We start from the raw sequence: 144,179 nt of genomic DNA, 5'->3' as shown, positions 1-144,179 counted from the left end.
ACATATAGAAGACAAATCATTCTTCTCTGCCACAGCTGTAACAGCTGTGGCAGAGAACAACGATGTTTGCCCATTGAATTCAATGGAGCCGGCAATACAGACGCTCCATTGAAAGCACTGGGCTGCCGGCGTGCGCGGGGTGAATTGTCGGGAAGGGGTTAAATATATAAGCCCTTCCCTGCAATTCATCCTAAAATGTGTTAAAATAAAAAAAAAATTGTATACTCACCTTTCCGCTGCAGCCGGAGTCCAGCCACGGCCGCTGTCAGTTCTCCTGAACTGCTTCTCGGCACTATTCAGCCGGCGGGGCTTTAAAATCCCTGCCTGCTGAATGATCTGCCTCTGATTGGTCACAGCCCTGACCAATCAGAGGCCGGTTTCACTCACACACCCATTCATGAATTCATGAATGGGTGAGTGACTGCTGCCTCTCAGCGCTGAGCCAATCAGGGGCAGGTCTGACTCACATCCATTCATGAATTCATGAATGGGTGTGAGTGAGGCATGCCTCTGATTGGCTCAGCGCTGAGCCAATCAGGGGGCAGGTCTGACTCACACCCCCTTTACACCCACTGCAGGACGGCCACGCGGAGCTCCGGCTGCCGGCAGAAGGTGAGTATACAATTTTTTTTTAATTTTAACACATTTTAGGATGGATTGCAGGGAAGGGCTTATATATTTAAGCCCTTACCGACAATTCATCCCGGGCTCGCCCGCAGCGCATTGCTTTCAATGGAGACGGCTGTATTGCCGTCTCCATTGAATGCAATGCGCTGGACAGCTCCGGCCCGTTTCTAATGAAACGCGGCTAGGAGCAGATTTTCGGGCGATTTGCGGGCGACTTGCGCGCACCGGTCACGCGATTTGCGGATGCGCATCCGTCATGCGATCCGCAAATCGCGCGAAAAATCGCCCGTCTGACTAAGGCCTAAGGCCTGAATGTGTTCCTGTCCATTTGCGTTTTTTTTTTCAGTCCGTTGCAATTTTTAACATAGGAACTGTCAGTTGCATATGTGTCCTTATTTTTCTCTTAATGCACCCATGAATGTCAATGGAAATTAACGGAAAAGGCGCGAAAAAGCCACGGAAAACGCGCCGAAACCGCGCCAAAAATGCGTGGAAAACGCTGCGTTTTTCCCGCACGAAAATCGCAAACGCCAGTGGGTGGGCGCCCTCACAGCGCAAAAAACGCACTCGTCTGAACGAGCCCTAAATGACATGATACATTTTTTCGGCATGCTGCTATTATTACGGCAATACCAAATTTAATACTGTTTTTAGGTTTTTCAACTTTTGCACAATTAAAAAACTTTTTTTTTTGGAAATAATTTTTTTTTACATTGTTGCATTAAAAGCCCAGAACTTTTAGATTTTTCCATGGAAGGAGCTCTGTGAGAGGTTGTTTTTTGTGTGACGAGCTGCAGTTTTTATTGGCACAATTTTGGAGTACACACAGTTTTATTGATCACTTTTATTGTTTTTTTGTTTTTTTTGGGAGGCAAAATGAACATAATAAGTGTTTTGTCTCAGTCTTTTAAGGTTTTTACCAATTTTTTTCCCCGCAGGATAAATAGTGTGTTCAAATATTAGACAGGTCATTACAGATACGATGATACCAAATATACAAACAAATTATACAAAGACCGAAAAGTGAGAAAACCAGGAGGTATTTTTTATTGAGTTTTCTTTACACTTTTTAAAAAATGTTTAAATTTTTTTTATCCACGTAGAAGACATGAACCATAAAAGCTCTGATCACTATGATGATGCATTACCGTACTTCTGTACTGCAATGCATTATTGCTCACGATAGCTATTACATGCCATGGTAGACCCAGACATAAGTGTCTAGCATCCAGTTGCCATGGCAACCCATCAACCCTCCGTGATTACAACATGGAGTGACGATGATGTCACAGAGGAAGCGCATTACCTTTGTAAACCCTTTATATGAAAATCACATGAAAAATTGGTCCAACTGGAGAAAACATTTTCGTAAATACACCTTAACGGCTCAGGGATCAGTCACAGGGGCGCCGATGCGCCCGTGTTTCTGCAGGATAAGACTGCTGCACTGCCGGTGCAGACAACTCTCCGCATCGGCCGGTAGATAGAACACATGGCAGGCAATGGAGACGTTTGCACCCGGTGCCGGCGTCTTGTTGTGCGGTCACACGGGTGCATCGGCGCCCGTGTGACTGAGGCCTCAGTCAGACAAGAGGGTTTTTTTGCATGCTGATGTGCATGCTGACCGAAGCTCCGTGCTTTTTCCACTGGTTCGCTGGAGCAGCTGTGCTTGTAGAAGTGCAGCTGCTCCACAAAGGTCCCCTCATCACTGAACACTGTGACAGCACTGCCACAGTGTTCAGTGATGATGGGACTGCAGCGGGGACGAAAGAATCCTCGGTTAAAACTGTCACAGGGGAGCACAATGCTATCCCATTGCTTTTAATGAAGCCGGTGCTGCTGCCACCCCATTAAAAACAATAGGATAAAGGCAACACCTGCAGCGATGATTTTTGAGGGAGGTAGGGAGGGCTTGAAATATAAGTCCTACCCTGAAAATCATCCCTAGCTGTCAGAAAAAAAAACAACAACAAAAAAGTTAACTCACATTTAAGCGCTGTCCGTCTCTTATCCCCGGAAGTCTTATTCTGTATTCTGGTGGCTGGGGATTAAAAAATCCCTGCCTCCAGAAAGCGCTGCCTCTGATTGGCTGAGTACTGTGACCAATCAGAGGCAGCTCTCAGCTGTTATTCAATGGCTGAGCGCTGTCTCTGATTGGTCACAGCACTCAGCTAATCAGAGGCAGTGTTTTCTAGAGGCAGGGATTTTTCAATCCCCAGCCACCAGAATACAGAAGAAGACTGACGGGTATGGAGAGAAGAGACGGACAGCGCTTCTAGGTGAGTTTTTTTTTATTTTTAACTACAGCTAAGGATGATTTTTGGGGTAGGGCTTATATTTCAAGCCCTTCATCACAAAAATCATGGGGGTTTCCTTCATCCCATTGCTTTTAATGGAGTGGCAGCAGCCCCGGCCCCATTGAAAGCAATGGGATAGCATCTCGGTCCCCTCGCTGCAGTCCCCTCATCACTGAACACTGTGACAGTGCTATCACAGTGTTCAGTGATGAGGGGACTCCTCACAGCTATTAACAGAACCCTACAGGAATCCCCTGTCATCTCTGTAACATCACACAGTGTCTTTATACGCAGCAGGGACCTTACTGGCGCGCATTCTAGGCACGCATGTCCTATCTTTTGCAGTTGCGAGTATTTTGCGCCTCTATAAAATGGACATGTGAACACATCATAGGAAACCAAAGGCTCTAATAGACGCGTTGTTATGTGTGCACGTTTGTTCGCACATAAACACGCTCGTCTGCATGAGCCCTGAGAGATCAGAGCTAAAAACTAAGTGACTGTTGGGTCTAAGGCCGGCTTCACATGAGTGTAAGTGTATTTGTGCTTTACTTGTATTTCCATCAATTTATTTTACTTTACTTTTTGCACACACATGCGCCATTGCACATAAAAAAAATGCACCAATGCTCTCAGCCATTGAAATGGCCAAATTCTTTAATAAGTGCCAGATGTTTTCTTTTCTTGTGTAAATCCACAGAAAAATTAGGCATGCTGTGAGTTTTTTCTTTTTTTTTGCATTGCAGAATATGCCCGTGTGATGAACTCATTGAAATCAATGGCTTCTGTTTCTGAATATTGCGTGCGCAAATGTGTCTGTAACTACGTCTGTATGAATCCGGTCTAGAAGTTGCACATCCCACATGCTGACCGATGGGCCGGCTCCCGCATGTTGACACCCACTAGTTTTGCCTGAGAATCAGTGGATTGCTATATCTGTTGGACTCTTCTGCAAAAGATTGGAAAATGTGCAGAATGCGGTAGAATTTTTTGGCACTCGTTGGCTCCATAGAGGTTTATAGACTACTTCAGCGGATGTACAGGGGAGGGGGGGTGTTGGGTTTGGTAATATGGCACACAGACATACTGCACTCTAATACCCATCAGTCAGAAAATGCAACTGACATGGTGCAGTACTTTTCTAATGGCCATTGTAAGGCATAAGTAGTCCTGCAGGAGAAGTCTTTGACCTTCAGCTTCAACCCTTAGGGCTTATTCACACGAGCGTACATTGGCCAGCCGTGTGACACACAGGACGGCGTATATGCCATCGGGCTGTCTTCCCCTTCCCTTCCCTTCGCTGAGTCTCTGCAGGAACAAGTGTGCAAAGCTCTAGCCCCTCTCCGCCACTTGCTGCTGTTTGCAATGGGAGGGGCGGGGAGTAGCTCCGCCTCCGTCTCACCCCCTCTCATTGCAAACAGCAGCAAGGGCGGAGAGGAGAAGAGAAGGGAGACGGAGTTTAGAAGTCACGCTACTAAACTCCCTCTCACCTCCCTTCTCCTGCAGCTGTCATTGGATCCCATTGGAGTCAATGCAGCTGCCGCTGACAACGTAAGGGCGCCCGTCCGGGCGCTTTTACTCTGCGGAGATACGTCCCTGTGCACTGATGCATTGTAAACCAGTGCATCAGAGAAGAAGCGTATTTCGGCCGGGTGTGACAACCCCACCTATATACGCCCGTGTGAATAAGCCCTTCAGGACGCGGCCTATTTTGGTCTTAAGATCGCAACGATTTTTGGTGAATTTTCATCTCAATTTTTACGAGTTACAGCTCTTTTGTTTTTCCATTCGCACGGCCATATGGCGGCTTGTTTTTTTGTGCGGTGAGCTATAGTTTTTATCGGTACCATTATTTGGGTACATATAATGTAGTGTAGAGCTTTTATTAATTTTTGGGGGATGGCAGAGAGAAACAACACATCCATTCTGCCATTATATTTTTGTACATGCGGGTTGGTACGATTAAAACAATACCAAAACTATATATTTTTTTAGGTTTTTCCAGTTTTGCTCAATAAATATCCCTTTTTTGGAAAATATATTTTTTTTTGCATCACTGCATTCAAAGTTTCAAAACTTGTTTTTTGTGTGATGAGCTGCAGTTTTTATTGGTACCATCTTGGTGTAGATAGGATTTTTTGATCACTTTTATTGCATTTTTTGGGGAGATAAAATGAATAAGTAAAGCCTCTTGATAATTTTTCAACTTTTTTTTTACAGAGTTTTCTGCACAGGATAAAAAGAGTCTTCAATTATGGATGCAACAATATCAAACATGTAGGCTTTTTAATTTCTTTAAACAAAGAGGATAAAGTGCACAAAAAAGTTTTTTTTTTTTTTGCTATTTTGTTACACGTGTTTATTAACTACTTTTATTTTTCTTGATTTTTTTTAATGTCCATGTAGGGGACTTGAACCTGCAACAGTATGATCGCATTAATAATCCATTGCAGTACTTTTGTACTGCAATACATTATTGCTTACAGCGATCACGGGTCATGACAGACCTAGACGCCATTGCATGGCATCCAGTTGTCATGGCATCCCATAGACAGCTGGTTCCCACTGCAGATGGCACCATCCCTAGCACCTACATGTATTTCCATTTGTGGGAACTGCTTCCCACCCAAAATATGCACGTATGTCCTGGGTTGGGAAGGGGTTAAACAGATGGCAACACAAGTCTAAAAAGATACATCAATCGATAGCATTAATTAAATGTACTTCTCTTGTACACTCTCAGCAATAAATGATGTAACCGGAGTGTAACGCTCGCACATGACGGGTTCTGGTCAGGATACGGCTATACATCCGATGTATGGGGATGATGAATAATAGGAATAAGTTCTCGCTTGTGAAGCTTTTGGTTGGTCCACACAGCTGTTGCCATTTGGCTCAAGTACGTGTGCTGATATCAGGGAGCGTGGTAAATTCTAACAGCTGGAGGCCTCTCAACTTTCTGCGGCTTCTCAAATTTTCTGTTTATGACAAATAAGAACCCAACTGCTCCAACATATTTAATGATTATTCTCCCTCTCTTTCTTAAAGCGGCAGCCAAACTCCATCTGCCCCAAGAGTTGTGTCTGTTACTGTTACTGGATACCTGGTGGACTAAAGGGTCTACACACCTTCAAGAAGCTCACGACCAGAGCATATATCGACCATTGTCATACTACTGGTTTTTCCATGTGCATTCAGGCTACAATTGAGTTATAACAGGATGTAAATGCAAAAGACCCATGTATGCATGGCCAACCTTAGCTATGTACGACCCATGTGGTCACACGGGGCACCAGCCACCAGTTTCTAGGAGGAGCACCATGCGGATGTCGGGAGGAAACTTCCCCTTTATGTCTGCTTGGGTAGGTGATCCTCTTCCTCTATGTTGTAAAATCTTTTGGAGTTTCATCAATAATTATCTTCCTGGCTTTGTCTCCTCCCCTCTGATGTTCTGAGGTGCTGCTGTCAGCCCAACGGTGCCTCTGGAACACAATGGATTAGTATTGCTACTGTGTTTAGGTAAATAAACTTGATTATGGGGCTGCATTTATGTTCTGGGCTTAGTTCTGGTGCTGTATTTATGTTATAAGCTTGGTTCTGGTATTGTATCTATGCACCGGGGTTGGTTCATGCTGTATTAGTGTTATGAGCTTGGTTCTGGTAAAGTAATATTCTTGAGATGTTCTGGTATAGGTATGCTGCTAACTTGCTGCACAAACAGAATGCAGGCAGATTATCTGTCAGAGCAATACAGTGTATATATATATATATATATATATATATATATATGAGAGAGAGAGAGAGAGAGAGAGAGAGAGAGAGAGAGAGAGAGAGAGAGAGAGAGAGAGAGAGAGAGAGAGAGAGAGAGAGAGAGAGAGAGAGAGAGAGAGAGAGAGAGAGAGAGAGAGAGAGAGAGAGAGAGAGAGAGACATGTGGTGCAGAGTGTTAAGACAGCAGAAATGCAGTTCTAAGCTCTTGCTCACAACCTGAAGGTTGCAAGTTCAATCGTTGCATACTTCAGGTAGCCAACTTAAGGTTGACTCAGCCTTCCATCATTCCAAGGTTGGTAAAATGAGTACCCAGCTTGGTTGGGGAGGTAATAAATTACCTGGATGGGATGCAGAATTAGTTGGTGCTATACAAATAACAAGATTATTATCTTTTTTGGGAGCACCCAAAGCAATTCTACATAGGGTACCACCTAACCTAAGGCTGGCAGTGCATATATGTTCTTTCCAATGCAACAGAGAGTGTATGGGTGTATAGATATAAAGCCTCATTCTCCATAGCAGTGGGGGGTTGCATTGGTCGGACCGGATGGGGTTACACCCGGGCCCAGGACCCTTAGGTGGCCCATAAGGCCTGTCTTCTCCATGTAGGGAACCCAGCACTATGACTAAAGCATTATAGTTGGGGGCCCTGTTACAGATGTTGCACTGGGGCCCAGGAACTTCGAGTTACACCTCTGCTCTTATGGAATATCTTATTGATAAATATAGATATCTTCACATAGAAGAATTTTCATGGCTGTTTATAACAAATTTAAATGGGTTTTCTGAGACTTAAAAAGGCAGGGAGCAGATAAAGGTGTGAAATAAAGGAAAACAAGCCATACTAACGGTCCAATGGTCTCCCTCATCTCCAGTCTATGCCAGTCCAAACCTAGAAGTGACTGTAGCAGTGACATGCCATTTATTGCTCATGTGACCGCTCACCAGTCACAGGCCTGAGCGGGCACATGCCGTTGATGCCCACTGAGGCCTGTGATTGGTGAGCGGTCACATGAGCAGCACATGACTGCTGCAGTCCCACTGGCATTGGACTGGTGGAGAGCGGAGCAGCAGTGCTGGACAGGAGAGGCAACTAGACATGCAAGTGTTGCTTTATTCTTTATTTTAGAACTTTTTCTGCTCGCTGCCTGTTCTTTCTTTCTTTTTTTCTTAAATCCTGGAAGAGTTTCAGCCTTTCTTCAGCGTTTTTTTCTTTATTGTGGTGGAAATAAATCACATGATTAAAAAAAATTGCATGTGATTGGTGGATAATGCCTGCTTGTTTTTCAGGCCATTTTTTAGAAACACAGTTGTTTATTCTTTGCTATTTTTTTTCCCATAGAGGAAGTTATGGGAAAATGCCAGAAAAAAAATGACAGACCAGAGCGTGCTGGGATCCTGAACGAAAAACCAACACGGTCCCGGAAAATACAGCAAAAGTGAGAACAAAAGCCCCTAAATAAAAATCCATGTACGATGGTTGTGGGGCTTTTCATATTCTATTGTGGGCCTACAAGAAACATCTGGATGCAGCATTTTTTTTGCCACACACAAAAAAACACAACGGAGTCGAAACCAACAAAAACATTTTTTTTAAACACTGTGTGAAACCAGCCTGCAGGCTCCGATGGTAAAACAAGCCTTCTTGTGCCGCCCGTCTCTGTACAGGGCAGCGGCCCGCTTGGCACCGCTGGAGATTTTCATGCATTTTCATTTTAAACTAAAGTCAAATATTTTACTGCGACTAAACTATAATGTAAGCGTAATAATAATAATTATACAGCCGTGGCAAAACAGCATCCGCATTGTCCTCTCCAGCCTTTACTGCTCCTAACATGGAGAAACCTCCAGCATTTTTCTCTTAATATTTGTATTTTCCTTCCTAGTGTGTTATTATCTCTGTATTGTATGATATCGCTGCATTATATTATAGGCTTTGACTTTAGTATAATTGAAATGGTAAATTATTAGATGAAAGTAATGGAACACTTCTCAACTCTCATGACTTTCAGCTCTCTTTTCAGGTTTGCTCTAATGAGAATATATCTAAGTAATGAAGGGAAACGCTGCGTAGCCTTGGATGCCGTGTAGTATGAAGGGGTTTAAGGAAGGCTTTGATAGAATGCTTCTGTGTGCATTTTCTTATGAACATGTCATTCAAAAGTAATGTAATAAAAGACCAGAAACGAATGGGAAAAAAAATATTATTAATATTGTTGCTATTAACCCGTTTAGGACCAGCCACGGTAAATTTTCGGCGGCTGGTCCTGAGCTTACAGCACCACCGATAGTAAAATTACGGCGGTGCTTTAAGTCTCCTGACTCTGCAATCAGTCAGAGACAGGAACAGGTTATCAGCTGTTAGTGACAGCTGATAACCCGGAGCAGAAGGCAGGAGGGGTTTTTAACCCTTCCTGCCTTCTGCTTCCCCGATATACAGTGCTCAATGAGCACTGTATGGGGAAAGTGAAAGTAACATGTACTTTTACTATGGGAGCCTTGGGGGGTCATGTGACCTCCCAGGATTTCCTGCTACTGCAGAGCTGGAGGGTTAAACTAGACCCTGGCAGCTCTGCAGGTGACTAATGTCACCACAGGGGTTGCCTCCCCTGTAACTAGGGCTCCTATGGACGCCCCAGCTACAGTGGGAAAGTGTCAAGTAAAGAAAAAAAAAATATGTGAATGTCCCCCAGAGGTCTTATATGATGTCATGGGGGACATAGATAGTAAAAAACACAATTACATACAGAAGTAAAACAAAATAACAGAATAAAACAACAATACATACATAATAAAGAGAATAACACAAAGCAGACGCCAACAAAAACGTCGCCGTATGCGCCCTGTAAACCAAAACCATACATACTATATATCAAAACGTCCGAAACAAATAGAGGAACCCATTCCCATACTTTATTTTAGTATAAATATAAAAATAATTAAAAAAAAAATTATAAATGTTAAAAAAATGATTTTTGTTTAGCTTCTTACCCACAAAAAACGGAAAAACGGAAAACAAAGTCAGTAAAAAAGATATAAAAAATAGTCCTACATGTCACGGAAAAAAAAACGCAGCAAAAATAATTTTGGCAGTAAAACCACCACATGGGTAAAATCCCTAAAAAGTGTCTGGTCCTTAAAGGGGTTGTCTCGCGGCAGCAAGTGGGGTTATACACTTCCGTATGGCCATATTAATGCACTTTGTAATGTACATCGTGCATTAAATATGAGCCATACAGAAGTTATTCACTTACCTGCTCCGTTGCTGGCGTCCCCGTCGCCATGGCTTCGTCTAATGTCGCTGTCTTCTTGCGTTTTTAGACGCGCTTGCGCTGTGCGGTCTTCTGCCTGGTGAATGGGGCCGCTCGTGCAGGAGAGCTGGTCACCGCGTCGTCATCGTAGCTCCGCCTCCGTCACGTGGTGCCGATCAGCCAATGAGGTGGCTGTATCGGCAGTGGAACGCGGAAGACAGAAGAAGAATATCCACGGTGCACCATGGGAAGACCCGCGGTGCCATCTTAAAAGAAGAAATGAAGAAGCTGCAGAACGCTGATGCAGGTAAGTGCAATGTGCTTGCTAAAAACTAACACATGCTTCTTTTTCACAGGGCAGAATGCGGGGGTCCATTTAAAAAAAAATAAAAATTCGCTTTCGCCGCGAGACAACCCCTTTAAGGTACAAAACAGCCTGGCCCTTAAGGGGTTAAATAATAATAAGAATCTAAATAATACAAATTATTATTGTGTGTTAACTGTTTAGCTCGGTTAATACCGGTACCAAGCGGTAAGCCGGTCAACGGTCAAGGCAGAGCGACTTTCTACCCCCGGGGTTGGAGCCCATCCTCTACACAAAAGTCTACAAACTTTAAATCTTAACAAAAATATATTCATGTTGCTGCAGAAATCCGCCGTTCTAAATCCATGTCTCCGTGAGGACATTTCTAGGCTGGACACACAAACAACACTCAGGCTTAGTTTTTGCGTTGCTTCGGTCGCTCTGCCTTGACTGTTGTCCGGCTTACACTCGGTGCTGGTAAACAGTTAATGCACAATAATAATAATTAGTATTATTTCACATCTTCTTCTTCTTGCTCTTATTATTTTGACTCTGTAGATTCCCAGCTCCTCCTTATTATACTCAACACGTTTGACCTTAAAGGGATACTCCCATCTCAGGAATCCTATTGCAATGTGTTTGAAATCGCGAAACAATAAAGCAATGCCCTCACCCATAAGAGGTTTCTTTACAAATTGCTTCATTCTCTCAGGGCTCGGTCCTCTGTCCTCTTCTTGTTTGCATCTACACAACCCATATTGGCCAAACTATCATCAGATTTGGCTTTCAGTACCATCTCTACACTGATGACACCCAGTCATACACCCCTTTCCTAAACATCACCCCTGCATCACTACAAAACAACAGTCTTACTTTGTCCATTGTCCTCTCTCTAACTAAATCTTTCAAAAACTCAACTCCTTGTGTTTCTGCCAACTACTAACCAACCTAAACCTGATATTTCCATTTCAGTACGTAGTGCCCCCATAACTCCTAGGCAGCATGCCCACTGCCTGGCACACTCATGTCATCTGCGCCTCAAAAACATCTGCAGAATTTGCCCTTTTCTAACTTTAGAAACAGCAAAAACTCTCATTGTTACCTTGATCCATTCCTGTATTGACTACTAATTGGTCTTCCTCTCACTAAATTCTCCTCTCTCTAATCTATCCTGAATATTGCAGTCAGATTCATATGTGTTTCCAACCGCAGCACTGATGCCTCCACCCTGTGCCAGTCACTGCACCCATGCCTCTACCTTATTTCAGTCCCCACTGTTAGAACAGGCATGTCATCTGACAGCTGGGCCCTGTTTTGGCACAGGAGATCATTAGTGACCACCGTAAAGAGGCGTATGGTTGCTTACTAAGGGGTTAACACACATTGCAGATTTTAAGGGGATTTTCCAGGCAGCGCACACTGTCAGGGCCAAGATAGACCGGGGTTGGAGCGAGAGCCGCTGCTCTGACCTCTGTGTAGTGGCTTGCTTTCAATGATACCCCAGCCTGCAATTATGAGCACTGGCCACTACACGGGGGCCGGAGCCGCAACTTCCGCTCTGACCCCAGTGTATCCAGGCACTGGCAGCAGGCGCTGCCTGGAAAACCCCCTTTAACTGTGCAGCATGTCAATGTAAGCAATGGATTTTCAATGCTTATTTCATTTTTTCAAATGAGAAAGTGAAATCAACATCAAAATCTGCATTAAGACCCATGCATTACAGGTCCAGTTTGGTTCCTATTTTGATGCAGATCCACAGCAATGTTACGTGTGGACATAACCAGGGGGTGAATTGACAGGCGGCAGATTTGTTGCAGGTCTTTCTGCAACAATCATCCGGATGGGGTTATTCCTGCTACAAGCATATGGCTTCCTGCAAACTCCTTTCCGATGAATGGGGCAGCCAAAGAAAGTTCTCCCAGAAATCTGTGTGGATTCCCCCTTATTGCCCACCCTACAGCTTCTCTCTTTCTGCTTGTAATTGCAATATCTTTGTAGCTGACCTTTTTGAAAAATGTATAGATAATCTTAAATAGTAAGAATTATGGAAACTAAATCAGGCAAGAAAATAGTCCTTTACGTTGAGATTAAAATGTATCAACTCTAAACTGATACATTTTAAAAGTATTTCCAAACTTCGCCTTCCCTTCTGTATTGAGAACAGTAAGGGCGTCTCTCCAAATGATAGAAAAACAAAGGTAGAATAACAGATTCTGGGTCTTTCACCCATTTCCCCTCTTACTGGCTTAGCATTCTTCGAACAAGCCTTTGCGTTATTCAAATGCATTGAAAAAGAACAAATGTATGCAGTGACTCGTGAAAAAGGTAATAAATCAGCGTTCAATAATGGGCGGAAAGTATGGATCAAATCTTCAGGAAACCACTTGTTGACATAGTGACAAATGGGCGAACACGTGCTAGAGTCGTTTAATTGCCCAGCGAACACAGCGAGCGGCCATTTGCTTTAAATTTTGCAATTAAGAAAGAAAAGAAAGAAAAAAAAAGAAAACAATTCGACTCAAAAACAAATGGCAATGTTTTTGCTTTTCTACCTTTTTTTTTTTTTTACAATGTTTTTTCTATTTAACGGAGGACTTGTTAATACTTGTAATGGTGTAATTCTATCTGACGCTCATGAATGTCAGGCAGGATAGTAAATATCCCAGTAATAATCGTTAAGGGGTACCAGGACAATGTGGCACAACGGCGCCTTGTTCACAACAACATTTTTCCGTTGTGTTATTTTAGATAGATCTCAGAAATGTTAAAGACTGAATCGCATCAATTTCTAGGGGCTTGAAATGGGAGCTTATTTTGCCACCTGTTTCAATATGTTCTCTTGGGATTTTATTTTTTTACTCTCAATTTTTTGATTTAAGCAAAAAAAAAAAAAAACACCCAAAATAATTGTTTTTTTCCCCAAATTTATCAACAAATCACCCTCTTTGGGGGACATTTATTACAGCTTCTGCTGGGACAGGATTCTGGTGAAGTTTTGTGTTTTTTAGCACAAATTAGTTTTGACAAGTTAACTATTGATTGCAACTAAAAAAAACAGACGTTACTTCTCTCACTCCACTTATAACGTATCTAGAAAAGGGAGCTTAGCTTAAGTGGGGTGGGGTGTTTTAGACAGATTTAAGAATTGCAACCTTTTAAAAAGTTTCAAAATCTGTCAATCTGTCACAATGTCAGGAGCTGCTTTTTTTTTATTTGCATCTCTAAACACATTTAAGCACTAAGCTCAATCCCATGTGCAGAACTGGATAAAGGTTTTAGGCAGCAAAATATATATTTTTTTTCAAAAATGGAAGGTGTCTGACTTCAAATGAATTCTGCAGCAGGACAACAGCCCCCAACATCCAGCCAATGTCATTAAGAACTATCTTCAGTGTCAGGAAGAACAAGGAGTCCTGGAAGTGATGATCTGGCCCCACAGAGCCCTGATCTCACATCATCCAGTCAGTCCTGGATTACATGAACAGACAGAAGGATTGGAGCGAGCTAACATCCACAGAAGATCTTTGCTTACTTCTGTCTGGAATGACCTTCCTGACGAGTTCCTTCAAAAACTGTTTTCAAGTGTATCTAGCATTTAAAGGGGTATTCCGCTTGTGGAGCAAATTTTCAAAAATTCCACATATGAAAGATGTTTGTGCCATGTTTATGCGCAGCTGTTTATGGGCATGAATTGCGCAGCAATTACCATCTTGTATTGTCCTCCATTCTGGTGTTTCCCAGCATCGCCCTTTTTCCAAGACGGTTGACACGTCCCTGCCAATATGCAGCTTGAAACAATATTTTTCACAATTACCCGCTCTTTACTTCCTTCCTGTAAGTATCCCCACTAAGCACTGCCATGCTATTGGTCAGCATTTCGATCCTGGTAGCTAAAAAGAAGCAAAAAGTTATCCTTGGTCGTTCCTACTGAGCATGCCCGACCTGTAGCACTCGTATGCCTACAGGTCATATCCAGGGAAACCTGTGAATAAACAGTTCTGAAGTGCGAGGAGAAGGTAATGGTTTTTCAGAGCTATAGACATGAAATACAAAGCAGAACCACATTGCAGCTTTAAGAACATTTGATTAACATTCATTTGGCAGTAACTTTGTATAACCGCAATACCCTTTTAAATGGCCTCCCTCCCAAACGGAAACTCCACAACAAGATCGCAAGGTGATGTTTGGGTGTCATGGCAGACTAAGGCCTTGTAGGATTTTTGCTTGATAGGATGCCTGGAAAAAATACAATACATTGCAATACTGAAATATTGCAGTATATTGTATAAGAGATCAAATAGCAGAGAGTTTGAGTTCCCTACCGGGAATAAAACAATAATAACAATAAGATAAATAAAGATTTTTTTGATTCTTGCAAAGTTGTTACATTAAAAACATATTAAAAGATTAAAACTCCCCCTTTTTCCATTTTAACTTTAAAAATACTGCAAAAAAAAAAAACACACATATTTGGCATCGCCATGTCTATAAACCTCCAATTTATTAAAATAATTAATTTAATAAAAAGCCGTCAAAATTCTATGTACTCCAAAATTGTAGCAATAAAAACTACAGGTCACCTGATCAGAAACAAAAAATAGGCCTCACACAGCTTCATTGACAGAAAAGAAAAAAACTTATAGGGAACTGAACATGACAACAGCAAGGGTTTTTTTTTTTAAAATAAAAGAGTAGATTTTTTTTAAAGCAGTACAACGGAAAAAAAATAAATAAATAAAAAAAAAAAAAAAAATATATATATATATATATATATATATATATATATATATATATATATATATATATATGCTATCACTGTAGACGTACCGACCAACAGAATAAAGTTAACATGTCATGTTTACCGCATCATGTATTCCATCAACCCCCCCTCCTCCCAAAGTGGAATTTTTCCCTTTTACACCACTTATACATTTGTAAAAGCTTTTTAATACATTGTATGGTATGTTAAATGGTACATCTGAAAAAGACAACTTGTCCTTCAAAAAAAAAAAAAAACAGCCCTCGTATGGCTATGTCAACAGCGAAATGGAAAGTTGCGATTTGGGGGAAGGAGAAAGAAAAAAAAAAAAAAGTAGATAAAAAACACTGGGCTTAGGCCAATCACACCAACCTGTAGGCTTTGCCAACACTAGGGTATTTGGCTGATCGCGCCAAATACCCTAGACTTCCTTTTCTCAGCCCAGAACAGACATATATTTCAACAAGACAGATCCCATTTTTGGCAGACTGTAGTCTGCCGATGGCCATCATGAGTGATCTTTGTTTTTATCATCGCCTGAAATGGTGAAAATCACTCATTTTGGGTGACTTTTTTTCTAATCTGCATGGTCATAATTAAGCATCTACGGCACAGCCTCAGGATATGCCATGAATGACTGGTAGGTGAAGGTCTCTCCTTTAGGGACTGTCCCCCAAGGGATCGCTAGACCTCTGTTCTCCTGATAGGTCAGAGATGGGACTTTGGCATCTTTAGCACTAATTGTGGTTATGTCATAGATGCCGAAAATGTGAACACTCCCTTAAAGGGTTAAACATCCCCCCAAAACACCCCGTGTGAAAACTGCTGTAATGTTAATCCAGTAAAGTATAAAGGAGCGATACAGAATAAACTTTCCAACGCTTTGTTACAATTCGCAGTGAATACCAAATGAAAATTAGACACAAATCACCAGGCTGACGTCTTTTTTACCTAGTGAACTTAATTAAAAAAGACTAAAGGATCAGTATTCTGAGCAGGTGTCCCGGTGATTCATGGTATAATGCCATCCTGTCGTCTAATCGAGATGGAAAAAGAAGGATGGTTAATTTGAGAGAGAATTGCAGTCCTGGTTGGCATTTTGTCATCTGTGGGAATATGCAGGATGTGTCCAAGTTAAAGAATATTCCGTTACAAGCACTGCAATTACATACATCAATCTATACTATATGTAACCAGGGACTTCGTATGTTCACATTTCCCAGGACGAGCTCAGCCTTTATGCAGAGTAATGGAAGTGTAATTTCTTATCGGATATAATCCAGGTTCTTGATAAAAACCGACTGTGGGATATCTATTCTATCTATCTATCTATCTATCTATCTATCTATCTATCTATCTATCTATCTATCTATCTATCTATCCCCTATCTATCTATCTATCTATCTATCTATCTATCTATCTATCTATCTATCACATATCTATCTATCTATCTATTTCATATCTATCTATCTCCTATCTATCTCATATCTATCTATCTATCTATCTCATATCTATCTATCTCATATCTATCTATCTATCTCATATCTATTTCTATCTATCTATCTATCTATTATATCTATCCATCTCATATCTATCTATCTATCTATCTATCTATCTATCTATCCATCTCATATCTATCTATCTATCTATTATATCTATCTATCTATCTCTATCTATCTATCTCTCTCATATCTATCTCTCTATCTATCTCTCTATCTATCTATCTCATATCTATCCATCTATCTATCTCAAATCTATCTACCTATCTATCTCATATCTATCTATCTATCCATCTCATATCTCTCTATCTGTTTATCTATGTCTCATGCCAATCTGTATGTATGTCTGTCTATCTACCCAACTATCTCATATCTATCTATCTAATATCTATCTATCTATGTATCTATCTATCTCATATCTATCTCATATCTATCTATCTATCTATCTCATATCTATCTATCTACCTATCTATCTCATATCTATCTATCTATCTCATATCTATCTATCTATCTATCTATCTATCTATCTATCTATCTATCTATCTATCTCTCTCCTATCTATCTACCTATCTATCTCATATCTATCTATCTATCTATCTCATATCTATCTATCTATCTCATATCTATCTATCTCATATCTATCTATCTATCTATCTATCTATCTATCTATCTATCTATCTATCTCATATCTATCTATCTATCTATCCATCTCATATCTATCTATCCATCTATCTATCTCATATCTATCTACCTATCTATCTCATATCTATCTATCTATCTATCTATCTATCTATCTATCTATCTATCTATCTCATATCTCTCTATCTATCTGTTTATCTATGTCTCATGCCAATCTGTATGTATGTCTGTCTATCTACCCAACTATCTAATATCTATCTATCTATCTATCTCATATCTATCTATCTATCTATCTATCTATCTATCTCATATCTATCTATCTATCTATCTCCTATCTATCATCTATCTATGACTACGTCACAACAGGTTTACAGGATGTCACCAGGCCTTCTGGCTGCTGACACCACTTGTCGCAGTGAGTACATATATTTTACATGGTTTTGTGTACGGGGGGGGGGGGGGGGGGGGCCATAACTATAGAAGATAAATTACTCAGAAAACCTGTGTTAAAATGTTCTGGAATCATCACAGTAGCTTTATTGAAAGATGAGTTTGACCTTGGTGCTGTATTTATGTTCTGAGCTTGGCTCCAGCACTGTATCTACAGCAGAGGGGGTACAGTTGTCCTTCTGCACTATGGCCCTGTCTTAATGAAGTGTAAGTATTCCAATATCCTGGATAAAGAGTAAAACACCCGGATGCTTCACTGTCACTAAATAATATTCATTGCTACGTAAAAAAGAACAAAAAGGTCCCACCTCGGTGACTGACAATGTTAAATGTATTTATTATGAAACAATTATGGGCACTTCAGCCGCTGCAGACCTGCACTTCACCAGGCAACCTGAAATTAGCATTACTTATTCTGAGTGCATATTTGGTATAATTTAGCTTAATGGCTGCTTAATAAGACGTTTCATTAAAAAAAAAAATCAGATTTTTTTTTCCTCTCCTTAATTCTTTGGTAGAGCACAAACTCTGCTGCATCGCCTGAGGGTATTCCAGTTATTTCCTCAAGGGCAGAACTCCGACTTTACAAAAAAAGACCATTTAACACAAAATAACTACCAGCCACCCACACAAAATGTTCTACATTAAGTACGGCGAGCGCCCAGGCTCTTGCTGAATGCTACATGAACTGGTAATTGAATAGGAGTCAAATGCCTTCATCGCTATAATGTCAAGTAGACAGGAATAAAAAACAAGATCCAGATGGGAGAAGGTGATCTTCTTGAAGGGTGTTCTGCTGACATGGAGAAAATTGTGATAATGTCACTTTAAGGCCGGTTACATTGGCAAAGTTAATGCATTTTGCAGGGCAATTTTCTATGAACCGAGCGGCGCTGTCCCTTTAAATGGAACTTGATACTCAGTTCTTTGAAGCTGGAAGGACATGAGACATGTTTCTTGCATTTCTGTTTGTCTGTTTGTGGCAATGAGGGGCATCTGGAAGAAACCGAGAGGCTGCGTACAGTATATAGACAGAGAGTGTTTGCAGGAGGTCTGGTTGGAAATCTACAATATGACTACCGCCATAGATAAAGGGGACGTTCACTGTAAACAAGACTCCACCGCTTTGTTAAAGTGTTTAGAAGAAAGATCAAAGTATGAAGAAAGTTCTTTGTAACCAAGAACGTTTATGAAAAAGGAAGACATCTGCTTCTCTGTCCCAAACAAGATGACCTTTGTTTAAGCTTCATGAAATGGGACTGATACTATGTAATTACTATTATTATTTAAAGGCAGGGCCGACTCCAAGCATGCTACAAGGACTTTGGGCGAAGAAGTCACAGTGGGCTTTCTTAGAAATTTACAGCCCCCCCCCACCCCCCTTCCTGCCTCTTTTTTATAGGCCCTGCTAGGCCTCCTTAGTAATTTATAAGCCTTGCTATACCCCCTCAGTCATTTATAGTCCCCACTGTGCGCCATGAGGCACTTATAGGCCCTACTGTGACACAAGTCATTTATGGGCCCCACTGTGCCCAATCAGGCACCTATAGGCTCTAATGTGGCATGTGGCATTTATATCCCCCGATGTGCTCCTTGTATGTATTATAGACCTCACTGTGCCCCTTTAGTAACTAATAGACTCCACTGCACTCCCTGAGTCATTTCCAAGATCCACTGTGCCCCCTGAACAATTATTAAGGCTCCTTTAGTAGTTTATAGGCCCCACTGTGCCTCCCTAGTAATTGTTAAGCCTCATTTTGGTCCTTGAGTAAATTATAGGCCTCATTGTGCCCCCCTAGTAATTTATAGGTCCCACTGTGTCCCCTTAGTAATTTTTAAGCCCTGTTGTGCCCTCTGAGTCATTTCTAGAATCTACTGTTCCCCCTTAATAATTTATAGACTCTCCTGTGCCACCTGAGTCATTTATGACACCTAACTGTGCCCTCTGAGTCATTTATAAGGCCAAAACTATGCCCCCATAGCAATTAGTAAGGCTCCACTGTGTTTCAGCAATTAAATAAAATAATAAACTCACGCACCGCCATCATGCTTCCAGGCCGTCCTCCATGCTCCGCCTTTTCTGGCAAAAGTGGTGCAATGACATCATCACGCTGCCTATGTGACAAAGAAGGTGCCCGACAGCGGAGCAGTAAGCGCTCGGCTCATAGTCATACAGCATGGATAGACGTACATACGGGGATACAATTAATTTCAAAGAACAAGGACTGGATCAATCCCACCCGTAAGGGGGTCCGCCGTAGGCTAAGTGAGTGCGGGCGCCTGCACAGGTTTTCTGGGTGCTGACGCTGGCCCAGTTTAAAGGGGTATTCTGATTGCAGCAAACATTTCTTAAAGGGGTTCCCCAAAACTTAAACATTGATGGCCCATCCTTAGGTTAGATCATCAATATCAGATCAATGGGGGGACAACTTCTGGCATTCTGCAGATCTGTTGTTTGAAAGGGTCCCAGCACTCAGAAAAACATTGTGTAAGGGGGTAAAGGGTTGTACCAAGATTTGACTTTTATCACCAATGAAAAAAAAAATTCTGATTACTGGGGGGTGCTTCCACTGAAACCCCACTGAACCCAAGAAAGTGCATCCAGAGAACCCCTCCTCCTCACTCTGGGCTCACTATACCCTCTGCCATGAAGAGCAGATTGAATGGAGCTGCATCATGTATTTGCATTGCACAACCCCTTTGTTATTCTTCCTGGAAATATGTGAATAAATTGACAACTAGGTCTTACTATCCCATTCCTTCAGCAATCTGTCACTATCCAATCAGTGCTGACAGTGTCAAACTATGCAAACTTTGCAGACACACCTTGACACGCGCAATGGTAACACCCAGTTGTCATTTTTTTTTTACATTTCCAGGAGGAATAACAGAGGATCATCTCTAGAATTGTGAAAAATGCTAATATTTACTAAGACAGACATATGAAGATTACTGACAGGTCCTTCTAACACCTCCGAATCACGCTGCCATGATACTTTCCTGTATTTGCTGTCATTTGAAGATGATTTAGCAGTACGCCGCGTCTCCTTAGAAAACTTTTGCAAAAGCGTCAAAAAGGTTTTCTTATTATTTCAGCCTTCTTTTTTTTTTCTTTAATTTTCTAAATCATCTGTCTTGAAATAAATAGATTGAAAAACGTCTACCATGAATGCCTGACTTGTTAATTAACCACTTTGCTGCTGCCAAGGCAAGGAAGCCATGCAGAACCAGCTCTCCAAGTAGTGAAAGATTAAAACGACTTGTTAAAAGATGTGTGAAGTAGAGGAAAAAGAAGAAATTTCAAAGAGGCAGGAAAGAGTCTGGTAAGTAATTTCATTTTATTAGACACCTCTCCTCGTAAGTGACTCTGCTCCATGTGCAAAGCAAATCCCAGAACCTTCGGAGATTAATTCTGAAGGAGGCACTCGGGGGTCAAAGTGTACGCAAGTATGTGCCTAATCTTGGAGAAATCAGGTTATTCTCTCACAGCAATTAAGCAGGGGTCTAGGGTTTCGCCCGTAGCGTATTTAAACGCAGGATACAATTTAACACAACGTATTAATATCTTTACTGTGTTAAATTGCTCAGGAAATAAACAGAGTTTGTTCTTCTAAATTAGAAAAAGAGGGGCTACAATTCTAGAAAGGGGACATCATCGATGTATCTCTGATAAAGACCGCTCCAGGCAAAACTGATACATTGTGTTATGACTAGTGCAGCGAGAGGGCGGAGCACCATGAAGGGATTCCATCTTTGGTATTGCTTGCCCAGGGGCGTAACTATAGAGGATGCAGGGGATGCGGTTGCACCCGGGCCCAGGAGCCTTGGGGGGCCCATAAGGCCTCTCTTCTCCATATAGGGAACCCAGTACTATGAATAAAGCATTATAGTTGGGGGCCCTGTTACAAGTTTTGCATTGGGGCCCAGAAGCTGCAAGTTATGCCTCTGTGCAGCATGGTTTAGGTATGGGTACGGGTACAGATACAGATAGAGGGGGGCGCCAGCTCACGTTTTGCATCAGGGCCCCTGAGCCTTTTGTTACGCCCCTGTCCTTGCCTGTATCATGCTCTGCCCACTCTGGCTCTGCACCCGGTATATTATAATGTTGCAGTTTTGCATAGCATAGTCTTTTAACTCTTTTGTGATCCATCCCCCTTTTTCTCATTTTCCTTTTTTTCCTCCCCACGTCTTGATGTAGCTGTCCGATGGCTTGTTTTTTTGTAGGATGATCTGTATTTTTCATTGATACTATTTAATGTCGCACATAATGTACTTAAAAACTCTCTACGTGGAGAGAAATGTAAAAAAAACCCGCAATTCTGACATTTTTGGGAGGGGCTTATTATTACAGTGCACAGAATAGTACAATAGAATAGTTTTTCGAAAGGCGCACTGTGGCGCCGAAACATGTTGAATCCCTGTTTCCCTCTTTAGAACTATTCTTTTAACTTTTGGATTCCTTCCTACTTGTTGGGCTTCAGCAAAAGGGGGTGGGGGTATCCTCTACCTTGTTATATGTACCCTCTCCTCCTCCATGTAAGTTACACAATTTTGTTTGATCCACCAACCCTTATGAGTGCAGTTATTTTTCATTCTTGTGCATCTGTACGGTATACTGTAACTCATCACTCCACATTTGCTGTACATGAGCCTCTTGATTGTTGAAGTTGGCGTCCCAGATGGCCCCATTCTATTGGCAATACATCTGGCGACCGGGCAGCCATGAAAGTGTGACAATATTGTGGGGGCTTCTTATGACACCCTTGCTGTATACAGCCGAGCATTATCCTGTTGGATGCTTCTTGGAATCCACCATGAGAGGAACACATGTGGCTGCAGGATGTCCGGAACATATCGCTGAGCTGTCGTTGTCCCTCATACCACTACTAGGGGGGACCGACTGTTGTATGCGATGGCCTCCCAGACCATCACACCAGCAGGGGGCAGTGTGCAGCTCCACAGCAAAGGCAGGATTGAGGCGCTCAGATTTTTTTTTGACAAGGAGCGTATATAGTTTCTTTCTCATGACATAGGAGTGGATGGGGGATGGACAAAAAAACCCAAAAAACTATTGCGAACTAACCTAAGGACAGCACTGGGTCCATTCACATGGCATTGATTAAAGTAAGGCTTTGTTATACGACAAGCCTAACACCTTTTTCCTGAACCCAGGTTGTTTGCACAGTGATATGGAAGGTGTCTCAGGGAGCTAAAAAAGGGAGAACCATCCCATTGATGTACAAACATAGATGTACTTATGTAGCAATCCTTAACATGACTGATGCATTGTGATTCTGTAACTCGATTTACAGTATTGTAGTGGATTGTAGTTATCTTAATGCTCTCAATGACAAGTTAATGTTTGCTACATCTATGAGTCGGCTCATGACAGCTACTTGGCAACTGCAATTTACATGTACGTTACTAAGCAGGAAAGAGTTAACGTTTAGTTTCAGCATGGGAGACCCTTCAATACTAGAAAATATGCCATCATATATTTAATGGAATCACTCCACATAAGTTGAGGCCTTCATACATGTGAATTGTTTCTCAAACGCATTAATCTCTGTTCCCCAAAGGTTATCCCACATTTTGGGGTCTGATCAGCCGGCATTTTACTAATGACGGACTTGTTCTCTCCACCTGTCAGTCTCGCATTAAGTGACTTCATGGATTTGCTGTTTACAAATATTGTTACATTCCTCAGTGAAGTTCACCTTCACCGGTCCCGTCTAATGCCAGGAAACTTTCTAAATAACCTGCTTAAGCTCCACTTCTCTGTCTCCCAATCTCCTCTTATAGTCAGTAAATTAAACTGCTGCAAAACCACAGTCAATAAATTATTATCTCAAGTGGCTGAGAAATGTAAGCCGAACACAACACAATGCAAAGAGGAGCAAGCGGCACACTGAGGCTGCATGAGAGATAATGCTGAGCGGCGCGTAATGGACATGATTACTGGAAGGAGCGCGCCGAGATCCAACATACGATTATTTCACCAATTAGGCAGTACAGCTTATCATATTACAATAACCATTAAGAACATCTATCTATCTATCTATCTATCTCCTATCTATCTATCTATCTATCTATCTATCTATCTATCTATCTCATATCTATCTATCTATCTATCTCATATCTATCTCCTATCTATCTATCTATCTCATATCTATCTATCTATCTATCTATCTATCTATCTATCTATCTATCTATCTCATATCTATCTATCTATCTATCTCATATCTATCTATCTCATATCTATCTATATCTATCTATCTATCCCATATTTATCTATCTATCTCATATCTATCTATCTCATATCTATCTATATCTATCTATCTATCCCATATTTATCTATCTATCTATCTATCTATCTCCTATCTATCTCGTATCTATCTATCTATCCATCTCATATCTATCTATCTATCAATAACGTATCTATCTATCTATCCATCTCATATCTATCTATCTCCTATATATCTCATATCTATCTATCTATTTATCTATCCATCTCATATCTATCTATCTATCTCGTATCTATCTATCTATCTATCTATCTATCTATCTCATATCTATCTCTCTATCTATCTCATATCTATCTATCTGTCTATCTATCTTTATCATATCTATCTCATATCTATCTATCTATCTATCTATCTCATATCTATCTATTTATCCATCTATATCATATCTATCCATCTATCTATCTATCTCCTATCTATCTCCTATCTATCTATCTATCTATCTATCTCATATCTATCTATCTATCTATCTCATATCAATCTTTCTATCTATCTATCTGATATCTATCTCATATCTATCTATATCTATCTATCTCCTATCTATCTCCTATCTATCTATCTATCTATCTATCTATCTATCTATCTATATATCTCATATGTATCTATCTCATATCTATCTATCTATCAATCTATCTATCTATCTATCTATTTATCTCCTATCTATCTCGTATCTATCTATCTATCCATCTCATATCTATCTATCTATCTATCTATCACGTATCTATCTATCTATCTATCTATCTATCTATCTATCTATCCATCTCATATCTATCTCATATCTATCTATCTCATATCTATCTATCTCCTATATATCTCATATCTATCTATCTATTTATCTATCCATCTCATATCTATCTATCTATCTCGTATCTATCTATCTATCTATCTCATATCTATCTCTCTATCTATCTCATATCTATCTATCTGTCTATCTATCTTTATTATATCTATCTCATATCTATCTATCTGTCTATCTATCTTTATCATATCTATCTCATATCTATCTATCTATATCATATCTATCTACCTCATATCTATCTATTTATCTATCTATCTCATATCTATCTATCTATCTATCTATCTCATATCTATCTATTTATCCATCTATCTCATATCTATCCATCTATCTATCTATCTATCTATCTATTTACCTCAAATCTATCTATCTATATATCTATCTATCTATCTCATATCTATCTCATATTTATCTATCTCATATCTATTTATCTATCTATCTCATATCTATCTCATATCTATCTATCTATCTATCTATCTATCTATCTATCTATCTATCTATCTTTCTATGCAAAGTGGTCCCTTTACCCCAGAAATTGAATACTCTAAATGATATGATAAACAGATAGACTGATAGATAGATATGAGATAGATAAATAGATAGAAAGATAGATAGATATGCAGCGTCCGAGGAGCGGGTCTCGGCCTAGGAGATGGCGGGGATTAGAATAGGGCCTGGTCATGGTGGCACTACCGTCTCCCACCCTGAGGGTAACTGGAAAGCACGTCCCAGGGGCCGAGGGCAGGCTATTAAATGGGGGGGGGGGGGTGTTTGCTTACTTGGTTTGTCCCGTGTGACGCTACTGTTCCTTCCTCCGTGGTGGAGCTGAAGATGGAATAATACACAGAGAGTACTTGAATAGTTACCAGGAACAGTCAAAGGCTGTAACTTTACTTGAATAAATATAGGTCACAGTAGATTTAAGAAGGCTCAGCAAAACACACCAATGCAGGCAAAATTAGCAGTGAGGACAGGGAGGCAGACACAGGATGACGCTGGGCCCTCAGTCCAAGTTATCTGCACCCCGCCTGGAAAATACTCCTTAGAAGGGCACGAACTCTCTACCAATCACTCACTCACTCTTGAAGTGTATAGTTCTGCATGGCCGACTCCAATATGTCAGTCACACGGCACAAAGCTTGTAAGAACGGGTCCTAGGAAAGACTTCTAGGCCACCTTATGTTACGGCACTCTGCCCCCCGAGCGCCAGTTGGGGTGCCCTGATCTCCTGCACCCCACTGTCCCTGCCTACTTGCCTCGGCCCTGGCTAACCCCAGGCGGACAACTGGGCGGCAGTCCCTGCACTGGCTAGGGACCTGGCGACTGCCTAGATGGAACTACTAACAGGGGACAGAGTGCCGACAGAAGAGGCAGGTGTAACAGACCAACAAAACTACTAGGTGAATAAAGGCTGGAGGTGTAGCTCTCAGGCAAACGAAAAGATACTGACAAGCAACTAGGACAGACTGGAATAGACCTGACTAGAGGCTAGCAGAACCAATAACTGGCAGTGAGTTCAGGTCCCTGCCAGCCTTTTAACTAAAAGCCTCCGCCCCGGGGCGGAGAGTGGGAGGAGCCGACTCTCCCACTGTTGCATAAGGGAGGTGGATGAGAGCGGGCGGCGCCCTACGGGCGGACACGCCGACGCCGCAGCACGCTGGCTGCTCCACGCTGCTGCACGCTGGCTGCTCCACGCCGCCGAGAGATCCCTGACAGCACCGCTCCGGGACGCCGAAGCCGACCTCGGAGCGGCGCGCGCCGGCCGCGGGACCCAGCGCCGCCCTGCATGGTAACATTACCCCCCCTCTGACGGGGGACCTCCGGGCCCCCGGAAACTCGACCAGGCTTATCTGGAAAACGACGGTGGAACCGCCGTACCAACACGGGAGCATGAACATCACATGCGGCCACCCAGGAATGATCTTCTGGTGGAAAACCCTTCCAGGCCACCAAGTATTGTAGGATTCCTCGACACCAACGAGAGTCCAGTATCTCCTGGACCACGTATTCGACTTCATCCCGGACCAGGGTGGGCGGAGGGGGACCGGAGGTGGGTATCACCGAAGGGACAAAAGGTTTCAGCAGCGACTTATGGAATACCCTGTGAACCCTCCATGTGGCTGGCAACCCCAGCTCGTAGGCGAGTGGGTTCACCACACGTGTGATGGCAAACGGCCCCACGTAACGTGGCGCCAGCTTCAAGGACGGGACCCGCAATTTGAGATTTTTAGAAGACAGGTATACCTTCTGTCCCACCCTGTAAGGTTCAGACACAGACAAACTCTTCCCACTGCGCAACTGCATACGGGCCCCCGCTGCCTCCAAGTTTCTCTGCACCTCTTTCCATACTCCCCGAAGCGTATCTGTGGCGTCATCAGCTGCCGGACAGAGCGACGGAGTAGGGATCGCTGTAAGGAAGCGAGGATGCTGACCGTATACACTAAAAAATGGAGACACCCCAGTAGAAGAACAAAGGCGGTTGTTTAGTGCAAACTCTGCCAACGGCAGGAACTCTGCCCACTGGTAAGCCTTTTCGCTAGCAAACAACCGTAAATATTGCACTAAGTCTTGGTTCTTCCGCTCAGTCTGACCATTAGTCTGCGGGTGGAACGCTGACGAGAAGGAAAGCGACGTTCCCAGGTTTCTGTAGAAGGCCCGCCAAAACTGCGACACAAACTGAACCCCGCGATCAGATACAATATTTTGGGGAACCCCATGTAGGCGAATTATTGCCTTTGCAAAAATCGTGGCGAATTCTTTTGCCGAGGGTAGCTTTTTTAACGCCACAAAATGTGCCATCTTTGAGAACCGTCGACCACCACTAAGATAGTGGTGCACTTCTGGGATTCTGGTAGGTCAGTGATGAAATCTACTGATAAGTGAGACCAGGGACTGGAAGGAACCGGTAGTGGTCTCAGAGGACCCTCCGGAGGACGCCGCCGACTCTTATTGCGAGCACAGACCGAGCAACCCCTCACAAAGTTGCGGATCTCCTGAGACATGCCTGGCCACCAGAAGTATCGGGAGCAAAGCTCCAGGGTCCCCTGGAACCCTGGATGCCCGGCGAGAGCCGACGAGTGCGACTCATCCATGACTCTAGGGCGTAGGGTCTCTGGCACAAACCATCTGCCCTCCGGCACCCCTGACGGAGCGTCCTGCTGAGCATCCTGTAGTTGAGGGACGAAGTTAGACTCTAACGCTGCCACCACCACGCCGGGGGCTAAGATATTCTCTGGAGTCATGGTCCCACTGTCTGGTACCCCGAAACTCCGTGACAGGGCGTCCGCCTTCACGTTCTTCTCTCCGGGGATATATGTCACGACGAAGTTAAACCTGGCGAAGAACAACGCCCACCTGGCTTGACGAGCAGTGAGTCTTTTCGCATTGGCGAGATATACCAGATTCTTGTGATCAGTATATACGGTAATTGGGTGTCTAGCACCCTCAAGATGGTGTCGCCACTCTTCCAGAGCCCATTTGATAGCCAACAATTCACGGTTACCCACGTCGTAGTTGCGCTCTGCTGAATTGAACTTTCGCGAAAAGAACGCACATGGGCTATAGCCAGACCTCCCACTGACTTCCTGCGACAATACTGCTCCTGTCCCCACTTCCGACGCGTCTACCTCAATAAAAAAGGGTAGTCGTGCGTCCGGCTGTATTAGCACCGGGGCAGTCGTGAATGCCTTTTTTAGACGGCTAAAGGCCTCAAGGGCTGCAGGTGACCATTTACCCAAGTCAGCCCCCTTCTTAGTCAGGTCGGTCAGAGGTTGAGCAATAACTGAGTAATTTCTAATGAATTTGCGGTAGAAATTTGCAAAACCTAAGAACCGCTGGAGAGCCTTGAGGTTGTCGGGTCTGACCCATTGGGAGATTGCTGCTACTTTATCAGACTCCATCTGAATCTCTGTGGATGAGATTACATAACCCAGGAAGGATACTTGATTAGAGCCAAATGTACATTTCTCTAATTTGACAAAAAGTTGATACTCGCGCAAACGGGTCAGGACCAACCTCAGGTGCCGCACATGTGAGTCCCAGTCAGGTGAGTACACCAGGATGTCGTCCAGATAGATGACCAGAAATACCCCCAGGAAGTCGTGGAAGACTGCGTTCATAAAACCCTGAAACACAGCGGGGGCATTACAGAGTCCAAAAGGCATGACCAGACATTCAAAATGTCCTAACGGGGTGTTGAACGCTGTCTTCCATTCATCTCCCTCTCTGATGCGAATTAAATTGTAAGCCCCCCTTAAGTCCAGTTTGGAGAACCAGTGAGCCCCTACCACCTGATTCAACAAGTCAGGAATTAGGGGCAAGGAGCACTGGTTCTTCACAGTGATTTTATTCAAGGCCCGATAATCCACACAAGGCCTTAGTGTCCCGTCCTTCTTCTCTACAAAGAAGAGACCTGCCCCGGCAGGGGACCTGGACGGCCGGATATGTCGGTTGGCCAGAGCTTCCGAGACATAGGACTTGAGGACTTCATGCTCACGACCTGACAGATTGAAAATGGCTCCCTTAGGGATGGGACCGTCGGGAATCAGGTCGATACCACAGTCCCACTCCCTATGAGGAGGCAGGGCCTTAGACAGTTGTTTGGAGAATACATCCTGAAAGTCTGACAAATACTCCGGAATGAGCACCGTATCTGCGGAGCACACAGCTATGGTAGACAGGTGATTGTGACACGATGACCCCCAATGAGTCAATTCCCGGGTGGACCAATCAAATTGGGGGTTGTGCAGTGCCAACCAGGGCATACCAAGCACCACATCAACCGACATTTTTTCCATAACCAAGAAAGACAGTTCTTCCGAGTGGAGGACCCCCACCGTGAACTGTAACCTTGGGGTCCTCCATCGTACCAAGCCTGTAGAGAGAGGGGTAGCATCAATGCTGGTAAAATGAATTGGCGTCTTCAACGCCACAAATTCCGCCATCAGAGAACGGACAAAACCCAGACTTATCAAGTTAGCGGCTGCTCCGGAATCAATAAACGCCCGCCCTGATCGGGAAAAATCCCAGAATCTCACATGACACGGTACCAAAAGTTTAGGAAGTACCTGAAGTCCTAGGCGATCCTCCCTGCAATCGCCTAGGACTCGGAGTTTTCCGCCGGTTCCGGCTGCGGGCGTTGAGACCTCAGTGGGCAGGATATCACCCGATGTCCAGCTTTCCCGCAGTAGAGGCAGAGGCGATGCAACAAACGGATCCGGCGTCGCTCTTTGGGGTCCAGCGGGTCCACCTCCATCGGCTCGGGCGCAGAGACTGGTAAGGAGGAGGAGGGACCAGGGCCACTGACCTCCCTGACTCTACGGGTCTGCCTGTCCTGCTTCCTAGACCTGAGCCTCCTATCTGCCCTCACCGCTAGCTCCATAGCCTCCCTTAAGGACCCGGGAACGGGATGGGAAATTAACAGGTCTTTAACTGCGTCCGAGAGGCCCTGCAGAAAAACGTCCTTCAGCGCGCTATCGTTCCATGTCGTATCCCCCGCATAGCGTCTGAAGTTGGAGCAATAATCCTCCACACACGACGACCCCTGCCGCAGCGCCAACAACCGTGAAACTGCCAACCCCGCTCGGTCCGGTTCGTCGAAGATACCCCCGAGTTCCTGAAAAAAGGAGTCCACGGACTGCAGGCAGGAGGAACCCTCGGGGATGGAGAAAGCCCATGTCTGGGCCGAGCCCCGCAGCAGGGACATTATCAGCCCGACCCTCTGAGCCTCCGACCCGGAAGAACGGGGACGCATGCGAAAAAACAGGCGACACGCCTGTCGGAAGACAAAAAACTTGTTCCTCTCCCCAGAAAACACCTCGGGAAGAGGGCACTTGGGTTCGGGGCTGGTTGAGGCGTCCGACCCCTGCGACACCCCCCGCTGCTCCTGGGCCACCATGCGGGCGGATAAATCCTGGATCACAGGCACCAGGGCCTGCAGCTGGTTCGTGAGGGAACTGATCGCCTCCATGACAAACGGTTTTAAAGGGCCAGTTATTATGTTACGGCACTCTGCCCCCCGAGCGCCAGTTGGGGTGCCCTGATCTCCTGCACCCCACTGTCCCTGCCTACTTGCCTCGGCCCTGGCTAACCCCAGGCGGACAACTGGGCGGCAGTCCCTGCACTGGCTAGGGACCTGGCGACTGCCTAGATGGAACTACTAACAGGGGACAGAGTGCCGACAGAAGAGGCAGGTGTAACAGACCAACAAAACTACTAGGTGAATCAAGGCTGGAGGTGTAGCTCTCAGGCAAACGAAAAGATACTGACAAGCAACTAGGACAGACTGGAATAGACCTGACTAGAGGCTAGCAGAACCAATAACTGGCAGTGAGTTCAGGTCCCTGCCAGCCTTTTAACTAAAAGCCTCCGCCCCGGGGCGGAGAGTGGGAGGAGCCGACTCTCCCACTGTTGCATAAGGGAGGTGGATGAGAGCGGGCGGCACCCTACGGGCGGACACGCCGACGCCGCAGCACGCTGGCTGCTCCACGCTGCTGCACGCTGGCTGCTCCACGCCGCCGAGAGATCCCTGACAGCACCGCTCCGGGACGCCGAAGCCGACCTCGGAGCAGCGCGCGCCGGCCGCGGGACCCAGCGCCGCCCTGCATGGTAACACCTCTCCTCCATCTTCACCACATGCAGGTTGAAGGCAGCACTCCAACACAATAGCACTTAACTCCAAAAAGACAAATAGCAAAAAGCCCAATCATCTAGCTTGCAACCACATATAAGAAACATGGTCACAAGACTTACAAAAGTTACATTTCCAGACATCACCCAGACAGTAACCCATTCAGTGCTGCAGCTAGGCAATACACTTCATATTCATACAACACAAAACGTACTGACAATACACATAAGCACGAGACTACATAGATCAACCAGAACCTTCCAGAAACTTTCATTCATGAACTTCTGTACACTACAACTTCCCCCTACTTAAGAAAAAGCCGACCCCAGCGACTCTTCAGCACAGAGTGTATGGTTCCAGAGTGGGAATTGTCTTAGCGTACTACTCATTAACACTTTAGAAGATCACTACTCAATCATGGAGTGTACAAGGCGAAACCTATAAATACAACTCCCCCCTTCGGTTGCTTAAAACGGTTAAGCCGTTTTAAGTGTACTTAGACTTCTTATGAACGTCACTTTCTATATGTAGTGTAATTGTATGACAGCGTGTAGGAAATAGCAGTACTGGCTTGAGACAAATATCTGTTAGGCTGTACGGAATCAAGGATACACTAACATAGCTATGGGGCACATACATAACTCCTTTCCTGAAAGACAAAAATGAGAGCTACACACTGTAACTAGATAGAGAAGGGGCGATTGGTAGGTTAGGACAAAATGAAGGGTAAGTGGAATGACCATCACTTCCCAAGAGATCTTGTGTGGGGTGGTAACCTGAGGCATATACCCCCACCCGAGCTTGACTAAAGGAGAAAAATGTTAACAAGGCTGCATTTCCTGAGACAGACTGACCCTAGACATTTTTGAAAATTGTAGGGTAGCGACTCCTTTCTAACACCACTGAGAAGTTTACATGCATGCTTCACTCATGCCACAATCAGACATACTCACACCTCAAATGCCAAGAAAAATGTATGACTACTTTACTTTACCCCATTCTGCCTCCTGCAGAAACACCCTGAACAATTTTAAGCATTACTTGAAACAGAATTAAATGCAGTAAAACATCAAGAAATTCCATTTACTTTGGAGTCCTTTTTTTAAAATTCGAACTATAAAAGAAATATATTAAAGACTGTCTCTCAATACCGGAGTCCTGTCTGTTAGCACTAAGTGCTTCTGGCAGGAAAAACACTCCTAGCAGGAATATGGTCCTCAGCTTCAGAGTCCGTGGTACAGCCAGTTTGCGTGGGCATACTGGACCATAAGCTTACACCAAGAGAAGTTAGGGACAAGGGGTTGTCAGGATCTCTCATCCTTACCTCCCAACTGCGATCAGGGGACAGTGTACTTATCAAAGTCCAGTTAGACACTTATCCGGAGTCCTCTGAAGAAATGGGCAACGCAGATGGTCCACTTAGCTGGCAGCGCAGTTCTGCCCATGGATGCAGTTGTTGCTGTTCATGGAAAAAAATTTGTACCTCTGGGTACCCTTAGATAGGGACGCAACCCTGGGGATATTGCGGCTCGGGCCTCCATGTTACCTTTATGGATGATGACCCATAGTAGGACAAATGACTCTTTCCTGTATGGATGGATGTGTATAGAAGCAGCAGACGGTTGCACCTCCTCTGAGGAGATTGAGGAGGTGACTTTCTCTTAGCTGGGAACAGAGCTCCCGGTTGTATAAAGAATCTGTCTTGCAGTGGGGAAACAGAAATGGGTAGTGGCAGCAGCAGTTCCTGTAATTCTGGCTTATCACCCCAGTAATAACCTGGGCTTGCAGGAGGAAAATCAGTGGGTACACCCACAATGACTCCACCAGACATGTTTTCAGGAGAAGCGCTGACTGCTCGTGATAGATCAAACGGTTCACTGGCTGTGGAAGAAATCTCCTCCTCTGGGCGGTCCTCCAGGACAATAGGCTGTTCCACAGTCGGGGCGTCCCCTCCCTACTTTCTCTCCAGCCATGGTGGGAAATACTTGATGGGAATGGCTTGGCAGGAATTCCATGGCGAGAAAGTCCCATAGTGAAGTAGAACAGCATGGTTGGGCACCATCTTGTGCCTCCATGACACTTTTTCCTCTGTGGTGGCATAGTGTAAACCAGGCAACACAACAGGATCCAGTAATCCCACCCGTCTTCTGTGCATCACATAGGAAGGGTTGGATAAGGGATCTTTTTCACTCTGCATCGTCTTTGGTGCAGGCACACAGTCTTGTTCTCCTGGTACTTTCTTCAGGGGCTCAGCGGACTGGGAAATATGCAACTGATAGCAATCCAGAAACAGGCTCACAGTTTCTCTGGTCCGGGCAACAGAAATGGCAGAGACACTTCACTCTGTCCATGCAGGAGTGGACACAGAAGAGTCTTATCCTGTTTGTGACACCAAGATAGCTACGCCCTGCAGCGTTTAAGGAGCAGGTGGGGATTAGAATAGGGCCTAGTCACAGAGGCACTACCATTTCCTACCTGGAGGGTAACCAGACAGCACATCCCAGAGGCCGAGGGCAGGCTATTAAATGGGCGTTTTTAGCTTACTTGGTTTGTCACATGTGACGCCACCATTCCTTCTTTCATGGTGGACTTGAAGATGGAATAAAGTCTACACACACAGAGAGCAGTTGAACCCACAGTTGCCGGGAACAGTCGACAGCTGTAACTTTACTTGAATACAGGTCACAGTAGATTGAAGTAGGCTCAGCAAAACACACTAATGCAGCCAAAATTAGCGGTGACGACAGGGAGGCAGACACAGGATGACACCAGGCCCAGAGTTCAAGTTATCTGTATAGCACTGCTCCTGGAAAATACTCCATAGAAAGGCACAAACTTTCTAGTGGTCACTACTCTTGGCGTGTATAACTCTACGCGGCGGACTCCAATACTTCAGTCATACAGCACAACACTTGTAAGAAGGGATCCTAGGAGAGACTTCTAAGCCACCTCTCCTTCCCCTTCATCTTCACCACATGCAGGTTGAAGGTACCTGCATGTGTGCAGCACTCCAACACAATAGCACTCAACTCCAAGAAGACAAATAGCAAAAAGCCCAATCATCCAGCTTGCAACCACATATAAGAAACATGGTCACATGACTTACAAAAGTGCTGCAGCTAGGCAATACGCTTCATATTCATGCAACATAAAAGTACTGACAATGCACATAAGCATGAGACTACATAGATCAATCAGAACTTTCCAGAAACTTTCAAACATGAAGTTCTGTACACTTCTAGATAGATAGATATGAGATAGATAGATAGTAGGGATGAGCGAGTATACTCGCTAAGGCACTACTCGCTCGAGTAATGTGCCTTAGCCGAGTATCTCCCTGCTCGTCCCGAAAGATTCGGGTGCCGCCGCGGGGCGGGGAGCTGCGGGGGAGAGCAGGGAGGAACGGAGGGGAGATCTCTCTCTCCCTCTCTCCCGCCCGCTCTGCCCCGCTCCCCGCCGCAAGTAGTGCCTTAGCGAGTAGTGCCTTAGCGAGTATACCAGCTCATCCCTAATAGATAGATATGTGCATCTATTTATATCTATCTATCTATCTATCTCATATCTATCTTATATCTATCTATCTATCTCCTATCTATCTATCTATCTATCTATCTATCTATCTATCTATCTATCTCATATCCATATCTATCTATCTATCTATCTATCTATCTATCTATCTATCTATCTCATATCTATCTATCTGTCTCATATCTATCTACCTATTTATCTATCTATCTATCTCATATCTATCTATCTATCTGACTCATATCTATCTACCTATTTATCTATCTCTCTCTCTATCTATCTATCTATCTCATATCTATCTATCTATCTATCTATCTATCTATCTATCTATCTCATATCTACCTATTTGTCTATCTCTCTATCTATCTATCTGTCTCATATATATCTACCTATTTATCTATCTATCTATCTATCTATCTATCTATCTATCTATCTATCTATCTATCTATCTAATATCTCCCTATCTACCTATCTCATATCTATCTATCTATCTATCTATCTATCTATCTATCTATCTATCTATCTATCTATCTATCTCATATCTATCTATCTCATATCTATCTATCTATCTATCTCATATCTATCTATCTATCTATCTCTCTATCTATCTATCTATCTATCTATCTATCTCTCTGTCTCATATCTATCTACCTATTTGTCTATCTATCGTTCCCTTTTTCCCGTCCGGGGAGAACTATAAATCTAATGTATCATAATTAAGTGTCCTGATAGAGATATGACCACAAATACTTATATCTCATTATTATGGTTTGCACTTTAGCTGCAGTTGGAGTCTATAGTACAAGCTCCTCATCCCTAGTGACTATTGACATTGTTGCTTAGTTGCCATGTTGTCGGAGTCAGTCCCGGCATCTGCTGTTGGCCTAAAGATGCAACCTGGTGCAGTTCTGGTTAATGTAGCACTGGAGGCTTGCACAGATCCACACTCCTGCGCCGTCCATTCTGTATTCCATTAGTATGTTGATGCTCCCAACTTGGTGTTTGCTGCGGTGTTACAGCAAATGTGATGCACTAAACATTTTCTCTAACATGGGGCTGGCGATGGGAATATTTTCAGCAATCGTCCCGCACAACAATCCATTTTCTGCAAACATTGAGATGTGTGTTTTCTTGCTGCTCCCAATCCTTTTGCATTTTTGTGAAGTGTCATGTTAATTGCTGCCATTATTGCTCCTCTGTTCATATCAGATCTATAGTACATTTCATCAGCAAGTTGAACTCTTGGCAGGTGCTGGTGTCGTTGGCGGGAATCAATATTTTTCATATACACTGTCAAGTTCGATTTTCTCTAAGGACACCAATTTGTAAACAAAACTAAACACAGTGACCTATTCAAAATGAAAATACCTATGCTATGGCTTCCCCCAGCGCATTTTTGGAGTGACCGCGGAGAAAAATCGTTTACAAGATGAAATTGCTTTCAATTACTGTCAATTGCTTTACTTAATTTACTATTTTATTCATTTTTAAATGCAACTTTTTTTTTTTATAAAGGTTATTTTCATTGAAATGTGCCTTGCATGACAAAAAGTATGCAAAATTTCCAAAAAGACCCATTTTTATATAGCTGTTGCAGATGCCAATGCTTCCCTCTGGGCACCTTGAATTGCGGATCCTCCGTGCAGATTATGCAAATCAAATCCACCCCTGAACATTGGGCCTTAGACATGTTATTCCAAACCCACTGGCATTAATAGGCCATAGCCTTTGGCTGCATAGTAGCCTCTATGTGTCTGGGAAGGTTTTTACTAGATTTTGGACCATTGGATATTTGTGTTGTTTTTGGGTTTGGTTCACAGTTGGCACCAAACTTCCCATAAGTGTTTGATGGGCTGTTTAATGGGAAGTCAGGTCTCTATGAAGGCCAGTTGACCCACACTGATTATTATGGCCTCTGGTCATGGCTGGTGGCATCCCTTAACTGCTTCTGTTGTTAGGTGTGGTCAGTGCTGTTTCTCCCATGTGGTCTTCGACAGACACTACCAATTTCTGGTCCCCATAAGGTGCAAACGCACTGCGGAGCTACCTCTTAAAGCGCGTGCACCCAGCTTTCCCATCTCCAGCCCATCCAGTCAGGCCTCTGGCTAAGTAAGGCTCCCTCAGCTGGTGCCTGAGCAATCACTCTCATACTGAGGGTAAGTGCAAGTTTGTTTTTGTCTGATTTCCAGGTATTTGATCCATGCCTAAACTGCCGCACTTTCCTTACCTCTCAAGTCCTGAAACCGGGGAACCCAAGGTGCAGCGCCCAGATCTAGTCCTAAGCCAAATCAGTTTTGTGGCACAGTGGATGCACATCAACTGCCGTGACATCAAGCTCAGCTAACCATTTTTATTGAACTTCCTTTGCAATCAAGGTATTAATATGTGGAAATGGAATGATCTAAGCTATGTAGTCCATCATCGTGCAAAAGCCTGTCTCCAGTTATGTAAAAATGATTACAGTACAGAAGTGTTCACATTAATGGTTACAGGGGTAGTGCCAAGTTAAGGTTATCCCCAACCACAGGATAGACGATAACTTCATGATTGGTGGAGATCTGACCAATGGGACTCCTTACTAATTCTGAAAACGAGGGTCCGGTTGGTCCCTGAGTGAATGAAACGAAAGTTGTGTGACCTCCGTTCCATTCACTTGAGTAGCGATTAGACCACTGATCTTGAGATTCGGGGAGTCCCAGTGGTCGGACCCCTACCGATCATAAAGTAATCTTCTGTTCTGTAAATAATGGATAACTTTGTAACGTGGCACAACCGCTTTAAGTACGGGGCCGTGAGTGTGTGCGTATGCTCTATGGGCCGAGGTAAGGAACCGTGCAATGGGGAGGATGCAGTGTCTGCTGCAGGAATGTCAACGGTGCGCAGAACGCAGCAGCAGATGAGCAAAGATGGCGGCTGGGGTGGTGCGCCATGACACGTCCTTTACAATTATTTCCCTGTGTTAACTATCAAAAAGCAATGGAAATCCGAACTGAACGAAACAACGCATGTGAGCACAGCCTTATCCCTCTGAGATCTCGCCTGTGGCTCGTCAGTTGAAATTCCATCCCACCTTATCTACTGTATGTAGGTTTTCCCAAAAATTTCAAGAATGTACATGGGTGCGAGCGAGCCTGCGGTGTCTAACCGGTAAAGTCTGTAATTGACACGCAGACGTATTTCATTTACATAGAACAGAACCGTCTGCTGACATTCTCCCGAGAAGCAATAGGTGTATTCTGAGCAAAGGAAAACCTGCAACAAGAGAATTACCCGCTAATGAGGGTTTTTAGACAGAGCAGTTTTTAAATATCCAGAACATTAATCCCTTACAAAACAATCCTGAAGCTCTAAACTACTCGATAACCTTTAAGAAACGCAGCATTTCCCCAAATTAGTTATATATTAAAGCAGTGTTCTGTGTTGAGTGCCGCTGACCTTTCAAATATTGTTTCGCAAAACTTTAACTAAGAGAATTTCACCTTTATAATTTTTTTGAAGTTCTACGGAGAATGAACACATAACCTTTTCATTAAAAAAACCCAGTCCTTCAGAACATAGAATTACTTACCTGGCTTAATTGTCTGCAGAGATAAAAGCGGTCTAACCCGTTCCCCCTACGTTGCAATTATTGGAAATGTTACTTATTCTAAGAGTAATAAAGACTCGGGGTTATGCGGATCGCGGCCTCGCAAAAAAGATGACTTCTTCTCCAAAAACTCTCAACAAGTCATTTGCATTAATAGCTTTCCTGGACAAGTTGTATACAGATTCCTCCAGCCCAATAATCCCTCAAGTATGCGTCTGATTATAGACTGTATATCCCTGCCCTGGGATCTGGCCAAGGATGATACTGTTTCTAATAAGGAGGACTGCAAACAGTTGATCATTGGGACAGATACTTGCCGTATCTTTAATGAGTTAACCACCAGATGATTCAACCTTAGCGCATTATTAAAGAAGACATATTAGATTAGAAATAAGCCGAATACTTTCCACTTCAATATGCCCTATTATACGAAATCTGTCATTACTTTCATGGTAGAAATCAAATCTTGGCTAAAGTGTCGGTAGTTCTATCAACTAGGACCCGGTGACATCATCAAGGCTTGAGGCATGTATTATCTCATGTCATATTGATATTAATTACCTGGATTGTTAGAGCTGAAGAGTAGCGGATGACATCGTTGTCTGGATTGGGTGTATGTATCATTTACCTTAAAGGACACTTCTATCTAACTGATTATAACACATTGATGTCATCAGAATTCATGTTTAATGTAGCGCTATATACATCATGATAGTAATGCTCCTAAATTTAGGATCTTTATCATGTCATTTCTTTTAAAGGGCCACTCTGGCAAAACCAATTTTTTTCCATCCCTGCCCACTCACCTTATTGCATAGAACACTGTAAACGTCTCCTCTTTGTATTCCATCCACTTACCTGTAGCAGAGCCCCTGTCTGATGCTTATCAGGCACCATCTTGAGGCCTCTTTCACACAGGCGATGCATCGCGGCCGAAAAACACATGGGCAGGAAAAAGCCAAGCCAAGTCGCGGCTAAAATTCACGTTTTCTTGTCCATTTACATGGCAGACATGGATGCCACAGCCCAGAATTCCTTTAGCCAGCATAAATGCTCAGCATGGCTTCTATTATTTAAATAGACCCAGCTGATATGTTATAGCAGCTCTAGCCGCTGCTAAACTCCATCCCCCTCCCTTTGCCGGTAGCTCCCATGTTCAGGGTTAGAAAAACATGCCTGCTCTCTTCTAACACAGCGCCACCCTTGGCCCTAGGTTTCTATTCACTTCAATGGAGCTGAGCTGCAATACCACACACAACCCTGTGGACAAGGGTGGCACAGCATTTGGAAGAAAGCAGACATGTATTTCTAACCCTGCACAACCCCTTTAAGTGTCTCCAAATGGTGTCCAAAGGGGTAGCCAAATATTTACAACATCAGACCATGACTGGACAGATAATTTAAGCGCTGCGGAATAAGTTGGCGCTATACAAATAACGATTATTATTATTATTATTATTTTTGGTAAAGATTGGACTTTCAGCCTAAAGATGACAATTTTTTCTATAATATTTAGTATTAGCCCATCTCTACCTCTAACCTCCCCTTTACTGTCTTATCCAATCAGAGACCTGTATTCAATCATTTCTAAAAAAAAAAAAAAGGGGGTGGAGTTTTTATGTAATTTTTTTTACTATTTTTTTGTCACTTTTGCTCATAAATTTTTAGCCCCGTCCTGTTTGCATTCCATGCTACCATTAATCTAGAATTTTTGTATCTGTTTAACCACTGATTACATTCAGCAAAGCCCAAGGAAAAGATAATAGATTTTAGTACACCCATCAATCACAAAAGCAGATGGCTCACTACTTAGCAGAACCTGACTCGGCATTGTTATCCTCCACATTTGGAAATCCTGTCCGCTCAAGTATATAAAACCATTGCCTGGAGCTTATGAAATTTGAGTTTTAGCGCTTATGATCCTATTAGAAAACTTGGAAGGAGAGGGAATCTTCTGCAGTCTTATTTTTATTGCATTCATTTACAGAATTTTACATAATTATACTGCGCTTCAATTAATTAATATTGGAAGGGAAAAAGAACATTTTTCTTTGAATTCTGAACACTTAGCCCTATGCTTTGTTTCCAAAGAAATCAACAGTAAATAGAGAGCTAAATATATAATATCCAGTACTGAACTACATATGAGGGGAGCCCCAAACCAGTGCTGGGCTGTAAAACCTCAGGCCCACTAGGGAAAATAATTCCGAAGGTCTGTCGCCAATCTATGCAGAATTTAAGGGGTGCTAACTTTTCAGACAACTTCAGCTCATCTACTAGCTTGTGTTAGTCTCAATATTTCTGTACTATATCTTCATTAAACATTTTGTTGCTTTACTATTGTAAGAGATGCTTGAACTGGCTGCCACTAGGGGTCTCTTCTCCAGCTTCTCTGCAATTCACTTTTTGTTGTAAGGTACAGAGTAGGTATGTGCAGTAAAAAGACACAAGGACATTTACTTAGCAAGGGTGGGGGTGGAGCTATCTTCACAGGCAGCTCCCGTGCAATTACAGGCTGCAGGCTGACAGATCTGCAGACACTGTGGTAACAATCTGCACAATCTCTACCTTTGCTACTGTTACAGTGTGTGTGTGCCTGTGCACACATTATGGTGGGTTTACTAACCATTTGACTAAAAGGTCTCTGAATGCCTGAATCATCCTGGGAAATCAAAGGGGTAGGCATTCAGATACTGTGACCAGAGACAGTGTAACTCAGCATGGGAAGTAAAGGCAAGGAAGTGCAGGACAGTGAACTACTAGCAAAATGATGGGCTTGTTACATGTAGAAACTGTATTTTAATGGTTTAATAGTTATTGTTCTGTTTGTTTTGCTGTGTTATGTGCAAGATGGGGAGAACTTCTCTGAGGTGAACAATTAGTATGGGTAACAACTGATGGCATGGGGCTTTAACTGGGTCAGATGGCTTGAGCAGGACGGGCCCTGGTATATAAGTGGGTGCTGTTGTAGGCATCCGGTACACTGAATGGAGTTCATGCACGATAACATTCCCTGGAAGGAAAAGCATTGAGGGGCTGTGATGCAATTAGTCTCCAGGAGACTGGAAGAGAGGGAGGTAGTAACACAGAGCTTGCAAACAGAGAGAAAAGAAAAGAGGGTTTTATGCAAAGCACACTGAAAGTAAGCTTTGAGGCCTACCAATACTCAAGACACTTTAGTTCTTGTTCTGAATGCATTTGTGAAGAACTAACCTTCGCACCATCTTGGACCCAGGCCATAAAACATAAACTCAGAGACTTCCAGCTTTATTTGTCTGCAGTAAAAAAACATTCAGGTCTTGAAAGAAGTGGTGGACTGAGGTATTGTTTGCCATTCGATACTGTGGCTCACCAGCCCTGCAATTGCCTATTCTACAGCCAGTTAGAGGCCAGCAGTTGGTGGAGGAACACGACCCTGACTACCCGAGTGCTAAATCCCTCTTAAGGGCCTTGTATGTACCCAGATGTATAAAGGTCATATCATTAAAAAAAAGTCTGTCTGCCAAACATGCTAAAGTATTGCTAAAAGTATGTAAGCACTGTTCATAAAATCATAGAATGGTAGAGTTGGAAGGAACCCCCAGGGTCATCGGGTCCAACTCCCTGCTCAATGCAGGATCACTGTCCAGCTTCTGAACACTTCCATTGAAGGAGGACTCACCACCTCCTGTGGCAACCAGTTCCACTCATTGATCCCCCTCACTGTCTAATATCTAATCTGTGTCTCTTCCCCTTCAGTTTCATCCCATTGCTTCTAGTCTTTCCTTGTGCAGATGAGAATAGGGCTGATCCCTCTGCACTGTGACAGCCCTTCAGATATTTGTAGACCACTATTAAGTCTCCTCTCAGCCTTCTCTTCTGCAAGCTAAACATTCCCAGATCCTTTAACGGTTCTTCATAGGACATGATTTGCAGACCGCTCACCATCTTGGTAACTCTTCTCTGAACTTGCTCCAGTTTGTCGATGTATTTTTTATCTGGAATACTGTGTCCAGAACTGGACCCAGTATTCCAGATGAGGTCTGACCAAGGAAGAATAGAGGGGGATAATTAAGAGAAGCTCAATCATATCTTAGGTTCACATGAACAAGCTGGCTTGAAAGAGATGGTTGGGTTTTCATGCGCCACTTGCTGTATATAAATGAGATTAAATCTTCCTATTGGCGGTCTTTCAACTCGCAGTGGTCCGAGCTGTCTCTGCTAAGCAATCCAGAGCTCCTCCGCTTGGCTAATGATGGACATCTACAATTCCCATGAGCTTGTCTAGTGGAGGGGCTGTGGATGAATGGAGACAGCCTGCACCAGGAGGAGCTACAAGATTATCCATCGGATGGATTACAGCTCATTTAAATATAGCATAAAAATGACACTTGCCATGTATATTATTGCTAGACTTTAATATATGTTCCTGCTTGAACCCTCAGAGAGTCACAGGACTGTGTCTTTTTACTTTAGCTTTACTGCTGTGTATTAGAAGAGAATGAGCAGCCCATTGATTGGCTAATGTTTTTCCTTTTTGGTCACTTCTCACATAACCTCTTCAAATATATATTATTTCTAGTTGTATAGTAAACCCTCTGAACTTGAATACTCCACTGGTGGGTTATGAATTCCTCAGCTAAAGTATCTCTGTAGGATTTCTATAAAAAATAATAATCATCATTCGGAAAGGGCTAAAGTGTGAAGAATGGACAGATGAGCAAACGCTTCAATTACTAATAGAGATATTCCATGGGAACGACTTATGTGGGAGGCATGCATACACTATGAAAAGGAATGTTCTATTAATTAAAGTAGCAGCATGTATACTGTTGGGGGTGAGGGATACTGTTACATTTGGAGGTTGGGTTCCACATTGTAGAAACCTGGGAACAATTATATGTCTTGGTTTCACCAGGTTATTAATGACCATAAACTATTTTGAAGATGTTCTAAAATGAGAATTTCCAGTTGTAATCAGATGTCATGGGATGATGAAAATTGTATCAACTATATGGACTTGCAGTGTTTGATTCTGGTGATGGAGGTGACGCTGTCGGCCATATTTCAATACCCTTTTTGTGTTTTTATGTTGGAGGTACCGTATATTATTAGTGCCCATAAATGACACAGATGATTGCATGTCCTGTCTTTGCCTATGGCTCTATGAATGATAAGTGTCATACAATCTATATCATGGCAGCATAAATACTTTTGTTACAGTTTTGGCTAAGTGACCAGAAAATTCAGTTTTTGTCTTGTTGGAGCCACTCACTCAATGAAGATGTATCCAATAAGTACCCTTTCCAGCTCTTGATTTTCAATATTTCATAGGTCATAGCAGTGGTACCCAATCAGTAGTTAAGGTAGCACGTGTGGCTCGTGACCCTTTGCTGTGTGGCTCACCCAGTGAGTCCTGAGTTGGGGCCATATGTACTGGGAATTGACATTACTACAAATGTATCCTAATCATCAAACAGTGCCAATTGGGATGGCATAATACTAGTGCCAACTTTCACAGTGAAATATTTATCAACAATTTCAAAGTTTCACCTTCCTCCATATTTAGGGCGCTATCACGCGACAGCCAAAACCAGGAGCGGGTCCAAAATATACAGAAGACATGCAAATCTTTCCATTATACTTTCTCTCCACTCCTGGTTTTGGCTCACAACAAAACTGAACATAAAAACTGTCGTGTGAAAGCACCCTAAATCTAGGCCATTGCATCCTATGTAAGTGAATACGGTGAATACGGTCTCGTTGACCCGACAATCCCGAGAAATTGTTGGATTTCTTGAGAATTTTAGGTCACAGTCAAAGCAAATTGTGAGTTGCAACACAATTGTATTCACTTGCATTTGGATACAATGTAGCAGGGCTATAGTGTGAGCTATGGCAGGTTACGTATGTCATAATCAAGGTGGCTCAGTAGCCCTAAGATAAAAAATTCTCTCTTCCGTTTTTCAGTTGAACGTAGCTTCTGACTACCACTCTAATTTCCATGTGGATCACAAGGTACAAAAAATTGTGATACAGTATGAACATGAATAGAGATGAGCGAACGTGCTCGGCCCCGCCCCTTTTTCGCCCGAATACCGCGATTTTCGAGTACTTCCGTACTCGGGCGAAAAAATTCGGGGGGCGCCGTGGCGGCGCGGGGGGTTGCGGCGGGGAGTGGGGGGGGGAGGGAGAGAGAGAGGGCTCCCTCCTGTTCCCCGCTGCTACCCCCCGCACCGTCGCACCTCTAGCCGACCCCGGCGCCCCCCGAATCTTTACGCGCGAGTACTGAAGTACTCGAAAATGGCGGTACTCGGGTGCGTAAGTACTCATTACGAGTACGTTCGCTCATCTCTAAACATGAACCAAGTACCCTACTCTATACACTGGTACATAAAATCATAGAAGGTAACCAATCTACAAGGGTCCAGAAAATATTCCAGTGGGCTCAGGCTTGGGGATAGGGAACTCCAAAGGTCCAGAAAACAACTATATTTGCAGATGTATTTGGAGCCACATGTTCTTTATAGATGAGTAGACCCTCAGATTTGTTTCCTCTGATTGGACTAAGGAACATATGCTTCAGTGATTTTCATTGTCTATAGGTAAAAGCACAGCATCCAAGCCGAGAATTACTCAATGTCTTCTTTGTGGATAAAACAAAAGTAAATAGAGGATGATGCAAAGTGAAGAAAATCCAGAGAATGGAGCAAAGAAAATTTGCAATGTTTGGTCTAAAGGAAAGGGTTGGTACATTGACAACATTACTACCTATCCACAGAGTGGCTGATAAAGGTCCAACCATTGAGACCCCCACCAATCCTAAGAACAGGAGTCCTAAGTCGCCTGTTTGAATGGAGTTGTGATCGTACATGTTCAATACTGCTCCGGTTACTGTCCATTAGACTGACTGAGATCATACATTTGTAGAAAAAAAGGATAAAATAGGTCAGCACTTCCCAATAGAAATCTATGGGTGCACGTTAAACCATGGCTGCAACATACAATAAAAGCAGAAACCAAAAAACTTCAACAGCATGCAAAATACATTAACTATCAGAGGTATACATGCCTATAATCAATACTCTAACCACATTAAATAATGCAAGGGTCTTGGTACATAATTTAATCAAATTACATTGGCCCATCCACCAACGTCCAGGTGACAAGTTCTCAGGTGGTTTAATGTTAACCTGGAAAGATTAGTACTTACCTCTCACAATGCTCCTCTCTTGGGACTGAGCCTACAAGTAAAACCAGGGAAGGTAGGATACCATTTATATGGTCCAGTCGGAGGGACAGAAGGTAAACAGGCGATGGGCATGCACAACCATTTGATCATTTATAAAAATGTTGACCAACACTGGGCCTAGGACAGAGCCTTGTGGTTCCCCACTTGATACATTCTTCCACGTGGATGTGCAGCCATTTATGGCCACTCTTTGAGTACGATCACTCAGCCAGTTGTGAATCCACCTAACAGTTGCCTCGTCAATCTCATATTTGGTCATTTTTTCAATAAGTATGGTATGAGATACTTTGTCAAATACTTTACTAAAGTCAAGATATCCCATATCCACCGCATTTCCCTGATCAACCCAGTCAGTGATACTATCATAGAAGGAAATTAGATTAATCTGGCATGACTTGTTTGTTACAAACCCATGCTGGCTCTGGTTAATTACTCCATTTTCATCCAAGAGCTATAGTAAAGATGGTGTTCTGTACCTGTATTGTCTTTCTATTGTGTTCACCTTTGCTACCTGTATTGTGCTGTGTGCCGCTTGTTCTCTCTTTGCAGAATTTGGATATTTCCAAAGCATAAAAAGAAAACAAAGAGCTGAAACATCTGTAATTGCAAATTGTTGACTCTGGAGGGCAAAAAAGTTGCCTATACATTAGAATTGTTCCTACACTTCTCTTCCGTATGGCTGAACTAGAAAAAGTAATTCATGTTGACAGGTAGACATTGTTTAGAAACGTGGATAATAATTGTTTTAATTGTTATTTGTCTGTTATTTCTGCCTTATTACTTGAAATAAACATAGGTTGAATGAAGATGCTGAAGGTAAAATATGGCATTTAATATCACTTATTCAGCAAATTAATATTAATGGGGTCATTCGTTAATTTAAAATTGTTGGCAATCCCTAAGATCGACCTTCAAGTTTAGATAGGTGGGGGTCCAAAGCTCAGCACCTGTACCCACCCGATGGCTGTTTGAAGGGTCACTTTCATAGTTTACCAGCTGGTAGTGGCTGTGCCTGGTATTGCACTTCACTATAACTTCATTCCATGTTAAATGACAATGCTGGGGGTCTTGGGTTCAAATCCAACCAAGGGCAACATGTTCTCCCCATTTTGCATGGATTTCTGCACACACTTCAAAAACATACTGAGGCCTTAGTCAGACGGGCGTTTTTTCGCGCGATTTGCGGATCGCATGACGGATGCGCATCCGCATATCGCGTGACCGGTGCGCGCAAGTCGCCCGCAAATCGCCCGAAAATCTGCTCCTTGCCGCGTTTCATTAGAGACGGGCCGGAGCTGTCCAGCGCATTGCATTCAATGGAGACGGCAATAGAGCCGCCTCCATTAAAAAGCAATGCGCTGCGGGCGAGCCCGGGATGAATTGTCGGTAAGGGCTTAAATATATAAGCCCTTCCCTGCAATACATCCTAAAATGTGTTAAAATAAAAAAAAAATTGTATACTCACCTTCTCCTGGCAGCCGGAGCTCCGTGCGGCCGTCCTGCAGTGGGTGTGAAGGGGGTGTGAGTCAGACCTGCCCCCTGATTGGCTCAGCGCTGAGCCAATCAGAGGCATGCTTCACTCACACCCATTCATGAATTCATGAATGGATGTGAGTCAGACCTGCCCCTGATTGGCTCAGCGCTGAGAGGCAGCAGTCACTCACCCATTCATGAATTCATGAATGGGTGTGTGAGTGAAACCGGCCTCTGATTGGTCAGGGCTGTGACCAATCAGAGGCAGATCATTCAGCAGGCGGGGATTTTAAAGCCCCGCCGGCTGAATAGTGCTGAGAAGCAGTTCAGGAGAACTGACAGCGGCCGCGGCTGGACTCCGGCTGCAGCGGAAAGGTGAGTATACAATTTTTTTTTATTTTTACACATTTTAGGATGAATTGCAGGGAAGGGCTTATATATTTAACCCCTTCCCGACAATTCACCCCGCGCACGCTGGCAGCCCATTGCTTTCAATGGAGCGTCTGTATTGCCGGCTCCATTGAATTCAATGGGCAAACATCGTTCTTCTCTGCCACAGCTGTTACAGCTGTGGCAGAGAAGAATGATTTGTCTTCTATATGTTCTCAATGGGGTCGGCGCTGCTGCCGTCGGCCCCATTGAGCGCATACACAGAAGAGAACAGGAATCGCAGATCGCAGATAGGTGCGATCTGCGATTTTTTTGTTCTATAATTTATCGGACGAGCGCATAAAAAGCGCTCATGTGTTCGATACCATTGCAAAGCAATGGTTTTATAAAATCGCCGGACGCATGCGCATGCGCAAATCGCGGCTAAAAACGCCCGTCTGACTAAGGCCTTATAGGTGAAATTGACCTTAGTATTTTAACATTTTTGGACAATTCTTGAAGGAGTTATCCCATTTTTAGCTGTTGATAACCTGCTTTTAGAATCAGTCATTATTAGCAGATTGACAGAGGTCTGCAACCCAGAACACCATGGCGATCAGTTCTTGTCTTTGTGTACTGAGCTGTTTTGTTGCTGGAAGCACAGTGTGTACATTGCACAGTGGCCTTGATTGGTATTGTAGGCTGAGTGCCATTCATTTGAGTAGGGTTCAGCTTGCAGTACCAATCCAAGCCACTACCCAATGTATGGAGCTGTCTAGAAAACAGCTCAGTACACAAAGACCGCAGCCTGGGTAAAAGGTGGATCCCTGGGGGTCCATATAGCAGGCCCCTGTGAAACTGCTATTAATCCTGGGGATAGATCATCTATAGCTAGAAGTAAGACAACCCTTTTAAGATAGAGCTTCAATATTAGATAGTTATCCTGGGTTCAAATCTGACCAGCAAAAACAGCTGCATGGAGTTTGTATGTTCTCTACATTTTCACGTGGGATGGGTATTGACCCTACTGTGCAAGCGTTTTAGATCGGGAATTTAGATTGTGATTCCTGTAGTGATAAAAAATATATATGTATAGTGCTGTGAAATATGTTGGCACTAGAGATGAGCGAGCGTACTTGGTAAGGACAGATACTCGAGCGAGTATCGTCCTTACTGAGTACTTGTCTGCTCGCCCGCAAAGATTCGGGTGCCGGGGTGGGTGAGCGCTGTGTTGCGGGAGTGAGCAGGAGGGTGCTTACATATGTTCATTTGTGCCCGGCAGACGAACTCGCCCCAACGGAATTCCGTGAAATAACTGTTTTTTTAAGGGGATTGTATCATGTAATTAAAGGGGTTGTCCCGCGGCAGCAAGTGGGTCTATACACTTCTGCATGGCCATAATAATGCACTTTGTAATATACATTGTGCATTAATTATGAGCCATACAGAAGTTATAAAAAGTTTTATACTTACCTGCTCCGTTGCTAGCGTCCTCGTCTCCATGGTGCCGACTAATTTTCGCCCTCCGATGGCCAAATTAGCCGCGCTTGCGCAGTCCGGGTCTTCTGCAGTCTTCTATGGAGCCGCTCGTGCAGAATGCAGGCTCCGTGTAGCTCCGCCCCGTCACGTGCCGATTCCAGCCAATCAGGAGGCTGGAATCGGCAATGGACCGCACAGAAGAGCTGCGGTCCACGGAGACAGAGGATCCCGGCGGCCATCTTCAGCGGTAAGTATTGAAGTCACCGGAGCGCGGGGATTAAGGTAAGCGCTCCGGTAAGCTTTCTTTACCTCCCTGCATCGGGGTTGTCTCGCGCCGACCGGGGGGGGGGGGGGGGGGGGGGTTGAAAAAAAAAAAAACCCGTTTCGGCGCGGGACAACCCCTTTAAGCTATACCCTATCCACAGGAAGAGAGGGTAACTTAGTGATTGATTAGTTCCAACCATTATGACCCTCACCAATTCCAAGAACAGCCATCCACAGCATCCATGAATGAACGGAATGGGGGTTGAACATGTGCACTGCTGCTCCATTCATTCCAAGGAGACTACTGGAGGTGGCCAAGTTCAAGTCCTAGACTATTTCCGATGCTCCCACAGAGATGAACAGAGTGGTGGTCACACATGCACAATGCCACTCCTTTCATTGCTTTGACAGGCGAGTGTGTAATGTAATATGCTCGCTCCTGCGCAATTTTTTTGCGTAGTGAACAAGTGTATTCATGCAGGCACCACTCCTTCACATGGGGAGGGGAATCACCCCACCCTGATCAAAGGGCTAATTGGCCTAACGAGGTGCTGGTGATCAGGGATATATTTTGCATTTAGCACATACCTGCATGGGCAGTTGTGCGTGTTTATGCACCTCTCGTAGACCTCTATTGGGCTCTTTGGTGCGCAAACACGTATAAGAAAAGGCAGGTCCTATTTTTTTGTGCCCATGAAAACAATGGCGCCAAAAAAAGATGTGATAATGAACCCACTGAAATCAGTGGGTTCTATTCTCCGCATTATGAGCACAGGAATTTTCCAAGCGCAAAATCGCAGTGTATCACGCTCATCTGTTTAAGCACTTAGACTATCAGAGATCGCTGGGTTCAAGCTCTGGACTACAGTAACCCTGGTGGTCCCATTGAAATGAATGGAATGGAAATGCGCTTGTGTGACCATCCCTCCGTTTATTAACATGGGCATATTTACTATCCGTATTGAGTCCATATTTTTAATGACTGAATACAAACAGCAAATGGAGCCACTGAATTAAAGGGGTTGTCCCGCGCCGAAACGGGTTTTTTTTTTTTTCAACCCCCCCGTTCGGCGCGAGACAACCCCGATGCAGGGGTTAAAAAAGAACACCGCACAGCGCTTACCTGAATCCCCGCGCTCCGGTGACTTCTTACTTACCTGCTGAAGATGGCTGCCGGGATCTTCTCCCTCGGTGGACCGCAGGGCTTCTGTGCGGTCCATTGCCGATTCCAGCCTCCTGATTGGCTGGAATCGGCACGTGACAGGGCGGAGCTACACGGAGCCCCATTGAGAAAAGGAGAAGACCCAGACTGCGCAAGCGCGTCTAATTTGGCCATTAGACGCTGAAAATTAGACGGGCACCATGGAGACGAGGACGCCAGCAACGGAACAGGTAAGTGAATAACTTCTGTATGGCTCATAATTAATGCACAATGTACATTACAAAGTGCATTAATATGGCCATACAGAAGTGTATAGACCCACTTTGTTTCGCGGGACAACCCCTTTAAATTAGTGTGTTCAGACATGCATTTTTTATGTAGACCGATGTTGCACATAAAAAAAAAAATCATAACATGTACTATTTTAGTCCGTATTAATGGACCAAAATCATCCATTAAAATCTAAGGGCTCAGTCACACGGGCGCATCGGCACCCGTACACAGGCGCCAATGCGCCCGTGTGACTGAGCCCTCACTGCAGGAAGAAGACGGCCGTACCTGAAGACGGACGTCTCTCTGCAGCGCTGAAGAAAGAACACATGACTGGCAATGAAGCCGGTCACATGTTCTTTCTCTCGGTGCTGCAGAGAGACGTCCGTCTTGAGGTACGGCCGTCTCCTACCCCCCGATGCGCCCGTGTGACTAAGCCCTAGAGGTGCATAACAATCCTGCAGTGAACACGCAGTAGCATCCTATTCTTCAGCAATCTCATTGAAATGAATGAAGCATTGTTTCATCTTTGCCACTGGCCTTCCATTCATTCACGAATGCTCCAGATGGCCATTCCCAGAATCTGTGGAGATTCCAGTGGTCAGTCTTGATTAATCAGTAAGTTATCCCCTGTCCTGTGGATAGGAGATATCTCATTTTGCTGGGACATTCCCTTTAGCAAGAAATAAGCTAATTTTGCTCATAGGTGCCTTGGCAAACCACAAAGAACTATTTACTAACTTATAAGGAGGGTTGCCACACATTTCTCAGCCTTCATTACTCATCTTACAACTTTTTGAAAGACAACTGGAAATGTATTATATTATGGTTACTATTTCCCAGGTGCCCTCCGATCTGCACTCCTGTTATTCTGTCTGGTCTATTAATTAACATAAAGTCCAAAATGCCCGTCCTTTTTAGTTTGGTCCTGCACAAGTTGGGAAAGTTAATTATCCTTAGTTATTGACAAAGGCTCCTTTCCTTTGATATCAGCAGGTTTTGGTTTACAGGTTTTTTTATACTTCAATTACTGCTAAACAAACTATAACCTTGTAAGTTCACTGTCCAGTCACAACTTTCATCCAAGCAGGTCTCCGTTATTCCCACTATGTCATAGCTTTCCTCAGACATTATAGCTTTTAGTTCGTGAACCTTATTGATCAGACTTCTACCATTAGTCACCATACAGTTTAGTAGGTTTTGGTTATTTTTTATTTTAAGTGTATCTTTATTAACTGTTCTGCCAGTTCTAATTGATTTCTCTCACCTCACCACCTCAATTTCCATTACTTAGTCCCGGGTCACGATCTATACTGCCTACCCCTCTATCTCTGTGATTGCCCTCCCAGAGTGGCTAGTTTAAAAAGTCCCCTAAGCTTCTCACCATCTTCTCCCACAGCACAGCTGCCTCCTCCTCATTGAGATGTAGCCCATCCCTACAGTAATGCCTGTAGCCAACAGCAAAGTCAGCCCACTTCTCCAGAAAACTATACCCCTCTTTCCTACACCAACTCTGGGGTCACTTGTTTACCTCCCTAATCTCCTGATGCCTTTCTGGTGTGGCACGCAGTACAGGTAACATTTCAAAAAATGCTACTTTGGAGGTCCTTGCCCTAAGCTTACATCCTAATTCCCCCGAAATAATTTTTGAGGACCTTCCACCTCCCTCTAACTTTGTCATTGGTGCTAACGTGCAGCATGACCGCTGGATCCTCACCAGCCCCTCCCAGTAATGTCAACCCGATCCACGATGTGTCGAACTCGAGTGCCAGGAAGACAACACACTGTTCGAGGATCCCGGTCTTTGTGGCAGATGGTCGTATTTGACCCCCTAATAACTGAGTCACCCTCTACCAAGACCTGTCTAGCCTGCCCTGCGCTCCCATTCCCCTTCCAATTGGAGCAGACATCCCCCAGGTGGTTAGAAGACAAGCCTTGCTGCAGCAGTGCTAATCCTGTAACAACATTCTCGTTACGTACTCAGAAATGGGCAGAAGGAAGGTTTTTAAGTTGGAAAGTAATGCTTTTTTATTTGCTCATGTAGGAAAAAATTTCTCTTGTAACCTTTAATTATGAAAACCAGAATAATGAGAATAACGGAAGGAAAACACAAGCATGGGGTAGCTGAGAAATGTATTTTAATTAATGAGAACTTACAAAAAAACAACTAGGATGGAACCGGAATTCTACATCTAACTAGAAGAAAATGATGTTAAATAAATCAGAGAACAGATGTAATCCCTCAGAACTAAAACCAAATTAGTGTTACTCGGGATGCGGAATAAATACATAAACAAGCCAAAGCGATGGAAGCGCGGCGGAGTACATCCCTCTGCTCACAAACAAGTCAGGTTGGACAGTTGATTGGTCTGTAAGCACAAAGGTAAACAACAGCCAAGATTATCTGCAACGTTGACGAGCCTCAATTTCATCCCCCCTCATTAATTATCAGGAAGGGACAAAAAATATGCAGAATGAATATCTAGCGCTGTGCAATAGCAATGTGTAACACCACTGGCTTTACTTGTATCCCACATTAAAAAAAATAATTCTGGAACATCTTTTATTAGTGCCCGTATTGTACTGTTCCCCTCTTGTTCTTCATGGAAATGTATGAAAAAAATAACCAGGTGTTACTATTCCACTTATCAGTAGGATGTGTCCGTCTGACTAAATCAGCCCTGATCAGACTGTAGGGGCAGGCCCTAGTGACAAAATAAAGGAAGAATAACTAAGGGACAATACAGTGTAACGCTCTAAGAAAGGATGCTTTACATGAAATTATTTTCCTTAAACAGCGCCCCTCTAGTTCACGGGTTGTGTCTGGAATTGCAGCCCATTTCTATTTGAGTTGCATAACTTTAGGAGTTTATGCTGTAATAAAAACTTAAGGGCGAAGTCAGACGAGTGTTTTTTTGAGTGCGCCTATGAGCGCAAGAAAAAAAAAAACAGCCACGATCAGCGCTCACACTGATTGTGGCTGTTAACTCTATAAATTCCAATCGTTGTTGGAGCGTCCTAAACAGCCTCCAGTAATGAGCTTGCAGGGTGCCCTCTGGTTGCCATGGCAGACAGGGGTCTTTTGAGAGCTTCCAGGGCTGCCACTGCAGATTGCCAATCAAGCCCCACCTGTGGTATGGCTTTTTAGATCACCCGTCAGATTGCGGTATAATGTAGTATTATGGTATTACATCATACTGTAGGAGAAATCAAACCATTGCCGGCGTTCATATCCCTTGTGGGCATTAAAAAAAAAAGTAAAATCAGTTTTTAAAAAACTTTATTAAATATTAAAAAATAAAATGTAATAAAAGTTTTTTTTTTTAAACTTTCCCATATTTATAATAAAAAAACAAAACTAAAACATATTTGGTGTTGTGTCTGTGAAAGTCTGATCTATAGTGGTAGAGTTGGAAGGGATCTCCAGGGTCATCGGGTCCAACCCCCTGCTCAGTGCAGGATCACTAAATCATCCCAGACAGATATTTGTCCATTTGTCTATTAAAGTAGTGCATAATTTATTCTACATGGTTAACATTGTCAGAAAAACAAAAAAAGAATGTCAAGATAAAGCTTTTTGGTAAAAAAAAAATTAAGAAAAAAAGATTTAAAAAGTCAAGTGTACTCCAAAATGGTACCAATAAAAAACCACAGGATGTACTGCAAAAAAACAAGCTTTCACTCAACTATGTCAACAGAAAAAATAAAAAATCTTCTGGCTGTCAGAAGATGGCGGGAAAAAAATAATTTAATTTTTTTCCAATGATACATTATTTTTTAAAAGTAGAACAGCATAAAAATAACTTAAATAAATTGAATTTAGTATGATCCTAATCGGGCTGACCCACAGAAATAAGCTATCATGTAGTTTTTGCTGCAGTGTGTATGCCATAGAAACAAGAGTCCTCCCGAAGATATAGGAATTGTGGGATTTTTTTTCCATTTCACTCCACTTAGAATTTTTAAAAAGTTTTTAATGCACATTTTATGGTACATTATATAGTAGCATTGAAAAATACAACTGGGCCCCAAAAAAGAACAAGCCCCTCAGACAGCTATGTAGATGGATAAATAAAAGAGTTAGGATTTTTTGAAAGTGGGACAGTCCTTAGGGCTCAGTCACACGGGTGCATCGGCGCCCGTGTTACTGCAGGTAGCAGACGGCCGTACCTGAAGACGGACGTCTCTCTGCAGCGCCGGAGGAAACAACATGTGACCGGCTTCATTGCCAGTCATGTGTTCTTTCATCAGCGCTGCAGAGAGACGTCCGTCTTCAGGTACGGCCGTCTGCTACCTGCAGCAACTGCTCAGTCACATGGGCCCATCGGAGCCGATGTACGGGTGCCGATGTGCCCGTGTGACTGAACCCTTAAGCTGTCAAAAATAGTCAAATCAAAAAAATTAATTTTATTAAAACTTCACGAAGAAGTGAACTTTAGATTCTGATCATTGCTATTCATAAAATAAAGAAAAGCTTCTAACTCCAGGATGCTGCCATCCCATAGGATGACAACATCATCAATATACCTCTTAGACATAAATTATCATTATTAACACTGAAAATGAAATCTTCCTCCCAGACTAGCAGGTACAGATTTGCATAACTGGATGCGAATTTCGCACCCATCGCTGTATCGGCAGTCTGGAGGAAGAAATCCCCATCGAAATAGAAGTAATTTCTCCCTAAGCAAAATTCTATAAAAAAAACTTTTGCTTTCCTAATAAAGCCTCCTCATTGGATAAAACCCATTTTATTGCCTTTAAACCAAGCTCATGAGGGTTGGACATATATGAGGAGGAAATGTCACAAGGACACAAAATAGTATCTGCATTCTGCCCTACATTCTTAAAAAAACTAGAGCAGCCATCGAATCTCTCAAATAGGACCTACTAGAAAAAACACATTTTTTTCAGTAAAGATCAGGTCCTTCTGGTTAAAGAATCTGTCCCAGCAACAATGGATCTCCCTGGGTTGTTTTTCAGTCCTCATAAATCTTAAGTAGAATGTATATAACTACATTTTTGGGGCGTTTTACATTCAACTAACCAATTTCTTTCTCGTTGATAATACCCTTATTTTTCGACTTTTTTAACCCCTCCTCCAACTCTTCTTGATACGTATTAATAGGAAACCTTTTAACTTTCTATTAGTGGTAGGATTCGATAACAGTCTTTGCATCTCTTTGCTATAGTCTTCCAAACTCATTATACCCACCCGCCCCCTTTATCAGCTGGTTTTATAACAAGACTTTCATCCTTTTCCAAATCCCTCACTGCTTCCCATTCTTACAGTCAAATTACTCTTTTTTTTCTTCATGGTTCCATTTTATTCAACTCATTCACTAAAATGCATCTGAAAGTATCAGCACAGTCATTCTCTACTGACTTTGGAATACAATCCGATTTTTCTTTCCAGCCACTGTGTATAAACACTGAGGGTCGTTCACTTCCTAATTTCGAATGGAAGAAAAATAATAAAAGATGAAAATCAAATTTCCAACAAATTTGTAAATGTCAATATATCTGCAATTTGTTGGGATTTTTGCCTGTCACTAACTTCAGTCCCTTATTAAACAATTTCCGTGTGCTTTACGTAATACTTTAGTAAACACTCCATTTGTTTTAATCTCTACTTCCCCTTCTGTTTTACCGATTCCCCGTGTTAGAACATCTTCTGACCTTTCCAATTTCCTTTTTATTAGAGTATTTACCCCGTCTTCTATTGGCCTTACACCGCTGCTTTTTCTGTTTTTTTTTTTAAATCTAAACCCTTTCCTAAAAAGTTCTTTTGACTCTACATATTTTTCTGATCCCCAAAAATCTTTCTGTCTCTGATTTTCTCCATTCCCTCTTTTCTCTCATTGTACAGCCAAACTAATCTGAGGGTCAGAATCTATTTTTTTTCTCGCATCCACCTGAATCTCTTTCATTGACCCCGTGATTGATTAAAAACGAACCCATTTTCAGAAATCTCTTAAACAAATTGTTTCATTATTGTTTCTGTTAATAAACCAGGGATTCCCACCTGAATTCTTCATCTGATATGGGATCTCATGCCCCATGCAATCATTTCCCCTATAACCAGAATATCCAGATTTTAGTTTATAACTAAAGATGAGCGAACACCAAAATGTTCGGGTTCGCGTTATTCGAAACGAACTTCCCGCGATGTTCGGGTGTTCGTTTCGAATAACGAACCCCATTGAAGTCAATGGGCGACCGGAACATTTTTGTATTTCGCCGATGCTCGCTAAGGTTTTCATGTGTGAAAATCTTGGCAATTCAAGAAAATGATGGGAACGACACAGCAAGTTCTCCTCTGCCACAGCTCTCCTGCCCCTGAGCCAATCAGAGGCAGCCCTCACTCACCCATTCATGAATTCATGAATGGGTGTGAGTGAGGGCTGGCCTCTGATTGGTCAGGCTGTGACCATTCAGAGGCATCTCATTCAGCAGGCGGGGATTTTAAATACTACTCACAGCTGTTCAGAGCAGTTCAGGAGAACTGCAGCCTGCCGCGCTGAACTCCGTCTGCCGGCACCAGGTGAGTATATATATATTTTTTATTTTTACACATTTCTGGATGAATTGCAGGGAAGGGCTTATATATTTAACCCCTTTCCGACAATTCATCCCGCGATCGCCGGCAGCCCATTGCATTCAGTGGAGTCGGCTGTATTGCCGGTTCCATTGAATTCAATGGGCAAACATCGTTCTTCTCTGTCACAGCTGTTACAGCTGTGGCAGAGAAGAAGGATTTGTCTTCTATATGTTCTCAATGGGGTTGGCGCTGCCGCCGGCCCCATTGAGCGCATATAGAAAAGATTTCTCAGGGAAGAAAGTTAAAGTAACCCGAACATCCGAACATCGTGTGGTGTTCGTTACGAATAACGAACATCCCGAACACCCTAATATTCGCCCGAGCATCAAGCTCGGACGAGTACGTTCGCTCATCTCTATTTATAACCATTGAAACCTATTATGACCATTGTAAACATTTAAATTATTATTTCATCCTTGAAATTTCATTTGTCCAGTTTGTAATAATTACCGCTAATCTGAGATCTCGGAAATAAATTCTCATATGATCCCCCCCCCCCCCCCCACCTATTAGATTAATTAGCATTAAAATGGGTTTTCCAGAGAAAATACTATTGATGACCTATCCTCAAGGCAAGTCATCAATAGTTGATATGCTGGGACCAAGACCAATCAGCTGAGCTGTCAGCACCGCAAATACACAGAGGTCAGAGCGGAAGCAGTTAAAGTCTCTGCGCCAACCTCTGAGTAGTGGCAGGTGCTTGTTACTGCAGGCACAACTCACATGGATTTCAATGAAAGCTGTGCCTGCAGTTACAAGCACCGGCACTACACAAAGGTTGGTGCAGAGACTTCCGCTGCTTCCGCTCCGACCTCTGTGTAATTGTGCGCCTGCTGGCAGCACCGCAATAAGCTGATCGGTCACTGTCCAGAGTGACGGACCCCAGCTGATCAGCTATTGATGACCTTTCCTGAGGATAGGTTATCAATAGTATTCTCCCTGAAAAACCCCTTTAAGTGTCCAATTTGGAGAAACTGCAGGATGAACCACACTCCTTGAACCTCCTTGTTCCTTATTATTATATGTTTTGTTCCTCTATTCCATATGTTGCTTGGACAATACCATTCCCCTTTTCAACAGGATGTTTCCCTACTAACCCTGTTTGGATAGTGTCAGTCTTAAACTGACAGTTTTAAAATATTTATGTCCTATCCTTAGAACAGGTCATCCATAATAGATCTGCAGAGTTGGTCACCCAAGACCCCGCCAAACAGCTTTTTCACGGAGGCCAGCATGCTTGTACACTGAGCTGATTTTTTTCAGGAAGTAGACAGCTCCATTCATTTTACAGTGGCCAGGCTTGGTATTGCAGGCTAAGTTCACATTCTCTTCAGTGGGAAATTGGTCTGCCGTACCAAGCCTGATCACTGCAGTAGCCATGAAGGTATCTGCCTCCTGCCAAAATCCTGCACAACTCCTCTGGCCTGAAAAACATCTGATCAGTGGGGGTTCTGGATGACAGACCCCTGCCAATCCACTATTGATGGTAGGATGGGTCATCAATAGTTTATAAATGGACAAGCGCTTTAATTGCATCAAAATTACATCTTGTTACTTGGACCATGTGACCTTCTTTCACCAGTCATTGAACTGCAGCACTCACTGTGCACCACAGACCTAATTCTACAAGCAAAGAGTATAATTATAGCCTCGTGTTTAAAAAATGGTGACCATTGAAAATAAAATAAGGCTGAATTTACAAGCTTTGTGCGTTACGGAATTCCCAAAGCTTGAATGGAAGTGGAACAAGTTATTTTGAATCAGTCTGTTTATAAGTGCAATGTGCCGAGATAAAACATTGCAGCATATCCTATTTTGGGTAATATCACCCAGTACTTTCTATGGACATAGAAAAAAAAAATTGCATCGCACTTGCATGCCATGTGATGTGCATGCAATGTGATTTTTTTAATATTAACCCCTTAAGGACCTGTCAATATAAGGCACTTGGTCCTGATCTTTAATCCTGGCTGATAGCAGAAATACAGTGCGGGATTAAAGCCTCTGCTCCTGCAATCAAGCAGGATCAGGTCATGCCCTCAGCTATCAGAAACAGCCGAGGCCCAGAGGAGAAGGACGAAACGCTTTTTAACTGCTTCTGTCCTTTCCTTTCCCAGATATATAGCACTCAATGAGCGCTATGTACTAAATATAGAAGTATTACTACACGACCTTCCGATCATGTGACTGCTGGGTGCCTCCTGTTAGAGCAGAGCTGCAGGGTCCTGGCAGACACAGATCAGCTCTGTTAGTGACTGATGTCACTGCAAGGGGATGTTTTTCCCTGTAACTGGGGCTCCTATAGATGCCCTAGATACAGTGAAAAAGTATGAAATAAAAAAAAAAATACAATGTGAATGACACCCAGAGATCTTACATGATGTCATGGGGGACATAGGTGGTAAAAAAAAAATGATACAAAAATAAGTTTAAAAAAGTTACAGAATAAAATAAAAATATATGCTTGAAAAAGAAAAACCCACTGCTGACGCCAACCAAAATAGTCGCCATATGCGCCCTGTAATCCAAAAATATACAAATTATATATCAAAACATCCTAAAAAAATGAGAAACCCATTCCTGTACATTGTTTTAACGTAAATATATACAAATTTCAAAGATAAAGCACTAAAAATTAAAAAAAACAACTTTTGAACAAAAAAACAACAATGGAACAAAAAAAAGTTGAAAAATTATACCAAAATGTTACGTAGAAAAAAAGTGCAGCCAAAATAATTTTGGTAGCTGAAGAAAAAAAAATAGGGCAGTAAAACCACCAGATGGGTGAAATCCCTACCAAGTGTCTGGTCCTTCAGTGGTGTTTGAAGGCCCGGAAACATATGTCTCTTGGATGTGGTAGGCCTATACAATCATCCATACAATGGCGCAGACCAGTCCCTACCGGACCCACAATCTCTCATTCACGGCCATGTTTTTGTTTTTTGCAGACGTCGCTTATCTCGCCGCGCTTTTCTCTTTATAGAAAGCAGAACGTTCGCCTCCTATCTCCCCATCTGGCTTTCTGACTGTAACGGAGTTGAAGTGTTATTTTAATTCATCGATATACAGCACAAACCGACACATGGCATAAACCATCGCCGCCGCTTTATTGAATGCCAAAGTGTCTTTGTGCGCAGACATCGTGTTCAGCCACAGATGTGACTGGTTAACTGCTCAACGATTGAGATTAATTCGGCACAACAATACTTCATTCACCAAGGAAACCTGCAGTGGATTACAGCCTTTCTATGGTTAAATCTGTTCTTAATTTGCTGCTTTTATTCAGTTTTCAACCATAAATGAACCCCTTATGAGACATTCAATATAGACCATTGACAACTCTTTTTATCTGCAGGAAAAATATTTTCGGATAATAACTTATGGTTACAAAATATTTCGAGCCGACTCCGTTACTGTAAAGCTGAACGTTTTAATGATGTCGTGTCTTGTAAAGTAGGAATTTTCATGAATTTCAGAATATCTGCAGGTATTACAACGTTTCAAATTTTACAAAGTTTCAATTTTCAAAAAAAAAAAAAAAAAAGTGTTTTTATTACACTGTAACTTTAAGAGGGCCGTATAAAACTAAACTATATCTTAAAATATCTCGAGCTTATCTAGAATGGGGTGATTAGCTGCTATTTTAAACACCTATAGTAGCAAAGTCATGAATCTGAAGCCTGGGAAGCGGATATAGAAGCTCTTTTCTTCGCTCTATTATCAATGATATGTCAAGGTCGTGACCTTCTGTTACTTTCATGTTGTTCTGAGAAGGAAATTGTAATTGTGGCTCGAGGAAGCAAGTGCAGGGCAATCGGTAAACGAGTGATTAACAGAATAAAAAAAGGAAAAACATAGGAGAACTGGCTGCAGCGGTCATGGGATAAGCAGGTGACTGGCTGTCAGGATTGAGGGCAGGGGAGATCAGCGGGATCTGGAGGGCAGAGAGCAGAGAGAGGCAGCTGAGAAGGTGAGGTGACTGGGGTACCTAATATGGGTTACTACCTTGTTTCCCTGAAAATAAGACATACCCTGAAAATAAGACATAGCATGATTTTCCTGAATTTTTGAGGATGCAAAATGATTTTTCAGGCTTTTTTGAGGATGCTTGAAATATAAGCCCTACTCCAAAATTAAGCCCTGCTAACAGTTAATTAAAAAAAGTCAATTTAAATAGTGTTCAGGCAGCTATACATGTAAAAAAGTTAAACCTTTTTGAACAAAAATTAATATAAGACACTGTCTTATTTTCGGGGAAACGCGGTATTACTACTGGGGCTGTTAGCAGGGGTCACTATTACTACTGGGGGTGCTAACAGGGCACCATTGTATTCACTAACAAGGACACTATTACTACTGGGGCTGCTTAGGGGGTGGTTAAGGAAATACTAGAATGAAAAACTGAAATAAGAACATCAGAGGATTGTATTTGAGGGCATCAGATAAATATACAACAAAAAAGAAAAAGTAAATATTTTTTTAAAAATTATAGGGAGGATTTTAAATCTATGAAATGTACGAGGTGCATTTTTAAAGTAAGGTCCATTTTGATGTTAGCATGACTGAGGCCAGTGATTGGCTGCACCGATCATGTGCCATCAATTATGTGTCTGGCTGTCGAGAGTGAGGCCAGAGTAGATCAGGGAGATCCAGAGGGGCAGCAATCAAAGAGGCAGTTCAGAAAGTGACTAGGGCACTAAAAAGGGGTCACCAACCATTACAACTGGGAATACAAATGGGGGTCACTATTATAACTAGGGGCACTATTACAAATGGGGGTATTATTACTACTGGGGGCCCCTTTACTACTGGAGCTTGTAATGGGGCACTATTACTACCAGGGTCACTAATGGAGCACTATTACTACTGAGGTCACTAATGGGGACATCTTTACTACTGAGACCGCTAATGGATGCACTATTAGTACTGCGACAACTATGGGGTCACTATTAATCTTGGGGCCGCTAAAACTGTATTTACATTGCTGATAGCGAGTTGCACCTGAGAAGCTGGAACACAACTCACATCACACAGCACGCAGTCACCACATCCATGTGGTGTGCAATGTTAGAGACACTGCACATTGCAAGTCCTATTCTCATGTGAGGGGGTCATTGAACAGCAGCCTTATGGGATACAGAGTTGGTGTGGCCTGTCATAAAAGGGGCGTGGCCTGTCATAAAAGGGGCGTGGCCTGTCATAAGCATTTGCAGCTACGGCATTTGTCTCGCTTTTAACTGCTCGAAAGTTGGGATGTATGCTCTGAGCTCCAACATGTGAAGCACCAGGAGTGCCTTATACCACCTGACTACCTTCTGTGCTATTGAATAAGTATGCATATTCATGGAGCGGTGGATGGAGGTTGTGGTTGAATAAGTGATTGATCGACAGCCAGTGCTAACATTCGATTAAATGTTTTTTGTACACCGCATCATAAGAGAATAAAATATAGATATAGCACTGATAGTAAGTCTGTTTATGTTCTGCTTGTACAAAAAGTATCCAGATAGTAGCGTACCCACACCAGAACAGCTAAATGAATAAATACTGTACCAGAACCAAGCTCGTAACAGAAGTACAAAACTAGAACCAAATTCAGTACATAAATACAGCACCAGAACTGAGCTCATAACATAAATGCAGCACAGACCGAACTCAGCACATAGATAGAATACCAGAAAAGAGTTCATAACATAATTACAGCACCAGAACCAAGCTCATAGCATAAATACAGTCTAGACCAACTTCAGTACATACATACAATACCAGAACCAAGTTCCTAAAATAAACACTTTAGCAGAACTAAGTGAATGTGTTGCAGGGGTGCTGATGGGCTGAAAGCCGTGTCTCAAAATATCATAGGGAAAGAACAGAGCCAGGAGGAGGATGATTCATGCAGCTCCACAAGACACTGCGCAGGAAGAAATAAGATCATCTGGTCAAGTGTACTTAAAAGGAGTGATTGCCCCCAGCCTATATCCGCCTGGTGCTTCCTCTTCAAGCTGGTGCTCTGTGTAACCGCATGGGATGCCCATAGCTAAGGCTGGCCATGTCAACGGCCAGCAGCTAAAAAGGCTTAAAAATGTACACCTACTTAGAAGAGCAAGAAATTGTCACCTCCCTTTCGCCACTTCTCTGGAAAAATCAAAGCAGATTCTCCAACAGGGGCAATGATAAAGATAAGATAGTTAAGGTGTCTTTTTGTGGCACCTCGTAGGGCACCATGGGATTTCTCTATTTTATATAGGGAAAATGTAACAGAATTTATATCCAATTTATAAAATGTTTAAAAACTACATAGATTTTTGAACTTTTTTCCCCTAAATGATTGAAATGACCAAACTTTGTGATTTATATACATTATGCTCAATCTAAACAAATACACTGGTAGCCCACAATGTTGATTGACAGAGTAGTGACAGATGTGCCTTAAGTTAGCAAAGAAATAATGTTCAGTTCCTGAAGAACGCAGAGTCTCCGTGTCCTTGAGTCTCCTTCAGGCGCTGCTCTCAGATTTCTAATTCTTTCCACAAAAGTTCACGAGGTGAGAGTCATTGGGATTAAACACACCACTGGATGATTTTTTAATGTTCCAGCCTTTTCTTTAATCTCTCCATTATTTATCAATAATTTAGATGATGTGTTCTTAAAGCCATCGCTGCCCTGTACAAAAAGTTCTTTCCCAACGCTTTCTGCACTTCTATTACAACAATGGCCTACATGCGGAGGTGGCAGACATTTTCTAGGGTGAACCATTTATTTTCTCAATAACTGCACTGTGTTCCAAATGATCATGTATATGTTATTTTTGTTAGTTTTTTCCAAAATAAAAGTTTATTTACTAACATTGTCTAAAAGTTAGACAATGCAAACTTAGGGCTCTGTCACAGGGGCGTTTTTTCGTGCAATTTTTTTGTGTGCATTTATCAGCCCAAAGGACTCGGTCACATGGGCGCTGCCCGCTATCCTCTGCCACAGCTGTGCCACAGCTGTGGCAGAGGAGAACGATGTTTGTCCATTGAATTCAATGGAGCCGGCAATACAGCCGGCTCCATTGAAAGCAATGGGCTGCCGGCAAGCGCTGTATTAATTTTTGAGAAAAGGGCTTCAAATATAAGCCCTTCCCTGAAAACCATCCAAAAAAAGTGTAGAAAATTAAATTATATATATATATATATATATATATATATATATATATATATACTCACCTTTTTGCAGCTGGCTCTTCTCCTAAACTGCTGTAGTATTCAGCAGGTGGGGATTTAAGATCCCCGCCTGCTGAATGGGCTGCCTTTGATTGATCACAGTCCTCAGCCAATCAGAGGCAGCTCTCACTCACCCATTCATGAATTCATTGAGCGCATATACAAGAACAACGATTTGCGCAGAACGCAGTTACATGCGCTCTGCGAATCGTTGTGTCATATAATTCTCGGCACATCCGCATATAAAACGGCTATGTCACTGAGCCCTTAGACCGGACAGCCTTAAAATGCGCCAGATTTATCACTGATTGTTGTATCTTTTAAACCAGTCTAGTCTAAGTTTAGATTATTTATTAGTTGGCTTAGTATACATCAAAAATTGCACCATAATTTTGGTGCAATTTTTGGCAATTTGACACAATTTTTTAAATAATTTACACCATGTCCCCTTATTGGACAAGGCAGAAAAACTGCCCAAAAGTGTCTAAAAACACATAATGAGGGCTAGATCAGACGAGCGTTGTTAACTCGCTGCTAAGCAATGAGTAAACCATGCTGCTATCTTTCCTGAAAAGATTGCGTGAACGGGCTGTCTGAAACAGCCCGGTCACAGGACCTGTGGTGCGGGATGTGTGCTTTCATGACTCCCATAGGAGGCTATGGAAAGCACGCTGCACCTCGTCACACCCCGGAGCTGACAGGCGAGTTGGCACTTGCTGTCCCTTCTTTGTTAGAAGCGCAGATTCTGCACTTCTAAAAAGCATCCATGTGAGCGCGTCCATGGGAACCTATTGGTTCCTATAGAAGGGCTGTTTTCTCGCTGTTGTAGCAGGTAGGAAACAACGCTCGTCTGACCGAGCCCTAAATGCGGCACAAGCTTGATAGACAGTTTTTGGCATAATTTGTGCCCAAAAACTGATCTATTTTGAATAGTAAGTAAGCCCCAGTATGTACAAGAACCTTTTTATATTGTATATGAACTTTTTTTGTCTTTTTGTCAACAGTTACATTACTATGCGGATCTTATTACAAGTGGAAGCCTTGACAATAGCGATGGCTTAATTTATATTGTGAAGTGAACACAAAATCTGTTGTTCCAGATTATGCAGAATTCAGTTTTTGAACACATAATGGCATTCGTATAATTTCCAACATAAATCTGCTATTTGCTGACTGCACAGAGAATTTGAATAAAAAATAAACACACATCAAAACAAAAAGTTTCTACTTCCAGATTAAGTTCAATATTGGAATATGAGCCCTTCTTTGATATGACTTGAACAACTCTCTTATCCATTGAAGTTCATGCCTAGTTTCTGCTTGTATTTCATTAGAGGATGCCAGTGTTGCCTCCCAGAGCTGCTGTTTTCAGGTATACTGACGCCCACTCCCATATATCTTCCTTTTAGGTATGCTCTACAGGTTGTCAATATCTGCAGTCCCTGGAGCAAGCCCCGGTATTGTCTGGCCGACAGAGGTGCATGACTTACCTGGGGTCTGGGCCTACAGCCTACAAGTCCCTTCCAGGATAGGGAAGGATTGTTGTTCTTTTCTTCCTATGTATATCCTGTAGCCTGTCAAAGAACAAAAGTGATCTGAAAGCTTGCCTATATCTTTCCTTAAGTCTTCCTCAGATCGTCTTCGCCTGTGCTGGGAATCACTCACATGTCTTTTCACAGTTTGATGATCTCTCTTCAGTTTCCATGAAATATCAATTGTTTTCATCCAAGACATTGGACTATTTCATGTACAGTGGTGCCTTGACATGAGTTTAATCCGTTCTGTGATGGAGCTCTTAAGCCAAAACACTCGTATGTCAAATCACTTTTCCCCATTGAAATGAACTGAAACACCATTAATGCTTCCAGTTCATTTCAATGAGGAAAATTTTACACTACATGTAAAAAAAACCAAAACATCAATACTCACCTACCGCCGGTGTTCCAGTCTTCATGCGGGTCTCCACCGCTGCTGCAGCCTGCCGCGTCCCTTCTTCATGCCGACAGAACATTTCTTCTTCCCTCCACCAAGCTAATGCTCTGATTTGTTAATACAGCGCCGCGTCAGCCAATGAAAGCCGGCGCTGGGTTAACCAATCACAGCCATTTAATTATATCATTGTCACAGCGCCACAAACCATCACGCGGACCAGAATGCCGGGGGTAAGTGAGTATTAGACCCCACTCCCGGGCCAGCTCGTGGGCTTCTTGACTTGTGAGCAGGCTCGTAACCCAATTTTTGCTCTTAAATCAGAGCAAAAATTCGGGAGAGAGCTTGCTTGCAAGTCAAGAAGCCCACCAGCTGGGTCACTCGTAAACCAACATACCACTGTGTTTCTTTCTCTCCATATTGCATGAGAACTGGGACTTGCCTGATAATGTGGAGCATTCTCATTAAATAACTTTCCCTTTAACTAATGGTGATCTAATTAACAGACCTGTAAAAGAAGATGAGAAATAAAACAAGCAACACATTCCTAATTTTACTGAAATCCTATTAATATTTAACTTGCATAATAAGTTGGAACACAGTGTATTTTATAGCATTTGAGCATGCATTAGACCAATTCTTGTGATTTGGGGTCATGTGCTGTCTGTGTATTCCTTGGACATAGTACCTTTATAGTTCATGGTCCGTGTGAAAGAAATTGATGCATGTCCTATTGTTTATTTTCATGGACAAGAATAGGAGATGCAATGTGCAGGAGCTGTGTAGATTGGATAGCACACTGTTGAGTGTTTGTACGTTGTCCAATACGAGTGGCGCCTGAGTTCCTTGGGGGCAACTGGCAATATAGTCATGTGAATCAGATTTTAGGTAGAATATTTTAGGAATATTGTAGTTGCCTAAGGATGGCTTCACACGAGCGTGTTTTTGTGCGTTCATATGCCTACACAAAAACATGCTTCTATTGCAGCCACTGCATTCCCTATGGTGTGTTCACATGACCATGTTTTACAGCGTGTGCCTGTAAACATAGGACATGTGTGCACCATAGGGAATCCACGCATTGCCTTCAATGGAGCCGCGACTGCTGCCGATGGCTCCATTGAAGACAACGGTCTGCCGACACCCCTTAATTGTTTTTCAGGGAAGAGCTTTAAATATAAGCCCATCCCTGAAAAACAACAATTTTAGTGTAAAAAAAAAAACAAACAAAACATATATATATATGTTTTGTTTGTTTTTTTACACTAAAATACGGGGGACACAGCAGCGGTGGACATGTAAATATATATATATATATATATATATATATATTTACATGTCCATAGCTGCTGTGTCCCCCGCGGGGATGAAGAACACATCTGCCACATGCGGCAGATGTTTTCTTCATCTCCGCAGGGAATAAAGAATACCCTGCTGCACCTGTCACAGATGTAGAGAGGCAAAAGCAAGAAAAATTATTGCATCCCCAAAAACATTTATTATCTATTCATACGTTTTGACCTCTGGGACATGGATCACGAAAACGACACACCAAATCCACTTAATGTAATCCACCTTTTTCACAGTCTATGGAGATACCTGAGCACTGATGTTCCTGCTATTCACTAAGTTGTGCTGCTTTGATGTTCAGGTGACCATAAGGGCCAATGTTTAATTGAAAGAAGGGATGTTCCATCCAAAGTGACATCACTGTTGTCACCAGTGATTAGTCGCCTTATTGGTCACAATATCTACGAATCAGGAGTTAATATGAGAATACAAAGACCTCTTTACTCTGTGCTTTTCTTGTCTTCGCTCTATGTATGATGTTTTTGAGGGACTTTCGTTTTCCAACAAAACATGCACCAAAAAGTCCATAAAAATATGTTATGTTGAACATGATTCATAGAAGGCGTGACAATATGAGCAGCAGTGGAGCAGTGAAGAATTGATGGGGCAAATATATTTCCAAATTTGTTGTCTTGCACTTTTGAGGTCCGGTGATTTTTGAACTGCAGCAAACTTGTTTTGAACAATATTATCCCCCAGTTTCCTATTTCGTGCAGTGGCTCTGGTGGGTAATTGAACAGGATTATAGAAATCCACCAATAAATTGTGTATAGTTGTTCCAAACTAGTGTTTTTATTATATTAAACACATAGACAAAGTGCATTAAAGGGGTTGTCCCGCGGCAGCAAGTGGGTCTATACACTTCTGTATGGCCATATTAATGCACTTTGTAATGTACATTGTGCATTAATTATGAGCCATACAGAAGTTATCAGAAATTATTCACTTACCTGTTCCGTTGCTGGCGTCCTCGTCTCCATGGAGCCGTCTAATTTTCAGCGTCTAATCGGCGGATTAGACGCGCTTGCGCAGTCCGGTCTTCTTCTTTTCTGAATGGGGCCGGCACGAGAGCGGCTCCGTGTAGCTCCGCCCCGTCACGTGCCGATTCCAGCCAATCAGGAGGCTGGAATCGGCAATGGACCGCACAGAAGCCCTGCGGTCCACCGAGGGAGAAGATCCCGGCGGCCATCTTCACCAGGTAAGTAAGAAGTCACCGGAGCGCGGGGATTCAGGTAAGCGCTGTGCGGTTTTTTTTTAAGTCCCTGCATCGGGTTTGTCTCGCGCCGAACGGGGGGGCTGTTGAAAAAAAAACAAACCAGTTTCGGCGCGGGACAACCCCTTTAAAGTTGGTGGAGAGCCCCGCTTAAAAACCTTTCAGTGGCCAGATTCAAACAACTAGTGTTGTGCATTAGCAGTCAATATCAAATCAGTGGGGATTGACCACCTAGGACCCCGGGTGATAAGCTGTTTGAAGAGACTGTGGCACACACCCACTGATCTGATTTGGATGACCTATCCGAATGATAGATCAACAATATTTTAGTCCAGGATAACCCCTTCAAAGCTCAATGTCTGTATTATTGACACAAAATCCGGGCCACTTCAGTTCAAGTTAACCCAATAAAAAATCATAGAGTTCTATGGTAATCTAAATTCGCTTTACTTGAACTTTAAGAGTTGGCATCATGCAGCTCTGAGGGCCACATTACTGAGGAATCATATTACCTACAGCTTTTAGCACAAGTTTTTTATGGGTTTTTAAGCTTTTTGTTTGCAACAGTCAGATATTTGCCGATAGCAACAGAAGAAAATAAAGCTCCCTACATAGAGCACTCGTTTGCTTCTGCCTTTTTCGCTGTAGGTGCGGTGCTTTAAGGGTATTTGCGACATTTAGAATTCAAATTTTTTTAATGCTGTTATTTTTTGTGTTTTTTATAGCCCCCCAAAAAACACATTTGAAAAAAGTCTGAAAAAGAAACAAGAGTGCAGAAATGTGAGCAGCAACATTGTATCCACTTTGTATAGAACTTAAATAGATCAAATGCCTATATTCCCCTATGAATGAGTGAAATATGGCGGTGACGCATTGTGCTCTATTGCTTCATTTGTGTGCGGGTAGTCACATGAAAAGACAGCTTAGAAAACAAGTAGACTCTAGTGATCGCTTGCAGTAAATTCACCATGATATATTACGACACGATGGCCAATAATACTGCTCCCTTCTGTGCTGTAATTCACCATCAAACGTATTGATATTTGAGCTAAAATACATAAGAGACAATTGTACGGGGGACTAAATATAGCAGAAGGCTAAGGCCCCCGAAACAGCCCGATGGAAAAACGTGCATATAATATTAAAAAAAAAAAAAATATATATATATATATATGTTCTTCACATAAACATCCTCTCAAAGAAAATACAGTTATTGGTTCCAGCTCCGACAAGGTCATGACCTCTACAGAGCCGTTCCACCGCCTCAGCACCAAGAGCTATGCTTAAGAGAATAGTAAATACGGTTAGGTTTTGATTAGAAAGCAAGATTCAACACACAGCACACTGAAACATCTCTGTTGGGGGATTGATAATAACTAGAAACACATAGGAAAGGACAATTTTTCTTGCCCGACTTCTCAGATGTAAAAATGTATGAAGCTGGCACCTCGGCATACGCCGGTAGGCCGCTAATACTGTAGGCTTCCTTATGGCTAAGGTAGATTAAAGGAAAATTATTCTGAAATATGGCTTATTTAAAAAACAATGCAGATTCTCGATGGCTATCAGTGATGGAAGGGACAGGAAGGTTTTAAGGTGTAGTGGATATTAAAAAAAACTGCTTCTTGCAAAGACGCGGGAGGCAACCGTCCTCGAAAGTTGAGATTTGCTGTTAAATAAAAAGTAACTTACTGAAAACGCATCGTATAGAAGACTCTCGTAGTGATTAAAACAGTTTTTTAAGTAGCAATAAAGGATAACATTTAATACATTCCAATGGTAATGTTATCATCTGTTTCCAGTGCAGATGGGAAAAACCATCAACTTTTTGACCTTCTTCTATGGTTAGCTAGTAGAAGTTAAAAGGGTTGTCTTAGGGAAGGTGATGAGGATGAGACCAGAGGATGAAACAGAAGGATAGGCTGGAATGAAGCCAAGGTTCAGAGTCGAGAGCAGAACAACAGAAACTAGACAAACAACTCAAGCCACAAGACATAGACAAAGTCCAGGAATAAAGCTGAGGTCAGGGACAGAGTCTGAGTCAAACCTGGAATGATAGCACATGGAACGAGAGCAGGGACTGGGTATGAGCCACAATTAATATGCAACCTAATGCCACTGTGATTCTGAGCAGAAGAGCTACAGCTTGAGACAGCAGAACCACAGCAGAAGATGAGAGCTAGAGCAGGAGAAGACAAAGCCACCAGGACACAAAACTAAGGCCGAATGCACACGGCCGGGTCGGATTCCGAGTGTGAAATACACATACGGAGTGCAGAGCGTTGCGTCGGCAATGACGCAGATCCGCTGCGACTCGCCGTAGGACGGAAGGCTTCCATTGACTGCAATGGAAGCCATCCATGAGAGGCCTGCACTAGAATAGGAGATGCTGCGATTTTTTTCCCCCACGAGTGGAAAATCGCAGTTGATTTCTGCTCGTGGGCATGGAAAAGCGTTTTCCATAGAATGTCCTATGGACAGTATTTGCTGTGGGATCCGGAGGCGAACGAACACTCCAGATGCTGCAGTGTAAATACGTCTGGGGGCATTGGGTCTAAAGATGTGGGAGGTGAGTAACAGGTTTGAAAAATCCCACAATTATAAACTGAGATTCCCAGTGATCCATTGCAATCTGTACTGAAACATGGAATCAAGTGTTCAATTTCCCTGCAGCACCATGATGAAGCAGTACACAGTACTCTCTAATCTTTATTTAACCACACAAAGGGTCATCATTGCTTACCAATGGTATTAATTGTCGGGCATTAGAAGTACTATTGAGCAATTATTGAAATATTTAGGTCTGGAGTGCCCAACCCAATATCCAGAAAATAATCACAAATCGAGATGGACCAGTTCCGATCATTAGTAATGGGAGTAAAATTTGGGTTAACTAATTTGCCCTCCAAAATGTGGTGGTGGAATCAATGTGGCTCAATGCTTAACTCTTGGGTCCTAGGTTCAAGTCCCGTCAAGAATAACATCTGCAAAACTCTATGCAGATGTTACCCTTGGTCAGATTTGAACCTAAAACTCCAGCACTGCAGGGCAGCAGTGCCAACAACTGAGCCACTACACGTGTTTATACCCTTTCAGAGGAGGAGAAGATAGAGAGGAACAATAGATACAAACTCCATGCAAATGTTGCCCATAGTCAGCCATGAACCTAGAATCCCAGTAGTAGAAGGCAACAGTGCTAGCCACTGAGCCACCAAGCTTCTTTCTTATTCTTCTTCCTGCCTCTTCCTCTCTGAAAGAGGAGAAAGAAAAGACAAAGAAAGAGAGGGATAAAGACATCTCTGGAGGAGGAAGAAGAAAGAGGAAGAAGTATATGAAGGCAGAATAAGCAAAGCAGCTAAGTCATTAGCGATGTTACCATGCAGTGCTGGGGTCCTAGGTTCAAATCTGACCAAAGACAGCATCAGTATGGACTTTGTATGCTATCTTTGTGTTTCTCTGTCTTTTTCTCCTCCTCCTGAAGCAAAGAAAGAAGAAGCATGGTGGCTCAGTTGTTAGCACTGGAGATCTGGGTTCAAATCTGACCAAGAGCAACATCTGGATTGGTCTTTTGTGTATTCTTCTTCTCCTCTTGAGCAGAAAAGACATGTGTGGTAGTGGATGCAGATATTGTCCTTGATGAGATTTGAATACAAGACCCCAATACTGCAAGGTGATAGTGCTAACCACTAAGCCACATTGAAAACACAACACATTTTATCAGAAAACCAATTTTTCAGCAACTTTTTCAATTAATCTGGTTGGGATGTCAGATCACAATTCGGCCCAATTTCATCAATCACAACAAGCAACCCTAATTAGAATTTCAGAACCATCAAATCTAGAGGGGTAACTTGAAGCTCCTGGGCTTCGGTATACAATCTATAACAGGGCCTCCACCTACCATGTGTCACATAAGGTATATGGACACCCCAAGGAACCTGGGTCTGAGCATAGCATCTCCCACTGGATCCCTTAGACTGGCTGTCCATGGGTGAGGTGTCATAGCGAGATCCACAGTGATCAATTGCACGCAGAGCTCGCATGACATGCTTTCCTTAGGATAACTATGGAAAGCGCAGCCTACCACATACGAGAATCATAGCGATTTTCAGCTCGCATGATTAAAATTGCGGCACGCTGTGAATTACTGCGATTCTCCGCGGTGAGCCTATCATTAATATTGGCTCATCGTGGGGACCTTTTAGTCCCCCGCGGCGGAATGTCACTGGCGATATTCCGTTGTGGCCGTGGACAGGCGGCCTTACAGCTACGACCATGACCAGATGTCGGATTAAGGGAATGCATTATATTCTGCATGTGCGCAGATATAAGGGAACCGGAGAGGTGTTTGGCTTTATTTGCACACATGTGACCTTTAAAAAACTGTTTGCACATAACTAACTTCTGGTACAACACAAAACGTGACATTTCCAACATATTTAAGACTTTCTCTAGTAATGGATAATGATGATGATATTAAATGTCTCTAAACAGCAGTAACTGATTGCATTTGATCTGATTTAGATGACACCATACACAATCCCCCATCCAGTTCCGTCAGTCCCGCTTCCGCAGGCTGCGCTCATAGATCCGTGTGCTGCTGATTAACACGTTTCTTATTGCAGCAATATTAGGGAGAGATAAATGAGAGTTTTTAGCTCCAATAAGTCTGTCATCATTTTCTGGTGTTCGGTGAGAGTTATTGACTTGACCTAGAGAGAGTGAGGGGAAGGGAAGGATGCGGAATCCCAATATGCTGCTTTACTGAATTGTTTTATGGTTTCCAAAAACAGAAGAGAAAAACAAAAGAATAAACGTATTCAAACTCTGTGTGCAACTATGTCTATCTATACAACGCATATGTATGTATCAGTCTCATATCTATCTATCTAATATCTATCTATCTATCTAATATCTATCTATCATCTATCTATCTACCTCATATCTATCTATCTAATCCATCTCATATCTATCTATCTATTTATCTATCTATCTCATATCTATCTATCTATCTATCCATCTCATATCTATCTATCTATCTATCTCATATCTATCTAATCCATCTCATATCTATCTATCTATTTAATCCATCTCATATCTATCTATCTATCTATCTATCTATCTATCTATCTAATCCATCTCATATCTATCTATCTATCTATCTCATATCTATCTAATCCATCTCATATCTATCTATCTATTTAATCCATCTCATATCTATCTATCTATCTATCTATCTATCTATCTATCTATCTAATCCATCTCATATCTATCTATCTAATCCATCTCATATCTATCTATCTATCTATCTATCTCATATCTATCTATCTATACAAGTCACATTTATCTATCTATCTATCTCCTATTTATCTCTCTCCTATCTATCTATCTATCTATCTATCTAATCCATCTCATATATATCTATCTAATCCATCTCATATCTATCTATCTATTTATCTATCTATCTATCTATCTCATATCTATCTTCTATCTATCTCATATCTATCTATCTATCTATCTATCTATCTATCTATCTATCTATCTATCTATCTATCTATCTCTATCATATCTATCCAACTCATATCTAAACAACTCACATTTATCTATCCATTTCCTATTTATCGCTCTCCTATCTATCTATTTATCTATCTATCTATCTAATCCATCTCATATCTATCTATCTATCTATCTATCTATCTTTCTAATCCATCTCATATCTATCTATCTATCTATCTATCTATCTATCTATCTATCTATCTATCTATCTATCTATCTATCTATCTATCTATCTAGTACATCTCATATCTATCTATCTATCTATCTATCTATCATCTATCATCTATCTATCTATCTATCTATCTCATATCTATCTAATATCTATCTCCTATCTATTTATCTATCTATCATCTATCTATCTCATATCTATCTTCTATCTATCTATCTAACATCTATCTATCTATCTCATATCTATCTTCTATCTATCTCATATCTATCTATCTATCTCATATCTATCTATCTATCTATCTATCTCATAGCTATCTATAATAATAATCTTTATTTATATAGCACCAATATATTCCGCAGCGCTCACAAGACAGGGCAAATAAAAATAAAACATGTAGTAATCAGTTGATGGAGACAGTAGGGGTGAGGGTCCTGCTCCTACAAATAATGGGGGATACAGAAGGTAAAGGGGCTGGAGATGTGCACGGAATGGCGAGTTGGAGAGTGAGGGATGCTATACACACAGACAATGGTCAGGCCGTATAGTTGCTGAATCAGTGTGACTGCAGATGGCGGTTGATTACAGCTAGCAGGAACATTAGTCAGTAGGACAGGGAGCAATGTTATCAGGCAGAGTACAGAGGGGTTTGCTTTAGGAGACATGGTATGCCTCCCTAAGGAGGTGAGTTTGTAGGGCACGCCTGAAGTTTAGTGTGCCATTGATTGCCCAGGCAGTTTTGGGTAGCGCATTCCAGAGGACTACTGCTGCTCTGGAGAAGTCTTGGAGGTGGGAATATGAGGTTCGAATTAAAGGGGCACTTAATCTGATTTCGTTAGCAGAGAGAAAGGCCCGGGCTGGGTGATGGATTCAGATGAGGGAGGCAATGTAGGGGGGCGCGGTGCTGTGGAGAGCTTTGTAGATAAGGGTGGTGAGTTTGAATTGTATTCTGTATTTGACGGGCAGCCAGTGCAGTGACTGGCACAGGGCAGAGGCATCTGAGTAGCCGCTGGACAGGAAGATGAGCCTGGCTGCCGCATTCAGGGAGAGTTTGGCGCGGGGAGGCCTATCAGCAATAATCAAGCCGAGTTGCAATAATCGAGCCAAGAGTGGATGAGGGCAACAGTGAGAAATTTTAGCGCGTCCACTGTGAGAAAAGGGGGTATTCTTGCGATGTTCTTGAGGTGCAGCTGACATGTTTGGGCGAGAGATTGGATGTAGGGGGTGAAGGAGAGACCAGAGTCAAATATAACCTCAAGGCAGCGGGCATGCTGGGGGTTATGGTGCCACACACTGAGATGGAGATGTCAGGATGAGGTCAGTTATTAGAGAGCGGAAACAGGAGAAGGTCAGTTTTTGAGAGGTTCAGTTTTAGATAGAGCGAGGACATAGTGTTGTAGACAACAGACAGACAATCGGTGGCGTTCTGGAGGGAGATCAAGGAGGATCAGTAGGGAGTAGTCGCCTCTTAATTTCGCCGTCAGGAGATTGTTTGACACTTTGGTATGGGCATTTTTTGTTGAGTGTAGGGGGTGGAAGCCGGACAAGAAGAGAGTTTTCTGGGAGATAGCTTATAAGGCAGGAGTAAACCAGGTGTTCTAGTAGCTTGAAGATGAAGGGGAGTTTGGAGATGGGTCGATAGTTGGCAGCATTGGTAGAGTCAAGAGTCGGTTTCTTTAGCAGTTGAAATATGATGGCGTGTTTGAATGAGGAGAGGAGAACGCCAGAGGTCAGGAAAAGATTGAATATAGTGGTGAGCTGGGAGATAACCACCGGGAAGAGGAACCGGAGGAGCCGTGAGGGAAGAGAGTCCTAGCGCAGGTGGTAGGTCAAGCAGAGGAAAGCAATCTAGAGACTTCTTCCTCTGTCCTTGGTCTAAGTACAGAGAGTGAACAGGAGTTAGATGGAGTACTGATGAGACTAGGGTCAGGGCTAATCTGGGATTGGGAGGTTATTTCCTGCTGGATATCATTAATTTTCTTTTTGAAGTAAGCAGCCAGCTCTTCAGCACTGAGATCCGTCACCTGGGGCTGCGGTTTAGGGATGAGAAGGGAGTGGAAAGTGTTACAGAGTCATTTAGGGTTATGGAACAGTGAGGAGACAAGCGGGGTAAGGTAGGCTTGTTTGGCGTGGTGGAGGGCAAGGTTGTAGGTTCTGAGCATGAATTTAAAGTGGAGAAAGTGCAGACTTTGAAGACTTTCTTCACAGCCGTTCAGTGCATCTAGAGCACTGCCAGATGAAGCGCATTTGAAGCGTGAGCCAGGGTTGCTCCGGTCTGCACCGGATGGCTTGGATCACGGGGGGCGCCGCTTCATCCAAGGCATGTTTGAAACATACATACAACTCATATCTATCTATCTATCTATCTATCTATCTATCTATCTATCTATCTATCTATATCTCCCCCTCTCTCTATGTCTGTCTCTCTCAGGAGCTTCATGTTACATCCCTGTTTGTTTATCCACCTATATCGGAAACTAACCAAATGCAGTACAATTCCATTGTTAGGGTGATATGTGATGACAACAACGGCAAAAACAATGCCTCACCTGTCCATGGATTGTGTCTGATATTGCAGCTCTGCTACATTGAAGTGAGTGGGGGTGAGCTGTAATGCCACTTACAACCTCTAGACAAGTGTGGCGCTGTTTTAGGAAGAATGCAGCAATGTGTTTCCTAATTCTGGATATTTTCTTCTTACCATCCTATAACTATTGCTCGCTTTTTTCCTCCATACCTTACAAATCAATAAAGACTTCTGGACCAATGAATAAATTCATGAATGCTAACACTCCAGATTTTCCATGAAACAGTCTAGCTGACTGCCAAGACATCTCAAGCACAGGCATGAGTTACTGTATGGCGTCCATGTTGCAAAAAAAAAGAAGAAAGAAGGAAAGAAAAAAGTGTCACTGTGCTCCTTTTTTTAGAAATATTCCCACCGGGAGAAGCTATTTCTCATTCTGCCTCTCCTTTCAGCCATACGTTGTGCGCTGCCTATCATGAAAAAGTCATTATGTTCCTGTAGGAATGGGATAGGATGAAGCAATGGATGCTGCTCTCTTTCTGTCACCTGGAAGTGATCTGGGGAATTGAGTAGATGAATGCAGCAGACACGTCTTGCAACTTTATTTTGACTCGTTTTCCGCTGTAAGAAGCCTCCCTACTTTTGTTTTCAACACCCCAAGAATAATAATAAAAAAGAGACATGACCCAGTGCTAAAATTTCTGGCTGAAGCTCAACGGAATTTTTAATTTTTTTTTCTATTTTTCAAATTTTTTTTTTAGCTTCCAACAGGGAAATTACAGATTCCGCACAAATACTCCTTGGCCTTGCAGACAAGACATTTTGGCATGCCATTATATGTCACTTACCAGAGGGACAACTGCTGATCGTGGTACAGAAAATCATCCATCTATTTAGAAAAGGTCAACACTGACAGACTGGAAGCTGGTTGTGATCCAGTACATCTCCAAGTTCCACGTGAACCGATAAGGACACCGTGGGAATAATGAGTTACTCGTTGCTTAGACAAAAAATTGATAAAATGAATGGGAACAAGTACTTTGGAACATTAAGACAAGCCGGTTACATTTTTTGGCATGAGATGTTATTGGCGGTGATGTTTGAACGGTTTCTGTCGAATGTGTGTTTTGACAACTTTTTAAAAATTCGGCTTATTTCAAGATTTTTATATGCAAAAACATAGAAATGAGAGACATTCAAACAGTAACAAAGAAGAAAACAATTGCACAAACAAGGGCACTCAAACCCGCAGAGTACAACAATGAAGTGCAGCGATCCTCCGGGGAAGGGTGGCTGTTGAACAAAATTTACTTAGCAGAAGACGGACAGCACTCCTGGTGTACAACAATGGAAAAATGTGTGCAAGAAGGTATACAGACTCACCTGGCATGGTGGTGCAGTCCCCAGCATGTACACCGACACACCATGTTTTCAGAAGAGGACTTCGAACAATCACGTTGTAAGTACATAAGTCTCCACACAGAAGGGTGTTGTTCTGGTCCTAAAAAAAAAAACTAAGGTATTGTCAGGGGCGGATTAAAAACTTTAAATAGCCCTAAAAAAATCTAAAAGTGGTCTCAAGCTGTAGGTGGGTCCAAATTACTAGCAGGTGGGCTCAACGTAGGGTAGGCAGGGTCTTCAAAATACTATGTATAGCCACATTGGAGGTAAGTGGGGCCTAGGGAGATAGTGTAGAAAGTGTGAAAATCATAGTACTGGCCTTTTGAATTATGCTGTCTTCCGCCTCTTCGCTGTCTGTGTCTGTGCCCTCCCAGGAGAGCAGTGTCTATAGCAAGTGCTCCATCTTTCATCAACCTTAATTCAGCCACAGTGAGCCCAATGTAGTTCAGTGGGTCCCATGATCTGCCCAAGTGCTGATGCCAGCCCTACCTAACCCTACTGGCCTCAGACTCAACCTTCCCCCAAAGATTTCTCTCTGTAAAGCCTATGGCCAATCCACCTCTGGTTATTGGTCACATACAGATATATCACAGAGGGAAATAAAAATGTATTCCAACGCTCAGGGAAAGATAGCACAAGATATAGAACTGCCAAATAGTAGTATTTATAGCACTTACTTCTGAGAGCGGGTAGAAGAAGCTCTTGCATCTCTCCTTCCAGGTTTGTATAATGATATGCACAGCATACCACCAGCAAGTTTTTAGAGAATGTCAAGTGTCACCACTTCATTAACCAGTAGTGATGAACAAACTTTTGAAAAGGCTCGGAATGGCATGTGTGTCTATTGTCAAAAGTCAAAGAATACTAGAATGGTAGAGTTGGAAGGGACATCCAGGGTCATCGGTTCCTCCGTGGTCATTGGGTCCAACCCCCTGCTCAAGGCAGGATCACTAAATCATAACAGATATTTGTCCAGCCTCTGAAGACTTCCATTGAAGGAGAGCTCACCATCTTCCATGGCAACCTGTTCCACTCATTGATCCCCCTCACTGTCTAATATCTAATGTGTGTCTCCTCCCTTTCAGTTTCATCCCAATGCTTCTAGTCTTTCCTTGTGCAGATGAGAATAGGGCTGATCCCTCTGCTTGTGACAGCCCTTCAGATATTTGTAGACAGCTATTAAGTCTCCTCTCAGCCTTCTCGTCTACAAGCTAAACATTCCCAGATCCTTTAACCGTTCCTCCTAGGACATGATTTGCAGACCGCTCACCATCCTGGTAACTCTACTCTGAACTTGCTCCAGTTTGTCTATGTCTTTTTTAAGTCGGAGTCCCCAGAACTGGACACAGTATTCCAGCTGAGTCTGTCACCTACTCCCTCATAATTATCCCACAGTCATTTCCAGCCTGTGGTACTCTATTAAACTCCTCTGGTTAAAGGAATAGTGATATAGGACGTTCTTTAAGAACTTTCTAGTGATATGCTGGTCCAGTATACAGTATCCTTAGGCGAATATGTATACAGGTGCTATATAAGTAAAGATGATTACTAAGAAGAAGAAGTACCACACAAACAAGGAAGAGCATGGAAACATACAAACTCCATGAGATGTTGTCCTTGGTCCAGTTTGAACCTAAGACCCAGCGCTAACAGTGCTAACCACTAGGGTTGGAGGGAGAACTTTAATGGCATTTTAGATAGTGTTAGACATCAGTTTTAATGGTGTTGGTGAATTTTAGGCTCAGTTCAAACTAGTTCATTCCAAACCAAACCTTTTTGCCAAAATTTGGCAAACTGGCTGAAACTAACTTTTCAAAAGTTTTCCCATCACTGCCCTACACAGTAGTGCTGTCCCAGGATCTGTATCACAGTCCCATTCTTTTGAATAGAGCTGTAGCTCCCTCCACATTGGGTAGCCAAGAGCGCCACTGAATAGGAAAAAAGATAATGCAGCCTCGACCCTAAAGCCAACACTGCCGACCCTAAGTTCTCACGATCTGTAGATGTCCCAAAGGGTCAGTCCCCACCAATTAGAATGTTGTAGCCTATTCTAATGACATGCTATAACATTGATTGATGGAAATATCCTTTTAAAACATTTCTATTCCATTTTCTTTGTAGCGCTTTCATTGGCGCGATGCTTTTACATATAGAGTACAATGCACCCAGCTACAGACTGTACTTGTAATCAAAAAGACAATTAACAGAAAAAGAAAAACATTAATTTTCCATCACGTCGGCAACAAACATTAACACCTTTCTATTCAAATGTAAGGGATAATTAAAACGCTTAGCTGTTAACAAAATGACACATTATTTTTTTCAAAACAAAGAACAAAAGAACAAAGCGTCAGACAAATTGTACCATCTGATAACATAATGTCGTGTTTCCACTCCGCGTCTTAGAAGAAACACAATCCGCGTCTTCGCTAACACAAAGGACGCTTCTATGACAAGTGAGTGAAAAGAGAGTTTTCCATCAAGCAAATCGTGGAGAATATTCTGTCGGAGAAACTGTAACAGATTTGGAATCATTATCAAAGAGAAGGAACGTTCTCTAGCGTTTCTTGAGCTTTCAAGACCCATGCATATGAATTGACTGTTGGCCTAGCGTTATTGGCATAACTAATCAAATGTAATGCAACGGGCTGGTGACACATTTCCCCTCTCATTATTATTCCAACCACAAATCGAAGACATATTTGCTCAAGGAAAAATGGGGAAAAAACATTCTACTAAAAAATGAGTAATCAGTAGAACATGCGACCCAAAGTTTTTAGAATTTTTGAAATTTTTTTTTTTTTAAATTTCCAAGGAGTGATAGGAGGCAAAAAAAAAAATTTTTTGATTCCAAACAGATTGTTTAAATTATAAATCCTTTGCTTAATCCGAGGGATTATTCAACAAAACCTACCTTCACTCTACAATATTTACCGAGTCTGTTGTGGATTACTTACACCGATGGTCGGACCTGTTTCAAATTTATTGCTTTCATTTTCTGTTAAATATTAAAAGGGTCCATTTGTACCACCGTGTGTTCGTACATGAATTCCGCTTTCACCGTATCTTTGAAAAGTTTAATCTGGTGATTTACGACTGTCTCACGCACCGAGGGAATCTGGTGGACACTGATGGAGATAAAAGGCTGTTCTGGATTTCTTTTTGTAGGCAGCCGGACGGCTGAAGGGGATAATTGAAGGCAACCAATGCTGGGAGCGCGTTTCACAAGATGCGTGGACGGTAAGGATCGCTGCCTTAAATTTGGATGTGATATTGGATAAGTCGATACATTTGTAAAATATATATAAATGCAGCGCGGCCGGGCCGCTTCAAAGCCGCCGCGGCTTAAACCGCGGCGGTTCTCCCGGCGGAAATCTCACGGTTTTTACTGCGGCCAAACCGCGAGATTTCCGACGAAAATCCGCCCCATGTGAACCCAGCCTTAAAGGTATATTACAATATCAGCAAGTAACTATTTCTATTTGTGTTATGACAATTTACTGTCACTCAATAGAAAACGTAATTGTTGGCAGAGGATGAAATTCTGTGATACATATATGGGAGTTCAGCGACAAGCAGAGCATTATACAGATGTAGCAGAGCCTAAAAGGGTTTTCCAGGCAAAAGCTATTGATGACCTATCCACAGGATAGGTCATAGGTAATTAATCGTTGGGGATTCACTGTATGCGATCTCCAGTGATCGCCTGATCACCCATCCCACTGTCAGTGCAGCAGGCTGAATGCGTATCATGTAAGACAACAGCAAAAGTGGCTTAGCTGACTTTACTCCCATAGAAATCAATAGAGGCGGAAGCGGATCGAACACAGAAGTATAAGGGCTCCTACCCAATTGCGTTTTTTAACGCGAATGTCAATTGGACTTTCTAATGATAAAAGCAAGTTGGTGCTTTGCAATTTTGGCGCGATGTGTTTTTAATATTAGAAAGTCCCATTGACATTCGTGTTAAAAAACGCAAGTGGGTAGAAGCCCTAAGGGTAATTCCACATGGGCGATCGCTATTTTGTCGTGAGAAAATCGCGGCAAAATCACATCTTTGACTGCATTTTGTGAGCGTCTGCGATGCCTTTTTGGGAGAATAATCTCGCATCGCATCGCTGCCACCTGCAATAAAATCGTGCGTTTTTTATCGCAAAAGTCAATGGGGTTTCTAATGTTTCAATCGCATCGCAATGCGTGTTTGCAGCGTTGCGATGCGATAAAACGCAGGCTCCATAGAATACAATGGGAGACAACAGATAAATAAGCACTAAGATTCTCGCATTAAGCACAAATTGCCAACACAAATGTAGAAGCATGAATGACCCCAAATATAGATAGGGAGGTCACCAGTGTAAATGGTCTTCAACTTGAGACTTTCTGAAGATTATGAAAGTACAATTGATGGTTAGGGAATAGGGATGAGCGAGTATACTCGCTAAAGCACTACTCGCTCATCCCTATTAGGGAACACTGTTGTAGAATGAATGGACAACCTGAAGCTATGAGACATTATAACGTGGGGATGTGATGACACCATACTAGAGAACCAAGGAAATCTTGAACTTCTTGAGTATTTTTGTGCAGGTTAATGTCACCTGAAGTTCTACCTGGACACCCCCCGGTATGGTCAAAATAATCAACACTATTTCTCTTTTGGTCTACAAGTATAGTTTTTCCTACACATATGAGTATACTGAACTTCAGAAATATGTTTAAACGATTCCAAAAGACGAGCGTGTACCATGCAGGTTGTCTGTTGCGCAGTGTGAACAGATCAGAAACTCAGCTTGAATTCCATGTCGCTCAACTGAAAACTGCAAGAGAAGTTCCGCGAGAGTGGTTTGTTGGTATGATGTCATGGAGAGCTGTAATATGACTCCAAGGGCAGCTAAACGAAAGATCCTGATAGCGGGGTATACGGACATGACCATCTACTTACTGATTATTGGAAACAAAAACTAGATATTATGTTGCCTACAACAAACAAAAAGATGAAAACTGCCCGCATAAACGGATACGTAAAATAGGCCCAAAATTAACTATGGAATGGCAGAACGTTTCAAACAAGATAAGATATTTTTTGCACTACATTGGATCTCTTGGGACTAGTTAAGGCAACTGCAGCCAGTGAAGGCCCTACTTGAAGCTTACAGACCTGCCATTTACGGTACTACTGTCGACTTATGTAGAAATGGGTTGTTGGGCTCCTTCAGGCACCAGGGCCCATGTACGATTGGGTTACACCTCTGAGGGAGCTTAAGTAATGTATAAAATAAAAGATCTAGAAGTGCCATGAATCAATGGTGTTGCTACAAGGGTGCATGGTGGTAAGTGCATTGTGCTTGAGGATGGTCAAAGGTCCTTCTGCCACACAGGAAAACACCAAAATGATAGTTAGTTGACTTCTGTTACAGATTTTGCACTGAGGAGCTTAAAGGGGTTGTACCAAGATTGGCTTTTATCACCTATTCACAAATGAGGTGATGAAAGTCTGATAGGTGGGGTCTCATCACTTTGTACTGCAGGCTAAGCTCCCATTCACATTATTGTCTGCAGTGGAAAATGTGTTAAGACCATAAAAAAAGCGCTACTTACCTACTTACCTGTATCTAGTGCTGCAACTCCCACGTCCCTCTTGGTCTTTGTTTACAAATGGCTACAGCCAATAAGAGGCCAAGAAGTCCCATGCCATTCTCCTAACATCGCCCCTCAGATGTTGGGAGCCGTGATGCAAGGAATATAGCATGTGACTGTTGCAGCCTCTGGTTGGCTCTACTGGTCAGGTGGTAGCCATTCGTACGCAAAGACCGGAGGGACAACGGGGACTACAGTGCTAGATCACTGGCGGAACAAATAGGTATCTTTAAAAACACAAAATCATTCACGTGACCGTATGTACACAGCTATTGTAGCCATGTAAAAAAAACTGTGACCATCTGAAGCTTTGGATTCCAATGTATTCGTTCAGATGAGCAATTTTTAGCCACGTAAAAAAAATTGGGCCAGGAGAAATAGCACGTTGTGACCAAAAACGGTGACCGATTTTATACAGCGCATGAAAAGATAGGTCTTGTCCTATCTTTTGCCAAGATACACTGGAAGCTCCCATAGACCCCTATTAGACTACACTATTAAGTCCTCTAAAATGAGATGGAAAGAAAAAGTAGTCATGTCAAAAAGGACCAATTTGGTTTCCATTTGACAAATGAAAGCCTATGGTTTTGCCACTTATCATAGAATAGTAGAGTTGGAAGGGACCTCTGGGGGCATCTGGTCCAACCCCCTGCTCAGTGCAGGATTCATTAAATCATCCCAGACAGATGTCTGTCCAGCCTTTGTTTGAAGGAGAACTCACCACCTCCTGCGGCAACCTGTTCCACTCATTGATCCTCCTCACTGTCTAATATCTAATCTGTGTCTCCTCCCTTTCAGTTTCATCCCATTGCTTCTAGTCTTTCCTTGTGCAGATGAGAATAGGGCTGATCCCTTTGCACTGTGACAGCCCTTCAGAGATTTGTAGACAGCTATTAAGTCTCCTCTCAGCCTTCTCTTCTGCAAGCTAAACATTTTCAGATCCTTTAACCGTTCCTCATAGGACATGATTTGCAGACCACTCACCATCTTGGTAACTCTTCTCTGAATGTGCCCAAGTTTGTCTATGTCTTTTTTTTTTATGGGGTGCCCAGAAATGGACCCAGTTGCCAATTCAGATAGAATCCTGGAATGGAAAGGCTGTATGAGGCCTTCCAACTGTCTATCATCACATTATGTTTGGGGACGTGGGCTTGGGCCTGTTGAATATTACATGCCCAATCTTTTTGTTCTCAGCCTACTCTCCTCATGGCCAAGTGTGCACTTGTATGGGGGAGTACGGAGGACCAGCTGCTGACCAAATGAGCATTTGGCCAATAGTGATTGAATTTGTATTGGCAGCTTAAAGAAATTAGCAGATTTTATGTATCAAATTAACACTGCACTACAAAGATGTTTATAATCGGATGAGAACGGAGGAATATTGCAAGGTCGGGATCTTGAGACTCTCGCAGAGCAGTTAAACAAAACAGAGGAACTAATATGATGATTTCATTAGTTTCACAAACATCTCGAGATCCTATTGTAAACAGATCATAGTCTAAAGTTCTCCGTGACACACATCACAAGCCGAGATTGAGAGCTAATTGCTTTTAACTTGATTTCCGAACAGCAAGACTGGAAGCTAGAAAGAGTAACTGAGAAAGTGCTGAGACATGAGCAGATAACAAGAAACTTGACCTTTTCTCTTAAAGATTAACAAAGTGCAATTAATGCAGAACTAAGAGCGACCTCAATGTTATTCTATAATAAGACGGTGCAATTAGGCAAATAAAGGTTTACACACAGTGCCCAGGAAGTAGGAAGCTGTGGTCTAGTAAGCCACTAATGGCCTCTTGTGTGGGAGTTGAACTACTGTTGTCGAATCTGGTCATGAATAAAATTCTCGGAGAGCTACTTGTATGCTTAAAATAAGCCACTTCAGATGGAACCAGGATTAAGTAGCCAGTGAGGTTGCAAGAAGACCAATTGAAGTTTAAAGGGGTTTTCCGAGTGTAAACTAGTAATGACCGATCCTCAGGATAGGTGATCAATAGTTGATCAGTGGGGCTCCATTGCTTGAGATCCTTGCCCATTGGCTCATTGAAGAAGCCGCAGAACTTGCTGTGATCTCTCCAAGCACCTGATCCATGGGGATTACGAGCGTCAGACCCCCACTGATCAACTATTGATGGCCTATCCTGGGAATAGGCCATCACAAGTTTACTCTCGGAAAACCACTTTAATATGCTATAGTATTCATCAGAGGAGTAACTTGTAAGCTTCCGGGCCCTAAATCAAAATCTTTAACAGGGCCCCCAACTATAATGCTTCATTCATAGTACTGGGCTCCCTATATGGGAAAAAGAGACCTTATGGGCCCTATAAGGCTCCAGAACCTGGGTGAAGCCACAATCTATACACTCTTCATAGCTATGCCCCTGGTATTCACCCAACTGTAATGGCACTATCAGGGGCGTAACTTGAAGCTCTCCGGCCCCGATGCAAAACCTGTAACAGGGCCCCCCACTATAATGCTTTATTCATAGTACTGGGCTCCCTATATGGAGAGGAGAGGCCTTATGGGCCCCCTAAGGCTCCTGGGCCCGGGTGCAACCGCATCCCCTGCATCCTCTATAGTTACGCCCCTGGGCACTATATTTAAAACGAAAACTTTTATTAATCTTTCTTACTCCAAGTACAAAGATGTAACCAGCTAATTAAGAAGTACTTTAACCCCCTAGTGACCATAATACTCCTTTTTTCTGACTTCAACTAAACCTGCACATTCATCTTTTTCAGGTGGTGGCATGACTGACAACTAGCAGCCAGGCTTCTGCTCCAATAGGCAGAAACTGAGAAACCTCAGATTCTTGCAATTTAACCCCTTACATGCCACAATCAATAGCAACTGCAGCATGTACAGGGAGGGGGCTCTTTCTGTGACTCATTGGCACCTCTTAGTGCGATCACAAGGTACCAGTGGGTTCTCATGCCAGCCGGAAGCCTGACAAAGACCTCATAATCTGCCACATAACTCAGCCTATTAGGCCTAGTCTACTGCAGCTTCTAATAGGCTGCTGTCATAGGCTTAGTAGAATGCACTACATAAGTAATGCAGTGTACTATCCTAGTCTACTATCAAATAAGCACTTCTTTAACTCCTTCTTCATAGACTAAAAAATAATGTCAAAAAAGTTTAACAAAGTTTAAAATCCAGTTTCAATTCAGTTTGAAAAAGATACATTTTCCCCCCACAAAAAACAGTTTTAGGCTTCATTCACCCTAGCGTATGTCGGTCGCGTTTTCAAGGTCTGCCGATATACACTACCCATCTGATGCATTGGTTTCCAGTTCTGATGCAGTTCAGATTGGCATATTCCTGATACGTATAAACGGCCAGCCGGCAAAGATAGCGCATATGGTGCGCATTCTGGTCGGCCATTTTTAAGCCTGCTGGAAAGATACTTCTTGAACTATCTTTTCCGTCCGGAATACAGACGGTGCCGTAGACTCCTATGAGAGCCTATGAAAGATGCCGGAGAAAGGAGGTGGGGGGGGGGGGGAGTTTAGCAGCATGATTGCTAAACTCCCTCACCCTTCCCTCCCCGTCTCCGCCCCTTGCTTAGTGTGCTAAGCTCTTGCCCCTGCCATCACTGGCAGCCACAAAGGGTTGGAGAGGGGGCGGGGGCGGGATTTTAGCACGCTAGCTCCTGCCCTGTCCCACCCTTTCCCAATGACGTCAGAGGGCAAGGGGCGGAAAGGGGAAGGAAAGGGGGAGGGAGTTTAGCAGAGCTAAACTCGCTCTCCCTGTCCCATGGTATCCCAGCCGGCGGCATGTACACGTAGCACCTGGGCCATCTGAACGGGCGCTAAAATGGGAGTGCAGTTGTGACTCGGTCGCGGCTGACTTTTGTTCACACGATTTTCCGTTGCGCTGTGGCCGTGACACAGCCGGCCTAAAATCGCAGTGCCACGCGAAAGAGCCTTTAAATGGCTAAAATGCCATTTTTTTTTCTTTAAAGCAGCACATAATAGGTATTACTGCATTTGTAACGAGCCAGACAATACAAATATTTTATTAATTATCTTGCTTGGTGAATATCATCAAAATAATTTTAAAAACTATTGCCAGAATTGTTATTTTTCTTTTGTTTGCCAACATAAAAATGTAAGAAAAGCAATAAAAGTCGCATGTACCTCAGGGCTTATTCAGACGGGCGTATATCGTCCGGGTTTTCATGCCCAGCCAATATACGCTGTCCGTCTCTGCAATGGGAGGAGGTGGGCCTGGCCGAGAGCTAGTGCACTAAGCTCCGCCCCCTCTCCATCCTCTCCCCGCCCCTCTCGACTACTTGCAATGAGAGGGGTGGGATGGAGGCTTATTCAGACAGGTGCATATCAGCGTGAAAACCCGGCCGATATACGTCTGTCTGAATAAGCCCTCAAACAGATACTAATAAAAACTGGCATTCTTCCTGCAGAAAGCAAACCCCCAGGAAAATAAAAGTGCAATGGGTTTTTATCAGTAATCACGCAGATCCAGTTAAGAAAATTGTTATTTTTACCGAATAGTGAACATCGTACAAGCAAAATCCAAAAAGAAGAGGGGAATTCCTGGACTTTTTTTTTTTTTACTACCCCCCCCCCCCCCCTTCCACAAGAATTGCTAGTTCTACAACTAAAAATATACATACCACAGAATGGGGCCATTAAAATATACAACTTGTCCCCCCCCCCCAAAAAAAAAAGAAAAAAAAAAAGCCCTCATACTGGTATATCAACAAGTTATAGCTCTTGGAATACAACAATGTAAATCACTTAACCCTTTCCAATCCAATCTCCCTCATATATGTATATTACAGTATGCAGGAGAGAGGTCCATTATTGGAGTTCTCTTCTGCATATGTATATTGATATTGGAATAGCAGGCAGAGACGAGTTCCAGAATAAACTCAATTCTTGCATAATAATATAACAGGCCAATTATCAGGGCAGGCAGCAGAAAGAAATAGTGTGGTTCAAAGACAAGCCGAGGTCAGGTGAGGAGAATTTGGGAAAGTTGGGTAGAACAAGCATGGGTCAAACCAAGAGTCAACCAGAACAAGTGCATACGTTTGCATACCAAACATGGGGGAGGATGCCTCAAAGTCGTTTACCAGGACTACACTATTCAGCTGATTGAATAGTGATCAGGATATAAACTGATCAGCTGATTGAAGAAGCAGTGGCACTCAGGTGAATGCCTTGGCTTCTTCTGAGGCCAGTGACATCACATTCATTGGTCATATGGCCTGAGAGAAGCTCAGTCCTACTGAGCTGCAATACCAGGCACAACCACTACAATGTACAGCTCTGTGCCTGGTATTGTGTGCTATGAACCGAAGTGACAGTGGTGCTCACTGGAGTGCTGCTGTAACTTCAATCAACTGAACGATGGGGATTCCAAGCTGTGGACCTCTGCCGATTAATTATTAACGAATTATCCTGAGGACAGGTCACCAATAGTATAGTACCAGAAAATATTTTTAAATAGCAAAGAAAGAATCTAAATTAGCCTAAGAATGGAAAAGCTGGTTATGTGTCCTGGCCCTTTAAGAGGCAGGCCAAATGCTTGCGTGCACGCTTAAGGTGGCAGTGACAGAAATTCTATTTTGCAGGAGGATGCAGTGTCTGCTACATCTGACAGTGGCCTCCAAACAAAAAAAGTAGGAGGAGCCAGAAGCCTCAGTCACCAAGTATGATATGTGTCTCCATGGCTACAGACTGCAAACAAACTTTGTGTAGTCTGACCATGCCCCTGCCCCACCCCAAATCTTATATTAGCCACTAATATCAGCTTTGTGACTCTCAATATTGGATCTTCTCTGTGGGAAAACATGACAAGTTTTCCGTGGATCAGTTCCAGTGTGAATCCACATTAGATCGGAAAATCCAACGATCTGAGCGATTCTAATGAGTCTCAGACATTGCTGCTAGACTAGCCGGGGTCTCACTGCCAACCGTGGGGGGCTTTACTCATGTAATGGTTTGGAGAGTAAAATCATCAAGCATGTATGGAAACAACTCGTCACCAAAAGGGGTCAGAGGAGGATGTCAGGAATCATTATGACCAACAGGCGCTGCACAGTCATGTGTGCAGCTCAATACAACATTAATGCTTCAACTCGCTGTTCCTCAGACGACCAGTTCCAGCACCATTATGTCTAATCGAAACTAAAAGACGAGACTTCAGCGGGCAGAAGAGCGCAAAACTTGTATCACTGAGCAGCGGAAAAGCATCACCTGGTCAGATGGGTCCAGATTTCTGTTGCATGGTGCTGATGGAAGGTCAGAATTTGGGACAAGCAGCATGAATCGATGACCCCTTCCTGTCAGGTGATCAGAACATGTCAGCACCTCCATCTAATCTGCAGCAACTACAAGAATCTTCCTGTCCGCAGGGGCCGATATTCCTGCAGAACCGTTTCGTCACCGAGTGAAATCTGTGCCACGTTAAAGTGCTGAGGTTATGAAGGAGTCCAACGTGCTAATATTTTGTCCGCATTCCAAAAACTCTAGGATATTTTTACTATTTTTTCCATTTTCTAATAACTCTGCTAAACATTTTCTACATGTCTTCAAAATATTGTGCAAAACTGGGGTTTCCCTTTAAGTGGAGTAAGACGAAGCGCCCGCTCCTCCTCCGGCTGCCAGATGATGTTTTATATCCGTGATTTCCCCGAAATGTGTTTTAAACACCTGAATGTATCTTTAAATCCAACCTGTCCAAAAAGGTGTGATAAATCATGCGGCGTCTAAACAGTGGAGTGCAGCGACTCACAACTGCTTAACTGGAGAACTCATTAATAGCAGGAAAGCCCATTTATCATCCATACTTTGTGGATCCGCTGCACGCCGTGATTAAGCAGCATTTCAGCAGATGTTTCCAGCCGCCCTAAATACGGTGGAAGAGCCGGCGCTTCTCCCGCACCAAACATCCAGCTAGCGACACCTGTCTCCGGCGCTTCCAACGGACGCTTCCTGGAAATCGCTTTGTCTTCTGCTTTTGTTCGCCTGGCCCCTGCAAACCTAATGAGGAAACCACCTACAGCAGCGCTCCTTTGTTGGCGCGGGGGATGAGGCTTTTCAGTTGCAATAATAATAGCTATATTTTAAAAAAGCCTCTAAAAGGGAAAAAAAAAACAAAAAAACTCTGCAATTTAGTAAAAGTGCGGGGCGTGGAAATTTTTGCAAGCTCCTGTATTTCTCCATTAGGGGCTTTATTGTGTCGCTTTTGATACTTTTATGTAAATGAGCGACAGGATGTGTAGAAAAGGACAAACATTAACCAATATTAGCTCTGCTTGCACAATCTTCAAAAATAATATGAGATAAAAGCTTTGGTGGAAAAGCTGCTATTTTGACCCTATTAGTTCCCACGGGGCTCCATTCAGCGTCTGAATGCTAATCCCGTATTGTGCGCCGCGCTTATTGTGTTTATTATGTCTTATTTCTGACAAAAAGCGGTTTTATTGAAGACAGCAAAATAGAGTATATGAAGATTACAGAGGCGTCCGTCTACCGATTTACCGTGGAGACTTTCAGGCGTTTTCTCCTTTTTGTCAACCAAAATTGGGATCTAATGATGATAAATGATTTTTTGGTTGCACTGATTCGCCAGATCTTTGCCCCGGAATGTGAGGTGGAATTCATGTAGATTTCACATCAAATTCTGTTTCAGATCCGCATTCCGTTACATGGAAGGGAATCAGCGCTGAAGTCTATATGATTTCCCCCCCAGATTTCAAATCCACATTGGGAGTGCCACACGTGGATTGGTGCATTGGAGAGGAATGAACCCACACATGGATCTGTGGCCAGATATCTACATAGCCATCCTGCGAGCATTGCCCTTAGTGAGTATCTGCCCGCTCGGAAGAAAAGGTTCAGCTGCCGGCGCGGGTGAGCGGTGAGTTGTGGCGGTGAGCAGGGGGAGCAGGCGGGAGAGAGGGAGAGAGAGATCTCCCCTCTGTTCCTCCCCGCTCTCTCCCCTGCAGCTCCCTGCCCGCCGCCGGCAGCCGAATCTTTTCTTCCGAGCGGGCAGGTACTCGCTAAGGGCAATGCTCGCACATCTCTAGTCCTGACCTATCCTTTGACAAAAAATGCTGAAGGCTCCCTAAGACTCCTATGGGAGCTTAAAAAAAAGGAGGTGGAAGAAGTTTACCTGCGTCCGATGCTTGGAAAAGAAGACAGCTGCCTCTATTTAAGCATTAGAAGTCATTGCGAGGATGTCTACCAACCAACAGAATTCCACGCTGCAGCGGATTTTTCCCATGATATGCCCGTGCGAATGGACAAGAAACGCTAATTAATCTCAGGACTCGATCGCCTAATCTTCACCGATGCAATTTTTGGCAGCAATGCGGCCGGCATAAAATGCATCACCCGTGTGAATGAGGCCTTATGCAGAAGACTACGTAGGAGTGACTGACCAGTAAGGACAGATTTAGGCCTCGTTCACTCGGGTGAAGCATTTTTATGCCAGCCGCATTACTGCTGAAACTTGGTCAAGTGAAGAATACTTCAAAAATTGCATCCGTGAAGATTAGCCGCGATCGAGTCCCGATATTGATTAGCGTTTATGTATGTCTATTGTATAGACCTATATTATAAAGACTTAAAAAGCCCCTTTAACTTTACATTTTGAGTTCATTTCGAGTGACCTTCCGGTCTGTACTGTGACCGGAGAGGTGAATGATATTAACTAGAGATGAGCGAACGCGTTCGTCCGAGCTTGATATTCGTGCGAATATTAGGGTGTTCGGGATGTTCGTTATTCGTAACGAACACCATGCGGTGTTCTGGTAAATTAAACTTTCTTCCCTGAGACGTTAGCGCTTTTTTTTGGCCAATATAAAGACAGGGAAGGCATTACAACTTCCCCCTGCAACGTTTAAGCCCTATACCACCCCCCTGCTGTGAGTGGCTGGGGAGATAAGGTGTCACCCGAGTATTGAAATCTGCCCCTCCCGCTGCTCGCTATGGATGCATTCTATATGCGCTCAATGGGGCCAGCGGCAGCAGCGCTGACCCCATTGAGAACATATAGAAGACAAATCCTTCTTCTCTGGCACAGCTGTAACAGCTGTAGCAGAGAAGAACGATGTTTGCCCATTGAATTCAATGGAACCGGCAATACAGCCGACTCCACTGAATGCAATGGGCTGCCGGCGATCGCAGGATGAATGGTCGGAAAGGGGTTAAATATATAACCCCTTTCCTGCAATTCATCCAGAAATGTGTTACACTAAAAATATATACCGGCGTATAAGGCGACGGGGCGTATAAGACGACCCCCCAACTGTCACCTTATACGCCGGTAATACAGTGGAGCAAAGAATAAAAATCATTACTTACGTTTTTAGATGATCTGCGGCGCTCCTGCAGGCTGTCACTCCCTCCTAATCCACGGCAGACAAGCTTTCTCTATGAAAGGCTTTAAATCCCTGCCTCCAGAAAGACACGTGCCTTCAGCCAATCACAGCCAATGACAATGATGTCATTGAATGGCTGTGATTGGCTGTGTTTCTGGAGGCGGGGATTTCCCCGCCTCCAGAAACACAGCCAATCACAGCCATTCAATGACATCATTGTCATTGGCTGTGATTGGCTGAAGGCACATGTGCTTCTGGAGGCAGGGATTTAAAGTCTTTCGTGGAGAAAGCAATACTCTGCCGTGGACCAGGAGGGAGTGACAGCCTGCAGGAGCGCCGCAGATCATCTAAAAACGTAAGTAATGATTTTTATTCTTTGCTCCACTGTATTACCGGCGTATAAGGTGACAGTTGGGGGGTCGTCTTATACGCCCCGTCGCCTTATACGCCGGTATATATTTTTAGTGTAACACATTTCTGGATGAATTGCAGGAAAGGGGTTATATATTTAACCCCTTTCCGACCATTCATCCTGCGATCGCCGGCAGCCCATTGCATTCAGTGGAGTCGGCTGTATTGCCGGTTCCATTGAATTCAATGGGCAAACATCGTTCTTCTCTGCTACAGCTGTTACAGCTGTGCCAGAGGAGGACGATCTTTATGCTGACAGTGGGGGGGGGGCCCACTCTTGCCGCTATTGTGGCTTAATAGTGGGACCTGGGAACTTGAGATGCAGCCCACCATGTAGCCCCTCACCTGCCCTATCCGTTGCTGTGTCATTCCCATCACTTTCCTGAATTGCCCAGATTTTCACACATGAAAACCTTAGCGAGCATCGGCGAAATACAAAAATGTTCTGGTCGCCCATTGACTTCAATGGGGTTCGTTGTTCGAAACGAACCCTCGAGCATCACGGGGAGTTCGTTCCGAATAACGAACACCCGAACATTTTGGTGTTCGCTCATCTCTAATATTAACTCCACTTGCGGCATCCTGCTGCGGATATGCTGGTTCTCAGGCCACTCTTCACTCTTCCAAGGTGGCCACAGCACTTTTCTAACTACCAGATGCAAACTGTGCATTGATAGTGTCTTAGACTACTGTTGCACTATTCCTGCTCCCTGATTGGTTCCTTTAATTTTCTATTTTGGGTTAACTTCAAGTGACCCTCTGGTCTCAAGACAAAGTTTTTACCGTATACAAAGGGGGAAGTAATAACAATTCAGTTTGCGGTTCCCAAATCCCTCTTTGGTCTTCCAAGATGGCTGCAGAACATTTCTGTGTACTGGATACTCACTGCGAATGGTAGTGTGTTAGACTACTGATGCAGTATACCCATGTGAGCAGTGCTGGCCAATCCAAAATCAGTATGACATTTTTCAGACTACTGATGGACAGTGTCCACTGGATAATGAGAGGAGAGTTGTGCCCATCTTAAGAGATCGAAGAGGGGCCCAAGATCTGGAAGTTCATGGCAGAATGCCACAAATAAAGTTTGTTGGGTAATAATATTACTTTTCTACTTCTGTCCCGAGACAAATTTTGTCTTTGGGACCAGAGGGTCACTTTCAGGAGCATTCTTTACTCTTACTGAAGATGCACCCAGTACCAGCTTGGTGGCATGGTGAGAGAGACTAGGAGCTGTCTGAGGGAATCATAAATGTAATTCATAGTGCAGACAGAGGGTAATAGAAGGAGGTGGGAGGAAGCCCTATTATTACTAGACACCTAATGCATAGCCCTATTACTACTGGGGGCCACGTGGGGAGCGCTATTACTACTGAGAGACACATGCACAGCACTATTACTACTGGGGGTCCCAGGAGGAGCATTATTACTACTTGGGGACACATGACAGGCACTACTACTGGGAACCACATGGAAAGCACTATTACTACTTGGAGCCACATGGGAAGCATTATTTCTACTGGGGGCCACATAGAGAACACCATTACAACTGAAGAACATATGTGCAACACTATTGCACTATTAGTACTGGAGGCCACAGGAGAAGCACTATTGCTGCTGGGAGTCACATGAGGAGCATTCTTACTACGGGGGTCACACGAGGAGCACTATTACGACTTGGATCCACATGGCGAAGTACTAATACTACTGGGGTCACATGAGGAGCACTATTACTACTTTGATTCACATGGGGAAGTACTAATACTACTGGGGGTCACATGAGGAGCACTATTACTACTTGGGCTCATATGGGAAGCATTGCTACTACTGGAGATCACATGGAGAGCACTATTATTACTGGGGACCATATGGCAAGTAATATTACCATTGTGGGTCACCACGGGAGCACTATTATTACAACTGCGGGTCACAAAGGAAACACTATTACTACCAAGGACTACATGGGGAGCAGAATTACTACTGTGGGTGACAAAGGGATCACTACTATTACAACTGGAGACCACAATGAGAGCTCTAATGCTACTGGGGACCACATAAGAAGAACTATTACTAATGTTGACCATATGGGAAGCACTATTTCTATTGGGGACTATATGGTGAGCACTATTACTATTGGGGACTATATGGTGAGCACTATTACTATTGGGGACTATATGGGGAGCACTATTACTATTGGGGACCATATGGGGAGCACTATTACTATTGGGGACTATATGGTGACCACTATTACTATTGGGGACCATATGGGGAGCACTATTACTATTGGGGACTATATGGTGACCACTATTACTATTGGGGACTATATGGGGAGCACTATTACTATTGGGGACCATATGGGGAGCACTATTACTATTGGGGACTATATGGGGAGCACTATTATTATTGGGGACCATATGTGGAGCACTATTACTATTGGGGACCATATGGGGAGCACTATTACTATTGGAGACTATATGGTGAGCACCATTACTATAAGGGGACCATATGGGGAGCACTATTACTATTGGGGACCATATGGTGAGCACTATTACTGTTGGAGACTATATGGGGAGCACTATTACTAATGGGGACTATATGGGGAGCACTATTACTATTGGGGACTGTATGGGGAGCACTATTACTATTGGGGACTATATGGGGAGCACTATTACTATTGGGGACCATATGGGAGCACTATTTACTATTGGGAACTATATGGGGAGCACTATTACTATTGGGGACCATATGGGGAGCACTATTACTGTTGAGGCAACAAAGGGCAGGGACACCAAACTAGAGCTTTACCCTGGGTGCAAGAAAACCCAGCTATGTCCCTGGCTTACCCTCCCTCCCTGTGGTCTGACCCTTGCCCAGTTACCTTATTCTAGCCGGGAGCCCCCACTTTCTCTCCTCATAGACCTTTGCCGGTAGTCCTCCGCCAGCTTCCACCTTCCCTTCTATTCGTAATAAATCTGAGGTAAAACAGAGCATAAATGAATAATACAGTCGCAGAATAACAGATGTTTTTCCAAGCATATAGTTTACTAACACTGACGGCGGATTTACATTTTGAAAGCGATGCCTTTTCCCCGTTTTCAGTGTGTTATGTGTATTTATATGCGGTACTATTTCACCCTTCATGACACACATCGATAGCCACTTTATGTCTGCCTATTACTACTCATTTAAACATCTATTTTACATGATTCCCCCAGCCAGACATGGACTGTAATGACACGGAGTGTGGAGTGTTCTTTAATAAATTTCTACAGAATCAATACTTTGGCTGGGGATTTGTCAGTCTTTCAGAAGAACGCTTCATTAAACTTTACTGTTATTTTCTTGGATTTTTCAAAGTTGAGCTCTTATCACGTATCAGCTCTAAAGATATAAAAAACTGTATTCCGCTGTTGATGTTATCAGTGAACTATAACTAACTAGATTGTGACTAATAGGTAAGCATGTCGCCTGATAATCGCTATATCCGTAACCCCGGGGGTCAACATTAAATGCCAATCCGTGGGCTATATGTTATTCACGAAGCCAAAGTGGTTGTAAACTGACTCTGCTTTTATCATTAAATCGCTGCTGTAAGAATGATACACTATAGGGCTGATTTATTAAAGGACTACTACAGTGAAAATACATTGCCTGCCCCCCCTCACACTCCGGAGGTCCCCCCTCTATATGGTAGTCACTTTCCTGTAGTGGAGGTTCCTGTCTGATGCTTATCAGGCACCATCTTAAGGGTGACATTGTTTACTTTTTTCACCTCCAATCCCATGATACAGCATTGACTGAGGATATACCATTTCTGTCTGCTGGCAGGACGGTTTAATTATCATTACCTTCTATATTCACCTAAACATAAACATATAGCCTATGAGCATACAGTCAGGAGGATGAGCTGTGATCTCCTCTATTATACCTGTGTGATCTTCAGTAACTATGAAAGGAGTGTCTGTTTCCCCTTCCAGCGGTTTCTGTGTCTCTCTAAAGCCCCATTTACACACTCGATTATCGCTCAAAATTCGTGCAAACGATGTCTTTTCAGAGATAATTGTTGTGTGTAAAGGCTACCATTGTTTGCTTTTCAGCCAAACGATGATTTTTAGTTCAGCATAAAATCCATTGTTCACCAGGCGGCTTATAGCAGGGACTGCACGCTGTGATTCTGATAACATTGTATTCAGCTGCAGCCCCACGGCAGAACAATGGAGCTGTAAGCAGAGAACAGACCACATGCAAATGAAGCTAATAAGCTACAAATGGGCATTAGTGCCCATTAGTAGCTTAAGCAAAATGATCGCTCAAACTGTCAATCAAGCTATCTTTTGAAAGAATTTTGAGCAATCATCTTTGCGTGTAAATGGGGCTTAAGTCCCGTGGGACCGCTGCTATGACTGTATTGTATCACTGAGCAGCAAGAAAAATATCTCCTGGTTAGATGAATCTAGATTTCTGTTGCTGGCATATCGGGGGGGTGACTCGGGGCGTGGCTTATCACAGCATTTTTTTCCTCCTGTATCTCCTGGATCCTGTCCAGCGTTGGTGCGCATGTGCGGGATCCTGTCCAACGTGTTCTCGCGAGTATATGAAGTTAAGTGTGATTCACACGTCATCTACTCATTGCAGACACACTCATCGTATACAACCTACACATATATAATTATATACAGGAGATACCCAGGTTACCCCAGCATGGTCCATATCACTATATACAGGAGATATACCTCCCCTGCATATAGTGATGCTGATGTAAGGTAGATATTACCTGTATGTAATTATATGTACAGCTGGTATAACGTATACCACTTAAACATACAAGATTACATGCAGTACATGGTACATACCTCGTACCGCATGTACTGCCCGTCCCCGGGTCCCAACACTGTCACTGCAGCGCCAGACAGACATCTATCCTGACCCCCACGCATCGCACACACACAACTCCACTACATCCATCCTGATGCCCAGATATCACACACACAGCTCCTCTACATCCACCCTGATCCCCAGACATCACACACACAGCTCTGCTACATTCATTGTGATCCCCACACATTGCACACACAGCTCCACTATGACCATCCCGATCCCCAGACATCACACACACAGCTCCTCTACATTCATCCTGATCCCCAGACATCACACACACAGCTCCACTACATCCATTTTGACCCCCACACACAGCTCCGCTACATCCATTCTGACCCCCACACACATCGCACACACAGCTCCGCTACATCCATTCTGACCCCCACACACATTGCACACTCAGCTCCGCTACATCCATTCTGACCCCCAAACACATCACACACACAGCTTCGCTACATCCATTCTGACCGCCACACACATCGCACACACGGTTCCGCTACATCCGTTCTGAGCCCCACACACATCGCACACACGGCTCCACTACATCCATTCTGAACCCCACACACAGCTACGCTACATCCATTCTGACCCCCATGCACATTGCACACACAGCTCTGCTACATCCATTCTGACCCCCACACACATCACACACAGCTCCGCTACATCCATTCTGACCCCCACACACATTGCACACTCAGCTCCGCTACATCCATTCTGACCCCCAAACACATCACACACACAGCTTCGCTACATCCATTCTGACCGCCACACACATCGCACACACGGTTCCGCTACATCCGTTCTGAGCCCCACACACATCGCACACACGGCTCCACTACATCCATTCTGAACCCCACACACAGCTACGCTACATCCATTCTGACCCCCATGCACATTGCACACACAGCTCTGCTACATCCATTCTGACCCCCACACACATCACACACAGCTCCGCTACATCCATTCTGACCCCCACACACATTGCACACTCAGCTCCGCTACATCCATTCTGACCCCCAAACACATCACACACACAGCTTCGCTACATCCATTCTGACCGCCACACACATCACACACACGGTTCCGCTACATCTGTTCTGAGCCCCACACACATCGCACACACGGCTCCACTACATCCATTCTGAACCCCACGCACATCACACACACAGCTCCGCTACATCCATTCTGACCCCCATGCACATTGCACACACAGCTCTGCTACACCCATTCTGACCCCCACACACATAACACACAGCTCTGCTACATCCATTCTGACCTCCACACACATCGCACACACAGCTCCGCTACATCCATCCTGATCCCCAGACACATCACACACACACAGCTCAGCTACATCCATTTTGACCCCCCACACACATTGCGCACATACACACACACACACACAGACACACACAACTCCACTACATCTTTCTGATCCCCAGACATCACACACACACACAGCTCAGCTACATCCATTTGGACCCCCACACACAGCTCCACTCACTCACTCACAAAATCCATCCATCCAGAACCCCACAGCTCCAACACGCACAGCTGCAGAGTTCTACCACTGCACTGGAGAGCTCTACACTTACTTAGCCCCCTGTGGTCATGTGATCCTAACTCCTCCCACACAGGGTATCACATGACATGACATCATCAGAGGCCCTGGAAGCTGTCAGCTTTGCAGGTCTGTGTTTCCCCTGCTGGAGGAGGATTAACCCGCGCTAGGGGGCAGTGCAGGCTCTGAAAATACTGGCCTGCAATAGGGCCGGTAAAAAAAAAGTACTGGCACCGGCCTGACATAAAAAATACCGGCCGGGTGGCCACCCTGACTACAAGAAGCTTCCTGTCTGCAGGAGCCGATATTCCGGCAGAACGATTTCATGAAGAATTGCTGAAGGTCAAAGGAGATCCAATGTGCTACTAAATGGGGGTCTCTAATAAAGTGGTCAGTGTATTTACACAACTCAGTACGCAGCTCCCCTGCGGGTACAGTATATTAATGCCCACAGATAATTCTTGAGGACATCATTTCTACTACAATGTTATTTTAAATCCGTTTTAGAACTGACCCGACTCGCAACAAAAGTTGACGTCTTCTTCACAAAAAGTATTACTTCAGCGGATTGTAACTTTCGTATGCTTGAAAATGTATCAACTAGTCAAAATAAAAAGCAGAAGATAAATCCGTCGGCGAGCGAGCGCCATTGATTTGATGGCTTTATTATAAACAGAACATTCTGTACGAGCTGGAGAGCAGATTCCATTGTTTCTCCAACTAATGCATGTAACGAGGAAGTATCATATAAATCTGTTTACTTTATTGCATCTGCTTTCACTATTTACTGTATGTTACCATGAAGTCATAATATTGAGAGGAGAAGACAAGCTGATACATCTGATATTACAAGGCCTTCAGTGTAAACAGTGGTTCCCATTTATATACAGCGTAACGCCGGTCACAGGACTTAGCGCTGCAGAACAGACGGCAGGCGGTCACACGGTGGGAGGGTTTCAACTGGTGTCCAATAAATACCAAATATGTCTGTTTGAAAACTCATTTAGCAGCACAGGCTCCATTTAAAGCTGTTGAAAGTTTCCCTGGGACAGTGAAAAACTTTTTGATTGCTGGGGGTCCGACTGCTGGAATGCCGGCTGATCCCAAGAATGGGAATCCCAAAGGTCCCCATATAATTGGATTGGTCTCAAACATGTGCATTACCTCTCCATTCATATCAATGGGACTGCCGGAGATACCGAAATCCAACTATGCCGCTGTCCTCCTGCAGTCCCATTGACATGAATGGAGCAGCAGTGTGCAAGTCGACAACTTCTCTATTCTATAGCCGGTTCTTAGGGCTCTTGCAGGTAAGTGAGGGAGCAGAAACGCTCGCTCCTGTGGAACGTATTTTTAGCATGTGTGTGTGCATTTGCTCAGGCACGCTCGTTGACATGGGTAGGGAATAATCCCCCCCCCCCCCCCCCCAGATTTAAATGGCTATCAAGCCAAATTAGGTGCCAGTGTTTGTTCGCATGCCCAGTCTTTTGGGCGTACCCACGCATACATATGTGCGCCTTTGCGTTCTCTATAGATTCCTATGGGGACCTTTGGTACGCAAATGTGCAGAAAAATAAAGCATTTTGCTTTTGTCTGTGCAGACACCCCCATGTAAATAAGCCCTTGGGGTAGTCATGAAGTTATCCCCTATCCTGCGATAGGGCATACCTTTCAATGTTGGCACAACACTTTTAAGTCAATTTTCCCCTGTGAGAATCGGGTTTTTAGCTCCCAAATTCCAGGCAGAACTCCATTTTCCTGATACGGAGCCACAAATGGCATTGATAGTTGTGTATTTTAAGGGAACCTGTCACCATCTTTATACAGCCCTCACTGAGAGCACCATAAGGCCTCCAATCACACGGATGTTATGATTTTCGACCGCCCATATCGCGTACGAAAATTGCATGACCGAGAGAGACGTGACTAAGTCGCGGCTAAATCTCACGTTTTCTTGCTCATTCACGCAGCTGGGGGCGGCATATATACCCCACAGCCTGGAATTATGTTGGCCGAGGGGAGACAGTTTAGCAATGCTAAACTCTCTCCTTCTCACTCCCCCTCCTTTTGCCGGATGACCGTGGCATTAGAAGCTACCATAGAAGCCTATGGGAGCTGCTGGCAAAGGGAGGAGAAGTGAGGTGGGGGGGAGTTTAGCAGCGTGAGCTGCTGCTAAACTCCCTCCCCCTCCCCTTGCCGGCAACCCCTATAGGCTGACTGGTCGCAGCCAGAAGATAGGGCAAGACCTATCTTTTCCGGCGTGCATAAAATCGACAGTCTGGAATCTGCAGCGTATGTTCTCTCTTTTCCGGCCAGACGATTTTACATGCCCAAAGATTGCCCATCAGAATGAATCCAATGGTTCAGATGGCCGCGATTTTCGGTCAACCTCTTATCGTGACTAAATAGCGGCAATAAAACGTTCATGTGAATAAGGCCTGAGGTCGTGCTGCTCAGTGATACGGATGCTGGATGTATCTGTGCAGTAGTGACTTAGGATCTGCTATAAGGTGTTTTAGATATTTTTCTGCAATGTGTAGGAGAGCTTCAGGGAAACAAGAAAGGTGTGTGGTTAAATTTACAAAAATTTGTGCCAAAATTTGGCAGAAAAACTATTATTGGTTAAATTAACCAACTAATAGGTGATATAAAGTCAATCAAAAGGTGTTTAAAGATGTTCCAGATGGATGAGCCACTGTGATAAATCGTGTGTCCCAATGTCTAGTTGATGTGGGTAATTAGAGATTAGTGATGTTGCAGCATCCGAGGAGCAGGCCCTGGCCTGGAAGATAGTAGGGATGAGTTTAGGCCTTTTCAAGGTGGCTCTACTGTCTCCCACCCGGAGGGTAAACAGGGACATGCCCAAGGGGCTGAGGGCAGGCTATTAAATGGGGAAAACCCAACAGGAGTTTACCTGTAGTCCTTTTGTCACGGGTGACGCCACTGCTCCATCCTCCACAGTGAATTCTAGATGGTGTAATAAAGAGTCCACACACAACATTAACTTTTTAAAGGCAGAATCGGGAACGGTCGGTAAAGCCATTTACTGTAGGATAACTTACAAACTTGGAACAGTCCATAACAACTTTACATCCACTGGCAAAAGACACTGGTGCAGGAGGACACGTGGTGTGACAGGGAGGAAACACGGGAGACCAGAGGGATTCTCACAGGCCAAGTTATCTGTGGCACTCTGCTCCCGGACATGCTTCACCTTCACTCACCAACTCTCTACCGGTGCACACTCACGGTTGAATATCCACACTCAGCGCTACACAATGGTTTCATACGGTCTTGTGGTTCCTTTTGTGATACTGCATAGGGACTTGATGAGATAGGCCCTGGACTCACACAGCATCCTCTCTGCCTCTTCCATCTTCTGGGCTCACAGACTGAAGGTGTCTGTGTGCCCGCAGGCTCCTCTCAGAACACTCTCAGTAGGAGACTGCCAGACAAAGAAGACTGATAGAAAGACCTCACTCATGGACCTTGCAACCACTTATATATGACAAGGTCACATGACATACAAAAGATACATTTCCAGACATAACCCAGACAGTAACCAATTCAATGCTGCAGCTAGGCAACACCCTTCATATTCACTCACATGGAACACATTGACAACAGATAAGCACAGGACAACATAGACCACTCAGAAACATCTAGAAAGCTTGGTACATTGACTTCTGTACACTGCAATGTTAAATGTCTACTGAATATATTAAAGTTATTGTCAGCGATTAGAAAAAGTGCCTGCTGTTTTTGTACACAGCGCCACTCTGCTGCATAGGCTATGTCTGGTATTGCAGACCAATTCCATTTAAAGGAGCATGCCAGATGCCAATAATGGAAAAGTATGACGCTGTGTAGAGCAAAAGCAGACAATGGGGCCTATTACTTTCACACGCTGGTCTAACTAAAGCGCTAGCCTCTTAATATATTTGTCTCATCTTGCCGCACTTCAATGAGCCAGATGAAAACCCATGTCAGTTCCATGCTGGGTTAAAATGCTGCTATATCCCTTGCCAGTTTCAGGTGTAGATTACAGCAAAAGCCCCCCATGGGACCATGCTGGTACAACTGGGTCCCGCCCACTGCGGTGGGTGCGGTGTAAATGGCTATAAAGTCATAGCTTTGCTGTGTGCGCCAAATTTCCAACTTTTAGATGCCAGAATTCTGATGTCCAAGTCACAATAATTAAAGGGGTTCTGTCACTAAAAAAGAAATATGCTCTACTTATCTATTCCTCCCCCATCAGTCTACTTACAAGATCTTCACCTCCCTTATCTTCTCCTGTCTCCTGCAGTCCGGGGGCTCACTTCACCTCCAGCTGCCTGATTCTGCTCCTTCCTGTGATGTTACGTACATTAGGTTGGCAGTCTGCCAATGTACATTACGTCACAGCTCATAGGCCAGCAGGAGGACTGCCTATCTTCTTCAGAGGTTGCTCATGCCACCTGTCTCTGAAATAGATTACAATTCCTTCCTAGGCAGTGAAGCTACAGCACAGGGATGTGACCTTCACTGACCCAGCCGGAAGGAGTTTGTGATAAAGCAGCCTTCATAACAAGCTGGGCCCAGCCTGCAGTGAGCTGACCCGGGGCACTGGAGAAGCTCAACCAGGAGAAGATGTGATAAGGAGACTGACAGGGAAGGGATAGGTACGTTTAGATAATTTTTCTTTTAATGACAAAACCCCTTTAAGCCCCAGAGATAACTAGTTCAAGAAAACTTTTGGTGACTGGGCACATTCTACCCCTGCACAGACATGAAGGGGGGGGGGGGGGGGAGGGACAAACACATAATAGTCACAAAAATCAGAAAGAATTATTCTGAGTCCTTTAAAAAACAAAAAAAATCAAACGAAAACCCCTTGTGCCGCTAAAATCGCATCACTGGATTCATTATATCCAGAACAATGTAAATGACTATTACTCTGCGTATCGTGAGTTAAATTATTATTACTATTATTATTATTTTCTTTTTCAATATCGTCTGGTAATGATATTGTTTACAGATCATTTGATATCGAGTCTCTCTCCATAGATAATGCAATATTCATAAAAAATGAGGTTTGCAGCACATGCGGCTTGTGGTGACTCACTGAACATTATATTAGCTAAGAAAACAAATATTTAAGAAGTAAATTGTGATTCTTAGCCTGAAAAAAAATGCAATTTTACATGTTTTATTTAATAGAAGATTAAACAGCAACTGATACAATTCGGTATTCAGAGACTTCAAGCTGTCAGCAGTCTTAAAACATGGAAGCCTAACATTCCTGCGACCCGTAAATACCCCCTCCCGTTAGAGACAGACTTTGTTCAGTGTGGGAGATAACGAAGAACACTGAAAGTCTCCTCACAAGTAGATAGACAAGGGTTTACAGGAGTTAAGGCAATCAATTGGCTAATGTGCTGTGACTTCCCGCTAAGAGAAAGGGAGTTTGAGCTTCTTCATTCATAGTCTGGACAGAAATCTGTTCTCCCATTCAAAAATGACTCCAGTGTGGAGCTGGGCAATTAATTAAATTCATTTGGTTATTTATGATTTTGCAAAATTTTGTCAGAATCTTGAAATCGAGTTTAGCCTTGCCTCTCTAGGTGGGTCTAATATCAAGCTGGAGAAAAGATGGTTGTGCAGGGCACCAGAGAGTGCGGCTCTGATGACTTGGGGGCAGTATATGGAGACTGTGATGGAGTGTGTGGATAGTACATGGGGGCTGGGATGTCTGGGGGTGTGGAACCTCATCTTTCAAGTTCATACCCCATTCTTTTACATAAGAGAATTATATACATAGCAATTCTTTGATAAGTACCGATTAAGGACTGTCCCATTCAATTCTGATAAAGGTATGTATTAAAGGGATTGTCCAAGTTGTAGAATTTCTATAAATCCGGTTTCCATGCTCTATCACAGGGATGCACAACTCCAGTCCTCAAGAGACCCAATAGGTCATGTTTTCAGGATATTCTATATTAAGAACACCTGTAGCAATGTCACTAGAAATCCAGAAAACATGACCTGTTGGGGTACCTTGAGGACTGGAGTTGTGCACCCATGCTTAACATAACAAATAAGCATATACCCACCCCTCCCCACTCCCACAAAGTCCCGCGCCGGTGTCCAGTTTTCTGCACCTGTGTTTGTGTAGACGCTACAGTCCCGCTTGGTTTACAGGATATCGCAGGCACTGCAGCCAATAACAGATCAGTGATCAAGCGCTGAGCTCTGTTATTGGCTGGGGCGTCTGTGACATCCTGTAAACAGACGGGTACAGCCTATAAATGGGATGTCAGAGGGGAAGCAGCGGTGGCACGGGACACAGCAGGAGTGGGGAGATGTTAGTATATGCTCATTTGTTATGTTAGAGCTGAATTTACAGAAATTCTACAACGCTGACAACCTCTTTAAGGAATCGCAATGTATGTAGAAAAAATTTGGTGTCTTTTTTTTGACTTGTTTAGGAACACAAACAAAAAAAAGGGAAAAAGAAAGACAATCAGATTAAAATCAAAAATCAAGAAGAGATTAAAAACTATTCTGAGATTTTAGTTTTCGGCCAAGTCGCCGAGCTCTACTCCATTGTATGCAATATGTTAACTTAAAGGAGTTGTCCCACCATAGCAACTAGTCACCTACCTACAGAATAGGCTATAATTGTCTGATAGATGGGTGTTCCACCTCTAGAATTCCACCGATCATGAGAATAGGGGTCCAAGTCTAGTTAAATGGAGTGATGGTCATGCATGCACAGAGTGCTCAGTCATCTTTATCCATTTCATAGAACATAAATGGAGCGGCAGCGTGCCTGTGTGACCACCAATCATTTCAAATGGGGGATTCAGGACTTTTGTTTATGTAGAGATTCTTTTGTCAGACCCCAAGTTGTCATACAATTATCACCTAGCCTAAAGATGAGTGATATATGTTGCTTATGTGCCCCCCCTATAAAAGAGATTGGACACTTTCAGGACTGTCTTTAGAAACTTGTAGAAATGGTGGGTTTACGTTATTTAGAAACAGAGTCCTTATAGGAAATGTGTCCCAATGTCCTTACTTCTCAAGACATACAACTCTGGATGGCACTCCCATCCATAAGATGGCAGCCCATGGAGGGTAAGTGACCAAAAGGTTATGATACCACCTCCACTGAGCACAGTGCAGCTACCATCTGCGCATGCACAGTGTGAGGGGATTGGCTTGAGATCGCTTTTGTGGATGCCAAAGGACACGTCTCTTCTCCAAAAATACAGGTTCAGCAGCCAGAAGTAAGTTTAAGGTTACACACGGCCAGTTTTATTCTGCACGGTTGCAATTAAAAATAAAACAAAATAGAGGAGGAACAAAAGAAATTACCTCGCCTCTCCGACAACGATACACAGCCAAACCCTTCCTAACAGCTGGAGAGATTCTCCCTACCAGCTTACCAAACAATCATTTGAACAACCGGACATTGGTAAACCTTTTCAATAAAGACTCTATTAGGAAGCAACATAAATTCACATTGCCACATTTCTAAAAACTCTCCAAAAAGTGGTCAATCCTTTTAAGCCGATTGTATGAGAATTGGAAAAAAAAATCATGGCTGATTTTACCCAGAATCAGTGCCACCCTTGCCCATGGACTGTGTCTGGCTCAATGTAAAGGCATACATGTGGTAGCGGCATCCCCTTCGGTAGCTAGGATGTCCATTGAGAGTATGGGTCCAGTCAAGGTTGGCACCATTGCTATCGGGCTCCATTGAAATAGAACCTGTGGATTACTCTAATAATGTGAAGCCCCTGGACTCCAACGCAAAACCTGGCACCCAACTATGTGCCATTTCTATTATTGGTGTCTTCTTTTGCAGTAGAGAGACCTTTGGGGCTCTTCAGGTCTCAGGTGCAACTGCTACCCATGCACACCCATTGGTTACACCCATTGGTTAACCCTTTGCCAATTTTGATAGGATCACAATGAACTTAAAACAGTGGAATAATGTTCTTGTGCCATATTCCATGTTACCTACGTTAGTTATGCCTTTCTATCTGAAATTCTTGGCCTCTTTCTCCTCTGAGGGTCATATGATCTCAATTCTGACCAGCTTAGATATACTTGGGTTTATGTGTGAAGTTTCTAGTCAGTTTCTTTTCCTGTATGATGCTATGACATAGGCTCTACCACAGAAACTGCTTACAGGAGGGCACAGGCAATCCTATCATAGTTGCTGATGATGATCACACAGCTCCTGTCACACAGCTATAATAGAGGAGATCACAGCTCATCTTCCTGACTGGATACTTATGGACTGTAGCTTATTTAGGTGACTATAGGCAATTAAATGGTAATGGCAATTAAACTGTCCCCTAGCAGGCAAAAATGGTACAACTTGTAGCTGGCACTGCGCTGTTGTATCATAGGCTCGATTTGAAAGTGAAAGAAAAAAATCTCCCTCTCAGGCTTCTTTCATATGAGCCTATAAACTGCACGGTTTTATGCCTGACTGATGCATGCGACCATCTGAGCCATTGGTTTCCAATAAATTCGTTCACATGGGTGTATATACGGAGCGTAAAAATGTCGAAACATCAAAAAAGGAACACATACGTGGCCAAAATACACATCGACGCATATATGCTGGGCAAAAAGATAGTTCTGGAACCATGTTTGCCTGATATATGTCTGCAGCTCCCATACACTCCTATGGGAGCTGGACAAAGAAAGGGAGGGGGAGGCATTTTAGCAGCATCTAAAGTTGTGAAAAGCTTACAGGTGCCTCTATGTAGACATTGTTTTTTTGCAGAGCGAGCGTTTTCCGGGGTGCAACATATTTTTTTAGCTAAAAACATTGCTCACGGTCATGTGGATGGGTGAGAAAATGCTGGCCCTGAGCGCAGAAAAAATGTCCATTTATGCCAATAAATGGCGTGGATGTGAAAACGTATGCTCATGTGAAAGAGTCCTTAAAATGGAGCCTGATAATCAGACAGGGGGCTGCACTACAGGGAAGTGGCTGCAATACACAGAAGTGACCTCCAGAGCGTAAAAAGGCAATCAGGTGAGGGAGCAAGGATGGTCCTTTAATACGAGGGGGTGCTGATAAGTCTTTGGCTTTACCCAGAAAAAAACGAGATAGGAAGATGACACTTTCCATTTCTTCCACATCCTCTCCACTGATGCCAACACACTTCTTACATCAGGATTCCAAGTTCTGTAAGCCTTGCAAAAAGAAGGATTTCGGTTGTGCCTCAAACCAGTCATCTGTAGCAGCCATGGCATCAGAAATGGGGTGACATTTGGTCCCCTTGAGGTGTTTCTTCAGGTTTGGAAACAGATGATAGTCGGAGGGAGATAGGTCTGGTGAATAAGGTGGGCGGTCAACCAGCGGGAAGCCTAGCTCCACCAGTTTTGCCACGGTCGCTTGTGCAGTGTGAGCGGAGGCGTTGTCTTGCAGGAACAAGATTCCTTTGGACAGCTTGCCGCGCCTTTTGGCCTTCAGAGCTGCCTTCAATTGGTCCAAAGATTCAATGTAATCCCTTGCATTGATGGTGGAACCATTGTGAAGGTCGTCCACTAGCAGCACGCCCTCCTTATCCCAGAACACAGACACCATCACCTTAGTGGCTGATTTTTGCATCCTGTACTTCTTTGGGCGAGGAGAACCACTGTGCCAATGTCTGCCACATATCACCATGAATATCCTTCACGGACTTTCCTTGCAGAAACAAGAATTGTATCACTCCTCTGCTCTCATTGGCTGTGAATATCACCTTACACTGCGCCATTTTGTTTCCCGCGTGCCGAGATCACTGTTGCCATAAGCTACCAACGCAAAATTTTGAAAACATATATTAGACACATAAGGCTTCATGTGATGTAACATTCGTTACCATAGAAACAAAAAAAGAACACAAAGCCAAAGACTTATCAGCAGCCCCTCGTATAAGAACCTATTGACATAATTTTAGGGCTCTTTCACCCGAGCGCATAAACGGAGCATTTTTACGGGCGACCGATATACGTGACCATCTGTGGCATTGGTTTCCAATGCATCCTTTCACATGGGCAAATATATAGCGTGCAAAAACAGTGAACCGTGAAAAATAGAACATACATGACCGAAATATGCGCCAACTCATATACGTTGGGCAAAAAAAAAAAAATCTGGAACTATGTTTTGGCCAATATACACCGGCGGGTCCCATAGATTCCCTTCGATAGCAGGGGGAAAATGGGAGGGGGAGGCTGCGAAAACCTTACAAGTGCCTCTATGTAGGCATTAGAAGTCATTCAGAGAAATAAAGCCGAGCGGGGGTTTTCCGGGGTGCGATGTATCTTTTCGCTAAAAACCACGCTCACCGGTCCTGCGAATGGGCGAGAAAACGCTAATTACCCTGGCGGAAAAACGTCCTTTCATGCGATTTTACGGCACCGGTGAGAAAATGTAAAAACGCATACGCTCGTGTGAAAGAGCCCTTAAGTAGAAGCCAGAGCCAGATACCCAGAACCTCTAATAATTCACCTTAATTACCTGATATGTAAATAACCACAAGCCTTGAACAGCATCCTGCTCCCTGCAGCTGGCTTCCCCACCAAATTCCATACGTCATCATAAAACATTTGATTTTGTTTCTGCGATGAGAACATAATGAGAAACATTTCTGCAAACTCGCTCTTCTAATTTCTAAATACTGCTTAAGATTTCATCTTTAATCACGGGTGCCCAGTAATTACTGATGCAGTTTTCTCATAGGAAATTCCTTTAAATAGCCTCAAAACACAACAAAAAGACCAATTACATTCATAATGTTTTTGAGGTCACCCATATAGGACAAGGGCAATTGAACGGAGAGGCAAATACATAGTTTTCCTTCCTAGAGGAAGTACGGTAATGCCGTTGTTACTCTAATGAAGACTACTGTGCAGCTTAAAAGGCTTATTCTGATTTTGACCGGGTAAGCCACGGTCCAAGAAATATTCTACCTGCCGTGGCCGCTGTAGGATAAATGTAGTATTATGGGAAGACCATTCACGTGAATGGCCAACCTGTAATTACAAGGATGACACTCAGTCCACCCACACAGGAGCCACGCTAATAGAGCGGCTCTCCAATCTGTCCATAGAGGGGTGTCCTGGATGGAGGAGGGCGGGCTGTTATAAGATGTTCATCATATGCCCTATTAGGGGGTATAAGGAAATGCCATTTTGGCACAATTCCTTTAAGAAAATAGAAATATACTCATTATAGGCATTCTGTTGCTAAATCACATTGAATAGCAACACCAATGAACATCGGACTGTGATTTCCACTAGAAGAGAGTATTTTAAGACCTTCCTACAATCTATACACATTTAGTAGCCACTTATAATTGCTGTATCTTTTTGATTATAAGACTTTGTAGCAAAAAAAAAAAAAACCTGGTAAAATGTTTCTGCATCTTTTAATGCCAGACACCCCTGACCACTTCCTTATTGTTTGGGCAGCCTCTTCATAGAGCACTTTACCTACTACAAGACACAAGAACTGCCTCAATAACTTATACCTGATGGCTTGGAACTACCATCTTACTATTGGCAGTCCGTTTATTAAAACACTACCCAAACTCCTGACATCCTCCAAGATGCAGGTACCTAAACCCTTGCCCACCATGATTGTTACTGGCTAATGCCCAGATGTGAGGCGTGAGATTATAATCTACCGTGGACATTTGACGGACAGCTATCAGCTCCCAGTCTGCAGTATTCGACATCACTGGGGTGGCCCCATTAATTCCAAGATCAAGCATTTCAGTCCATGTCTCCTTGGATCAACAGGGGGTCTGGATTCACTATAGACCTTCCCTTCAAGTAAGTGATTTGTGCTTTTTATCACTATTTTTTATTTAGATTGGATTGACTCTCTGAGCATCGGAGATTCTTTAAATCTGTTTTTGTCTATATACTTGTTCCGAGACTCCTGGGGTGTTCTTGGATTCTTCTATTGTACGCTCTCCTGATGTTGATGTCACATGTCTAATCTGCAACATTTACCATATGTACTGGGATTCTAGGCATGGCGGTCTGCCCGTCCAGTTAGGTCGCCAACGCCAGGTGAGTTTTCTTCCATTTTCCTATAAAACACACATTGCTTCACCCTCTGAGGCGCTGCGCTCTCTTTGTTCTTCTCAGTGTACCATCTGATCTCCCTCCCTGGACTTCTCATCAGCGCTCCAGCCCTTCGCTTCTGCAGGCATCATTCTGTCCCGAATTCTCCTTAAGCAGGAGCGAGCAGGCGACCCAGGCAGCTGCAGTTGCAAATAGTTGCCCTGTGGGTAAGCCTCCAGCTCTCATGTAACCAGCGATGAAAGACTCATCACCCAATAGCATACTATGGAGCAATATACAGGCAGCACCAGCCTGCAGGCCCACCCCGCGCTCGTCTACTTAGGAGGTCTGCCTGGACTCAAGACAGATAAACTTTTGGGATTTTTTAAAAACTTTAAGATGCATGAAAGCTGTTTCCCCATTCAAGACAGACAGGTTGTTAAGGACTCGCTGCCTATCACTCATCAGAAGTATATGTTGAGTATTTCCCAATGTATGACTTTGATGGAAAGCTTTGACTGATAGCGCTGTAAAGGCATGTGGCACCATATATAGTCCATAGAATCCCATTATAGAACGACCTCTGCCACGTAGTATAGGTTTTTACACTATGGGGGATTCATAAACCCTTTTGCACTAGATTTCTGGTGTTAAAATGATGCAATTTTTGCACAAGTTGCGACTTTGGCAATTTTTGTGCCTTTGGGTGCCCTGCTCGGCACTTATATTGAAGAGTGGAGCCAGAGATCAGGTGAAACCAGAACCTCTGCACCCCTTATAGCTATACCCCCTTGTATAACACAGTAGCATGGTCAACGAACAAATTAATTTGCTTCTCATTTGCTGTTTAGTTTCTGCATGGAGAAAAGTGAATGACATATCGGCCGTGTAAACAGGCAGTAGGATCATCTACGAATGACTGCCTGTTTACTGTGAATGGATCCTTGACTCGCTCCACCTCCATTCATTGAGTGATGCTCGCTCCTATGTAAGAGCACAGAAACGGTCATCGCTGGGCCTAATGCATCATGATGCTACAATCAGTGGTGCCAAATGATAAACTCAGCCCTGCTACATCTCTAATTCTTTTTTCTTCATTGCATCCTATCTATTGGACATGGAGACTATAACACATGAATAATGGGGCCGTCTCAATGCTATCCTTTCTAATGTTCCCTATTTGAAGATGGCGGCAGATAAATGGAGCTGCAGCTGCACACAGAAATAGGAAAGCATTTTGCAATTTTCACAAACTGCGATGAATTTCCTCGCTAACTAACCTGGAGTCATTACGCAATTTATGTGTAACGCCGGAAGGATGACTGATTTTGACATTTTGTTGCAGTTCTAATTACATCTTTGCCTCGGCATCCTATAGCATTCTCATCAGCAGCCATATTAATGGTGCGCGTGTGTTTGTGGCGGCGAATGACAGTAAATAGGGGAGAATATAACATGAGAATGGCTGCTTTGATTCACAACATCAGTAGCGGAGAAGGGGAAATATGTCAACATAACGGTGCATTAGATTTTGTAAATGAACTGTTCCTGAGGCGGCGTGCCCCGCGTTCCTTTCATATTTTTACAATTATTAATTCGCCTGACAACTAGCAATGAGAAGTCGTCTTTGATTGCTGACAAGAATTGCGCAAAAGCTCAATAAGCACCAAAAAAAGAGCTCACAATCTGCTGAGTGATCCATGAAGGAGTAATTACCTCCCAAGCTTCATGTAAATTCACGTTTGCAGAGAGGATATAAACTGAGGAACTGTAAATAGTGATCATTACTGAGGATACGTTTTACTGTAACGATTCTTGTTGGAACGCAATTTAGATTTTTTTTATCCAAACTGGTACAAAATTATGTGCTAATTAAATTAATAATGGATTCTTATAAGGACTGGATTTATATGTTACAAAGCTCCAAATGCCCTACAAAGATGTGAAGTTAAGTTAAATAATTCTGTCTGTCTGCAGCCACCGCTAGAGGGCGCATCCTGCATCCAGATGTATACAGGTTTGTACAACATCTACAGGGTGTTTGTATATTCTCTCTGTGTTTGGGAGGATTTCTTCTGTGTACTCCTCATCCCTCCCGCATTCAAAAATCATACAAATCGTTAATTAACGTCTAGATAAATTAGTCTACTGTATCCCTGGTGGTCCATAGCAGTAAAGGTGTTAGTGTCAGTATCCATGGTGATCCAAAGCAATTAAAGAGTTATTGTTAATATTCCTGGTGGTATAGGACAGTGAAGGCATTAATATCAAAATCAGTGGAGATCTAGGGAAGTGAAAGGGTAAAGATTCCTAGTGGTATAGGACTGGGAAAGGATTAATGCGAGAATTCTTGGTGATCTAGGGCAGCGAGATGGTTAATGTCAATATTCCTAGTGGTCTAGGGTTGTGAAAGGTTAATATGAAAATTATTGGTGATCTAGGGCAGTGGAATGGTTAATGTATATATTGCTGGTGGTCTAGGGCAGTGAAGGGGGTAATGTTAGAATCCATGGTGGTCTAGGGCAGTGAAGGGGGTTAATATCAGGATACCTGTTGGTCTAGAGAAGCAAAGGGGTAAATATTAGTATTTCTATTGGTTTACAATAAAGGTACTAGCATTGTCTAGAACAGTGAGGGGTTGATATAAGAATCTTTGCTGGTCTAGTTGTTAGTGCTAGCATCCTTGGTCCTCTAGGGACATAAAGGAGATAGGTTTAGGATCCTTGGTGGTCTAAGGCAGGGCAGAGGTTAATATAAGAATATCTGGTTGTAAATTGTAGTGAAAGGCTCAATGTCCATATGTCAAATCATCTATGACAGTAAGGCTTTATCCACATGAGGGTTTTATTATGGCTATTAAGCCACGATAAAATGCTGGCCAAAAATCATGACCATCTGATGCATTGGATTCAGTAGTTCAGATGGGCGATTTTATGGTGCGTAAAAATGGCTGGCTGGAAAAGATAGCACATACGGTGCGCATTCTGGGCAGCGTAACCTATCTTTTCGGCCAGAATATGCCGGTCGGTCCCATAGACTCCTATGGGAACCTATGAGAGCTGCCGGAAAAGGGAGGTGGGAGGGAGTTAAGCAGTGGCTCCGTAAACTCCCTCCCCCTCTTCGTCGCTTGCCTGCTGTCGGCAAAGGGAGGGGGTGGGATAGGGTGGGAGCTTAGCACAATTGCTCACGCCCCCTCCCACCCCCTCCCATTGCTATCAGCTGGCAAGGAGAGTGAAGAGGGAGCTTAGCAGAGCTAAACTCTCTCTCCCCGCCTAACAGTATCATCGGCTGTGTTGTATACTCACCGCACCAGGGTCATCTGAATGGGCGCTTAAACAGGAGATACAGCCATGATTTAGTCACAACTGCCTCCCATTCATATGATTTTAGGCTGCGTTGTGGCTCTGATGCGGTGGCCAGCCAAAAATCACAGGGTTCATGTGAAGGAGCCCTAAGTGTGCTAGTGTCAGTATCACTGGTGGCCTAGGGCAGTGGAGGGGTTAATGTCACAATCTGTACGTGTCTGATGCAGCAAAATTAGGTATTAAGCCCCACTGTGGACTGAGACAGATGGGAATGGGGAGAGTCATAGCTGCTCTTTGTAGTGGTTCTCTACTATGGCTTATAAGGGGTGAATTCATTAGAGGTATTTCCTTTATATTGGAAACAGCAGGGTGTGCCTAATATAGAGGTAGACTATGTGACTACTATTGGACCATTAGAGAGAGGTTACACCATCCCTTCTTCTACTACTAAGTGAGAACTAATACAAGACCTTCCTCTAAAGAGGGACCTCGTCCAAAGGCATGGAAGGGGAAACAAACACCAGGACCTCATGTTCTGGACGGATGTTATAGTCAGATGCCATAATGGATGGGGGGCGGGTGTGGGGGGGGGGGGGGTGGCTGGCGTTTAAGTCTTCGCTCTGAGGTCCCATCAATTCTATGTAGACCAATAAAAAGGGGTTATCGAAAACGAACAACCCTACTAGTGAATTGATATCTAAAAACCCTTACACTGTATGCCAATGACCATCTGATAACTTTAAGGGGTTTCTAACTCCTGTGATTGCCACTAATATTTCTGGACCAAAGCCCTTCGCACTGTCACTTCTTTAGGAATCACTTGCATTGTAAGGATTTATTTCGATTACTCATTTATCTAGCATATACATATATAGCTCTCTACGCAGATTGAAATCACCAATATTGGGTTCCCCTATCTAAACTAACCTATCAACATGTATAGGAAACCCACACAAAGACAGGGAGAACATACAAACTCCATCCAGATGTTGTCCATGGATACTTTAAAATCAGGACCTCAGATGCCAGCAAGTGGTCAGGCAGACAGATGTGGGTGTGCCTTGCACCACACAGGTTTGACTGTGGGCTATCTGAGTGTCATCACCTGAGGAATCCCGTTTTTCACGCTTAACCCCTCCAATTGGGATACCACTTTGCTGCGTCATGGCAGTCAAAAAATTGGGGCAAACAATCATTACGTTTTTTCCCAAGATATTTTATAAGTGGTACAGTTAAAAAAAACTAATATAGATTGTGTATCATGGCTATTGGAATGACCGATAGAAAAAAGGTATTGTGTCATTTCTGCAACAGCGTATATGCCGTAAAAGCAACCCCCTCCCCCACCTCCCACCCAAAGATGTCAGAATTGCCTTATTTTTATCCTTTCACTCATTTTTGAAAATTTTAAAGGTTTTTCAGTACATTATACGGTACGTTAAATAGTACCACTGAAAAATACAACTCGTCCCGCAGCAAACAAGCCCTTAGACATCTATGTCGATGGATAAATAAAAGAGTTAGGATTTTTCTTTTAACCCATTCCCGCAACAGGGCGTAAACTTACGTCCTGGAGATAGCGCTGGATCATATGTGATCCAGCGCTATCCCGCAGCGGGAGCCGGCTGTCAGTCACAGCCGGCGTCTCGCTGCAGCAGCGGGGGGACATCGGAGATGCGCCCGCCACTGCTAACCCCTTCCCTGCCGCGATCTACTAGTTCAAAGCGGGAGCGCGGCTCCCTCTGTGTCTCCGGCCGGAACTCGCGATGTCATCGCGAGAGCCCGGCATGTCACCATGGTAACAGGACACCAGACACTGGCGTCCTGTATTGCCTATGCCTGAGATCGCTGTATGAGCGATAAGGCATGGGAGAGCAGTAGCTCTGCCATGCCTTATGACAGCGATCATCAGGGCAGTGATTAAAGTCCCTCAGAGGGACACAAACAGTGTAAAAAAAAGAAAGATTTAAAAAATGAATTAAAAAAAATGTAAAAAAAAGAGTAAAAAAACCATTTTTTATGCTTTTTCTCAGATTAGCATAAAAAAAGGTAAAAAAAAAAATAAAACCCCACATATTTGGTATTGTCGCATCCGTAACGATGCGTACAATAAGTTGCACATGCTTTTGACTGTGCACCGAAAAAAACGCTAAAAAAAAAGCTAAAAAACTGAGGCAAAATGCTCATTTTTAGCATTTTGCCTCACTAAAAACGCAATAAAAGTGATCAAAAAAGTCGTATGTACGCCAAAATGGTACCAATAAAATCTACAGCTCGTCTCGCAAAAAATAAGCCCTCATAGAGCTCTGTACATCAAAAAATAAAAAAGTTACGTGACTTTGAATGTAGCAATTTAGAATAGAAAAAAGATTTCCAAAAAAAAGGGTTTTTATTGCAGAAAAGTGGGAAAACCTAAAAAAAATGTTAGAATTTTGGAATCGTTGTAACCGTACCGGTCTGCAGAAAAAATGGAAAGTCTCATTTATGCTGCATGATTAACGGTGTAAAAAATAAATAAAAAAATCTATGGCAGAATTGATGCGTTTTCTCTCTCTGCTATCATTAAAAAAAAAAAAAAAATTTTACAATATAGTCTATGTACCCAAAATTGGCATCGATAAAAACTACAGTTCGCCACGCAAAAAACAAGCCCTTATACGGCCGCGTCCACGGAAAAATAAAAAAGTTATGGCTTTTGAAAAATGGAGATGGAAAAATACCAAAAAATCGCTTGGTCCTCAACGCCAAAATAGGCCATGTCATGAAGGGGTTAAAGTGGGGGCGGTAAGCCGGAAAAAAAAGGGTGCGTCATTATGGGCTTAAAATCTGTTAACGCCAATAGAAATCGGATAAGATTGCGTCACCACTATTGGTCCAGAGCAATGTACAGAAGGAAGTGCTGGCATATATGTTCCAGTGGCATTTTCTAGCTTGCCCTTGTTGTGGCATTTCCGCGGTCGGCGGCCCGCTCTCTTCTTGTTTGCCCTCTTTCTTCTGCTCACATGCAGGATAATGTTGTGCATCTGTAACCTTTTGCATGAAGTATTAAATGCTGGTTAATGGGCTGCCTAGGATTGGGAATGTTATTACATCTAGCTAATGTTCTTACCATCAGTGATTACTGCTTAATTAATTCACCAGGGCACATCATTAGCAAAAACTCTGAAAACTAGTTGAAGTTCCCCAGGGTAAACTAATAGAGTCAATGGCTTATTGTTGGTAGTAATGGGTAAATTATTGACTTGTGGTTTTGCGCTTGCGACTAGGGTTTATTCATAAATCAGTAGATATATGTTTAGAAGTCTTTGGATTCATCGAGTTTTATTTTATTTACTTCTGAGCTGTTTTTTATGATCGCATTATTCATAGTTCATGCGAAAAATGGAATTAAATGAAAATAAATAAAATTATCTAAAAAGTATTTTAAAAAATCTGAAATGAAAAGAAGATAATGGATTATTATGTAGCATACATTTCTTGGTGATTGTTATTAATGCTTAGGGGTCATTCACATAGGCGTGAAAATCACACAGGCTAACTCGCGAGAAAATCTCGTGAATGGATGATTTCCTACTATCAAGTCCCGAGTTTAATTAGCGGTGAAATTGCCCATTTACACTATTGGGAGCTGCATGTTGCTAAGAAAAGCGCTGCTGTTCCACAAGGACAGAGAATCTGAGATGAAGGAGCACCCCATGGGGCTTTTCTTAATCACTGGGCACTCCTTTTATCTTAGTAAGGATGGAGGAATTCTCCTGCAGGAGAGATGGAGGGATATCCCTGTAGCAGGGAAAGAGGGGTTACCTTGCAGGGGAGAAGAAGGAATTCCCTCTTAGCTGGGAAATCCCCCCATCTCCTCTGCAGAGAATTCCCTCTCTCCCTGCTACGGGAAAATCCCTTTAGCCCCGCTGAGATGAAGTGAGTCCCCAGAGATGAACCCCCGTTACTCCAGGGCTTCCCTTCATCGCTCTCTCTCTGCAGTGATGGAAGCCCAGCAGCGATGAAAAGGGTTCCCCGGGGACTTCATCTTCTTCTCTTTCTCCCTGCTGCGGGGAAATCCCTCCAGCCCCGCGGAATTGAAGGGAGTCCCTGGAGATGTAGAGGGTTTCCCAGGGAGTTCTCTCATCCTAACGGGGACCAACAGGAGCTTACAGCGGCACATTTAAATGTGCTTCTTGGTTTAACAGCGTGGCAGCGCCCCATCCCTTTTTGTCCAAGTCCCATAAGAAACTCCAGCACATTCTGCACCAAAGATTGGTCTGGTCCTATCTTGTCATGCGGCAGGTAATTTGAGTTGCGTGGATTTTAGTCGCCGATGTCCTATCTTTTTAGGTGCAAGTTTTTTGTGTGGAAAATGCCTTTATCTGAATGTTTCCATAGGAAACCATTGGTTCTAATAGCCACGATTTTTTGGGCATGTAAGTTAGATGCGCAAATTCCCTTGTGGCAGAGAGCCCTTAGGTATCTTTCACATGACTATCATTTTGATGCTCAGATAGCCACGCTGAAAAATCGCGACTATCGGAGCATAAAATCACATTAACGAAGAATAACCGCGACCAAGTCGCGGCTATTCTTCACTATTTTATTGTCCATTCACACAACTGGCTGTGGGGGAATAACGCCACAGACCCGAAATCCCTCGGTCGACAGAACTACTATAAATGACTTTTAAATGTCTCAACTAGAGGCACCTGTCAGTGTTTAGCAGCGTTCGCCGCTGCTAAATTTCCTCCCCCTCTCTTTTTCGGACAGCTCCCATAGGAGTCTATGGAGTCTTCTGAGTTGTACCGTCAAGAGATAGGACAAGACTTATCTTTTGACGCTGCAAGAAATGTTGGTGTTAGAGGAACGCGCTCTTGTACTATCTTGTGCAGTGCGATTTTTTTTTAGGTGTGCCAAAAAGAGACCTTTGTGTGAAAGAGACCCTATGGGACCTTCCACACAGGACAATATTTGTCCGTTCGGACATTCCCGCACCACAATATTATCCCTATGGGTCTTGAATTCTACAACTGTTAAAATTTGCGCATCTTTACTTTAAAGCGTCACGATTCAATTCCGCAATGGGAAAGCTTTCTGCTACGGATGTCTTGTGAATTATTGCTGTGGATGCCTTACATATAGGAGATACAATTCTTCAATTAAAGTCTGCAGAAAAAAATGTAAGAAATTCCACAAGACATTCCGAAGAACGCATTCTGCAGTAAAAGCCAGATTCACAAGAGCGTATGCATACTTGTGCGAGCATGAACACAGGGTGTTTGCAGAACGAAGCTTTTGTGCACGAATTGGCGTATTTTACTGTATTTTTCCACCCGCATGCACTGATTCAAATGGTTAATCGTCTATGGAGTTCCAGGTCTGTTCTTTCCTCAGCAGATTTACGCAGCGTATTGCGCATTTTCTTTAGTATTGTGCGCCCATTTGCCCCCCCCCCCCCCTTCACTTCTTTGCGGATCTTTGGTGTGTAAATGCACTAAAAATAGAGAATGCTGCATTTTTTTTTGCGCGTGACCGATAGGAGCGCACAAAGTACAGAAATGTGGATGATCTTATTGAAATCAATGGGTTCTATTCTCCACGTATTCCGTACGTAAATTTAGGACGAGTGTTTGGCTTAATAGCCCTTTAAATCAGGGCAGGGTGATGTCCTCGGCCATGTGAACAAGCGGTGCCTGCGCAGATACTCACAATATTTGTGCAGGCATGCGTGTAAAGTACATTTGTTCTCTGCACAGAAATTGTGCAGGAGCGAGTGTTTTTTTTCAATATGCTCCTGTGTCCCTGCTCTGAATCTGGCCTAAAACACAACAACATCAGCACTAATTGACAAAATCTGCACTGCATCCTGTAGACCAGGGGTCCCCAACTCCAGTCCTCAGGGACCACCAACAGGTCATGTTTTCAGGATATCCTATGGTAAGAACACCCATAGCAATGTCTGAGGCACCGACAGTAATTACATCACCTGTGCAACACTGAGGAAATCCAGAAAACATGACCTGTTGGCGGTCCCTGAGGACTGGAGTTGGGGAACACTGCTGTAGACAATTCCATCCTGTGTAATAGGTCCCTAAAGGGACTCTGTCCCCTCCTTTTAGCCCTACAAGCTAAGCTAAGTAGGTGAGCGGTGGAGTCTTTCCCCAGTGTCAGCGCTGGCAATCTTATAAAATTAGAAAAGGCGGACTACCTAGCATTGCTACTCAATGCATTTAATGGCGGCTTCCAGTGCTAACATTGGGGGATGATAGGAAGTTTCGCTATGTGGTCCCATGAGTTCTATGTGTGAGATAGATAGATAGATAGATAGATAGATAGATATGAGATAGATATGAGATAGATATGAGATAGATAGATAGCTATGAGATAAATAGATAGATAGATATGAGATAGATAGATAGATAGATAGATAGATAGATATGAGATAGATAGATAGATAGATAGATAGATAGATAGATAGATAGATAGATAGATAGATAGATAGATATGAGATAGATAGATAGATATTAGATAGATATGAGATAGATAGATAGATAGATAGATAGATAGATAGATAGATAGATAGATATGAGGTAGATAGGAGATAGATAGATATGAGATAGATAGATAGATAGATAGATAGATAGATAGAGATATGAGATAGATAGATAGATATAGATATGAGATAGATAGATAGATAGATAGATAGATATAGATATGAGATAGATAGATAGATAGATAGATAGATAGATAGATAGATAGATAGATAGATAGCTATGAGATAGATAGATAGATAGATAGATAGATAGATAGATAGATAGATAGATAGATAGATAGATAGATATGAGGTAGATAGATAGATAGATAGATATGAGGTAGATAGATAGATAGATAGATAGACAGATATGGGATAGATAGATAGATAGGAGATAGATAGATATGAGATAGATAGATAGATAGATAGATAGATAGATAGATAGATAGATAGATAGATAGATAGATATGAGGTAGATAGATAGATAGATAGATAGATATGAGATAGATAGATAGATAGATATGTGATAGATAGATAGATAGATAGATAGATAGATAGATAGATAGATAGATATGAGATAGAGAGATATTAGATAGATAGGAGAAAGATATGAGATAGATAGATAGATAGGAAAAATAATATCTACTTGATCATACTTCACATCCTGAAACGTTCCTCTTAATTACTTCCAAATTACATTAGCAGTAATGACATCATCATCGCACGATTTGAGTGAGCGGCTCATGTAAGGAGTCAAGGTCAAGAATGATGCTCATTGTATTCCATTTCAAATGTTTCAAATTCCCATCAGGCAAATCATAGAAATCCTGTAATCTTGTACTTGTGGTCGGACTCTTCAGTAATGCCTCTTTGTCTTACTTTCTCATATAAACAAAGAACAGATAAAATTAAGATGAAGGGAAGGAGATCTTCCCAGAATGTGTGTTTCCAGTTTAGGGCAATTATGTTCCATGTGTGGGGATGGCTTTCAGTATCTGCCGTCTGCTCGGATCAATTACTAAGTCAATATTTTGTTACAGAAGGTGTCAGTACTATTCCTTCAGGAACATCCAGCCAGATCCTTATCATTATACAGTCATTGTCAAATAAAATCCCTTCCCTAGAAGGAGGTGTCGGAAAGGAATGAAACCTTCTAAAGTTGTTATAAGTGATTACATATCAGAGCAAAATGATCATTTATTGTGGAAAAAGAACCCCTTGAATGGATGCTCTAGTACCCTGTTGTACCGCCTTTAGCTTGGATACAAAATGTGATACAGGCAGGAATGAAGGCCCTAGTACCGTGTTGTACCACCTCCAGCTTGGATACAAGATGTGATACAGGTAGGCATGGAGGCTCTAGTACCCTGTTGTACCGCCTCTAGCTTGGATACAATATGTGATACGGGAGGCATGTAGGCTTCAGTACCCTGCTGTACTGCCTCTAGCTTGGATACAAGATGTGATACAGGTGGGCATGAAGGCTCCAGTACCCTGCTGTACTGCCTCTAGCTTGGATACAAGATGTGATACAGGTGGGCATGGAGGCTCCAGTACCCTGTTGTACTGCCTCTAGCTTGGATACAAGATGTGATACAGGTGGGCATGGAGACTCTAGTACCCTGTTGGGCCAACTCTAGCTTGGATACAAGATGTGATACGGTTGGCATGGAAGCATACAGATCCTGGATGGTATCCCTCCATATTTGCTGTAACTGAGCCTCTAAATCATGCAAACTCGTAGACTGTTAAAGTTGGCCTCCCAGATGTTCTATTGGTGATAAATCTGGCGACGGGGCAGCCACAGAAGTGAGACAATGTTGTGGAGACATTCCTGTTCACCTTTTCTGTGTGCGGCCGAGCATTATCCGACTGGAAAATGTCCCTTGGAAGCCGCCATGAGAGGAACACATGTGGCTGCATGATATCCTGAACATATCGCTGAGCTGTCATTGTCCCTCATACCACTACTAGGGATGACCAACTGTCATATGTGATGGCTTCCCAGATCATCATACCAGCAGGGGACAGTGTGCCGCTCCACAGCAAATGCAGGATTGAGGCATTTAAGCCAAGGTCTCTAGAGATCTACTGAGGTAGGTACCTATTGAGATTAACTGTCCAATAGTGGGGATGCCCGGTGATCTCCAAGATTTTGTTAGAAGTTTTGATGTTAGAAAGATATGACAAACCAGTCTTCTGTAAGAAGGTGGAATATGATCATATTCTAGAAATACAAGGGCCATAGTGGGGTTCTTTGGTATGTTCATCCCCAAGATGTTGGTAACCAAAGTAAATATTTCACTCCAAAAGGAGGCAATATAGGGGCATTCCCAAAATGTGTAGCGAGGAACCTAGGTGCCCACATTGCCTCTGTGGAGCGAGTTTTGACGAAACAGCTTCCTCTCCCAATCCACTTCAGTATTTCAATGTGGACACTGGCTGTGAGTGTAGCAGGAGCCGCTCTCCACTAGACTGGTGAATGGGTGTCGTGGCATTGTTCTCCCCAACCTGGCCACAGTGTCCTTTACAGTAAAAAACAATTAGGTGTCAAGTCCCCCTCTATAGGGAAACTAACATAAATGCATGTTAGCCAACCACATGGTGGCAGTATTTTGGTTACAAACTGACACAGGACACGCTAAGGCACATATAAAACAAAACCAAGGTCCATGGGCCGAATCCAGCCCGACACCTCATTTTATGTGGCAACTAAAAAGGCACTCAACTCACCCAGCCTGCAGTTCCAGTCTGGCGGCAGTGCAGAGTCTGTGATCACTGACCTCTTACGCCCAGTTTCTACATTTACTGTCTTATATACAGCACAGATGCCGAGGTCACTGGTCACAGACTGGTCACCAGAGCTACAGGCTCAGCGAGGGAAATTCCTGTATAGATGCTGGCCAGTCAGAGGCTGATAGGGGGGGTCAATATTACTACTGGGAATACTATGGGGTCACTATTACTACTGGAGCCAATATAGGGGACACTAATACTACTGGAGGCACTAATATAGGGGGCACTTAGTACTTTGGCCACTATGGAGGTCACTATTACTACTGTGGCAAATATGGGTATCACTTACTACTACTGGGGCCAATATAGGGGAAACTATTACTACTGGAGCCACTATGGGGGGCACTATTGCTACTGGAGCCACCAGTACAGGGGACATTTTCTACTGGAGCCACTATGGTGGGCACTATTACTACTTGAGCCACCATGGGATTCACTATTACTATTACTACTGGGACCACCATGGGGGTCATTCTTATTTCTGGGGTTACTATGGTGGGGCCACTTACTACTGGAGCAACCATGAGGGACCCTATTACAGTTACTTTTGGGACTACTACGATGGTCATCATTATTATTGGGATCACTATTACTACTGCGGTCACTATGGAAGTCAATATTACTATAGTCTTATACTCATAATTTCAATCAGCCCTTTGAAGGCAACCATAAGGCTCATATGGCTTTGGTGAAAATGAGATCGACACCCTTGCGCTAAGCTGTATATATATATATTTGATTACCTTCTTATTCCTGACCTTTTTCCATGACCATACACAGGTGGAGGGTCATCAGGATGCTCGCTATCACTCTACTCTGATTCATTTGTACATTCTGCTATACTCTGTCTTGCATTATAATCATCATCATTGTTACTTGCATACCGCCTGCATCTTCACTTTCCGATTGATGTTCCAGAAGATCATTCAACAAATGACAAGCTGCTCCCTTACAAAGAGTGCCAGATTAACAACATAAGTACATTTATTTTTACATCTTGCGTTGAAGAGGTCGTCCAGTTGTGAACTAGTGATAGTCTGCCCACCGCCTGGGACCCCTGCTGAGCAGCTGTTAGCTGGGCTGATGCACTCATTGAGTTGCTTTGTGCAGGAGGCAGACAGCTCTGCTGCTTCTATTGTAGTGGCCTGGCTTGGTACTACAGGCAAAGTTTCCTGTCGCTTCAGTGGGAACTTTGCCTGTAGTACCAAGCTGTGCCCCTGCAATGGGAAATGAGCTGTCTGGTTCCTGTATATAGCTGATGGGGTCCCAAACAGCTGATCTACCATTGATTGCTTATGCTGACAAAAAAAGCCGTCAGTGTATACAACTGGACATCCTCTTTATCTAAGCACAATTTAAAGGGGTGGTCTCGCGAAAGCAAGTGGGGTTCAGCACTTCTGTATGGCCATATTAATGCACTTTGCAATATACATCGAGCATTAAATATGAGCCATACAGAAGTTATTCACTTACCTTCCCTGCTGTGCTGGCGTCCCCGTCTCCATGGCTCCGTCTAATTCCAGCGTCTAATCTTCCGATTAGACGCGCTTGCGCAGAAGGGTCTTTTCCCTTCGGCTCCGTCCGGCAGCAGCGGCGTTCTGGCTCCGCCCCCTTCTACGCGTCATCGCGTAGCTCCGCCCCGTCAATCAGGAGGCTGGGACCGTCACACGTGACGGGGCGGAGCTACGCGATGACGCGTAGAAGGGGGCAGAGACAGAACGTCGCTGCTGCCAGTACAAGCCGAAGGGAAAAGACCCTTCTGCGCAAGCGCGTCTAATCGGGAGATTAGATGCTGGAATTAGATGGAGCCATGGAGACGGGGACGCCAGCGCAGGGAAGGTAGGTGAATAACTTCTGTATGGCTCATATTTAATGCACGATGTATATTACAAAGTGCATTAATATGGCCATACAGAAGTGCATAACCCCACTTGCTGCCGCAGGACAACCCCTTTAACTTAAAGGGGTTGTCCAGTTATAAACTATTGATAGCCTGTCCATAGAATAGGCCATCAATAGTAGAGTGGCAAGAGTTCACCACCTGGTACCTTGGCTGTTCAGATGGTTCTCTGGGCTAGTGTATTCATACACTAAGCTGATTTCTGCTGGAAGCAGACAGCTTTGTTCTCACTGCGGTGGCCAGACTTGGTATTAAACCCATTCACTTCGATGGGAACTTGGTCTGCAATACCAAATCTGTCCACTGCAGTTAAAACAGAGCTGTCTGCTTCCTGCCAAAATCAGATCAATGCATGAGCACACCAGCCCAGGGAACAGCTGAGTGGTGGGCGTCCTGGGTGGTAGACCCCACTGACATACTACTGATGGTCTGTGTTAAGGACTGGCCATTAATAGTTTACAACTGGACAACCTATTTAAAGGGATATTCCCACCTTGGCAAGTTATTCCTTATCCACAGGATATAATAAGATGAGGGATAACTTGCCAATCAGAAGGGATCTGACTGCAGAGGAACCCCACCGATCAAGATAAATCACAACCGGCTAGTCCGGTGGTTGTGTATGTGCATCACCATTCTATGGACTTCAATGGGATTACCGGAGATAGTCAAGTTTGAGTGCCTGGCAATAGCCAGTGTTTCCATTGCAGTGAATTGGACCACTGGCGAGCGCTAGTACTCAGCTATCTCTGCGCTTCCCATTGAAGTGATTAGCATGGTGGCCACCGCTGTAAAGCTTCAGGAATGCACAGAGAGCGATTTCTCGAGTTGGGAATACCACCTTAAAGATGAAGAATGGGAAAGTCCAAACTAGTTGTGGTACCGTAGATTCTACTCTCCGTGCAAAGTAACAGTCTTTAAATATTCTCTTTGTTCCTTTTGTATTTTCTTTCTCACAATGCGGTTTGCATTCTTCTACCGACTTTCAGAAAAGAGTTTATTCCTGTTCTGTAAAGATAATTGGAGGTAGGAAAAAAGCCGCTCTCACTCCTCCAGAAGGTGTAAATGATGTCAGTACATTATTTTCTCTGTGTTTTATCTTCATCCTTAGTGTAAATTGTTTGTTTTGGACACAGTTGAGGCGCAGCCCTTTGGAGAATTAGACCTTGTGAGCGGCTGAAGTTTTTCTCTTCTTGCAAAATCTTATGGAATCAGTAGCACTTAAGGTAAGAAGGCGGCACAGGAAAACCTGACTCCATGCCACCTCATTTAACAGGTAGCAGAATTAATGCCAAGCCTCTATGCATGAAGCAACAAACACTGTTCTTGCTTCCGAGGTGTGAAAAACTCCTGACAGTAATTCATAGAGTAATACAAAAGATTAATTTAACCAACATAAAGGAATAATAAACAAAAAGTCTTTAGCGGAAACTAAAAATAAACATGGACTGTTACGAACAAAATAATAGATGGTCTACTTATATGCACGCTTGCCCACCAAAGGTCCCCATACCCCGCTTCCCCAAAAATAAGACCTACCCTGAAAATAAACCCTACCCTGTTTTTTTTTTTTTTGGAAAGGCTTGAAATATAAGCCCTACCCTGAAATTAAGTCCTAGATGCATTACATTAAAAAAAGGAATATCTTACCTAGCAGGCTCGGTCCAGATTCTCCCGCTGCTCTCTGTAGCTCTAACGCGCTTCTTGCCGTTTTCGGCTACCCACAGAAGATCACTTCCTGCTTACGGGATTTATAAATTCCACCTCCGGGAAGCGATGGCTCCGATTGGTTCATTGAGCGCTGCATTGATTGGCTGAGCAGCAGTCAAAGAACTAATCACAGCCATCACTTTGTGGAGGCAGGATTTATGAATTGGCCAATTAATGCCGCGGCTCAGCCAATTCACAAATCCCGCCTCCAAATTGGTTCATTGAGCGCTGCATTGCTGGGTTGAGCATTGTTCGAGAACCAATCCGAGCCACCGATTCCTGGAGGCGGGATTTATGAATCCTATAACTTGAAAGTGATCTTCTGTGGGCGGCTGAGGACTGCAAGAAGCGCGTTGGAGCTCCAGAGAGCAACAGGAGGGACCTGGACCGAGTCTGCTCTGTGATGTATAATAAGACATCCCCTAAAAATAAGAGCCTGTGCCTCTTTTGGGGCAAAACTTAATATAAAGCAGGGTCTTATTTTTAAGGAAACACGGCAGAAGTCTATGGGGGGTGCGCAATGAGATGTGCAATATGCTATACAATTTTGCTGGAAACATAACACATCTGGAACCCTTTAGGGTCAATGGACATTAAAATCAAGGTCTCATGTGTCTCATGCACAAAAAGCTGCGAACAAAAAGTACAATAAATATGCTGATACATTGTTCATAGGGCACATATGTTGCGCTGAATCACAAGCAATTGCGCATACGACGTGTGAAGCAGCCCTAAAGTACATTTTTTAGCCAGCTAGCTCCAGTTTGTGATGCGGCAGTACTCTCTGTACAGCGCCGTGGAATATGTCATCGCCATATATAATGGCTCATTAAAATAATACATATTTACAAACAGACAGGAATGCTTTCCAGATCACTTCTCATAGAGCCGCGGCTCCCTTATTGTTTGCTTTTAAGCTCCTTCATATTGGAGCCAAAGACTGCAATGAGTGGCAGGGCATGCTATGGCTTTGTACGCTATTTGGCAGTAGTTAAAGGGAAATAAATGCTATTTATAAATGTATTTATTTGTATTACTTATTGGTTCGGTGCCATCATTTTCTGCGTTTTGGCAGGGATATAAAGCTGAAATAATGACATACAGGTACAGACTGATACAATGAGATGATCCAGCTCTTCAGAGAATGTGGAAATGATGCTTGCTTTATTTTTAGGACAGCGTGTATAAAGCTCATCTGACTTGCTGTAAGTGGGGGATGATTAGGCTTGGGGTTTAAAAATGCTGTCAGCAGTTCTACTGTTGCAGGGGGGGTGTTGTGATTTGTAGTTATGGTCCAGAAGATTCCGCCTTAAGAACAATTCCACCTTAAGTTTATGCACAAATGCAAGAAATGTAATAACATCTTAAAGTTTAACTTAAAGGGGTTGTCCCGCGCCGAAACGTTTTTTTTTTTTTTCAATAGACCCCCCGTTCGGCGCGAGACAAACCCGATGCAGGGGTTAAAACAAAAAAACAGATAGTGCTTACCTGAATCCCCGCGCTCCGGTGACTTCTTACTTACCTTGCGAAGATGGCCGCCAGGATCTTCAGCCTCGGTGGACCGCAGGTCTTCTGTGCGGTCCATTGCCGATTCCAGCCTCCTGATTGGCTGGAATCGGTACGTGACGGGGCGGAGCTACGAGGAGCCGCTCTCCGGCACGAGCGGCCCCATTCAGGAAAGAAGAAGACCGGACTGCGCAAGCGCGTCTAATCGGGCGATTAGACGCTGAAAATTAGACGGCACCATGGAGACGAGGACACTAGCAACGGAACAGGTAAGTGAATAACTTCTGTATGGCTCATAATTAATGCACGATGTATATTACAAAGTGCATTAATATGGCCATACAGAAGTGTATACCCCAACTTTGTTTCGCGGGACAACCCCTTTAAAGGGCCACTCGGATGATTTTCTAGTAAGAGCTTGCCTGTTTGATGCTCTTACATGGATCTACCACAGAAACACCCCACAGAGGACACAGGCACTCCAGCCATAGTTAATCACACAGCTCCTGTCACACAGGTATAATAGAGGAGATCACAGCTCACCCTCCTGACTGTATATGTATGGCCTGTAAGTTATTTAGATGACTATAGCCGATAATGATAATTAAATTGTCCGAGCAGTTAAACTGTCCAAGCAGTTAGAATGGTGCCAACTTTAATAATGCTGTGCTAATGCATCATGTGATACATGTGAAAGTTAGGGTAAAAATTGTCACCATCAAGATGATGCCTGATAAGCATCAGACAGGGGGCGGCACTGAATGGAAGTGGCTGTAATACACAGAGGAGACCTTCAGAGTGTCACAGGCAATCAGGTAAGAGGGGTAGGGATGGAAAAATGTGTTTTCACCGAAGTGGCCATTTAAAAATATGAACATAGCTTTATTACTATGGGGAACGTCAGGGGTGGAACTATATGGTGGTTGTACTCGGGCCCTGGAGTCTGGGGGGCTCCAGCAGTGACTTCATTACTGCAAAAGATTTTGTACTGGAGCCCAGGAGCTTTATGTTACCTATCTGAGAAATGTTTTTCCTCCTAAGGGCGCCTACCCACTTGTGTTGCCGATTTTCACGCGTGAAAAATGCGACATTTTCGCGCGTTTTCCACGCTTTTTTCGCGGTGTTTTTTGCACGTTTTTTGCAGCCCTCCATTGACAATCATGGGTGCATTAAGAGAAAAATAAGGAGACATATGCAACTGACAGTTCCTATGTGAAAAAACCCCACGAAACGGAAAAAAAACCCCAGATGGACAAGAACACATTCTATACTAATTGCTCTTGAGAAAAAACGCAAAACATCACAGGAAAAAAAATCGCAAGTGGGTAGGCGCCCTTATAAAGAAAAAAAAATCCCCAGTAAATATAAACGTTTGAGGAGGCATTCACACGAGCGAGCGCAATATCTGTCCGAGAAACTCAAACCACGATCGCACCTTCAAACCTGCAATTTCTACAAGCGTGATACGTTTTATGACAAAAGTGCATCGCATCGCATCTCTGCAGCATTCGAATTTCATTTTCATGTGTGTCAAAATTGCGTATTGGTATAATAAGAAAAAAATTATAAAAATCGTAAAAAATGGCCGCAGCACGCTCGCCTGATAGTTGCATCTACAAGTGTGGTGCAATTTTTTTTACAGCTCCCATAGAAAATAATGGGTGTTTTTTTTCATCCCGAGTCAAGTAGGAATAGGGCACGCTGCAATTTATTTTCATTTCGGTCTATTAGGGCGGATTCAGTGGTTTTCTACTTTTATGCCACTTTCATGTCGCACAAAATAAAACCCCAGATTTCAGTGGATTTGAGTGGCTTCGTCTTCACTGGCTCTTTTCTTGCCTGTTAATGTTTGAGAAAATATAGGACCCGCCCTACCGTGTAGTGAACATTACGTGCGGCAATGATAGGGCGGCACCTCCCTTCCCGCATCTTTCTTCAAACTCCTATGCTCTGCCCAGAGTTTAAAAAGCTGTTGAAGAAATTCCCCTTGCTCCATGCCGGTGAGCGTAGTTGCACCAACACTTGTCTGAGACCGCCCTTAGTGTAGGAAAAAAACGTTTATATGAATTTCATCCGTTAAATCCATTGGTCATTTACGTGGGCAGATATCACGAATTAAAATCGACCACGTGAATGCACCCTTAGTTGTCCACTTTTATAGGGTAATTCAATTGGAGCGTTGTTGTGCCACGTGCAAAATGCCATGCACTGCGGGTGCAAAAAGTACAATAAAATATGCTGATACGCACGCAAAAAACAATGTTCATAGTACTGAGTCACGCAGATCGCGCATGGACCCATTTAAAATAATGGGTTCTTTTCCCATGTGATTCCAAGAGTCTCCTCTGAAACTGACTTAGTCTAGCTGGTTAACCGATAGACTAAATCTACTACCTAAATATACAGTCACTCCCCTGACCAAATTCTTAGCACAGAATCTTTGGGGAGCTTGTACAGCAATGTCGTTACTAGAGATGAGCGAGCATACTCGTCCGAGCTTGATGCTCGTTCGAGTATTAGGGTGCTCGAGATGCTCGTTACTCGAGACGAATTCAATGGGCTAACATCGTTCTTCTCTGCCACAGCTGTTACAGCTGTGGCAGAGGAGAACGATCTTTATGCTGACAGTGCGGGGGGGAGGAGGTCTCACTCTTGCCACTATTGTGGCTTAATAGTGGGACCTGGGAACTTGAGATGCAGCCCAACATGTAGCCCCTCGCCTGCCCTATCCGTTTCTGTGTCGTTCCCATCACTTTCTTGAATTGCCCAGATTTTCACAAATGAAAACCCTAGCGGAGCACCAGTTATATACAAAAATGCTCGAGTCGCCCATTGACTTCAATGGGGTTCGTTACTCGAAACGAACTCTCGAGCATCACTGAAAGTTCGACTCGAGTAACGAGCACCCGAGCATTTTGGTGCTCGCTCATCTCTAGTCGTTACAATAATCTAGTGCAGAACCTGGGTGATGGTATTCACGATTGCACACCACCGAAACCTGAATATCCGAATACTGGCTCTCAGTCTATCTGCTCTCGCTGGTTGTGTCTCTCCCAGTGACCTGTGGTTAATAATTGCAGCTAATGTTTCCTTAAACAATCGGCAGACCTCCCTTTGGCACTTGTGTTGCAACAGTTGGGTAGACAAACCCCACAAATCTCTCTCTGGTGCAGGAACACCCATCTCTCCAGCAGCACTGGGGCAGCTCACTCCTCACAAGATTCTCTGCTCTCTACAAAGCCTGCTGAATCATACCACAGCCCAGGAATGGGGCTTTCCTTTTATACCCAGCCCATCAGTCAAACAGTCTGCCGGGGATGCAGAGACAGAGTGAGGTTCAGGGTGATCTGCTGTTCTCCCCAAGCCCTGCATTCTGAGAGAGTGGGTACATTTTGGCACAAGTCTTTTAAGGTAAAAAATACGAACGGAATTAGAAAGTTAAAAACAACAACATTCCTGTAATTTGGCATCATGCAGGATTATCAGGTTTACTGTAGTTTGTTTAACAGTAAGATATTCCACAGGACTGTCAAAAAATTCCCATAAATCCTTGTCCTAAATGGTACTTACAATTTAAGGGTGCATTCAGACAACCGTATATCGGCTGGCTTTTCACGTCCAGCCGATATACGGCGTCTCTCTCTGCAGGGGAAAGAGGCTGGAAGAGCCGGGAGCAGTGCTCTGAGCTCCCGCCCATCTCTGCCTCCTCTCCACTCCCTCTCCGCCCCTCTGCACTATTTGCAATGCGAGGAGGTGGAACAGGGGCGGGGCTAAGTCCCGGGAATTAGCTCTGCCCCCATCCAGCCTCTCCTATATGAAAATAGTGCAGGGGGTGCAGAGGAGGCAGAGAGGGGGCGGGAGCTCAGAGCACTGCTCCCAGCTCTTCCAGCCTCCTCCCCCTGCAGAGAGAGACGCCATATATCGGCCGGGCGTGAAAACCCAGCCAATATACAGGCGTCTAAATGCACCCTAAATTTGAGATATTAGAAAATGATAATTATTGGATGTTCACAGAAAAGTGAAATAACACAACCTCAATTCACGAAAGGTTGTTTAAAATGTGAATAAATGTAAAGAAAAAAGAATGCAGTGATTTGAAAATGTAATATAGTTGGAGATGAGCGAGCGTACTCGTCCGAGCTTGATGCTCATTCAGTATTAGGGTACTCGAGATGCTCGTTACTCGAGACGAACACCACACGGTACTCGAGTCAATTGCATTTCCTTCCTTGCATGTTTAGCACCATTTTCTAGCAAATAAACATGCGAGGAAGGCATTACCACTTCCTGCTGTGATGTGCCAGCCCTCTGCCTGCCAACAGCAGTAAGTGGCTGGGCCGATCAGGTGATCGCCGAGTATTTAAAGTGGTCCTGCCCGTGGCTCACCTCAGACGCATGCTGGCAGAGGTTTGGGAAAGTGCTGCTGCTCATATAGGGAAAGTGTTAGAGTAGGATCCTGTCTTCAAGAATCCCAACGGTCCTTCTTAGGGCTACTCCTCATCGTGTACATTACAGTTGTGGCTGGCTGGGAGCAGTAGTGCACTGATTTTTTTTTTAAGCATCTAGGGCTGTGCATGCCATTTCAGCTATAGCGTTCTCAGTCTGGCTTCTTCTTTGCATGATACAGCTTTGGGCTTCAACAGACTAATGTGAAACACCGCGATCATGTGCATGCAAAATTTCCACCTGCATAACACGAAGAATAGAACACAGTGATTTCAATGAGTTTATTTTCTTTTTCTGTGCCCGTTGTTTTTGCAGGGGCAAAAAAAATAGGACCTGACCTATCTTTTTTGCGTTTTGCGCACCAAAGACCTTCATAGAGGTCTATTGGAGGTGCGCAAATAGGCACATCTACCCGCATGAGTATAAGCTAAACACAGTGCATACCCGTGATCACTGGCACCTTGTTAAGCAAATTGGCCTTTTAAATCAGGGTGTTTCCCTCCCCCCGTTGTGAATGAGCGGTACCTCTGCAAATATGTTCCATATTTGCGCAGTCAAGAGTGCGAAATACACTTGTTTACGGCGCATAAAAAAAATGTGCATTAGCGAGCATATATGCGAGTCCCTCACCGAAGGTTTCAATAACAACCTGTGTAACCTCCAAGTAGCTGGCAATTCAAGTTCATACTACCTGCGTAATGACAAAGGGACCCACGTAACACGGCGCCAGTTTCAAGGACGGAATCTTCAGTTTGAGATTTCTAGATGACAAATACACCTTCTGTCCCACCCAGTAAAGTTCAGATACTGACAGACTCCTCCCACTACGCAACTGCATACGAGACCCCGTTGCTTTCAGATTCTTCTGTACCTCTCTCCACACTCCCTGCAGCGCATCTGTGGTGATATCAGCTGCAGGACAGGCAGACGGAGTAGAGATAGCTGTAAGGAAGCGGGGATGCAGACCATATAAGCACAGGAATGGAGACACCCAAGTGGAAGAACAAGTACGGTTGCTTAGTGCAAACTCTGCCAACGGCAGGAATTTTGCCCACTGATGAGCCTTTTCGCTAGCAAACGACTGTAAATATTGCACTAAATCCTGGTTGGCGGGTAGAATGCTGACGAGAAGGAAAGCAACGTTCCCAGGTTTCTACACAAGGCTCGGCAAAATTGCGCAACAAACTCAACCCCCGCAATCAGATACAATGTTCTCGGGATCCCCATGTAGATAAATGATTTCTGTTACAAAAATCTTGGAAAAGAAATTAGCCATTTTTGAGAAGCGGTCCACAACAACCAGGATCGTGGTGAACCTCTGAGACTCAGGTAGATCGGTAATAAAATCTACCGATAAATGCGTCCACGATGAGAGGGCACTGGTATCCATCTCGAAGGCCCCTCCGGACGCCGACGACAACTTTTACTGCATGCACAGACAGAGCATCCTTTAACAAAGTCGCGGATCTCCCGAAACATGCCTGGCCACCAGTAGTGTCTAGAACAAAGATCCAGAGTCCCCTGAACTCCCGGATGACCTGCCAGAACAGATAAGTGACACTCTTCAATGACCGCGCTCACGGACTCCAAGGGATGAAACCGGGACTCGATGGTCCATATTACATTCACATTATTACAATGCAACGCGTTTCGGCAACATTTACTAGTCGCCCTTTTCAAGCATAAAACACTTCAAAAATAAACTTACATTTATGTAAAACATTTACTCACTTTTCTGTGATAAATGCCGCTGTCATCACGGATATGTGAGTAAATGTTTTATATAAATGTAAGTTTATTTTTGAAGTGTTTTATGCTTGAAAAGGGCGACTAGTAAATGTTGCCGAAACGCGTTGCATTGTAATAATGTGAATGTAATATGGGCCATCGAGTCCCGGTTTCATCCCTTGGAGTCCATGAGCGCAGGGATTTTTGCTTTTTCTGCCTGCTACATTGTACTACAGCCCAGGTGAGGGCTGCATCCCACAGACGACTCTCCGGTGATCCGGATCAGGAACCCAGGGTGGTTTAATAAGCATTCGTGGATATTAGGTGCCAGCGGGCTCTCAGGATCGAGAGTTCTCCTGGGCACCAGGTGAGTTAACCCTATATTCACCTTCATTTAAACCATTTAAACGATATGAGGCGCTGATACCAATTTTCTACTCTTCAATGACCGTGAGACGCAAGCTCTATGGCACAAACCATCTGCTCTCCGTCACCCCTGAGGGAGCGTCCTGCTGATAATTTTGTAGACGAGGGACTAGATTAGATTCTACAGCTGCCACCACCACCCCAGGTGACAAGATATTCTCAGGAGCCCTGTCTCACTTTCCGGCGAACCGAAACTCCGTGAGAGGGTGTCCACCTTCACGTTCTTCCCCCCTGGAATATAAGTAACGATAAAGTTAAACCTGGCGAAAAACAACGCCCACCTGGTTTGGGTCAGGGGTTGCGCAACAACCGAATAATTCTTAATGAATTTACGGTAAAAATTTGCAAACCCTAGGAACCACTGGAGAGCTTTCAGGTTATCTGGTCTGACCCATTGGGAGATTGCTGCCACTTTATCAGACTCCATTTGAATCTCTGTGGGTGAAATCACATAACCAAGGAAAGACACTTGTTTAGTACCAAAAATGCATTTCTCCAACTTGACAAAAAGTTGGTACTCGCGCAAACGGGTCAGCCTCAGGTGCTGCACATGAGAATCCTAGTCTGGGGAATACAACAGAATGTCATCAAGATATATGACCAAGAATACCCCCAGGAAGTCGTGGAAGACTGCGTGGGCATTACAAAGTCCAAAAGGCATGACTAGACATTCAAAATGTCCTAACGGGGTGTTGAGCGCAGTCTTTCACTCATTTCCCTCTCGGATACAAATTAACTAAATTGTACGCCCCCCTTAAGTCCAATTTAGAAAACCAGTGGGCCCCTACCACCTGATTCAATAAATCAGAAATCAGGGGCAAGGAGCACTGGTTCTTCACAGTAATTTTATTCAAAGCTCGATAATCCACACAAGGTCTCAATGTCCCATCCTTCTTCTGTACAAAGAAGAGACCTGCCCCGTCTGGGAACCTGGACGGCCTGATGTGTCGTTTGGCCAGAGACTCTGAGATGTAGGACTTAAGGGCTTCGTGCTCCCACCCCGACAAATTGAAAATGGCTCCCCTTGAGATTGGACTGTTGGGGATCAAATCAATACCACAGTCCCACTCCCTATGGGGAGGCAAAATCTCAGACCGTTTCTTGGAAAATACGTCATGGAAATCAGACAAATACTTGGGAATAAATATGGCATCTGCTGAACACATGGATATAGTAGTTAAGTGACTATGACAGGACAACCCCCAATGTGTCAATTCCCGAGTGGACCAATCAAATCGGGGATTATGCAGTGCCAACCAGGTCATACCCAACACTACATAACAGACATCCTCTCCATTACTAAGAATGATAGATTCTCAGAATGGAGAACGCCACAGTGAAATGTACCATGGGAGTCCTCCACTGGACAACACCTGCAGACAGAGGGGTGGAATCGATGCTAGTGGAGTGTATGGGTGTCTTCAATGCCGAGAACTCAGCCATCAGGGGTCTGACAAAGCTTAGACTAACCAAATTAGCGGCAGCACCCAAATCAATAAAAGCCTGACCGGATCGAGTGAAATTCCGGAAGCCAATATGACAGGGCACCAACAACTTAGGGAGTACCTGTGATCCTAGGCAACCCTCCTGACAGTCGCCTAGGATCTGAAGTTTTTCCTCCGGTTCAGGCTGATGCTGCATCGGCTTCTGAGGACAGGTTGCTACACGATGTCCGGCTTTCCCACAATAGAGACAGAGATGCTGCATCATCTGGAACCATCGCGTTCCTCGGGACTTAGCTGGTACACTTTCATAGGCTCGGCACCAGAAGTTGGCCTGGGAGAAGAGGGAGCAGGTCTACTGGGTTCCCTAGCTTTGCGGGCCTAACGTTCCTCTTTTCTACATCTCAGCCTTCAGTCAGCCTTGACTGCCAATTCCATCGCCTCATTGAGTGTCACGGGAGCAGGATGGGAAATGAGTAGATCCTTGAAAGCGTCAGAAAGACCCAACAAAAACAAATCCCTAAATGCACTATCATTCCAAGAAGTTTCACCAGCATTCTGTCTAAATTTAGAGCAATAGTCCTCTACCCACTGCTGCTCCTGACGAAGGGACATGAGATGAGATACCGCCAACCTGCACGGTCTGGCTCATCAAAAATAACTTCAAGTTCCTGAAAAAACAAATCAACTGACTGCAGGCAAGCTGAACTCTCGGGTAAGGAGTAGGACCATGCCTGGGGGGAACCCCGAAGTAAGGACATAATCAATCCCACTTTCTGGAACTCTGGGCCGGATGAGTAGGGCCGCATCCAGAAGTACAATCTACATGCCTGCTGAAAAACAAAAAACTTGCTCCTTTTCCCTGGAAACACCTCCGGAAGAGGACACTTGGGCTCAGGAATGGAAGGGGCAGCAGAAACATGCACTGACTCCCGCTGCTCCTGGGCCACCATACGACCAGACAGGTCTTGGATCACGACCACTAACGCCTGCAACTGACTTGCGAGGGTACTCATGGCCTCCATTGGAGAGTAAAACCAAAACCCACTGGGCAATTTTAAGGGCCAGTTATTATGTTGCAGTAATCTACCCTGGATACACCAGCCCGGGTTGCCCTGGATCTTACCCGCAACCCCTATCCCTGCCTACTTGCCTCCACCCCTGGCTAACCCCAGGCAGGCAACTGAACGGCGGTCCCTACGCTATCTAGGGACCAAGAAGGAGCGCTGGCGTACCTAGATAAAATGGATAGACTACCGACAGGACAGGCAGGTGAGAAAAACCAACACAAAACAATACTGATAGTACCAAGGCAGATAGTACAACCTGGCAGATGGTAACAAAATAGCAGACAAGCTGACAGAGGCAGGAGACCAATAGAACATGAGGGAAACCATGTTAAACAGAAGCCTCCGCCCAGAGGCGGAGAGAGGGAGACAGCCAACTCCCCATAGCACATAAAAAGGGGGCTCATGCATGTCAGCTGCACTCCCAGGTGTGCACGCGCACGGCGCCGCCAGGACTACCAAGAGTGCACACTGCCGTGAGCCACCAGCACCACTCCGGCCCGGCAGCCGGATCACAAGTCGGGGGGACGCGCCCCAACTACGGGACCTAGAACATCGCCGCCTCGGGAGGAGCCGCAACCGCCACATGGTAAAACGACGCCTGAGGGCCCGTAGATCTCCAGCATCCAGTATTGACTGTCAGCCTCATCCCTTGTGCACATGAATTTCTCCAGATTCTCAGACTCTTTTGATGATATAATGTACTATAGATGGTGGGATGTTTAAAGGCTTCATAGTTTTATGTTGAGGAACACTTTGCTATGATTGTTCCATAATTTCTAGATGCAGTTTTTCCTACATTGGTGAACCTCTGAATATCTTTGCTTCCGAGAGACTCTGCCTCTCTAACATGCTACTTTTGTACACATTCATGTAACTTAGTAGAAGAATGACCCTCCAGCTGTTTTGCAGTAGTACCACTTACTTTTACAGTCTTTTATTACCCCTGGCCCAACTTTTGTGAGTTCTGTTGCTGCCATCAATTTTGTAAATGAGTTCACTTTTTAAAAAAGTGAAATCGAAAAATGTCTCATTTTTCCCCTCTGATGTGTTCTATGTTCTACTGTGAATACAATATGGTTAGATGAGATTTCCAAATCATTGCATTTTTTTTTCTTCACATTTATTTACATTTTACACAGCCGCCCAACTTTTTTGGAATTCATATTTTAAAATATTTTGTAAGAGTAGAGAATCCCAAAATTAGAATTTGAACCCAGATCCTGATGGTATTTCTGAAAGCAAGTGCCGGGTTATCCGAATTTCTGGATTTCCACATACCCAATGAAGTGAATTTCATTGTACTGTACATGCACCGATGTGAGGATGCGTAGCAGACATCACTGGCGTTACGTCAGCTTTTAAAGATATCAGTTTGTGGAATAATTCCCGTGACCTCTGCACGAAATCTGATTACACTACAGAAAAACTTGCGGTTTTCTAGCTGTGCAGCTGGCATCAGAATCTTTAAGCGTCACCGCCAAATGTCAGCTCCACTTAGCTGAAAGTGATATATCTGACACCAAAGATGTGTTTCAAGCCTCACCAGGAAGCAATAATATCACACCAGGAGGACATGTGGAGAACATCATCATGATATTAGCTCACTTATACAAGGGGGGATTACGCCAGGATAATTATGGCTCCACCACCAAAGAAAACACAAGGTTAATTACTGAATGTCTGAGAAATCTACGGAAAGTAGTTATAGAAACTCAGTGATAAAATGTACGAACCAGAAGAATAAGGCTGCAATTCTCCATCTCTTTAGTGTAGAGCACCATCTCCTGTTCTTCCATACACAGTAGTAGAAATCTCGGTCTTCTGTGGATACCACTAGGGGACAGGACTATATTCAGTTCGTCCTCAGGTCAATAGGTATGGTATACAGATTATACTCCTAGTGGTGGCAAAAGGCATCTCTACTGGTTTAAGTAGTGGGAAAGTGGAAAGATGCTCTATATTAAAAAAAACATAGCAATATCCATCTATCTCATATCTATCTATCTATCTATCTATCTATCTCATATCTATCTATCTATCTCATATCTATCTCCTATCTATCTATCTATCTATCTATCTATCTATCTATCTATCTATCTATCTCATATCTATCTATTTACCTCTCTATTTATCTATCTATCTATCTCCTATCTATCTATCTATCTATCTATCTATCTCATATCTATCTATCTAATAACTATGTATCTATGAACCAATCACAGCCATTGAATGTGATGGCTTTGATTGGTTCATTGAGCGCTGCAATGATTGGCTGAGCTGCGGTGCTTGAGAACCAATCAGAGACAGCACTTCCTGGAGGCAGGGATTTTGAAACCCCTGACCAGGAAGTGCTGGCTGAAGACTACAGACGAGTGCTGGAGCTGCAGAGGAGAACTGCGCCTGTTAGCACATGTATTTTTTTTTTATCCAGCTAGGGTTTATTTTGGGACACACAGTAGGACTTCCTACTGTAAAAGTTGCATTGCACCGCATGAAAACCGTGTTTTTGTGCGCTGCGATGCAACACAAATGAAGGCTCCATAGGGAAACATGGGCTACAGAAGATCACAAATTGATTTTTGTTGTCTTTCCTTTATGCACAGAGAAAGACTGGACCAATCTACATTAAATCTGCCATATAGGTAAATCAGGCACCTCAGAGGTTTTTAGACCAGGTTTAAGTTGTCTAGGACCTAACATTTTTTACATATTCTCAAAAAATCACATGCTGAAATTTCCCAGAAGACTGAGGTGTAATATACAAGACAAGGCAAATTGGTAATGCCTCAGTTCTTTCCTCACTTTTCTCTGATTGGCTGGAACTTCCAACGGTATGTCAGGAATTGACCCTTTCTGTGTACTGTAGTAATAAACCAGTGGTAAATGCTCAGACCCTGCTGTCCTCCTAACCACGAAAGGCATTGGGGATACGTGTACTACAGTAAACTGATCTAAATATACACTTCACATATATATGTATTTATATTAATTAGAAAATACCCCACATATATGTGCAGGGGTACAGCTAGAAGGGGGGTCAGGCAGGGCATGTGCCCCGGGTGCAGTCAAGACTGAAGGGGAGGAGGGTGACAGGCTTGCATTTAAACCCTCCTACAGTTTACCTTGAACAGAGCTGCAGGAAAAGGACATTACAATTTCAGACAAACTGAACTTGTTTTAACTCATACAGCTGTAGCTTTGGTTCTGCCGGCACTACCAACATGCATTTGGTGTTATTTCAAAGCCAGAATTCTATAGCATCTATATAATTGGAGCTACAGCCGTTTGAAGTGTGGTCGGGAGTATAGGATTTACGGCTGTCATTTCTGGTGTAGTGTGGGGGTGGGCGGGGGACTCCCGGCACCTGGAGGTAAAACTGAAGTTACTGGGGTTTGGTGGGGGAAGTAGGTGAGTGAGTGGGACCCATTAGGAGGAAGAGACCGCACAAGAATCTGAAAGCGATCTACATTCACCAAGACAATGCCCGATCGTACACCTCTTTGGCAATAAATCAAGTGATCGGCAAATTGGGATTGTCCGTAGTCCCCTATCCATCAGACCCCAGGTGTGAACTGGCCCTTTACAGAATAGACTAAAGGTAAAAATAAACTTTATTTATAACTGGATTAAAAACATTTACACAACAGGGCTCAGTCGCCACACGTGTAAGAAAAGAGTAAGACGAGATCCGTCACTCTCAGACTGGGCTAAGACGAAAAACCCTGAAACGCAGACAAACAAACAGATAACATGGACCATGCCTTTTGTCCGCCTATTAGGGGAGTCAAAACAAAGTTGGCAATAGAATTGGTCCTAATATTCAAAGCATCGGAATAGGTTCGCAGACAATTGATGTCTGAGATGAACTAGACCAACTTCAGATGTTTTAAACAGATGGGAGCCGTAATGTTTAGAACTTTTGGTTATATCCCAACAAGGTAAGTATCTGAGGATGAAATTCCCGAGGTCAGATGTTTTGGGTGGTGTTCTGAACATATACAATAGATCCCAAATGTTAGGTGTCTGAGAAAAAAAAACTCGCAAACTCAGATGTTCAACAAAGGTAAGTATTTGGGGATGGAATTCTAAAGCTCAAATGTTCTAATTTGATGCGTTTTCACGCGATTCCTCGCGGATCATCAGAAAAAAGTGAGCTTAACAAAAGAAAAAAACATCTGACAAATGGACAACAACCACTAAATGGTATTGCCTAGATTGAAAGGCACTGATCTGACAGAGTTGTCTGAGAATAGAAGTATCACTAAATGAAGTACACTAGTGATATAGTAAACTGTACTTAGGCTGATGGGCGCTATACTGCAAAACTAAAGTACTATATTAGCTCCTATACCATGTTGATGTTCACTAGTCTTTCCTGAAAAGAAGGTACCTAGGAGCTAATGAAAGACCTAAAAAGTATTAAATGGTCTCATATAGCTAGATTTCTGACAAAAAACCTACATGCCAATCGTATCATGAAACTATTTGCTTCTACTGTGAGCATAATGGCTCATAGTGAAGCAGCGCACCCTATGTTGATACAAAAATAAAAGAAGGAGCAGAGCCTGTGGCCTTGATGGTAGGCCAGGGCATATGAAGTGGCACAGGCCTCTTTATGTTTTAGGTACTCCCCGGTAGCTCAGTGCACCTTCTTAGAAATGGACCCCAGGTCTGAACTAGCGTACATTTCTGATATGGCTGAAAATATACATCAATTTGTCGGTCCAGGGTGGTCACGTCCCCTCCTGACAAGCCCCACCCACTTTTTGAAAATTGACAGGGCCAACACAGAATGAAAAAC

Source organism: Eleutherodactylus coqui, chromosome 3 (genome assembly GCF_035609145.1).
Source record: "Eleutherodactylus coqui strain aEleCoq1 chromosome 3, aEleCoq1.hap1, whole genome shotgun sequence".
Taxonomy (NCBI): Eukaryota; Metazoa; Chordata; class Amphibia; order Anura; family Eleutherodactylidae; genus Eleutherodactylus; species Eleutherodactylus coqui.
The sequence above is the reverse complement of the archived record's forward strand: the minus strand, read 5'-3'. Positions refer to the sequence as shown.